The sequence below is a fragment of the Myotis nattereri genome (genome assembly GCF_964212035.1).
Source record: "Myotis nattereri genome assembly, chromosome: 7".
Classification (NCBI taxonomy): Eukaryota; Metazoa; Chordata; class Mammalia; order Chiroptera; family Vespertilionidae; genus Myotis; species Myotis nattereri.
Window position 1 is genome coordinate 50818926 of NC_138082.1, and position 144179 is coordinate 50963104.

General features: G+C 37.0%; 1 protein-coding gene across 1 annotated transcript; it reads right to left on the reverse strand.

Moving 5' to 3' along the window:
* Positions 1–8203: 8203 nt before the first annotated feature.
* Positions 8204–103436, reverse strand: SCN2A (sodium voltage-gated channel alpha subunit 2). Its single transcript, XM_081096283.1, has 27 exons — positions 103302–103436; positions 101374–101688; positions 99621–99739; positions 90003–90092; positions 89126–89254; positions 88654–88745; positions 87314–87586; positions 84998–85061; positions 83448–83589; positions 83099–83305; positions 81477–81764; positions 78348–78695; positions 73916–74048; positions 69436–69674; positions 58528–58701; positions 57010–57366; positions 54189–54668; positions 43569–43689; positions 38010–38164; positions 36025–36198; positions 30559–30681; positions 27827–28108; positions 26402–26455; positions 23098–23239; positions 22641–22738; positions 18749–19019; positions 8204–11623 (listed from the first exon to the last, which is right to left on the reverse strand). Exons 2-27 carry the CDS (start codon positions 101638–101640, stop codon positions 10422–10424), a joined length of 6024 nt encoding a protein of 2007 aa, XP_080952409.1. The 5' UTR covers positions 101641–101688; positions 103302–103436; the 3' UTR covers positions 8204–10421.
* Between the last annotated feature and the right edge of the window lie 40743 nt (positions 103437–144179).

Here is a 144179-nt window from a genome sequence, read left to right on the forward strand (position 1 = left end):
TGCCAATTACCATGTTTCTCTTTTATTAAATAGGATATGGTACTAATCACAATGCTTTGGATCAGATTTACTTTGGGGACTATGTTTTCCTGGGCTAATTTTTCTCTGTTATAATGGGTTTTGTTATATACAGTACAAGGTGGACATTCTCTTTGTAAGAAGAGTAACTCATTGAATGGTTTTGGAGCTGAAAAGAAATATTCCACCTATGTGGAATCATGATACTTCCTGAGTTATTGTGTTAAAACCCCTGGCCACAGAAACTCAGGGAGATTATGGTCTAGTTATTTTATTCCTGATATAACTTCAACAAATGTTGCTTTATCAATTAATAAATGATAATTTATTTCACAAATCAGAGAAAGAATGTAAGACATGAGCTGAGTTAGACAACCAAATTTTGCTGTCCTCACAAAAATACGACTATATACTTTCAAGACCCACTCAATTATTCACAGTAATAATAACAAAATTATTTGAAACATTATATTAATATAAATACTTGGATACTTTGCTGATTCAGGTTTATGAGAGTCTTTGAAATGCTTTCCATGAACCTTTTCTTTAGTTTCATAATTTATTCATATTGGTTTAATTTTTAAGCTGTGAGGTCTTTGCTCATGAAAAGAAATCTTTTCTTAATATGGATACTTCAACACAAGCTTTTTTCTTGAAGAGCACTGTCACATGTAAAACATTGCTTTTCCAGGAATGTCTCCAAAATGTACATTTGCTTCTTTTTAAAAAATTTAAAGTAGATGCAAAATAAGCAAAAAATGTATTTGCAAGGCTAACTCTCCTCCTTATTCTGTAAAAAAAAATAAATAAATAAAATGAATAAATACTAGTCACCTTTCTTAATGGAAGCAGCGTCCCCTAGTGGGTAGGTTTGTAATAATGTTAACATTTTTTTCACATACATTTTTATTAAAGTGAAATTCACATAATATAACAATTTTAAAGTGTACAGTTCAGTGGTATTTAGCTTACTCACAATGTTGCACAACCACAAGCTGTCTCCCTAGTTTCAAAAATTTTTAATCACCCTACAAAAACACCCATAACCAGAGACTAATCACTCCCTATTCTGTCTACCTCAATTCCCTGGTAATCTCTAATTTGCTTTCTGTCCCTATGAATTTACTTATTCTAGATATATCACATGCAAGGAATCACAAAAAGATGTGAATTTTGTATCTGGCTTCTTTCATTTAACAAAATATTTTTATGACAATTTAAATTATAATATGTACCAGTACTTCATTTTTATTTTTGAATAATATTTCATTGTATGTACAGGGGCGGGCAAAAGTAGCTTACAGTTGTTTCTATTGGAAAAGACATACAGGTTATGATAATTACAATTGCTTTATTAACTCAACAGAATGTCACAATGCAACTGTGAACCTACTTTTCCTGACCCCCGTATACATCACAATTTGCTTATTCATACAATGTTAGATATTTGGGTTGTTGCCCCACTTTTGCTCTCATGAGTAATCCTGTTGTAAACATTCATGTACAAGCTTCTGGTAATGTACGTTTTCCTTTCTCATGGGTAAATACCTAGCAGGGAAATTGCTGGGTCATATGGTAATTCTGTGTCTAACATTTTGAGGAACCACCAAAAAAAAAAAGACCAACCAGTACACATTAGAATATGATTTTCAAAGATATTGGCATGTTTTGCAAGAGAATGCTTGTTAATGTGGGAGAAAATGGCATTGGATATAAACCTATTCTTATTTCCTTTTAATAATGTCAATTCATCATAGGAAGTCTTTCTATACTAAGCATTGGGTGATGCTCCCTCTTATCCCATAAAGAGTATCTCTAATAATATACCCTAAGATTTATCAATTAAAGATGTGTATGATGCATTTATGTATATCAAGATGTTCGAGTTGTCCCCTATTGCATGCATTTTAACTTCTAAGGAACTTCCTCTCCTTTTCTTGAATCTTATCATGAAGAACATGAGGCTTTTGTTTGAAAAAACAAAAATTTAGCTAACGGTCACATAAATAATGGGGAAAAAAACATTAATCACATTCAAATTTGATATTTATAACTCCCTTAGTAATGCTGAGATTTTGCATAGTGAGACTCACAGTTCAAAGAATTGAACCAAGTGCACCGGTATTATGTAAGGGACATTCTTGCTCACAGGAAAGAGAAAACATTGCCTGTTGCTGGCCAGTGGAATGAAGGAAGGGAGAAATGAAGAGAAAAAAGGTTAGATATGGGTAGTATGATTCTTCCTTCCACCTCATAGTGGAAACTAATATTGGGAGGGGTGGTGCTGGACCACACCCATTCAAATATAGATTTAAGCAACTCCCGAGGAGAAGGCACATTCTGCATTTTTTGAGACATAGTCCAAGAAAGTTTCAACATGGTTAGAAATGCCCACCACACTTGGAAAAACCCTGCAGCAATGTAGTGCTGTCATATAGGTATGGGAAGAATGTGAGAGAGTGGCTACCATGTTATAAGGTCTGCTTCTCACATGTAAGAGAATCCAGAATTTCTTTGGACTTCCAGCATGGGAGGGATAGAAAGCAGAGTATGAAAGTCCCCAAAACACAGTGGATCAGAGACTTCTGAAGGTAATTGGAATAGAGAGAAGTGGGAATTTAAATGGAGAGAATGCAGAGTCCCTGTTCATGGAAATTCACCTGTGACCAGCAAGTAAATGTTGCCAGGTAGAGATCATGTGTCTCTCTAAGCCAAATTCTCATTTGATCCTACTGTTTGGCTTCTTATAGCTTTTCTCATTAATTAATGAGTTATGTGAAATCTTTGACATGTATTTATTTTTTATGCATATGAGAGTCATGATTTTAGGTGGTTTTGTGGAAATTATAATTTTATGGAAGACAATGAAGTCATCCTCAAAATACTAAGATAGAAAAAAATACTACTTTAGAATTCTTTATCTAGTGAAAATATTCTTTAAAACAAAGTGAAAGAGAGACACTTTTGAGAAAACTTAAACTTGAGCGACTCAGTAAGAGCAGATACACTGTAAAGAAAATACTAAAGGGAGGTTTTCCCAGGCAGAAGGAAAGCAGGTAGGTAGATTTATAAACAGGTAAAAAAAATTAGGAAGAAATCAAAAGCATAAATATTTTTGCAAGTGTGAGTGTTGACTGTAATAATGTCTTCCAGAGTTTAAAATATTTATTAAATGAAAATATATGACAATAATAGCACAAAGGATGAGAGGGGAGAAATAAAAGTATTCTCATGTCCTAGCAATCTATAACAACTGGTAAAAGTACTAATTTATTTTAGAATTTAATAAGTCACAAAAGCATGGGGCAATTGCTGGGGCAACTACAAACTGTACAGTAACAAAATGTATAAAATGGGACAATACAAATAATGAATACAAAGAAGTTATAAATTTAAATCCATATGTTGTATGTATGTGATTGTCAGACAGAGATGGTCAGATTGTATACAAAACAAAACTCATTTATATTCATTATTGAATATGATGTTAAAAGTAAAACAATAAAAAAGATATACCATATAACACTAAGCAAAAGCCATTGTAGATATAATATCAGACAAAGTGAACTTCAGGCAGTTGTTGCTAGAAATTGAGGCAATTTCATAATGATAAAAGGAATAACCTATGAAAATGTAGCAATTTTAAATTTAGGCAGCTAATATCCATCAAATAACCAAATAAAATAAAAACATATATAACAAAGGTTAACAGGAATAAAAGGAGAAATAAATTCTAATCATAATGAGTGCTTTATACACATCTTTCCAGGTAATTGACAGAAAACAATCAGACAAAATAATTCAGTAGAGGTGTATTTTGAATGACATAATTAATAAACTTGACCTATTAAATAAAACCTTGCATCTAACCACTGAATAATGTACTTTATTTTCAACTACACATAACAATTATATTATGTTCAACAAATGCTGAGCTAAGAAGTTCACCCAAAACGAATGAAAAGCATGTAGAGTACATTATCTTAATGAAAGGAAGTTCAATTAGAAATAAAAACAAATATATCTTTAATCCTTCAGTATTTGGAAATTTAGCAGTGGTCTTATTAATTTCTCATAAGATAAAAAGAAGTCAGAATGGAAATTAGAATATATTTTAATTGAATGGTAACAAAATTTAAAGAAGTTTGTGGATGATATCAAAGCCATTTTTAGAGAGAAATTTATAGCCTAAGTACATTTACTTAAAAAAAAGCTAAAAATCAATTTTAATAATTTAGAAAATAATTTTAAATTAAAACCAAAGAAATAGGAAGAAGAACATGATAATTATAAAGGAAAGAAAAGAAATATTAAAGGACATATGAAGAAATGATTTTTTAAAAAGCCAAAAGTTTTTTTTTGAAAGATTGAATAAGTAAAAAAAGAAGTCACAAAATATGAATAACATGAATAAAAAAGAGGCCATTACTACAGATCCTATAGAGTTTTAAAATATAATATTAAGTTATAGACAACTTTATGTTAATAAACATTAAATTTTATTGGAAATGGGTAAATTTCTAAAAAAGTTGTGTTAGAAACTGAAACAAGAAGAAACAGCAAATCTGTACTGTCCTTTATTTATTAAAAAAAATTAAAACATAATTAAAAACTTGTAGCTAAAAAGTAACTCAGCCCCAGAAGTCTTCACTAATTAATTATCCAAATAATTAAGGAAAGTTAACAAAAATCTTAATCTCCACCAGAGAGCAAAAAAAGAGAAAACCATCCTAACTTGTTTTAAGAGGTTAGCATAATCTTATGATCAAATTCTAACAAGCACATTAAAATAAAGAAAATTTACAAGCCAAATTCTTTCATGAACATACATTTAAAAATAGAAAGCAAAATATTAAAAAACAAAATGCTGTAAAAAAAAAAGCACTTAATAACCCTGTATCTGTTAAAGAAATTAGTATCTTTAATTAAAAACTTTTGACCTAGGAAGACTCGAGTATCAGATGGATTTACTAGTGAAGTCTATCAATATATATGGGTTAAATAAACCCACTCTCACAAAAGTTCTTTTCAGAATGAATATTTCTTAACTTGTTTCATAAGGACAGACTATCCTGATAACAAAGCCTGATGAATTACCCAGAAAGAGCACCAAAAATAAAAGAAGAAATATTGAGGGAACACTATGTTAACGTATATGATTGTCTAACCACTAAGCTGTACACCTGAAACCAATACAAAATAAAATTGAAAGATAAAAAATAAGGGAGTGACTTTAAGATAACAAGGAAGAAAATTTAGAAATTTCAATATGTAATCCTCAGGAATTCAAGATAGAGAGAATAAAATATAGGAGGAGAAAGTATTATAATGCTAAAAGCTGAAAATTTCCCTCAAATTTTATCAAAGATATTAATAAATATATGAATCTTTAAATTACATTGGCATGAATTTTGATTAATAAAAGCAATTTCATGGCTTGGCTAAAAAATTGAAAAACACCAAAATACTCTAAACTAATCTATTAAAAATATGGCTGAAATAAAGGTGGTGCTACTCACAGACCTTGCTAATAGAATTCCTCATATATTTTAAGGAAATAGAACACAAAAATAATGAAGTGGGCAGAAGAAGCAAGTTTGTGGAAACAAATTCATTCATGTGTGAAGAAGTCTAAATAAGTACTGTTATACAAATTCATAATCATAATACTGTTCAATTTGTTGACTGTCAGATAAGGTAGAATTAAAATAGTGGACCAAAAATAACCTAAGAGTTGGGCAATGGTATGTAATTTGTTTTAGAAACTTCATTGTTGCAGGTCAGGTTATTGATTATATTTCACTAATTAAGTATGCATGTTAAAATTTAAGGGGAATCACTTGCAGAGAGAGAGAAGCAGAACAAAAGGAAGGAAAGAAGGAAAAAGGGAAAACAGTGGGCATCTTTCCAACCAGTAGAGATGGGGTAAAGAAAATAAAGAAAAAATTAATGCAAAAGAGGACAAGAAGGAAGGAACCAAGAAAAGAAAAACTTGGGGTGGGGGGCAGCATGAAATAACGTGATAAAAATAAGATAAAATATATCTATATATAAAATAAATGTGAGTAGATTAAGATAGGCTATTAACAGAAAATGTCAGATTGGATTTTTTAATTGAGGTGTATCTTTTTTAAAAAACAATATACCAAAAGGTAAGAACACAGACATCTTTAAAAATAGTTGGGAAATGAGATCTCTGTAAACTATTAGCCAAAAAAAGGGCAATGCAGCCTATTACTTTCAGATTAAATAGGGACAGATGTATTGATTTTACTGCTTATTCTATTGCTCAAGAACAATTAATCGCTGCTCATTGCCAACAGAATAAATTCCAGACTCTTCAGCATAACCTTCAAGGTTCTTCACCTCTGGCTATACAATCTTCCTTTGGACAGTTAAGTCCATCTTTGATCTCTCAGCTGTTTTCAAAATCTGATTATGTAGTAGACACTCAAATATTATTTAGTTCAGATTAAAGAAAGACAAAAACACTACCCATGCAATCATTGTAACATTTACTTTAATAACATCCTCTTACCTTTTACATAGATATTTTTTTTCTTTAAAAAGAATTGGAGGAGAAACATGTTTTATTGTCTATTTAATATATTGACAACTGAACACAATTTTTTCCCTCTTACCTCTTTCTATCCCTTTCCCCTATAGTTTCTGTAGATATTAACAGTAAAAGATATTTTTTCCCCAGAGGATCATTTGTAAACCATTCCCTCACATTTATTATACTATCCTACCTTCCTCTCCTTTTCCCTATTTTTCTTCCCTCTTCCTTCTCTCCATTTCACCCCCCTATTTTTTTACTCCTTTTTTTTTCTTTGTAAATTATTCTGTATTATACAGAAAACAAGTGAGATGGGAGGTGTTCAAGAATGGAGAATTTGAGAATGGGAATGTTTCCTGTTTAAATTCATGAGTTGATAATGACAAAGTGAATGTTTATTTTATGGTGGCGAGTGTAAGCTGCCTCCCATTAGCCCAGATTAATGGTTCTTACACAAGGCACATAGGATTCACCTGGGTGGGGGAGGGGTATTTCATGAATCCATACTGTTTCCAAAACCAGCTCCATATTCACCTCATGCAGTATGTATGAGGGGTGGTTACAGTGCCATTATGTGTGTGAGTATGTATGTGTAATTCGTAAAGCTCTGTACACTATTCTTGTGGAATCCTTTTCCCACCAACTTCTTTCCTAGAAGAGAACCCCCAATATAAATGTATCAATGTCACACTACAAGACAAACACCCCCAAAGCCATTAATATTGGTAACCTCATTTGTACATGATGAGTAATATGAGTTATAACCTCTAAAGGAAACAGGTGCATTTTCTGTAGAATATATTTTCCTACTGGGCAAGGATACCATAAATCATTGACTCTCATTCCTTCATCTGAATCAGCACCAATAGGAGCCTTAAAAAAATTAGGTGCTTAAGTCTGATCTCCAGAAATACGAGTTCAGGTGGTCTGGTCTTGGTTCATGCACTGGCATTTTTAAAAAGTGCCTTGGGTAATTATAATATGCAATCTGACCTGAGAAGCATTTCATAAACTGCTCATAATTAAATGTGAAAACCAAAGCTATGTCATTTTGTTTGCGTTTTATGAAGTCTTCAGATCTAAGCTCACTTTGAATTTTTGGCAATTTAATTGTAGAAATAAGTAGCTACTATATGGACTTTTATAATGACAGTAGATAATTAAGGGTTAAGTGCACAAGCTCAGATTGTGATAAATAAGAAATTTGGTAAACAGAAAAGAAACAAGATATCCTGAGTGAAAAATACTGAGAGCCCGAGGAGGAGATGGAAAGTAGATCAAGGATACATAGGGAAGAAACTAAAATGAAAAGGAGAAAAATAAAACAAAATAGTAGGTAGAGGGAAGGAGAAAGGATGCACAACTTAAAATGTTAGTCAATTTTTATTAATTTTTATAACTTTCCACTAACCAATACCATATCTAGGCTTTTGGCCTATATTTAAACTAGATATCCAGTACACTCTTCTTAATTAATTTCCATTCCATGAAAAAAAAATTAAAGATGAATTATTATATTTCATGTGTATTCTTTACATTAATTTTTTCTGATTGATCATTTTTACATGATAGAAATTTACCTTTTAATGTCATTTCAAAGATAGAAACAAAGACAGAACAATTAAATACAAAAACAAAAGCAAAACCTTTATTCTTTTGGCTTGATTGTAATGTGGTTTACCGTTCTTTATGGTAATAGCATTTTCCTGCATGCATTTCACCAACACACTACAAGTCAATAGCTTTAGTATAAAGAATCTACATTTAATGTTGCTTGTGAAAGAAACACAAAATGTTTTGCTATAACCGGTAATATAATTTCACTATCTGATTCTGCGGGGGGGGGGGGGGGGGGAGGGGGGGGAAGCTTGGATCTCATACCATACCTGATACAGTTATAACGCCATGTGGGTTAATGAGAATAAGATCTACCTGTATAAACACACACTGGAAAAGACTGATGATTTACTCAATATAAAGACTCTGTGGAGACATCTGATCAAGCAATGCCAAGCAGAACAACTGATCTTTCCTTAATTAAGCCTTTTGATGGTAAGGCATTACTTTGAAAGCAAATAAACGTTGGACTTAGTTTGATATTTTTCTCACATTGAATTGTGTGCAAAGTTTACAGTTCTAATAAAAAAGCAGAAATCTACACTGCATCTTAGTCTTTGTTACTTATTTTGAGAAGTGCCTTAATTTAAAAGTGCTAGGAACAGAAACTAACAGTAGTGACTGTGACATCAACCTGAAGATACTCTTAATTTCGCGTTTTATGTACAAAAGGCTGAAAACAAAATAAAATGAACTTTTTACAGTATTTATATTTTCTTAGAAAACTCTAACCATATATTTTCAACAGATTTAAGCGGCTTGCAACATGTTTGCACAGTTGGGCTTTTTAACCATAGAGTGTTCAATGGAGATTGGAAGAATAAAAAGCAAGAAGCTCTTCTTTGCTGCTGCCTATTGCTTCATGACATGAAGAATGAGGTCTTGGTAGAACAACTGGTTTCACTTTACCACTGGCTTATGGCTTCCCATGTTAGACTTCTGAACAGTGGAAGGAGTACGGAACAGCAGCATAGGCGAGATAAACATGCGGCAGTGACAGCTTCAAACTATAATGGAACCAATTACATCATATTACCTGCTGAAAGCTGGCAAACTATACTTACTGTGGTACATATTTGATGCAATAAATACTGTGCTTAAGTCATCATTTTTGTTTGCTCAAACATGCACCACTGGGTAAAATTACTATTTACAAAGCAGACTTTTATTTTTTTTTAAATTGACATATACACTGTCAACCTTACCAAGAGCAGAAAATGGCTAAACAATACTGCAGGAAAAAGCAGAATCAACTTTATAAAGTGGTGGTGGGGATGCTTTTTGGTCAGTTCAGGTTCTTATAAAGGACTTGATAGAATAGTTTTATTTTATGCCAAAGGGCACTTATCAAAAATGTTATAGTCATGCTGCCGGGATTCTGAATGACTATGTAATGGTGTGTGTATATACATCTATATGTATATACATGCACATATACATATATACATATATACATGTACATATAATGAATTATGTAAAAATAAAACAGTTCTTTAATGCTTGTGAATTCTATGGAACATTTACAGGCACATTAAAATTTTTCTGGATGAGACACCTTAAAAACATGAATAGCTATTTAAGCACCTCAAAAATCTAAAAACATCCTGAAACAAGAAGTAAACTCCTTCCTTTTGTGATGTGATTTTTTTCATGTGTGAATGAGAAGTGCAGCATGCCTTCATTTAAAATATATCATTATACAGTAGAGAAATGTAAAGATTCCCTACCTTTAATCCCTCTCCCCAAACATAAACCCTTTTACAAAAATAGTCACATATAATAGTAAACAACCTGTGAATTAAAACAAAAGAAAAAGCAATAAGTTCACAGCGTACATTTTGTAGAAATATGGCAGGTGCGGCAGTTAAACATAAACAGTGGTGACCATTACTGTTATCAAGTGTCACGTGTTGAATTTACATAAAAATTTAACCTCCCTCCCCCCTTTAAATTGGTTCCTATAGTCTGAGTAGCCATTACATCTCTGCTCTTCAGCAGTGTCAGCTGGTTGTGAAAACAGAAACCTCCTGTCAATGCTGATTTTCTGGTTTGTTGAGTCCCAGTTGGCTGACCAGAGGTCCCTGTCTTGTTAGAGGCACTGACCCTAAGTATACATTTGTAAAAACAGTCAGTTTGGCATAGACCTCCTGTGGGAGTCTTGTTGACACTAATACATCACCATCACAGGCTGTAAACAATTGATCACAAAAGAAATATTGTTTCTTTTTTACTTTTTACTTTCCCTGATATCTTTCCCTTTGTCTTCCTTTTCTGATTTGTCTTTTTCAAATTTTTCCTTTTCCGGTTTGGTCACACTATCATAGGAAGGTGGAGACGTGGTAGAAGGTGTCACATCGGTTTTCTCTGGAGTTGAATTCTCATTTAGTTTATCAATAAGGATATCTTCTTTGATATCTTCTTTGATAGGTGTTCCGTGACCTTCTTTGTCTTTCTTATATATAGCGGAAACCTTTTTAACTTTTTGCCTCAAGAGGTAGCATCTATAAGCCCTCTGGATAATGGTAGCAGACACCTCCTCTTGTTTGCGTTTCAAAGTGGTGGTGATGGGTTCATAGGAGACTTTGGATGGGTTCGATGCCATGAATCGCTCTTCCATCTGTACTCGAAGGGCATCCATCTCTCCACTCTCACCCAAAACACGCTTTGTAAAGGCAAATAAAATGTCGAGGCAGTGGATCCGGTCCCCACTGACCATGGGCAGGTCCATGGCAATGAGTTGAACTTTGTTTGGTTTGGCTACCAGAAGAGGAGGATCCAGGGCAGCTGCAAAATCTGAGAGCTTGGAGAACTCTATAAACTGGGTAGCATCGGGGTCAAACTTCTCCCAAACCTCGTAGAACATCTCAAAGTCATCCTCACTCAGGGGCTCTGCACTTTCTTCAGTAGCAACACTGAAGTTCTCCAGGATGACAGCGATGTACATGTTCACCACAACCAGAAAGGATATGATGATGTAACTGACGAAAAAGAAAATCCCCACAGATGGGTTCCCACAGTCTCCCTTAACTGAGCTTCCAGGGTGATCTTTTTCAGGGTCACAGTCTGGGGGTCCACTATTAAGAATAGGTGCTAGCAGCCCGTCCCAGCCAGCAGAGGTGGTAATCTGGAACAGGCAGATCATGCTGTTGCCAAAGGTTTCAAAGTTGAACATGTCATCAATTCCAACTTCCCTCTTGACATAGGCAAAGTTGGACATGCCAAAGATGGCGTAGATGAACATGACCAGGAAGAGCAGGAGGCCGATGTTAAACAACGCAGGGAGGGACATCATCAGAGCAAAGAGCAGCGTGCGGATCCCTTTCGCCCCTTTGATCAGACGTAGGATTCGTCCAATCCTGGCAAGACGGATCACTCGGAACAGGGTAGGGGACACAAAATATTTTTCTATCAGCTCAGCCAGAAACATACCTGTGGAAAACCAAGAGACAACAACAAATATAGGGTTATATTTAACAGCAGCAAATAAAAGTTTACATTGCTAAGATAAACATTAACTAGTTTTATAAAATGTGAACATGAGAATTAGGTATATATTAGTATTAACACACACATATATACACAAACAATCTGTAATATTTGTTCGGCAAAATAAAACTGGTATGTTTGGTGTTACAACATGAACACCTTTCTACTAACTGAAGGTATTAATAGCCATTTTTCCTAGTTTAAGAAAACCTTCTATCAAAAGAAATACCCAACCACTGAAGGTCTAAATATGCCACAAAGTGTAGGGCAGCCAAGCATAGAAATGGATTTATATTTCTAAAATACTAGTTCTAGTATTTGCATAAGAAATAATGGACAAAGCATGTGATTTGGATCAGGAATATGAGAGTCCTTACTCTTTTGAGATGGCTGTGATCCATTTTATTTGGAAGGTGTACAGGGGAGAATCCCAGCTTTGGAGACAGGCATGCTTGGGACTGAATCCTGGCCCTCAATTTTATGTATTACTAAATGGTTATAATCCCTCATTTTGTTGTTTTGTTGTTGTTGTTGTCGTCATTAAACTTAAAATTTATGGATCTTCTTTTTGTGCTTGGCACAGTGCTAAGTGTATGTACTTATATACTCTCATTTAATCTTCACAACAACATTCACAGAAATATTTCTTAGAAAATGAGGGATTTGGGAGGTGAAGTAACCTGCCACTGGTCACAGAGCTGCTAAGTAGTAGAAACAGGGTGGCCCCAGGCCAGGTCTGAATGACCCCTGAGTCTTATCCTTTAATCATTATATTTCTACCACATAGCTCTTTTGTGAGGAGTAAATGAAATGGGACATTTTTTCAAAGTTCTATTTTATCAGAGAAAGTGTATAAATAGTGTAATGCTATTTTTCACTCTATGTGTATGTTCATATTCCTCCAATAGGCAGAATCTTGTCTTAAATCTTTTGTTTTTACTTCTAACATCTCATTTAATGTCACATACATAAATTATTAATATGTATTGAAGATAATGAATCTGTTTTGAATTTTTGAACAAATGTCTACTTCTGAAGAATACTACAAACCACAGAAAACTATCTAAACTCAAAGATAAGAAGCTTATATGCATCTATATATATGTGTGTGTGTGTATGTATGTATATATATGTACACATGTATATAAACACACATGTGTACTATTCCAATTATCAAGGATATCTTATTTATGGACTACTTCCAGCGGTTTATATGTGTATGCATATATGAATTGTTAATTAAAAGTCATACTTGTCTATATAACAGCAGTATGACTATCTAAAATAAGACAAGATGATATGTGAAAGCAGAAAAATAGAGACAAGATGATATGTGAAAGCAGAAAAATAGAAATTCTGTTTTTACACATTATTTTTTAAAAATACATTTTATTGATTTTTTACAGAGAGGAAGGGAGAGGGATAGAGACTTAGAAACATCCATAAGAGAGAAACATCGATCAGCTGCCTCCTGCACACCCCCTACTGGGGATGTGCCCGCAACCAAGTTACATGCCCTTGACTGGAATCGAACCTGGGTCTCTTCAGTCCACAGGCCGACGCTCTAGCAACTGAGCCAAACTGGTCAGGGCTTTACACATTATTTTATATACAGCGTACAATTAGAGAAATCATAAGCTGTTATATTTTTATTTGAGATTTCTGAATGAATGAGAAAAATTCATAAAAAAAACACTTTCAAAGTTGTATTTTTATTAAATTTATTGAGGTGACATTGGTCAACATGATCATATAGGTTTCAGGTATGGATTTCTCTGTTACAAGATCTGTATATTGCAGTGTGTATCCACCCCTCAAAGTCAAATATTCTCCTGTCACCATATATTAGGATCCCTTTCTGCCCCCACCCTCTTCCCTCTGGCAACCACCGAACTGCTATTTGTGTTCATGAGTTTGTTTTATATCCCACATATGAGTGAAATCATATAATTTTTAGCTTTTTCTGACTGACTTATTTCACTTAGCATAATGTTCTCAAGGTCTATCCATGTTGTTGCAAATGGCAGTATTTCATCCTTTCTTATGGCTAAGTAGTATTCCACTGTGTATATGTTCCACATCTTCTTTATCTAGTCCTCTGTTGCGGGATACTGGTTGTTTCCATGTCTTGGCCACGTGAGTAATGCTGCAATGAACATAGGGGTGTATATATCTTTGTGAATACATGATTTCAAGTTTTTTGGGTAATACCCAGGGGAGGGATTGCTGGGTCATCTGGTAGCTCTATTCTTAATTTTTTGAGGAATACTCAGACTGCTTTCCATAGTGGTTGTACCAGCCTACATTCCCACCAGCAGTGAATGAGTTCTGAATGTTTTTTTTTTTCAGAACCTCTCCAACTCTTGTTATTGCTTGTCTTATTGAGAATAGCCACTCTAACAGGTGTGAGGTGGTATCTCATTGTAGTTTTGATTTGAATCCCCCTGATTGCTAGTGAGGTTGAACATCTTTTCATGTATCTATTGGCCGTGCATATGTCTTTTTGGGAGAAGTGCACTATCAAGTCTGCTGCCCATTTTTTGATTGGGTTGTTTGTTTGGTGTTGAGTTTTATGAATTCTTTATATATCTTGGAAATTAAACCTTTGTTGGAGCTACTATTTGCAAATATCATCTCCCATCTCGTTGGCTGTCTCTTTGTTGTTGTTGTTTTTTTGTCAGTTTTTTTGCTATGAAGAAGCTTTTTAGTTTGATATAGTTCCATTTACTTATTTTTGCCTTTACTTCCCTTACCTTTGGGGTCAAGTTCATAAAATGTTCTCTACGACCAATTTCCATAAGTTTGGTACCTATATTTTCCTCTTATTGAATGTAACTTATTTTGGGGGGGTCTTACATTTAGGTCTTCGATCCATTTTGCATTGATTTTTCTACATGGGGATAAACTGTAATCCAGTTTCATTCATTTGCATGTGGCTTTCCAGCTTTCTACCACCATTTGTTGAAGAAACTATCTTCACTCCAGTGTGTGTTTCTGGCTCCTTTATTGAAAATTAACTGTCCATATACATGGTTCTATAGCTTGGCTCTCTATTATGTTCCATTGATATGTGTGTCTGTTTTTCTGTCAACACCAGGCTGTTTTGATTATTGTAGCTCTGTAGTATAATGTAAAATCAAGTACATGATACTTCCAGCTTTGTTCTTTTTTCTCTGGATTGCTTTGGCTATTGAGGTTCTTTTGTGGTTCCATACAAATTTGATGATTTCTCCTATTTCTTTAAAAAATTACATTGGGATTTTGATGGGAATTGCATTAAATATGTATATTGCTTTGGGTAATATGTTAATTTTCACTATGTTGAGTCTTCCAATCCATGAACAAGGGATATTTTCCATTTTGCTGTGTCTTTTTCAATCTATTTAATAATACTTTGTAATTTTCAGTATATAGGTCTTTCACATTCTTTTTAAGTTTATTCCCAGGTATTTTATTCTTTGGTTGCAATTACAAAAGGAATTTCTTTTTTCATTTATTTTTCTGAGGCTTTGTTAGTACACAGGAAGGCAATGGATTTTTGCACATTGATTTTGTATTCTGGAACTTGACTATATCTGTTCATTGTTTCTAACAGTTTATTTTTATAAATTTAATTGAAACCACACACAAACATCCCTAAGCCAGGACACATAGCTTAAATAAAGAGGAAACAGAGGAAAGAAGTATGAAATACCACCAAACAAAAACAACGGAAAGAAACATAAGGGAAAAGAAACAATGGAGACATAGAGCTACCAGAAAACAAACGATAAATGACTATAGGAAATCCTCATACATCAATAATTACCCTTAATGTAAACGGTCTGAATTCACTAGTAAAGAGGCACAGCATAGCAGAGTGGATAAAAACAAAAACAAAAACAACCCCAACCATATGTGGTCTACAAGGGACACATCTAAGCTGCAAAGACAAAGGTAGATTCAAAGTAAAAGGGTGGAAAATGATTCTTCAAGCAAATAGCATCCACAGAAAAGCAGGTAAACCCATGCTTATACCTGACAAAATAGATTTAAAAGTAACAAAGATAACAAGAGACAAAGATATACATTTTATAATGATAAAGGGGACACTACATCAAGAAAACATAACACTTCTTAATATATATATACTAGAGGCCCGGTGCAAAAAATTTGTGCACTCTGGGGGAAGGGGGGTCTCTCAGTCTGGCCTGTGCCCTCTCGCAGTCTGGGACCCCTCAGGGGATGACCACCTGCTGGCTTAGGCCCGCTCCCCGGGGGATTGGGCCTAAGATGGCAATCAGACATCCCTCTGGCAGCCCGGCAGCCCTCGGGGGATGTCCACTTGCCAGCAGGGAGCAGGCCTAAACTGCAGCCGGACATCCTTAAGCACTGCTGAGGAGGCAGGAGAGGCTCCCATCACCACCGCTGTACTGGCAGCCATCAGCCTGGCTTGTGGCTGAGCAGAGCTTCCCCTGTGACAGCGCCCTGACCACCAGAAGGCAGCTCCTGCATTGAGAGTCTACCCCCTGGTGGTCAGTGTGTGTCATAGTGACCAGTCATTCCCAGTCATTCTGCTGTTAGGGTCAGTTTGCATATTACCCTTTTACTATATAGGATAGAGGCCTGGTGCACTGGTGGGGGCTGGCTGGTTTGCCCTGAAGGGTGTCCCGGACCAGGGTGGGGGTCCCGCTTGGGTGTCTGGCCAGCCTGGATGAGGGGATGATGGCTGTTTGCAGCTGTTCACACTCCCTTCAGGGTGGGGGTTGCCACTGGGGTGCCTGGCCAGTCTGGGTGAGGGGCTGAGGGCCGTTTTCAGGCTGGCGGGTGACTGAAGCTCCAAACCTCTCCTTTTTTTCTTTTTCTTTTTTCTATTCTGGGATTTATTTACCTTCTATGGCTGTCACTGGAACTGAGAGCTGGCTCCAGCTCTGAGGTCCAGCTCCAGCTTGAGGCCTTGGCTGCTGAAAGCAGGTATCTGGGTTTGTTTGGCTTCTATAATTGAAACACTGTTGCAGCTCCAGCTCTGAGATCCCAGGCTGGCTGAAAGCAGGTTTCTGGGGTTTGTTTAGGTTCTATAATTGCAACATTGTTTCTTAGAGTTCAGCTCAGAGGCCAGCAGCAGTAGGCGGGAAACCTTGTCTTCCTCCATCACTGGAGCAAGCAAGCCTCCTGTTCTCTTCAGCTGCCTGGCTGCCGGCCGCCATCTTGGTTGGCAGTTAATTTGCATATCACCCTGATTAGCCAATGGGAAGCATGTCGGAGGTATGGTTAATTACCATGTTTGTCTATTATTAGATAGGATATATGCACCCAACCAGGGAGTACCGAAATATATAATGAAACTACTCACAGAACTAAAGGGAGAAACAGATCAACACACAATCAGAGTTGGGGACCTTACTACTCCATTAACAGCTCTAGACAGATCAACCAAATAGAAAATCAATAAACATCAGAACATCAGATTATACATTCTTCAGTGCACATGGAACATTCTCAAGGATAGACCATATTTTGAGTCACAAAACTAGCATCAACAAATTCAAGAATATCAAATTATACCAAGCATATTCTCAGACCACAATGACTTGGAATTAGAAATCAACTGCAAAAAAGGAAGTAAAGAAGTCCACAAATATGTGGAGATTAAAGAACATACTACTAAAAAAATGACTGGGTCCAAGAGGAAATAAAAGATGAGATGAAAAGATAGATAGAGATAAATGAGAATGACAATACAACATATCAAAATGTCTGGGATGCAGAGAAAGCAGTAATAAGAGGGAAGTTGATATCATTACAGGCCTATCTCAAGAAACAAGAGAAATCCCAAGTAAACAACTAACATCATATCTTAAAGAATTAGAAACAAACAAACAAACCCAAAATCAGAAGAAAGGAAATAATAAAAATTAGAGCAGCATTGAATGAAATAGAGAACAAAAAGACTATATAAAAAATGAATAGCCCTTTCTGGTTTGGCTCAGTGAATAGTGCGTTGGCCTGTGGACTGAAGGGTCCCGTGTTCAATTCTGGTCAATGGCTTATACTTGGTTGCATGTGGGAGGCAACCAGTTGACGTGTCTCTCTCACATTGGTGTTTCTGTCTCTTCCTCTTTCTTCCACTCTCTCTAAAAATCAATGGAAAAAATATACACTGGTGAGGATTTAAAAAAAAATTAATAAAACAGAGCTGGTTCTTTAAAAAGATTAAGAAAATTGAGAAACCCCTGTCTAGACTCACTAAGGAAAAAAGGGAAAAGACCCATATAAACAAAATCAGAAATGAGAGAAGCCACCACAACATCACAGATATACAAAGAATCATACTAGAATACAATGAAAGACTACATGCCACCAAAATCAATAATCTAGAAGAAATGGAGAAGTTACTAGAAATATGTAACTTTCCTAGACGAAATAATGAAGACTACGAAAATCTAAATAGACTAATCAGCAGTGAGGAAATTGAAACAACCAACAAAAACCTCCCAAAAAATAAAAGTCCAGGATGAGATTGCTTCACCAGTGAATTCTATCAAAAGTTCAAAGAAGATTTAAAACCTATTCTTCTCAAACTCTTCCAAAAAATAGAAGAGCCAATATTTCCTAACATATTTTAGGAGGCCAATAAACCTTGATACCAAAACCTGGTAAAGATAACACAAAAAAAGAAAAATACAGACCAATATCTCTGATGAAAACAGATGCAAAAATACTTAAAAAAATTAGCAAATCAAATACTATAGTACATCAAAAAAATAATACATCACAATCAAGTGGGATTCATTCCAGGGGCACAAGGATGGTTCAACAGACGCAAATCAACCAATGTAATATACCACATTAACAACAACAACAACAACAAAGGATAGAAGTCATATGATCTTATCAATAGACACAGAAAAAGCATTTGGTAAGAGATAACATCATTTATGATTAAAACACTCAATAAAATAGGAGAAGACAGAAAGTGTCCCAACATAATAAAGGCCATATATGATAATCCTTCAGCAAATATCAAAGTTTTAGAACACACCTTTTCACTGCTACCTTTCTTGATTGAGTAAAAGTACCTCTTCTTACCTACAATGGATAGAATGACCACCACAAAATCAAAAATATTCCATCCAATGGTGAAATAGTAATAACGAAGAGAGATTAGTTTCAGCACACATTCTCCAGTGAACAGGACGATGAACACCAGATTAATCCAGTACAGAATGTTGGTCATTTCTTGACTCTGGTCATCGGTTTCCACCATCATGGTGACCATGTTCAGGCAGATGAGGATCATGATGCTGATATCAAAGACTTGTTTGGTGACAAAATCAAAGACCATTCCTTGGAATTTGTTCTGGAACAAAGAATATGTAAAAGTTCATTTAGGAACTGGGGGGAAAATCAAGTTTAACTTATTTGATTTTAACACAGCAATATGAAAATGCAGCTTTTTATAAAAAACACACCATGTTTGTTTTATATTAGGAAGAATTTGATATGTAAGATGTTAAAATAAGAAAAACTGGGTGAAGATTTTATGAGGTAACGCTTCTGTAATAAAATTCTCTTTAAAAATTATAGTTCACAATTCAGATATTCCACTTTTGCCCAATTTAGTTTGGGCCTTATTTCCAAGCACTTATGGGCCTTATGTCTTGTTTATGAAATTAGGGCCTCATCTTGTAAACCAATTCTGCAAATTGGACCATGTTTTGTTCTTTTTTGCCTGTATCTGATTTTTGTCTGTATCAAGCACTCTAAGGCATTGGCCATGACAAAATTCTGCTAAGCTGTCTTCTACCTTCTCAGTGATTGGTGTTCTGCTACCTATACTAGTACACTTCATAGTTTCCTGGTTCGATACATTCACAGGTCTGGATTCTCTCTACTGGTGTTCTGACCTCACCACGTGGTTGTTACATTTTATGCTTTTCTCTGAATACATATCTGGTCTGCTGGATTGGATTTAATAAATGCATCGAATTCCTGTTCTAAGGTCTTCCTTCTTCTTGGTTGCTGCAGTTTCACTTCCCAGGTCTGGTTATGTTCCCTCTATTTCTACCTTCCTGATATTTTCTATCACTGTACTGTCATATCATGTTGTCTTGTTTATCTGTCTCCTCTATCTAAAATGACTTCTCTGGTGAATTCTAACTCAGTTTTACGTTTTAAGCACTCTGCTCTCAGAAAACTTTGTGCTCACATTTGTCATAATATTGATGACATTATATTGTCAATGATTTGCTCTTAGTTAACTTAAATTTTCTCTTCCACTTGTTTAGAGCCTCTGGCAGGACAGAATTGTGTCATTTTTCTCTCAGATACAGCACCTGGAGTTGTAGTGGTTTCAGATGTGCTTAAAAGCAGAAATTTGGTCTTTATTTTCATATTATTATGATCAATAAAAAGCATCTTAAGAGGCCTTCCCCATATAGTTTCCTAATGGGTCACCTCTATGTAAAACTTCAATCCTCAGTCACTGATTGATGTCTCCAATTTAAATTCCAGGGTGTAGAATATGCTGGCGGAAGGTGTCCTAGTATAACCCTGAGGGCCTTGTTCACCAGAGATTTATGTTCTATCACTTCATCTTATTCTTAGCCCTTGATAACAATAAAACATCCTTTGTTCCTCAGTTGCTCCCAGGATAGTTCTCGCTTTCTCAGAAATTTCCCTGCTCTCTGCACTCCAGCCCCACTGGCCTTCCTACTGCAGGGCCTTCACACATGCGTTCTCCTTTTCCTGGAGGACTTTTCTTTTTCCACTTTGCTGATTGATACCTTCTCATTTTTCTTCAATCCTCAACTCATGCATCACTTCAGTGAAGCTTTCCCTAACTTTCCTATTAATGAGCTCCCTCCCCCTTATCAGCTCTCACAACCAAGCGGCGTATGTATTCTTTCTTGGATATTTCTATTAGTGTGACTTTTTGCTTACAACTTGCTGCACTAAATAGACTCTGTGTTGTTCAATACTAAATTTCAAATGCTTGAGATAGCATATTCTTTTTTTATAAAATATTTTAACTTGATTTTTAGAGAGAGAGTAAGGAAGAGGGAAAGAGAGATAAACACTGATGTGAGAGCGAAGCCCCTTACCAGGGGTTCAGCCACAACCTGGGCATGTGCCCTGACTGGAAATTGAACTGGCATCCATTCAGTGCACAGGACAATGCTCAACTAACTGAGCCACACTGGCCAGGGCACACAGTACATTCTTAATGAATGACTGAATAAGATGGATTATACTACATCATTTCCTAATTTGCCAAATTGTCACCAGTATTATTATAGCTAAATGCCCTGATTTTTTCCCATGTATCCCTACACCCATCCATGTAAATCTATGTCATTTGATGTAATTAAACAGCCTCTCTTTTTTTTTTTTTGAAATTTTCTCCATCATACCTTTCTCTATATACTGCCTGACTAATCAGTCTCTTCCTTCTTTGATTTACCTCTTCCTCTAATAGGGAAGTGCCCAAGGCTTCATGCTCAGCATTTTTCTTTTTTTGTCTATTCTAATTATCTTTCAAAAATGAATGTATGCTTCAGAGCGTAACTAAATTCTGTCTGGCAAGTCTAGAATCCTTACCTCAGTCTGACATCCCATAGGAACTACATCTGTATTGCCAAATGCACTTATAATATATTTCCTTTCATTGGTTATTGGAACCAATCTTTCACAAAACATCAACTGTTCTAAGTTTTTCATTGTCTACATATCTTCCTTCTTTTCCTAGACTTTATAGCTGCCCCATCCCATTGAGTTTTCTTATTAGCTCATATATCTCTCATGTTTCAGTCCTGTTTGGCATGGCCCCATATTATAGACTCATCTGTTATTTTGTCTCTAACATCTTCTTAGACCAATCTCTAAAATCTTCTCTTTTTTTCACACTAGCATGCTGTTCTTTTAACTATATTGCATTTGTATAGCTTAATTAAGATCAATTTCTTCAGACTGATAATGGTTACCTTCATTCATTTAGCCCAGAAAACCCTGTACTTACTTACTACCCACTAAATCAAATGTCACTATTATCAATGGAAATGTTTATTTTCATGGCTTGGACTATACATTTTCTCATACAGGGAATGTACTCTGCTTTTCTTCCCATCCATTCAAACTGTATTATTTCTCAAAAACTAGCCTCAAACTGTACATTCCTTATGTTTTATTCGATAACACTATCTATTTTTTCTGATTTTTTTGTCAACTTACAAACTGAACACGGGCATAGCTAGTTTTATATTGTCATTAGTTGATTCGTAGAATATGGATTCCTGGAGAACACTGAATTGCCTTGCACTATGTATGCCTTGGGGGAGGAGTTCTGAAAAAATTTGGGCACTTTCCTGACAACAATTTCCAACAACAAACAGAACCAGCAGCAAATGGCAAATATATAATTGGAATAGCTACAACTGGTCATAAAAAGAATCATGTTATCTGATTTAGGGGCAAGATGCTTGGAGAAAATATGAAGTTAAAAAACAACCACACTGTTACTTGTTTCATTAATGATTTCATCCAGTCTATAGAGTTGGATAGAAAATGGGGCATATCTGAGATTACCAATTATCCCAATCTGCTCCAGTCTACAGAGTTGGATAGAAAATGGGGCATAGCTGAGATTACCAATTATCCCAATCTGCTCCCCAATCTGCTTTATACACACTGAGCATATACAATATTTCAATATGGATATATTTTCCTCTAACATTATTAGAAGCTCCTCAATGATATAACTGACATTTTTATTTATATATATTTTACATGCCTGTATATAAAATATATTTATACATATTGCATATGTAAAATACATGCACTTAGGCTATTTGGTCTAGCTAGTCACATTGCTAAGGTAAAACGTTTTTTTGAAAATTAAAAAAAAATACTAGTATCTAACAATTTGAACTGTGAAAGTGAGAGATAACATAGCTTTTACTGATGATGAAAGTGTTATTCTTACAGCAGGTCGAGGTATGGGTTTTTGTGGTTTCTTTGAACCCAGTTTTTTCATTGCATTATAGTATTTCTTCTGTTCTTCTGTCATAAAAATGTCTTGACCTCCAAAGTAAAGAAATGAAAACAAAACTTGTTTAAAATCATGTTCTTTGCTAGCTATATAATCCACCTTAGTAGCTGTGTGAAAATTGGCTCCACGTTCTATGCTAATGTTTGTTCATTAATCTCTATTTATAAGGATGCATATAGTCAATATATAAGTTATGCCATATTGGTCAGTCAGATTTCTATACTGGAGATACAATACATGTTTTATAAACCATCTTATAGTTAAATAAGTCTCTCAAAATAGTTTATGGATTTTACATTTTTTCTTTTTTGTGGCTGCATTTTGGAGCCAAAAGGAAATAATATGACATGTTCAGTTCACATTTTAGAGCAAAGATAAAGTTTTAGTATACTTATCTTCTTTTTCTGTTGGTTGAAGTTATCTATGATGACACCAATAAAAAGATTCAGAGTAAAGAATGAACCAAAAATAATAAAGATGACAAAATAAAGATACATGTACAGATTGTCTTCATACTTTGGTTGTAATTCTACCTACAAAATATAAAGAATGACAAGTATTAGACCTAATATTTGTTTCATAAAAAGAATATCATGTGAATTTTCAATTCTCAAAACATGCCTCAATAATTGGGAATAAAATTAATTTCACCTAATAACTACTTAGATTATGAATGTATTTTATAAGCAAATACCCCAATAGCGCATGCAAAGTGAGGATTTCCTCCTCCAAAAGAAGAGATGTTATGTTAAAACCTTTAAAATTTACTCTGACTCAGTTTCTTCATCTGTAAAATGGAAATAATAAAGCCTAAACCTCATATGGTAGTTGGAAGATTAAATATAGTAGTAATATATGAAGAGTACTTAAAACAGTGCTTGGTGAATCTATAATAATAAAAGAGTAATATGCTAATTAGACTAGATGTCTTCTGGACGTCATTCCAGATGTCCTTCCTGATAAAGCCGGGGCCAGAGGGAAGCCAGCCCAGGTCCCGGGTGCCAGAGGGAAGCCAGTGCTGGCAGTTGGGTGAAGGAAGGCCTACTCTTGCATAAATTTTCATGCATCGGGCCTCCAGTAGTAATATAATAGCTGAAAATAAAGGTTTGATTTCTATTACACATTTCTTATGATATGTACGTGCGGATATAGGTATATCAGAAGGGTCTCATTCTGAATATGAGTCTATTGATTCATCTTATTAAGTAGGCCTTTGGCACAGATTCTACATGATGAATTCTCTTGTCCAGCACACTTTCGATTGAAAAAAGGTGTGATAGTTGGTTTGTGCTTTTGGCTGTAATCTATAGTTCAGGTCTCACAGAATATTGTTCTAAGTTAACCAGTCACAGGAGATAATGGATGCAGGTAATCACCTAACGTGTCATAAAATCACTCTAGAGGGTAATGGCCAACATTATTTTTTTCCCCTAATGAAAGAGAATAAAGAAATATAATAAATATTATAAAAACACATATATTTTGATAATACTTTTATTTCTTTTGTGTGAGTTAGTAGAAAGTAATATAAAATGGCATTTTAAAATGTTTTTCATCCTATATAATAAAAGGCTAATATGCAAATCAACCAAACGGTGGAATGATCGGTCACTATGATGCCCACTGACCACCAGGGGGCAGACACTCAATGCAGGAGCTGCCCTCTGATGGTCAGTGCACTCCCACAGGGGAAGCGCTGCTCAGTCAGAAGCTGGACTCACAGCTGGCGAGGGCTCCTAGACTGGGAGAGGGTGCAGGCCAGGCTGAGGGACCTTCCCCTCATCCCCACAGTGCACGAATTTCATGCACCGGGCCTCTAGTTATATAATAAATACATAAGCGTACATAGCATATAAGTATAAGATGTAATAATTGGTTATAAAGCGAATTTTACAACTCAGGACATTGTCAGGACCTCAGAAACCCTTGGCCTATCCTTCCCAAACATAAATTCGACCATTTCTGCTAGAGGTAATCATTATCTTGACTTCTATGGTAATTATTTTCTTGCTTTTTCTTTAGAGTTAACACCTAAGAACCTATTCATGAACAATAAGATTAATTTTGTCTACATTTTGTATGGCAGACACATTTGTTATAGCTCTGTTATATTTTGCAGATTCATCCACATTGTTGGGCATATTGTATTCATATATAATTTTTATCACCAAATAATACTCAATTATTTGTCCATTTCTACTACTTTTGAGTTGTTTACAGTTTTTGGTAATGCAAAAAAAGTTATGTTTATTCTTGTACACAGATCTCCTATGTATGTACACTAGTTTCTGTAAGATATAGCTAAAAATGGAATTGCAGGTTTAAAGAAATTCTTAACTTTATTCAATAATGTGATGATTCCTAAGGTTTTAAAGGAATATTTATCTTCTTTTTCCCCCAATTAGCAAAGTGTAAGAGTTATTATTGCTGTTTAGCCTTGGCAGCACTTAGTACTATCAAACTTTTTAATATGCCAGTCAGGTAGGTGTGCAGGTGCTATCTCATTTTGGATTAAATTTACATTTCTTTGTGGATTAATGAGAGTAAGAGCGAGCAACTTTTCATATTTTTAAGGGGCAATTAGATTCCATCTTTTGTAAAGTGCTTGAATGTCAAGGAGTTATGTAGCAGACAATGTATGCTAAATGATTAAGATAGAAACTGAAAGTAAGTTGCATGTCACGTAGGTTATTGATAAAAAAGACAGAGAGAACTTTAAATGAAGTAATCAAATAAGTTGAAAACTACTGTAGAAAGCAGTTATAAGCCCATTGTGGTCAAAAGTTCAAAAATATGTTCTACTACTTAGTGTGTTAATCCTCTTTGCTTCCATGATAAAATAGAGTTGAATGTCAAACTACATGATAACGTTATTATTTAGGATTAAATGATAAAATGTCAGAAAGTCCTTGGCATAGCACTTACAGAGGTACAATGCAGGGATTTTAGCTCTTGTGCTCTCTTTATTAGTAAGGTGGAATAAATAAATAAATAAATACACACTCCAAAAAGAAACAAACAAAAAACCCCTCAGGAATTCTTTTGAGTTAAACCTGGTGGCTGGTGCTAGGTAAATAACATTTTAAGCTTAATTATCATGTTCTGGTGACATACCAGAGATCAGTCTTTTTTATTTTAATGTGATTTCCTCCCTCACTGTTAATGAAATCAACAAATAAATGAAATTAATGGAAATTGTACAAAAAATTTCAAAAGTGTTGAAGTGTATAAGGTGAATTGTGAATGCCCTGCTCTTCTACCACAAATATCTCACTTCCCAGGGAGGAGTACTATTAAGTTTTTTGTTTGTTTTGTAATGTTTGTTTTTTCCCACCATTAACCAGATCCCTATATTACAAGAAAGATAAAGCTGAAGGAAGCCTAGATAGATGAAGAAAGTGCCCATGAGGGCTCCTAATACACAAATGAGCATAACTATCAGAGCCAAAACTAAAATGTCTCATCTCAAATTCAGTCAACAAATTTTTAAGGGCCAGGTGTCATGCTAGACACTAGAAAATATGTTAAAAGATTTGCAGTGAGAAAAAATATCAGGTGAATATTTTATCTTTGTAAAATAGATGTGTTCTATAAATTGATCCACAGTTTATTTTATTGACAATATCACTAAAATACAACACTGTGAAAATACTCGCTGGATCAAATTAAGCAATTTTCCCTCTAAGAAGACTTACATTTCGTGAATCAACAGCTGCATACATGATATCCATCCATCCCTTAAATGTGGCCTGTAAAAAAATCACATCATTTAATTTTTCCCCCCAAATTATAATTTTATAAAAGAAATTACATATCAGATTGATTGACCAAGATTAATTTAAACCAGGTATATATAATAATTTGGAATTAATATCTAAACTCTTAGGGCAAAGTTTTATAATATATGCTTTGGAAATACTTCCACTTTAATATTCTTCTATTATATCTATATCTATATCTATATCTATATCTATATCTATATCTACATCTACATCTACATCTATATCTATATCTATATCTATATCTATATCTATATCTTTAACATCTTTAATTAAATTCTGATAGATTATAACAACATGCTATTATAAAAGCAATTATTAACAACTTTTGTATCTGTTGTGCCTAACATGAAATTTGATTAAATAATTTCATGTATGTAGTACTAGCATCAAACAAGTTGAAAAGGATGGTGCATTGTTTGATCTTAATGCTTTTTTCCCTATGTTTTCTGTTCTAAAAGGTATTATCAATAATATGAATCATGATGGTTTGTTTCTGAAAATCTCCTCCATACTGTTGAATATACTATTTTGAGGCACTATTCTATAAGGAGTTTCTTGATCTGAAACAAACATTATATGCAATTGCAATTTAGTCTTTTAAGTATTTGTTTTTGTGTGTGGACACAGTAATCCTGAAAACAAGTCTTGTACATTTTTTCAGTTCCTTAGTGTCACAGGCTTTTCCCTCTAATGTTCATACAGTGTTGGGAATTGTGTGGGTGGGTCATCTCATGGAGCATGCGGACATAACTTAGAGTGGTCATTTGAGAAGTTGCACTAATTGTTATGAATTGATATGAATTGTTATGAATTGATAGTGACATAATAGACTTGATAGGAAGGTTTTCATTTGCAAGAGTAATTCTCCTAGCTGAAAGTGTTCAAGCAGCAGGCAGGAACATGCAAATGAGGGAGCAAGTCTGTATGAAGGATGTAAAGGTGGGGAGTTTTGGTTAGGGTGGGGTGAAGCGTGGGTGGGCGAGGACTTTTATCTATATTCTCAGGTACCTGAGAAAGAGCACAGAAATCTACCACTCCAACCCCACTCAGGGGCCTGTGCCTCTACTTTCTTAGAGTAGGATGGGGAAAACAATGGGAACCCACAAAGAAATCTCAGTAACAAAGAACTGTTACTGGGGTCTAATGCATAGCCTGGGAGATGATAAACTTTGCAGAGCTGTCCACTTTCAACATAGTGAAGATAGATAGTTCAGTAATTTGCAGTATTTTTTCAGGTCTATACAGATGGACCTGGCGAAGTATGTATTTATGAATACAGAAAAAAAATTACATTCACTTGAATAATACATCACAGAGAGTAATAAAATGGTTACTTACGACTTGAAGCAGAGAAAGATATCCAAGTCCTACATTATCAAAGTTTACTTTCACATTTTTCCACCGAGCAGTTTGATTGCTCTCTATGAGGGCTTTACATTCGCTGTAGTTGTTGACCACACTTACATCAAAGATTTCTCCAGTGGTGTAGTTAATACAGTGATAAAACTTGCCAGCAAAGAGATTCACTCCCATGATACTGAATATTAGCCAAAAGATCAGACAAACCAGAAGCACATTCATTATGGATGGAATGGCTCCTAAAAGAGCATTGACAACAACCTGACATGAGAAGAAAAAATAGGTGAAAAGTCAACAACAAATATTTACTTATGGTTAACTATTTTTAAACACTATAAAAAGAACAACAATCAAATGAGAGAAAATATATATGTTCTTAAAGTTACAGATTAGGTAGAATCTAGTCTCTAGTGGCTGCAACTAAAATGCTTAATTATAATTCAGAATAGTATAAAATATATTTTATGTTGTAGATTGTTTTGTCAAGTGGTAAGGCAATATTCATATCAAATTGTCACCCAAGGATGGGACTAATCACAAATGCAAAAAATAATTAAGAATACAAATAATGACATGACTACAGAAGTGATGTAATCATGTGACTGTCACAATTTTTAAAAATCATGACAACCATAGCATTTACTATCCAAAATCTGAAAGTAAAAGAGAACACTTGAGGGTCAGTTTTCAGGGTGAAAGGGAATACTAATGATAACTATTCTGAGAAAGGAAGTGTAAGGCAGGACTGTCCCAAGCAATGTAGCAGTAGTATAGGGTCACTCTACATAGGAAAACTGGAGCAAAGAGAGCGAAGCATGGAGATTGAACATGTGAGGAGGAGAAAGAGTTTGGAAGTCAGGAGATCTGTATTCTAGTTTGTATCACAAATTATCTATGCACCTTTGAACAAGTTATGTAACTTTTCTGGCCCTAGGGATCCTCCTTTGTGGAATCCCTTTCAAAAAGAAATGAAAGCAAGTTTTAAAGACCTTATTAAAGTGTGAAGTTACTACCAGAATTTCAACTCTCATAATTCCGAGGTACTTTGTCTTGACACTTATTTATTTATTTTTTTATTTCAGAGAGGAAAGGAGAGGGAGAGATAGAAACATCAATGACAGAGAATCATTGATCAGCTGCCTCCTGCAAGAACCCCCACTAGGGATGGAGCCCACAACCTGGGCATGTGCCCTGACCAGGAACTGAAGCGTGACCTCCTGGTTCATAGGTCAACACTCAACCACTCAACCACACTGGCTGGGCGACAATTAATTTTTAAGCTCACCATAGAAAATGCTCTACTATGCAAATGTGAGAAGAGATTGATTAATACAATTATATATTTTTTAAAAAGCTGGGTAGCAAAAAACAACACATGCGTTTTCCAATACAGTTAAATCTATGGAAGTATTAAGGATTTAGGTGCATACATCCACAAATTTGATTTAAAAAATTGGAAAATTGCCGAAACCGGTTTGGCTCAGTGGATAGAGCGTCGGCCTGCAGACTGAAAGGTCCCAGGTTCGATTCCGGTCAAGGGCATGTACCTGGGTTGCGGGCATATCCCCAGTAGGAGATGTGCTGGAGGCAGCTGATCGATGTTTCTCTCTCATCGAGATGTTTCTAACTCTCTCTCTCTCTCCCTTCCTCTCTGTAAAAAATCAATAAAATATATTTTTAAAAAAATTGGAAAATTATTCTAGTACTGAAAGTTTGATTGCATTTTTACAAGAAAAACCACTACTGTAAAAACAGCAATTTTGCCCGGCCAGTGTGGCTCAGTGGTTGAGCATTGACATATGAACCAGGAGGTTATGGCTTGATTCCTGGTCAGGGCACTTGCCTGGATTGTGGGCTCAATCCCCAGAAGGGGACATGCAGGAGGCAGCCGATCAATGATTTGCTCTCATCATTGATGTTTCTATCTCTCTCTCCCTCTTTTTCCCTCTCTGAAATCAATACAAATATATTTTTTAAAACCCACAGCAATTTAAATTGGTAAAGTGAAAAGAATTTAGAAGCTAATAATTAGTTTCCATGCAATTGTATGTGCACAAACACACAGACACACATAGCTATCCTTACCATCCAATGTTGTGTCTGAAATATTCATAGAAAGTCCCAATAATTTTCAAATATCACAAAAAAACATCATTTTTTAAAACTTTCTTTTTAAATAACTAAACCACTATGACACAGCATCATTTCCTCAGTGCTGACGGTATGTGGTCTCAGGTTTCGTGCCGCAGGGATGACAAATGATAAGCACAAATTCCTTCCTGTTCTTTGTACCACCTTTCTAAATGAGTGTTAGATTTCCACCGTTGACCTACTTTTCAGCCATCTCAGCCTGTGTTTCAAATCTAAGAGGCCAGATCTGGATTTTGAAAGGCTCGTGATTTGTTTAAATTACAGTGAGTGGGATTTCCTGCACATTTATAAATGGAATAAACACCATTTATCTTGACTCACATCAGAAGCTTCCACAACACGATAGAGATTTCCCACAGAGTAAAAAATCTAGTAAGGAACAAGCACTTAGGCATTATATTCTGTGAGTGTCCCCAGCAGTGACAAATATTATTGATTGACCGGTTAGGTCAGTATGAATGCAGAAGACACACATTTCCATGGATGTGTCATTTCTAAGGTACAAAATGTCTGTCTGTTCTTGCTTACAATTTCAACAAATTCTAAGCATTTGGTCTTACCCTCATTCCTTCAAAGCGGGATAAGGCTCTCAGTGGCCTCAGAGCTCTTAGTGTCCTGAGGGACTTGATGGCACCAAGCTCTGAGTAACCCAAGGCGTTTGCAGTCAAGCTCACCAAGGAGACCTATACAGAAAAAGCAACACAGTTTTCTTATTTACAGACAAAAATGCTTACACAGATCAACCATGCTCTATGCAATAAACAAGTAGCTAGTTCTCAAACTTTACCGAGTATGAAAATCACCTGGAGGGCTTGTTGGAAAGGAAAGATCCTGGCATAGCCTGATTCAATAGGTTTGGGGTGGGGACTGATAATTTGCGTTTCCTAACATTTCCAGATGAATCTAATGATAGGAGTTGGTGACGCACACTTTTAGAACCACTATCATACACTTATGGAAAAGAAGAAACTATGCAGATTCTCTTCCCAAGAATCTTGACACGAACATTTTTGTAAATTAAGGGCAAAGCAAGAAAAATAATGGCACAGATATGCAATCTCTGTAGCTGTAACACTTTCTCATTTTTCATGCTATTTAGCAGACCTGAGAGGAAAATTAAAACTTGGTACAAGTACACAGGTAACTGCAAAACACTGGTGAGTCTGAACATAAACACATTCAGAAAGATCTTGGCCTCTACATAGTGGCTTTGTCTTTATGTAAATTTTAGTGTGAGGGTGTAAAGGCATTAATTAGCTCAAATTTATAATAATAAAACCATAATATGCTAATTAGACCAGACAGCCGAATGACCTTCCAGACATCCTTCTGGACAACCTTCTGGACGAAGTCTGGGCTGCGAAGGTTGAGACAAGCCACCAACTGCGAGGGCCGAGCCCCTTGCGTGTATTTCCTGCATTGGGCCTCTAGTTAATTTATAAAAGCTGAGGTTTTAGTATAAGTAATTAGAAATTGCCAAAACAATGTTTTCTTTAATCATGTGTACAAATGACTAATGTAGTTGGTATAGTTTTAAAGTCTCAGCTGACAAAAAAGGAAAGGACTGTCACAGGTGACAGAAATATCTGACTTCCTTAGCAAATACACAGGAAACTCATTAAAATTACATAAGCTAAGAAAAAAATATTCTCCTAAAGTGCACCTGAATTTCAAAAGCAAATAAATAAAAATAGATGTATAGTATAGTTTTAAGACTACGGAATTAATAGATATTTGAAAAATATATTTTTTTAAGAAAAATAAGTGAACCAAAACATTTTTATAATAAAATGACATTCAAACTTATTTTGCACATGTAATCTAAAATAGCAAAACTTCTAAATTTGTAATAAAATTGAGCTATAAAATATTATTTAAGTGTGCTATATATTTTTTTTTTTCATAATCTAAACTTCTAGGCTTCGTTAGTCTTCTCCTCACAGATATTTTAAACATAAAGTTCCTAATTGTCTTTGGGCCTCTAAATAATCCCCATTTTATTGTATCCATCATTTATACCTCCACCAAATTTCTCTCCCTCAAAGAGTGAGCCTTCCTTGTCACTTTCCATAGACAATCTTCAATGGCATCTTCTTTACTGAATCATAGGTCTAAATCTCTTTGGATGGCATCTCAGGTTCTCCAAACTCTTCTCCAACTTACCGTTCCGATCTTATTATCCATTTGCAGGATGCTTTCCCTCGCTCTGTGGCACTGTGCTTAACCTCCAGTGCTGCTTGTTTCTTGAACAGGCCCTGTGGGCAGGCATCAGTGTCCGAGCATCTTGGTGCCCCTCCCCTCATCTGTACCTGCTGACATTCTCCTCCCTTAAACTCTAGCTCACACTGCACTGCCCTCAAGACTTTCCACCTCCCTCAGTGAAGTGAATGGACTAATACACATGTCATCTTCTAGTTCAGTGGTTCTCAACCTTCCTAATGCCGCGACCCTTTAATACAGTTCCTCATGTGGTGGTGACCTCCAACCATAAAATTATTTTTGTTGCTACTTCATAACTGCAATTTTGCTACTGTTATGAATCGTAATGTAAATACCTGATATGCAGGATGTATTTTCATTGTTACAAATTGAACATAATTAAAGCATAGTGATTAATCGCAAAAACAATATGTAATTATATATGTGCTTTCTGATGGTCTTAAGCGACCCCTGTGAAAGGGTCGTTTAACCCCCCAAAGGGGGTTGAGAACCGCTGTTCTAGTTGAATACCTATCTGTCCTCACAAGACAACTATCAGTTCCCCAAAGCCTGGAAAAATGACATTCACATTAGTTTCTTCAATAACAAAATAGATGCACAATATATATCGATATAAAGCTAAGTATTGTTTAGTTTAATATTCTCAAACTAGTTTTTTTGTGTTTTTTTTTAATCCAAGAAGGTAAATATCAGGATATGTTAGGTAATATGAACACCAGCTACAGGACAACTAGATTTCTCTTACAGATTCCTTTAAATTCAGGTAATATTGCCTTAATGCCTTTATTATTAAACTAGAGGCCCGGGGGCTGCAAACTCTCACAATCCGGGACCTTTCGGGGGATGTCCAACTGCCAGTTTAGGCCCAATCTTCTTACGGATCAGGCCTAAAATGGCAGCCGGACATCCTTCTTGCAATCTGGGACCGCTAGCTCCTAACCACTTGCCTGCCTGCCTGATTGCCCCTAACCACTCGCCTGCCTGCCTGATCACCCCTAACTATTCTGCCTGCCTGCATGATTGCCCCTATCTGCTCCCCTGCCTGCCTGATCACCTCTAACCAATTGCCTGCCTGCCTGCCTACCTGATCACCCCTAATCACTCACCTGCCTGCCTGCCTAATCGCCCCTAACTGCTCGATGGGGGGCGAGGGGGGTGGGCAGCCAAGGTGAGGGGCCGTGGTCATTCTGGTCTCTAGTCATTCTGGTCATTTCGCTGTTCCAGTCTCTGGGCTTTTATTATATAGGATAGTGTGTTAAATATAGGATGTTTTATTATACATTTATCAAGTATCTTAACCATGTAAAGAAAATAAGAAGAAAAAGTATCATCTATAAACTCATTATACAAATAAAAGAATGGTATAATTTTGGTATGTTTTTCCATTTTTTATAATGTCTAAACATATGGATTTAAATTATTATTTATTGTCGTTTTATTGCCAGAAAATGTTTGATATGATTTTGTATGTAATTTTATATATTTAATAGATTTGCTTCAGGAAGATTAGGAAAAAAATAACAAATATATTTTTCTTTGCTAAATGCAAAAATCGCTCTTTGTCTCTTACATAATTTTTTCTTGTGTTCAGTGATTAGAAAGGTCATAGTGGATTAAAAATTGATATTTTTTTACCTGAAACTGCAAAAAATAATTTTCTTCAAGAAAGTGTCTATTTTTTTTCTTTTGCTAGCATGATATTTAAATTTTATATATCAAAATATGTCTTTAATTGTCAAGAAATTATTAAAAATCAATATATTATCTTTACAATGCATTATTAAACACATTGTGATTTCCTGAAAATTCAGTTTTCTTCCTCTATGTTGATGGTGATCATCAATCTGTTCCCTTCCCCACATTCTTACTCTCTGTACTCACCAGCTCCCCTAGACTTTTTTACTTTTTTTATAATCCTTTATTGTTGAAAGTATTACATATGTCCCCTTTTCTCCCCATTGATGCCCTCCAGCCCCCTGCCCTCCACCCCAGGCCTTCAGCACCCTATTGTCTGTGTCCATGGGCCATGCATATATGCATACAAGGTCTTTGATTGATTACCTCCCAGCCATCCACCCTCCCCTGCCTTCCCTCTGAGATTCTGCACTCTGTTCTATGCTTCCATGTCTCTGGATCCACATCAGCTTATTTTGTTACTTAGATTCTACATATGAGTGCAATCACGTGATACTTGTCTTTTACTGACTGACTTATTTCACTTAGCATGATACTCTCCAGGTCCCTCCACGAGGTCTCAAAGGGTAAGAGAAACTTCTTTTTTACTGCTGCATAGTATTCCATTGTACAAATGTATCACAGCTTTTTTATCCACTCCTCTGCTGATGGACACTTGGGCTGTTTACAGATCTTAGCTACTGTAAATTGTGCTGCTATGAACATATCCCCTAGACTTGTCTAGACAAAAAGCCTTTAAATTCTTTTCTCTTGATTCTGAATAAATTAATAATTTGAAAGGCATTTAAGAAGTAAATCTCCAAAATGAAATATACATAATTTAAAACTTTTTTATTCAGTATGACCTCATATTTGTGAATAAAAGATGAGATGTTCCTCAAACTTCTCACTCAGAAATCAGGAGTAACCTCATGTTAATGTTTTAATGCCTCTTATACTCTGGTTCTCCGCCTTTATTTTCAACACCAATACAGTTTAATAAACTTTTAAATAATTAGTTGATAGCCAATCTGTTTCAACCATCATATGAATCAAGAAGTGTCTCTTGCTATTTGGACTTTCACATTTCTTTGTAATTAGTAATCCATCTGTGGGCCAAGCATTTCTCAACAGTCTCTGGTGATAACAAAGATGCTAATGTCAAAGATGTGAACAATTTAAATATAGTTATTGTATTAAATGTGAGAGTGAAAAAAGCAAAACTACCTTAACATATTATTTGCATAGCTTGGAATGTTAAATATTAATTTGAAGCTAAATCAATAATGATAATAACACAGCATTTGACTGCTGTTTCACCTATGAAAGTATATGTATTTAAATTGGCCAAATAAAAAAAGGTTTGGGGACTTTGTATCATTGGCAAAATAGAAATCACCATTTATATTTGCACCCATGCAGACAGTATTGATGGAGTGCCTACTATATATATGCTAAGCATCATTGCGAGGACTAATAAGTATCACAAACATGTCAAACTCGCAGCCCACAGGCCGCATGTGCGGCCCAGCCAATATAACGGTATGTAAGAAATGTTATAATAAAAATTCGTAACTTAATTTTTACAATATCCTGTTGTACATAATTATTAATAATGAACTACAATGTTCGCTAATGACTGATTACTATAATCGTGTTGCACTCATTTCCCTTACGCACCTTATGCGTAGGCGCACCATTTCTCCCCACTAATACTAGCAGCAAATATTTTAGCAGCCGATTGCCGCATCATTAGTCTTGGCCTGACTTGTTTGGTGTGTGCAACAGGAAATATTTTACTTTCGGAGAACAAGAAAAATAGGTTTAGTTGCTTTCCGCTTATTAATTTGTGCAGTTATTTAGTGTCTGGTAAGTTAATGTTCAAGAAAAAATATTAATTTTTATTAAAATGTTCTATTATTTTATGTTAACTATTACTCATTTATTTCAGCCCTTTGTATTCAGCATGTCTCTACTGAAATAAACCTACATTTCTATGAAATTTGAAGCTTTTTCTTTTTACAGTCCACATAAACTTAAACCTTGTTTATCTGGCTCATGTTAGCCTTTGAGTTTGACATCCTTGATGTATCATCACATGCCAATGGAATGAAACAGTGGAGAATACTCACATCCACAATCAAAAAATCTAGCCAGCACCAGGCATTGGTAAAATACATTTGAAAACCATATGCAACCCACTTGAGAAGCATTTCCAGGATGAATATGTAAGTGAAAACTTTGTCAGCATATTCTAATATGGTCTTAATTGTTTTTCGCTGCTCAATATATATATCTTCAAAGGCCTGTAAGGAAAAAAATGCAATTAAATTTCATTGTACTGTCGCTAATTGATAGCTTATTAGAAAATACATGCTGCAAACCTCTTCTCAGGTGCCCGCACTGGAAGCCTTCCTGTGTTCATAGCTGCATTTTGCCTTATAGTTATCTATATGCAAATGGCTGCTGCCTCGGCATTTCAGTCAACCAATAAATTCAAATAATTTTAAAGTTTTAGTATCAGTACCTTAAAAAAAGTTAAAATTTTTTACTGCCAGCTGCTTATCTCTACAGCAGAAAGTCACTGCAAGTAGACCCACTTCCTTTAGTGCAGTCCCTGGGATGTACCCCCTCACTAATGCAAATGTAAAGCAATGAGCCCCGTTAGCCTGGGGAAGGACACTGGACTATAGCCTCTCTCTCTCTCTCTCTCTCTCTCTCTCTCTCTCTCTCTCTCTCTCTCACACACACACACACACACACACACACACACACACACACACACTTTCTAGAAGCTCCCTAAGCCATCATTTTGCAGAATTCCTCAGAAAGGGTTGGGGACTCATTTACAGGAGTCTCTGGGACATCTGAATGAAAAAAGTAATTGTCTAACTCAGTGCCCTTACATGCAGTGGTTCCCAAACTTCCTAATGCCTCGACCCTTTAATAGAGTTCCTCATGTTGTGGTGACCCCCAATTTCATTGTTACAAATTGAACATAATTAAAGCACAGTGATTAATCACAAAAACAATATGTAATAATATATGTGTTTTCCGACGGTCTTAGGCGATCCCTGTGAAAGGGTTGTTTGACCCCCAAAGGGGCCGCGACCCACAGGTTGAGAGCCGCTGCCTTACAGGAAAGGCTAGGAGGGTAACCTGGTGGTCTGGATGAATGATAAAGAAAAAACTTCTTTTTTGAAGAAAAAGGGAATCTGAGGTGTGAGCTTAGCACCAGGCCCTAAAAGCTTTCAGCTCAATTTACAGCTGAAGGTGGAAGCTGCTTCGAAGCCAGCCTGCTGATGTACTTCCGTGAGCTTTGACTGGATGTACTTGAGAACCAAGAGCTACTACAACAAGGACACTAGTCACTAATGAGATTCAGGGTTGTCTTTCCACTTGGCATTAAAACACAGGGCTCAGCCGCTTTGTTCTGAGTACACGGCAGGATGCAGGATTGTCAATTACATCGGGGTGGGCTTAGAGGCCTCCAGAAACAATGCCATATCCTTATATTGAAATCAATTCACCCAACACTACTGACTAACTGAAAAAATAGTACAGATGCAACCACGTTTGTATCACCAAATAGGAAAACTGGTCACACTTTTTATTGTGTTAATCAATATTCTGACCAAATTGATCATTCCATTGAGTGAAATCAGACATGAAATAAGTTTGTAATGCTTTCACTTTGCTACTAGTCAGTAATTATGTCAGTGTACTATTTACCATTCACTATGGTTGGCACTAGTGAATCAGCACGAACAAGGCAGGTGAGTTCCCTGCAGCAATGGAGTTATGTTACATAGTTTGATATTTAGCGATAATCCCATATCATACCTGCATAGTTATTCTTAGTAAGAACTGTCTCTTTTGAGTGAAAGTAAAAAAGATCCTTTTTTAGATATTACAAAAACCATAGTGTTTTCTGTTTGATTCATCCTGAGGCCTACTTCAGAACAATAAATTTATTGAGCCTATTTATTGAGCCTCTCACAACTATGCTAAAAATATCACACGATGTCTCTCATCCTCACCAACAAGTTATTGTAAAAACATGAAATAGGAGGTGCATCGAGAGGAAAGGTAAAGGAGCAGATCATATGTCACTTACCAGTGCCCCGCTGCTGAGCAGAATCATGAAGACAATGAAGGTTTCGAACCAGTTATGCTCCACTATTTTATAGCAAGTTTTTCTCAAGTTCCACCAGAGTTTTCCTTTGCCTTCTTCTATGCTAATCTGGCAACACTTAAACTTCCGTACACAGTCTAAAATATGTCAAAGTAAAGGAAGAAAAAGAAAATACTCTTTGATTGTGAACACTTGTGTTAGTGGGATATTCATCTATATTATTATCTGACAACTGGTAAATGACTTCATTTTTTAAGATGGCTTCCACTTATAGAAATAGAAATCATCTATAATGTTTTCAATTACTCATTCCACACATTTTTTTTATGTTTATGGGACTATTAAATTGGATTATATTGCATTAGAAAGACAGAAAAACAGAGAGAAAATTAAAATAACCAGAAGTTGATAATTTCATTCATATGTGGATATTTGTATATTTGAATTCTAATTGTTTCACTTAATGGTATAATATAAACATTTCCTTTTAAAAATGTATGTTTTTATTGCTTTTAGAGAGAGAGGAAGAGAGAAAGAGAGGATGAGGGAGAGAGAGAGAGAGAGAGAGAGAGAGAGAGAGAGAGAGAGAGAGAGAGAGAAGGATATAAACATTGACTGAAAGAGAAACATTGATCAGTTGCCTCTTGCACATACCCTAACTGGAGATCGAACCTGCAATCTGGGCATGTGCCCTGATGGCGAATCAAACCAGCAACCCCCAGGTGCATGGGACCATGCCCAACTAACCGAGCCACACTGGCCAGGGCCAATATTTCCTTTTTAATTACAAGTAAATAGAATATGAAAGCTTTCACAATACCTCTAAATAAGATTACCAGACTTAACAAGAATTAATATAGTTATTCCACTATTATTGAATATTTATGTAGCTTTAATTCTGGCTATTATTAGCAACAATGTAATAAACACCTTTGTGTAATGTGTGGACTACTAGATCAAAGGCTTGTCAACAAATATTTATTGAATATCTCTTGTATTCAAGGACTTGTATTGAACAAATTATAATACTAGAATGTTTAAGACATAGCCTTGCTCTAAAAACAATCTGCATTTGAAGCAGGAGAGATTCTATAATTACAAAAAGCAATAATTATCACAAAATAAATAAGGTATTGTGAGAATTTGTGGGCAGAGATTAATTTCTGATATTGAGCTTTATGGATGTAACGGATTTGAGATGAGATTTTAAAAGATGTGTAAGAATCAGTTCTAGTACCTGGAGCTGTAAGGAATGCAGAAACAATAATACAAGTAGAACTTGGTGAGATAAATGCCTGGAAGCTGTATGACAGACAGGATTAGGAATCAAGACTAGAAAAGACACCGAGAGCTAATCTGAAAAGAGGACCTGAATGAGGAAATTTACATTTGATCTGCTGTCTCAGGGGGAAACATTGAAGGGTGTTTTGTTTTTTTTGTAAGTTATGAAAATTTACCTGATAAGAACACTGAGTTAGAATTATGTATGCCTATTTTGAAAACTGGACAGAAGAAAGAAGATGGGAAAGGAATTCAGAGTCTATGAGACACAATCAACTGAACGTTAAAGAAAATGAAAGGAGGGGTAATGGTGGTGACAGTGGTAGGATACTGCTAAGTTGATAGGACCTGGCAGCACACGGACTACGGTGTCACTGGTGTGTGGGAGCCAGAGGAGCCAGGAGTTAGGGTGTTAACCACGATAGAGGATTCTTGGAGCATAGTATTTTACTGGGTAGATATTTCTCAAATGCTACTTTATAATGTAAGCAGCCAGATCATCTCCTTTGTTTCATGAAAATTTAATGAAGTGCTATTAAATATTATTAGTTTCTCATTAAGAAATACAGGGCATATTTGTTGTTTTTTGAGGGCAAGCTCCTTTTGATATTTCTATTTCCCAAAGGACTAAGGAGAATTACATGCCCTAATATATTCATTGCAATTTATTAAATGAAACTGTAATTTCCCCCCCTAATGAGGATATGAGATGAAAAGACACTGTTTAACCAAAAAGAAAGATCAGGTTAGTAGGAATAATAAATGACAAAATATTGAGACACTGGTTTACCTCTAAGATAGAAGAAAGGAAGGGGTACAAAAAAGGCCTAATCTGTATCTGTTTTATTCTTAAATAAAAACTGAAGCAAATATAACAAATATATTCAAATTGTCAAAGTTGGTCAGTATCTATGAATTATTCATTATTATTGTCTATAATGCTATGCTGGTAATATTTCATTCTTAAAATTGTTTAACTTTATAAAAAAAACAATGTTGATAGCATCATATTTATTATTATGCATACTAAAGGCTCAGTACAGGAATTCGTGCATGGGTGGGGTCTGGCTGCCCTGCCCCAATGAGGGTCCATAGGGCTGAGCCAGAAGGGAGGAGCCGCAGCGGTTGGCCAGCTGGCCCCACCCCTGATCTGGGTGGTGGGGCCGATTGGGGGCTGGGCCAGCCGGAGGGGGCCTGATAAGGGCCCAGAGCAGGCTGTTTGGCTGCCACAATGCACATCATAGACACTGGTTGTTCCGGTCATTCTGGTTGTTCCGCCGTTCTGGTTGCTGGGCTTTTATATATATAGACTAGGGGCCCGGTGCATGAAATTCGTGCACTGGGTGTGTGTGGGGGGAGAGTGTCCCTCAGCCCAGCCTGCCCCCTCTCACATACAGGGAGCCCTCAGGCGTTGACCCCCATCACCCTCCGATCGCCTGATCGGCCCCTTGCCCAGGCCTGACGCCTCCGCCAGAGGTGTCAGGCTTGGACAGGGGACCCCCATCTCCCCCTGATCACTGGCTCTGGCCCCCGCCCAGGCCTGAGGCCTCTGGCCCAGTAATCATGCCTGGGCAGGGGACTCCCATCTCCCTCTGATCGCTTGCTCCACCCCCCCCCCCCCACGCCCAAGCCTGACGCCTCTGACCCAGGCTTCAGGCCTGGGCAAGGGGACCATCATATCCCCCCAATCCCTGGCTCCGCCCCCCACCCAGGCCTGATGCCTCAGCCAGAGGAGTTGACCCTCATCACCAATCACCGGATCGGCCCCTTGACCAGGCCTGAGGCCTCTGGCAGAGGTGTCAGGCCTGGGTAGGGGACCCCCAGCTCCCCGCGGTTGCAGGCTCCGCCCCTGCCCAGGCCTAACGCCTCTGGCCTAGGCGTCCGGCCAGGGCAGCGGGGACCTGCAGTGGCAGCGGGGGGCGCCGCGATTGTGGGCTTCGCTTTGGGCCCAGGCAAGGGACCCCTAGCTCCTGGGACTGCCAGCTTCGACCGTGCCCAGCTCCCATCGCTGGCTCCACCCCTACTTCCTGCTATCACTGGCCAGGGCGGCAAAGGCGCCTGATTCTCCGATCATGGCCCCAGGGCCGCCTTTGCCCTGCCCCCCAGCTCTTAGCTCCCCCCTGGGTTTCAGATCACTGTCAGTGGCAGGGGGCTTCTTCCTGCTTTCCCTTTCGTCTCCCTGCATTGTGCCTACATATGCAAATTAGCCGCCATCTTGTTGGCAGTTAACTGCCAATCTTAGTTGGCAGTTAATTTGCATATAGCCCTGATTAGCCAATGAAAAAGGTATCGCCGTACGCCAATTACCATTTTTCTCTTTTATTAGTGTAGATATCCTAAAATAAGCTAATTGTCTGGGAAAGAGTAATAACTAATGCCACACAAATAATTTTTGTGAGATACCACTTGAATGTTTTGCGAAGTCATAATTCTTTTTTGTTGTTGTTAATCTTCATCTGAGAATATTTTTTTCCATTAATTTTTAGAGAGAGTGGAAGGGAGAGAGGGGAGGAGGAAGACAGAGAGACAGAGAGAGAAACATGGATGTGAGAGAGACACATTGATGGTTGCTTTCCTGCACATGTGCTGACCAGGCCGGAATCAAACCTGCAACCCATATACATGCCCGGGACTGGGAATCAAACTCGAGACCCTTTGGTGCGTGGGTTGATGCTCTAACCACTTAGAACACTGGTCAAGGCTCATAAATTTTTTTTATAATCAAGTAATTATACTGAAATGTATGCAGATTTTTTGAAGGAAATAAGAAAAAAGTAGCGTCCATCATAACTTATGCTGAACAAACAGCTTTTGCTCTAAAGTTATTTAAAACTTGAAATGAATATTTAAATATTTATTTTCACCAATGCATTTAAGTCCAAAATCAATAAGTATATGCAACATAATCTTCTATAAAAACCTAGAAAGAATCTGTTGACATCAATTGTGATTTCTAACATCTGTATAGTTGCATTTTTAAAAACAGCTTAAAGTTTAAATTAAAACAGTTTTAATGTCCTTAATATAAACATATATTGCCCAAATGAAACTTTTTTAGATTTAGTTGCAATAAACTAGCAATAATTTGAAGCAGTCACTATTATATAAAAAAAAAAAAAAAAAAAACCTTTTATTTCAGCAATTACTGTATGGTATTGAATTTGGGATTAAGACATAGTATGAATTATTAAATAGCTGTTAATTAAGAAGTGAGTGAAAATGAAGTGAGTCCCAGGGTTTTAGAGAAGCGTTTCTCTGTCTGTAATAGTGGCTTACATAAGAAATGAAAAGAATTTTGTGTCCTGTGGTATGGCACTAATTTTGTGTACCGTTTGGCATCATTAGTAGTACATTCTCACACTGAATCTGGATTGGCCAGGACGGGAGTACACCGGACACGAGTGGAAGCTTGACCGTAGTATCCAGGCTTCCTCTCTTGCCCCTTTGCCTCCAGGATTAGAACAACCTCAGGCCAGGGTGTGGAGGATGAGATAGCCAAGCGGAGCTGAGTCACTTTAATTGTCTCATCCAAGACCTCAGACTTGTGAGAAAGCCCAAGCAAGGCCAGCAAAACTAGCTAGCCGGCAATGGAATTGTGGGCAAAAATATGCTTGTTGTTATATGCTAAGAAATTTTGGGTGGTTTGATACACAGTATTATTGTTCAAGAGATAATTGATCCATAGCTCAAATGGCATACTTTTAGCTTTCTGCAGAAAATCCTCTTCAGATTACTCCAATGGCATGGTGCCCCATACAATATAGTATGTATTAACTCATAGTTTATTTTAGCATTTAATTATCTCTTATAATCCAGAGCTCATAAAAATGTTTAACCTTAACAGACACAGGTAATCCTACAGGGACAATATAAAATGTACTCTCATCAGTTAGCACCCATTATGATCAGATAAAATAGTAAACCATAAACTAGTTCTTTGAGTTTCAACTTTTTTTCTCTTATTTTCTAAAGCTAAAGAGAGATAGGTGTGATTTGGCTTTCTCTTCTATTCGATAGGTCACCCAAAAACCTCAGATAGTTAGCAGCATTTCCAAGAGTTGAATAGGATCCACAAAAATAAGAATATCTGATCACATAAATTAAATCTTACCTCTTTAAAAATCATCTTTGTTTTGGTATAGAAAAAGTAAAGCAAACACATAACGGTTGTTAGATAGATGTAGATGATTTTAAAGCGGGCGGGGAATAGATGGGTGGCTAAGAGAAGTCTCCTGAACACACATGCGTTGTTCCTCTTACCTTCTGTGAAACAGGCTTCAGGTTCCAGAGATTCTTCAGGTTCCACTTCCGGTTGCTCCCCCTCAGCAGGAGCTCCTATATCAACTGTGCTGCCTTCTGATGAACTAGTTGCATTTAACTTCTGAAAATCAATTCCACAGAAAAGCTTTTAAAATGTTTTCTTTACTCTATAATATAAAAATTCAAAAGGTGTGCCCTCAAGTCTTCGGGACGCATCCCCTTGATCTGTAATTTAAGAATATCTTAAACATAATGCCAATCTGCTTTAGTAGAGGTGGGGGGTCACAAGATTAGATACAGCAATAAAGGATATTTTTTTTTCTTTAAAAATATGCTACTAACAACTTATACAATTTTTAATTAAGCCCATCATAAAGATTCTGAAATAAAATCCTGCAGAGAGCTCATGGAAGCTGCCAGAGTTGTATGGTCGTCCGAGATCTTGCTTTTGTAAATTAGTTTGCGAATAGTATAGTGTGTTTTATTCTAAAATTGTGACCCAACCAACGAAAGCTGTATAAGTGTATTTTCATGTCAAATGCAGAAAAGATTTGATCAAATGCACATAAACAGCAACAATCTAAATTTATCCACTTTTCATTGACATGAAAACATATACTATCAGTTGTTATTAAATATATTCTATAGTTTTCTAATTCCCAAAAGAGCAGCGCGTTGTTAGCTTTGTAGCAAGAGCTGACATTTTGCATTCTCTTTGGCCAATGCACGCCCGGGTTTCGTTGTGCATTTGGAAACTACTTGTCACTCTGGCACTCCTACCTGTTTTGTTCATATAAGCAGAAATAAATCTTTGGTTGTTGTTGTTTTTTTTTTCCTTTACGTTAAATCAAATACCACCAAAAGTATATATATGTACTAGAAAGAAATTGTTTTAAACCTTGAAATGCAATAAACTTTATGTAGGTCAGGTCCTTCATGGATCAGCATAAATGAAGAGACCCCAGCCTTGAACCTGATCATAAGTTACTGCAGTCATGACACAGGGCCAGGTATGAGTGCCACATGGAATCAAAGTAGTTTGGGCCAGGGCATTCTCCAACCTGTTACAATGTTATTACCATTAATGCATAACATTAGGAAACGGCTGAGCTGGTAAGAGCTACATTATAAAGGGGATGAGGTAAGCACATGATAAAATGCAGGTTAAAATATGTTGAACTATTATAAAATGGATGTAGTCAGTACTAGAAACAATCTATGCACATGTGGCCTAAGGATTCTATGAATTACCCTGGGAAAATGGTTACTTTATTTTATGGAAATAATTTTCTTTATATAAAATATTTACTTGACAAGTGGTGCTCATGAAGTAAAATATTTATAGATAATATATGAGATTGAATGCTTTGTCTGGTCCTGACCAGGGAGCTCAGTTGGTTAGAGTGTTAGCCAGATATGCCAAGGTTGCAGGTTTGATCCCCCGTCGGGGCACATAGGAGAAACAACCAATGAATGTACACATAAGTGGAACAACAAATCGATGTTGCTCTCTCTCTCTTTTTCTCAAAATCAATCAATCAATATTTTTAAAAACAGAAAATGTTGTATCTTATGTAATTTAACAATACTAATCATATAAATGTAAATATCATATATGTCTGCCTTGGAACTAATTTTTAATTTGACCAAATTAATAAAATCAAGGATTATATATTATAAGGTGTTTAAAGTTTGCTGATTCATTTTTCTACTTATCAACTATATCACAACACTAGACAGATACTCAATTATAATATTTTTGTCAATAAAATTTAAATATATTTTGTTATAAGATGAAATGTCAAAGTGAAATTTATTACAAATATTCTAAGTTTTTGGACTATTTCTAATTTCCTGTCCTCTGTCTTAGATATGTGTAGCTTTTTTTACATACATAATTGATTAAGAAATGACTTAATTACCCTCTCTTTCCAACCCATCTGATTCGCATGAAGTTGTTACCTATCAGGGATCTGAAAATACTCATCATTTGCAGGATGTTGAAATATGATATAAGTAATCAGAAAAATTAAAGCACAATCATATGTGATCTAACTACAGACAGCCCACAATTAGATTTGGATAACATCCCTCTTAGGAACAAGCATCACACTGCAAATACCGATTAGGGGAAGACCTGGGAGTGGGCCAAGTAAAAATGAGGATCCATATTCAGGGTGTGCCACACTCTCAAGCTGGCATTGGTCAATTACTGTATCAGAGCCTACATCAGGGCTGGATATGTTGAAGGTTCTCAATAAATATTGTTTTAAAATGAATGAATGAGTGGACTTCACAACATAATGAAGGTTAGCCCTTGACAATGATTGGAAAAAGTCACTAGGCAAGATATTCCAGGAAAACTTTGTTCAAAATGTTCAAAAGTTTCCAGAGGACCCTGTAATATCAATTTATCAATCCTTTCATTTAGCCCAGTGACTTAGTATTGACATAAAATTAATAGATGCTTCTAAAATATTGATTTCAGATAGAAACGAAGTGAGAGGGAGAGAAAGATCTATGTGAGAGAGAAATATTGATCAGCTGATCAGCTGCCTCCTGCCTGCTCTCTACTGGGGATTGAAACCACAATCCAGGCATGTGCCCTGACCAGGAATCAAACCAGGCAACCTTCAGGTTCATGGGACAATTCTCAACCAATTAAGCCACACAGGCCAGGGGTAGATGCTTTTTTAAAAATATATTTTTTTTATTGATTTCAGAGAGGAAGGGAGAGGGAGAGAGAGATAGAAACATCAATGATGAGAGAGAATCCTTGATTGGCCACCTCCTGCATGCCCCACACAGGGGATCAAGCCCACAAGCCAGACATGTGCCCTGACTGGGAATCAAACTGTGCCCTCCTGTTCATAGGTTGATGCTCAACAACTGAGCCATGCTAAGTGCTTTTTTATTGAAGCCAAATATGTATGTACTTAAAGGTCATGTTATTACTTTTTCAAAAGTGCACATAAAATATTTTGTATTTCTAGAAGACATATCTCGCCAGACTTAATTTTTTGAGACAAATATCATGCTTTTACCATCTCTGTAGCTCTAGTACTTATCATCAATATTGTGTTTAATAAATGTTTGTTGATTAAATGAATGACTGTTACATGGAATCTTATTCTACCACTATTTCTAACACCTCCTATCTAATACTTACTTTCATATTCAAATGCATACAAATAATATTCTGACTTAAAGTTCAGAGTAACACAAATCCTGCAAGATTCTAAACTGTGTAATGACCAACAACTCTTAGAATGAGGAGTGCTGTCTCAACACCAGGCTCCCAATTATTCATTCCTGAGATGAGTCTGCAAAGCAAACTGTAGTTTAACTCTGGAGTCAGGAAAACTGACACTGACAATGTTTTCTCTCTTTTCACTCTGTGTACAAGGATCTACAGTCCCAGCAAGTGAATGGAACCTCTTGAAGAAGAGGAACGCTCATCCTTCTCCATCTTCTCTCTGATGTGGAACAATACAGGACCTACCTCTCTCATGAATTACTTGAATAGCTTTACTTGGTTGACAAATGAAGAATCTGGGCTGCACATTCATCCTCAACATCAACCATGCCAGTGTCTATTTAGAGAAGGAAATGGAGCTTTAAATCACCTTCTCAAAAGTCATAATGAGTCAGTAGTTGGACTCTAGATCTTCTGTACCCCATTTTTCCTTAGAGAATTTCTTTGAAGATTCAGAGGTAAACCCAATGTTTATCTATTTAAAACATTTAGTAGACTTTACATGTAATCAAACATTGTAAGTTTAAAATAGTTCTCATAATATTGTCAATTATCATCTCTCATGATCATGAACGTAGTATTAGTTCAGGTTATATTTATATTTTGAAATTCTGACTTATAAAATCTTTCTAGATAACCTCAATTCAATGACTTTCTTAAATCACCTGAGATAAATATCATAATTATACAAAATATGTTGACTAAAAGTTAAAATCTGTAAGGCACCTATGAAAGCCAAATGAATCTAAGACTATAAAAATCTTCAGCTCCAGAAAAGGTCATAATTACAATCAATCCTAACTACAGTGCAACTTCACACACATCATTATATGGAACTATTAGTCCTCATACACCTAAAAAAGAATTTTCAAATAAGGACTGCTTGTCATACTTCAGTCTATGCATAGTTCACTACAAAATGCTATATGAGCAAGAGACCAAAATATTAACTGTCTAGAAATAAAACCAGTTCTATAGTTTCAAGTTCTGTACTTGACATGTTCTACTTCTCCTTGCTAAATTTAGATGGATAGGTTATCTTTTTATTGTCTGAGCTTATTTATTGGGAAACAAGTAGGCTGAATGATATTGTTAGCATAACCCTTACCTCATTAAACTTTAACAAAATACGAATCCAATGTCAGGATAGTTAAGATACCAAACAGGAATAGCAAATTTTTATTTGCTATGAATAATAGCACTGGCAATCATTTACTTTTAAATGTAAATATTAAACATTTTTAAAGTGCAAACTTCATTATAGGGCTCATATTATTTAAAACCTGGATTCTTCTAAGAGCTGGGAAATTCCAGTTTTAGGAGTTAAGCAGAGCAAAACCATATTTTGCTTAGTGATCTAATAAATAAATGTGAAGACACAAATATTCAGTTTGTATTTTTAAACATATAATTCTTTTGCTTTCTACATCATTGATAAATTATTATTAAACATCAATGTGCCAAAATAATTGTCCTTCTTTCAGAAAGTATAAGTATTTATAAAAATAATTAATCAAATAGAAAAAGAGAGAGAAAACTTCACTTCCTATTAAGATTTTCATAAGCACACATGTTTCTCGTTATGCAGCTCTTTTTTAAAAATTCAATTAGTAAACATTGTATATAATTTAGAAAAAAAGACTAGTATATTCTAATCTGAGTCAATAAAATAATATTTTTTTTAAAAAAGGATCATTCAAGTATAGATTAAATCAAGTATTCCATATCTAACTAACATTTTGGTCTTTAAGAATGGCAATCCTTTGTCCCACGTGGATCCTAGTGCTAATCTGTACTTAAAGGCAGCTCTGGGTCATTTTACATGAAAAATCTTAACACTGGAACAATGAAAGTGTTGGTCTTGCTTGCTTTGGGACAGGCTTAAGGCCAAAGTTACACTTTAGTACTACACTTTAGTCCTTGTTACCTTCTTAATAAGGGAGTTGGAAAAAAATCAAAAGTATCATTATTAATGTACTACAATATCCAGAAAATACTTTATTCTTTATAATGAATACATTACAAAATTTTCTGACCTATGAATCTCAGGATCTTAAATCTCTTTCTTCGGATGGCAAAAGGCACCTTTATGGCCTATCCTTCAGCAGAGTACCAGTGCCCCCAAAACACACATATTTACTCATTTTGTTTTACGGGCTGTTTAGAGCTTTCTTTCTCCCTTCCTCACTATCCCACTGGAAAACTTCCCTTTGAGAACTACACATTCTCCAGGATAAAATCATAGATGTATTGAACTCATCCCACCATTGCTTACCCAAACCTTCCATATACATCCCCCCTACCCCCCGCCCCGCTCCCCCTCCCCCCCGCCCCACACACACACCTCTTAAGTATTAGAATTCAGTATGTTAGACATGAGCGGCTGCTGTGAGGCCTGCCTGGGATCCTGAACTAGGGTCGGACCAACATTGCCTTCAGACTGCCACTGGCAGTTGGCAGCCAGCTGCTTCTTGGCGCAAGCTCAGAGGAAAACCGACATGACCTCAATGACAATGTGACCTTACTAAGGCCTGGAGTAATTATAATAAAAACTTGCATTTCGGTTTTCACCCCTCACCCCTATGCGTTTTTCTGTATGCATTATGGGTAAGGGCATGCCCAGAAGAAAGATAGTTTCTGGCAATCATCCCTGAATACAAATGAAAGGATTCACCCAGAAAACCTCCATTTTAAACCCAGAAATTCAAGGCCAATCTCTCTCTCTCTCTCTCTCTCTCTCTCTCTCTCTCTCTCTATCTCTCTCTCTCTCTCTCTCTCTCTCTCTCTCTCTCTCTCTCCTGGCATGTGCCTCCTTTGTAATGTATCTTCAATAAACCCCATTTTGCTTTACTTTCATTTTCGTTGACCTTAAAATCTTTTCTGTGTGGATGAAAAGAACCGAGTTCCCAGCAGGTAGCCCCAGTCGGTAACAAGTATGTACATATACTCTTTTAGAAAACTGACATGTTTCCTAAGGGAGGATCAGAGACTGATTAAAAAGGTTGGAAACTATAATGTGAGAGTTGAGAATAAATAAAGTCAATTTAAATCAGTTCATATTTGGTTTGTATTCTATACTTACTGCAGCCAAATCTGCTTTTCCCCATTTACCTCTCAACAAAGGCACACCACAGATGGGATACTCAGAGAATAAGGAAACTAACCTTGACTTTTTTCAAGAAACTGAGAAAAACAAGCCATTATCCTAAAGAGTCATGCTTTTTCTGAAGAATTATTACATAATAGGAAAAAGTATTTCTAGTCCCTAAGTATATGTGTTAAATCATGAGCAATGATACTTCTAAGGTCTCATTTTAAATATCATTCCTCCAATATATGAGGCATCACCTTTTATGGAATCTAGAGTGCCAGTGACTGAATATTTTGTTCTAAAGGATAAGAGAATGCTACAAGAAAGGCACAATCGTTTCTCCTTCCAAATAAGCAGATATGCTTGTGGTAGGGTTGTTTCATAGTTTTGATGACAGAAGGAGAGGAAACCACATCTAAGTGACAAACTAATAATCTTTAAAAAAATCGAAACAAGAGCTCACAATGATTTTTTTTTCCCTTGTATAGGAGTCTGCATGACATATTTAAATAATATTTTTCTGGAGAAAATTTCCCAGCAGGTCTGGATACAATAGAGGAGAGACAAAAACACAAAGGACTGAGGAACAATAGGATAAAGAAAGTGGATTTCAGATCTATTTTCTTTCTGAAAATACCACCTTTAAGACTGTCTTTTTTTTGTATAAAAAAATATTTCTTTTTTTTTCAGTCTTAGGAGTTTTTAGGGGTAAACAACAGAATCTCCAGGCGATCATACTCTAAATGCAAAATACTTTTGGTCAATTGCTAAATAAAGCAATGCTATTTTCTCTAAAATTAAGCAGATAAAAATTATACCCATGCTGATAGCAGCCAAAACATAAACATTCCCATTCATTTACATTATTATAACATAAAGGCATCCTTCAGGAAGTTTGCACATGTATAAAGGATTGCTTTAATTTGCACACTACCCTTCAGAAAAACTTAATATGATACTGAACAAAAATAATTACCAACCAAGCACACTCATTGAGGCTATATTAAAAAAAGGTAATTGAAAAATAAATTTAACAGAGGGGGGGATGGCAACAGAAAGCTTTTCTGTAAGTCTTTCAAAGAGCACCTACATTTCTCCTTTAGGCCCTCAGCATGTTAAAAACTCTGTAACGTTAAATGGAAATTAAATAATCCATAAAGGCATGCACTTATACTTTACACTGAGCATAATTTCCATTAAAAATCTATGTAAGGAAACTAGCAGCTAAATCATTTTTTAAAAGTTGGGGTGCCAGACTTGCCTGACCAGCATAAGAGCAAGCTGTGCATGTTTTTATTTTACTGCCAATGGATGGGCAAGGAATGTAGCTGAGTAACATGCAGGCCAGTCAAAATTCATTTAGAAACTGATTCTATTTATATATGTACAACTTGCTTGGGTAACCTGGGTAAAAGTGGTGGCACGAGCCTCTGGCTGGTTAAAAAACACCAGCGCTGCGTTCTTGATGGCTCCAGCTCGATTTTACTCCTGTGAGAGGTAAGAATGGTAAGCAGTGAAGGTCACCAGATTGCACTAGTAAATTTCACTTTGAAAAATCAAGCATGCTTTCAACATTATTAAAACTCTTGAGAAAAATCAATCATTCAAAAATCACAAAGTGTAAAAGGAATCACATTAAATATAGTAAAAGTAACATAGGAGTTAAAGCATGCATGATCATGATGAGTTTAAAATGATATGCTCTAGAGAATCTAAGGAACTATCAAAGAATCACGCAAATTTGGCAAAGACAAAATAGAAGAGTATTTAGTTCAAGCACCTAAACAGCCTCTAGCCCACTTGGTTAATCTGCCCTATAAAAAGGAAATCACGTAGGCATTCCAAAAATTAAAAAGTGCTCCATTTTTCCCTTTAATATTTTTAACCACTTAGAAAAGAATATCAATAAGCCTCAAACCATTTCTTACAACTCTACATGCAATATTGAACAGCATGATCCCATCCCACCAGCTAAGAAAAGGACAAGATAAAAATAACTTGAAGACAGAACACTAAATCAGACATTTCAGGTGGGAGTATTTGGATTGTTTCAATTCTCTTTTGTTTTCTAGTGTTAGACCTACCACATTAAATACCAAAAGATTAAAGCCTGCACATATTCCCTACCTAAACCATTACATAATCTTTTATTCATTTATGAGTTTATATTTAGGAAGTTTGAGATGAATCCATAATTGAAAAATTCTCCAAATAATGCATTTTAACACCCAGGTAATAATCTCTATGGTGGGAAGGACTCCATAGCTGAAGCAATAAAATAATTTTATTTACAATGGGAAGATCAGTTGTCTGCCTCCAATTCCAAAGTACTGAGGTCATATATATTATTTTGGAGTACTTAACTCATACAGAAAACAAATGACAAATTTAATGATAACAGGAAAAAATTGGGAAGACAGTTTGGATTTTCCTGCTATAATCCCCAGCTTACTGGATGCTCCTCTAATGTCAAACCTAATTCTTTGAGGTGAGGCACAATACATGTTCTTTTGGGGAAGGTTGAGGCTTTAAAATTTCTGAATGAAGAAGACTGGATGTCAAGTTATCTACACTTCAAAAATTACTCAAACTTAGCCAAAAGCTTAATCTGACTGAGGGCTAAAACGTTTGATTATTTATAATTCATTCGTAGTTTATCTAAGACTCTAAGCATACATAAAAATAAAAATTGACTTCCCTTTCTATAAGGGAAATATTAACTGTTAGGAATAATGTCAAAACAATAAGAGGGGAATAGATATTAAAATGTAATGACCCACTTTTATTTTCTAACCACTGACTTCAGCTTCTAATGATATAAAATACCAGAAATTAGGCCCTACCATTTCAGCATAGACCAACCAACTATGCTTATCCGAAATTTTATTAACCATATCTTAAGATATTCAATCTTAAAATAATGGTCTTATTAGGAAACATTTCACTTCAACTAACTACAGTGATTCTTTGCCCTGGGCTATAAGGTTTTAAACTATTTCCCTTGAATTTCATCACTATTCTGTGAAACTAGTAGCTATAACTTTGTTACTTATATGTAATTTTAATACCTATATTTAAAATTCCCTTGAATTTATGCTAACATCTACTTCTACCTAATTATTGCATTAGTAATACTATTTATCTTACAAACAAGAAAGAATAGAAAATGGCATATTCTTTAGTAATTTTATGGAATACATATGGGAATACTGACTGAAATATCTAAAGTTCCCTTCTTAGAAATATATTTTTGTTAATAATTTTTGTTAACTGATTCCTAATTATACTTTGTTCCACTACTTAAATTTTATACTTTAATGCTTCAAATTCCCCCAAATCATCTATCTTTCTTAGAATGAGAACAGTAAAAGAGGTCTTTATTTTCCCTGCCAATCAATTCAAGTGACAAATAAAGATAAATCTTTGGTGTTGGTTGGTATTTTTATTTATTTATGCAAGCTTTTGTTACTGGGAAAGCCATCCATATTTTTGTATAGGTAAACAAATATTGAGGATTTCAATTCTTTTTCTCTTTACCCCAACTCTGCACATATTAACCTATAAGCAAACAAAAACATACTCTGATACTCATACTTGTGGTAAACCAAAAAATACTTTAAACTACCAAGACTCTTATTGTAGTTATTAAATGCACAATTTTACATTCTATAAAATATTATGCAGGCACTGGGCTCAATAGAGTTACAAATATTTTTCAGTGTGATTCCTCCTCAATATCTTCACTTCCTTAAAAAATTATTTACTTCACAAAATATGAAAGTATATGTTAATATCAAGCCAAGATTCCAATCAGATTTTTCATGAATAAATATGCTTGTGCAAACTAAATAAAAATCACATTTTATGAAGTATTTCCTAAGAGCCAAGAATATAGCAAAATCAGAATTGGAACTTACCTTCTTGACAAGTATTTTTGATACATATAAAAAATCATTTTGGGAGAATTATAAGGAAGAAAGTGGATAATCTGAGGCATTTTTACAAATCTAAATTTATATTTCAATACTTAGAAAAATTCATATTAATCTGATTTTTAATATTATCAATAATTCAAAATAGTAAATACTTGAAAATTAGTCAGCAGATTACTTGTCTAGCTATGTTTTAATATATCATTGATTTATCACCAATTTGCCATAGAAAATGTAACAATTGATATTTCCTATTTTCTTACTGAAAGAAAACATAATTTTAAATAGTTTGATATTTTAAAGCTTAATACCAAAATATCTTCTTATTTAAAATCTCCTACCTCTTTGCTTTCCTCCATATCTGACTCGCTGCTGAATTCTTCAGTATTTAAATTTTCAAAGTCAGATTCTCCAACAGCAATTGGTACAGTCACAGTGAGGCTGGGGTTGTTTATGAATGACATGTAATCACTTTCATCCACGACATATTTTTCTACACTGCTGCCTATGCCACTGGTAGTTCCATTCCCATCTTTGAGATAATTGAGATCTTTGCCTATTTCTACGGTGGTATGGTTGGAAATACAGCTGTCTTTTTTGTTATTCAGATCTTCAAGAGGTTTAATCTCATCTAAAGCTTTCTGCTTTCTAACAATGGCTTTCTGAATAAATTCATGTACTTTTCTTTTAACATAATCAATTCCTCTCTGCATCCTTCCCACAGCAATCTGGAGATTGTTCATTTCATTATCATCATCAGTGGCAGCAAGGTTGTCAGAACTGAATGAACTCAAAAGCAAGGCCAGGAAGAGGTTCAGAACCTAAAATACAATAGGAAATTAGGTGATCAAAACATTCTGTCATTTCAATGGTTCTTGACTTTAAGTTTTCCAAAATTATTCTTAAACTTAATTTTTTCATAAACTTAATTTTTTTTCTAGCTCATAATCAACTATCCTAAGGAAAAAAAGTGAATGAAATAAATACCTGGCTAATATAAAATGATGCTATTAACATTTCCTTTTTAGTCATTACAAAATTACTGAAACCATTGTTGCATAATATATATATATATATATATATATTCACATATATATTAAGTTTCATTCAAAAAGAGAAATATTAGTTATGTAGATAATAGTACAGTGAAAAAGAAAAAAAAAGTTTTAATTGGGATGCAATTTTGCTCATGTAACCTGAATTTTTTAAGACAATAATAATTTATTATAATTTTATTTTTAAAACCAAATGTAATTCTAATATATTTAAATATGCTTTAATTTTTATGTAATTATACAAATTTTTCTGCCTAGATAACTTGCCAAATTAGGAAAAAATATATACCTTTTACTAGATAAAAAAACAGATTATTTATTTTTTGACTCAGAAAATCATGACCACTATATTTATACAATGGTTGAAAACATTACAAATGAATGCTTACTGTAAAATAATGGTGATGCTAACATTGAGTTTAAGATTGTGGAATAAAGGTATTTCCATGAATAAGATCAGTAATTAGTTTGTAAGTCTCATTTCCAACAATAGGCCTCATGGTATGAGTGTGGGAAAAGAATATTAACATATCTTGATTCATGTAAAATTTTGGGGAGCTATTATGTCTGGACAACTCAAAATAGATATGTCAACATTTCTTCCTACCAAGTTAAAACTTACACCTCAATTAAAGATATTTCAAGTCCAAATTCCTTGACAAAACCTTCCTTGTCATTTTGAGAACTTGACATATGGCACTTTGCTTTTATATCTTTGACATGTATTAGAGACTTCCTATTTTTACTTCTGTTCGAGTAAATGTATTATCACTGCGCCATATTTATTTTCCCATCATCTTTCCCATGCATCCAGGACTCAGTACAGAGGTGCTGGGCATGGTTCATTTTACAGAGACATGATAGTAAGTGATTGTTGAGTCAATGTTACTTGCTCATACTCTAGTTTTAGGCACCCAAAACTTCATGTACTCTTAATGGACTGAGAGGGTCACTTATTTTTTTTTTAACTCCAATTTGTGGAAAACTCAAATCTGAAACACTTCAAGTAATACCGTTGTTAGTATTTATAAATGAAACGAGTGGCTGTTCTTAGTAACCCTTCCATGCTTTAGCATAAGAACTGAAAAATAAAAACCAGAAATGGCCTTCTCCATGACTAATAGGAGGTTTTAGTGATGAAGAACAACTTAGACTCAAAACGTATCTTAAGAGTTAGTTATAGATCCTTTTGTAGGTCATAAACGTGATGATTGGGTGTTGATGCTCTTGTGTGAGATATGCCTCTCTGAAACCTTGTTACATCAGCACATTACCCATATGACGTGAAAAAAAATTATGTTATATATGTCAATTATACCTCAATAAGAAAAAATAATAATTAAAACACTTCTAAAAATACTTATGTGTGATCCCACTCCTAGGAATATATCCCAAGAAACTAGAAACACCAATCAGAAAGGATATATGCACCCCTATGTTCATAGAAGCACAATTTGCAATAGCTAAGATTTGGAAACAGCCTAAGTGCCCATCAGCAGATGAATGGATTAAAAAACTGTGATACATCTACATAATGGAATACTACACTGCTGTAAAAAAGGAATTTCTACCATCTGCAACAGCATGAATAGACCAAGAGAGCATTATGCCAAGCGAAATAAGTCAGTTGGAGAAAGATAAATATCACATGATCTCACTCATTTGTGTAATATAATAAACAACATAAACTGATGAACAAAAACAGATCCAGAGACAGAGAAGCATTGATCAGACCATTAAACCTCAGAGGGAAGGTAGGGGAGGGTGAGATAAGGGGGAGAGATCAACCAAAGGACCTGTATGCATGCATATAAGCCTAACCAATGGACACAGACACCAGAGGGGAGTGCATGAGTGGGGGGAGGGGGGGGGAAATGGGGGAATAAGGACACATATGCAATACCTTAATCAATAAAGAAAAAATAAAAATACAAATACGTGGATTTCAATAGTGTAAACTATACCTAGCTCCTGAAATAATGAATAATTGAGAATTGGAACTGGCCTTGATACAAAAAACAACATATAAAACATTCCTCAGTTGAAGATAGTTTTATATATGGTTACATTATATTTGACTGAAAATGAGAAAACTGTTTTTACATACCACTAGGTTTCCAATGACCATGACCATCATGAAGACAGTAAGGCACATGGTTTGGCCAGCGACCTCCATGCAGTCCCACATGGTCTCTATCCACTCTCCACACAGCACGCGGAACACAATCAGGAAGGAGTGGAAGAAGTCATGCATGTGCCAGCGTGGAAGTTCACAGTCATTGGAGATCTTGCAGACACATTCTTTGTAGCTCTTACCAAAAAGCTGCATGCCAACTACGGCAAAAATGAAGACGATGATGGCCAATACCAAGGTGAGGTTACCCAGAGCCCCCACTGAATTGCCGATGATCTTAATGAGCATGTTCAGGGTGGGCCAGGATTTTGCCAACTTGAAAACTCGGAGCTGGAAACAAAATCAAGAAAGCTGTTACTGTCCTGTCTTCTAAAGAATCTATAAATCTATTTATGTGGAAAATCTCCAATGTCTCAATTATAGGGTGATGAATTATTTGTGTGTCAAACTATTATCTAGCAAATGTTATCAGCTTATTTTTCTATCATGGGGCACTATTCATTTGGAAATAGATACACCAAATTCCCCATAATCTTACATAAGCACATGTAATACTCCTTTTGTTTTGTTTTTTTTTGTAAGGAACTGAGGTATTTAAGATTTAATGGTAATTAACTGTTTCAGAGAAGTAGAAGCTCTCAATATTTAAAAACTTGAAGTGGATATATTTTTTCAGTGTACTTAAAATATGCTAAAATGCAAAGATGCAGGTAAAATTCAAACAAATTACATAATGTACAAGAGAAAAAAACTAATTTAAAAAATATATTGCTGTGTCTTTAGCTTACTGTAATATTAAGCTGTATTTTAAAGATTTATTATATTCAAAGAAGAAATACTTTGTCTTAAGTAAAAGCTGCATTTTGTCAACCTTTATGTCTTCAGTGATTTAATTAATCAACAACTCATTAGAGTGTGTAAATGGCTCTCCACCACTGTGCCTGACTCATTGGTTGTTTTAGCTCATAGAAGCCTCTAAAATACCATTTATGGTTAAACGGCAGCAACATTTTATTTCTGATGCTCCAACAAATGTCAGGCCAGTGGTAGTGCATTATTTAATGGCATCTAAGTGACTCAAAGGATCAAATATAAATACCATAATGTTTAATTTATTCCCAGAGGATAATTAATGCAAAAATGCCTGACATTCTAAGCAAGATGCTAATGATATTTTGCTTCCCATTTCCTTAAACTGCATCACATTATCACAACGATTTGCTAAACTGGGGAAAAAGGCTGGGGAAAAAGACCACAGCTCTAAGATCTCAACTCAAATGTGAAATTTGAAAGTGGTAAGGAAAATTCTAAAGACTTCAGAACACTGTCTTGAGACTAATCGTGGCTCAGTTGATTGGAGCAATCTGGTTTGTTTTTCAAATGTATTCAAATAATATTGTGACTATGTAAAATATCATAATGGTTACTAGAAAGGGTGAAAACAAATTAAATTAATTAGAATAATATTATGGATACCCCCAATTAATTTACCAGCCGAAATGATCGAAGAACTGACAATCCTTCCACATTTGCCAAACCAAGTTCCATTAAACTAAGGCTCACGATGAAACCATCAAAAATATTCCAGCCTTCCTGAAAGTAATAATAGGGATCCATGGCAATGATCTTGAGAAACATTTCTGCGGTGAAGATCCCAGTGAAGACCTAAATGAGAAATGTTTATTACATGGGTGAGTAATCTTAAAAACATAAATAATTATTGAGTAATTTACCACTAAGAAATCATAATTCTGTATTTTAAAAATCGGTTTAAGTCCAGCAAACTATTCCCTCAAATGGATTGTATTCAAATCAATATTTGTTTACTATATTTAAGGTTTATCAAGTGATGAAGAGCACATGAGTTAAGATAATAAAGTTAACATTCTTATTTTTACATTCTTATATGAAAGGCTCAGCTCACTCATTGTGGTCAACTGCCTGACTCTGCCTTTGATCTCTCTAACCTTCCAAAAACTCGCCAAATGATTGCCTAGTAGTTGGTTTTCTCCCATGGCCCCACAGGGTTGTTAAGTGCTAAGAATGCACTTAACAACCGTATGTAATAAACATGGTCACCACTCACCCTTCAGATGGTAAAAATGCTAAAAAAAAAATTTTTAAATAAAAATTAATAATGCCCAGCCACTAGAAGCAATATTTTCCATTCTCCATTTTCTTTCTGTACAACTGTATCAATTGATATGTTGTTTCTTAGTTTTAAAAGATCCATATACATATGAAATATAAAGATAAAATGAAATGCCCTTTCTTTAAAATTAATGTTTTATCTTTTTTCTTTCTTTCATCAGGCTGCTTTCTTAGGGCCTTAATTGTTTCCAGTGAGATGTTAGTCTCTTGCGTATTACAGTTATGTACTGCTTAAGGACAAGCATGCATTCTGAGAAATGTGTCCTAAGGCAATTTTGTTGTTGTGTGAACCTCAAAAAGTGCACTTACAAAAACCTAGCGATACAGCCTACTACATACACATCCAGGCTGTATATTATAGCCTATTGCTCTGTAGGGGAGAAATACATTTTTCCTCTACCCTCTAGGTTCTTGGCTCAGACATTCCTGTAATAAAAGAAATTAACAGGATAAAAAAAAAAACAAAAACAAATGTTTAATAGCACGTATACATAGGACATCCAGGGAAACCAAAATGGCTGAAGCCACCACCTTAAATATCATCTGCAGCTAGAGACAAAAGAGGATGTTGGGGGTCAGGAGAGTCAGTTATGAAGGGTTACCAGGAAAAGCACAGTAAACAGGGATAAGGTTGTTATGCAAATTTAAGTCCTGCATCTGCATTGATAAGAATTTCTAGAGATAAGATCATCCCTTCTTCTTGGTATAGCAGGGAGGCACCCTTACAGATGGAAATTTCTTTTACAAATATAATTATCTTTTGCAAAGGGTTCTATTTCATCTATAGAGCTCCCTCTGTCTACTGCTTCTTAAAATTAACCAGTTTAAAATAAAATAATCCTTATGCAAGAGAGACATATTTCTGTGTCACAAATTCAGTTTCCCTACAGCTCTTAGGCTACAAACCTACTCAGCATATCATTATATTGAATACTGTTGGCAATTGAAACAGAGTGGTATTTGTGTAATGTAATCTAATGTGCTATGACAATACTATAACTATGACATCATCAGGTGATAGGAATAGTTCAGCTCCATTATAATCTTACTAGAGGCCCAGTGCACATTTGTGCACTCGGGGAGTCCCTCAGCCCGGCCTATGCCCTCTTGCAGTGTGGGACCCCTCGGAGGATGTCCACTCCAGTGGGGACACTCACCCCATGGGGGTTTGGCCAGCCTGGGTGAGGGGCTGATGGCTGTTTTCATGCTGGCCACACCCTCTTTAGGGTGGGGGTCCCCACTGGGGTGCCTGGCCAGTCTATGTGAGGGGCTAAGGGCCATTTTCAGGCTGGCCAAGCCCCCTGGCAATGTAAGCTCCCAGCCTCTCCTTTTTTTAATTTTTATTTTATCCTGGGATTTATTTACCTTCTATAATTGAAACTTTGTTGCCTTTAGAGGAGGCCTGTGGAAAGCTTGGCTTCCTCCATTGCCAGGGGCAACCCACCCCTGCTCGCTCCAGCTCCGTGGCCACGGCTGGCTCAAAGCAGGTATCTGGGGTTTATTTACCTTCTATACTTGAAACTTTGTTGTTTTCAGTGGAGCTCAGAGCTGGCTGCGGCAGGCAGGGAAGCTTGACTTCCTCCATCACTGGAGCAAGCAAGCCTCCTGCTTGCTCCAGCTCTGTGGCTGCCAGTTGCCAACTTGGTTGGGTTAATTTGCATGTAGTTTCTCTGATTGGCTGGTGGGTGTGGCTTAAGGGGTAGCAAAGGTATGGTCAATTTACATGTTTGTCTTTTATTAGTGTAGATGGGACTTCCATTGTGGTCTGTCTATGGCTGAAATGTGGTACATAACTGTTTAAAGTATTTGTCTTCTGGCTGTTTGAAAGTTTCTTTTCAGTAGCTTGACTGAGCTGTGTTCAATGTATTTTGCTTTATATTTATTCTTGTTGATGTTCACTGAAATTTTATAATTTGCTATTAAGATGTCTAAGTTAATATTTTTTCAATGGAAAAAAAAATTGTCCATTATTTCTTCAAATATTTGTTTTCTTCCATACTCTCTCTCTTTTCTCCTTCTGGATCTCCCTTATACAAATACTAGTGGCCAGGTGCATGAATTTGTGCACATTGAAAGGGAATTAATTAGAAGAAATATTTTAATATAGCTATTCGCCCTTTCTCTATAACGGAAGTGTCAACCACATGTGTGCGATTGGCGTCAGTGAGAGTTTCATATGTATCGTGCATGTGTGAGTCAACTTAGCCTTTTATATATGTAGAATCAGCTTGCTTAATTAGACCTGCTTTCTGATTTAGCTAATTTTTTTTCCAGTCCAGTGAAGCATTGCAACTTCTCTTTCAGGTAATTGTCAGCAACACAAACAGTGGTAAATATCAACATGAAGCAGATTATTATTGTAGATCACACAGGGAGAACAAAGGGTAAAATATTTAACTGTATTTTAAGTGTTTGATTTATATTCTGCACAGTGAGAAAACCTGAAGTCATTTTCAAGGTTCACCATTTATTAGTTCTTTTCAGTTGGGTCAAGTTTCTAAGCTTTCTAAATCTCCATTTTCCAGCTAATGAAAAGAAAATAGGATTCCACCAAGTCTCCTATCTACCTACTCCAGGACTTCTGTGAGGATCAAATAAGATGAGGCATGAGAAAATGCTTCACAGACGTTTGGTTAAAGTGTAAAGTGTTTGCACCTGGCTATAAAGCAAGTCATGTTCCTGGGTTGAAGAAACTGTAAGGAGGCTAGTCCCTAGGGAGAAGAGGCTAGGGGTTGCTAAATGATGTCATTACCCAGCACCTACAGCCACTGTTTCTGGGCGGGGCTGGGCTATGGGAGCATTTTAAACCATAGGGTCTTGGCAACATCAGCTGTGATTTGGTGGGTTGTTGCTTCAGGGTAATGGTGGAGCCTGTGTCCCACTTGTGAGAAGCCGAGTGTTGCTTGGTGGGCGCTAAGTCCATAATTTCTCTGTAAATGGCCAGTGTGTGTCACGGCAGCTCCTGCATTGAGCATCTGTCTCCTGGTGGTGTGTGTGTGTCAGAGTGACCGGTCGGATGGTCTGACACTTAGCATATTAGCCTTTTATATATATAGATTAGGCCACTCGATAGTATTCTACAGATTAGTGAGACTCAAATTTATTTTTTCTTTCATTTTTTTCTGCTGTTCAAATTAGATAATTTCTATTGATTTGCATTAAGTTTAACAAGACTTTCTTCTGACAAGCTGTGCTTCTCCTAGAAAAGTTGTAATTTCTGTCAGTTGCCCCTCAAACCTTGTACTTAATTAGCACCAGACAAAGCTGCACCAAGTACCACTTTATCAGGCAAAGGGAATTTCTCAACCTTAGTGCAGACACAGTTAAGGACCAGAATGACTGCTTGGTGACCTTACCCTCATTACAACAGTAAAACACACACCTGGGTGGATATTTAACATGCTAATGAGACAGTCCATGTAGGAAGAAGCATGTAGTTCCACTGCACAGGTGCCAAAGAGCCCCTGCCTCTAAATATTAGACTTCAGGCTCCTGCCTTTTAAAACTGTTCCCAGCTTTTGTTCTGGAAGCAGCAGCCATTTATTTCCCCATTGGACACTGTTTCCCTTGTGAGCACAATCTATTTAATAAACCTTTGCCTGAATCCTGATTCTGTGGTTACACTCTTGATTTCTATCGTGTGAGTTCCCAGGAACCCAGTGCACTGGTTAAACATCCAGTGAGTTTTTCATTTTAGAATTTGTACTTTTCAGTTCTAAAATGATTGCTTTTTATAGTTTTTATTTTTATATTTATACAAATAAAAGAGTAATATACTAATTAGACTGGAGACCTTCCGGAGATCTTCCAGACGTCATTCTGAACAAACGGCCCTCACCCAGGCCAGCGTGCCCCCCACAGGGACTCTCACCCTTATGGGGGCATGGCCAGCCTGCAAACAGCCCTCAGCCCCTTGTCCAGGCCCATCCCACCCCCAGCAGGGACCCTCACCCCAATGGGGGTGTGGCTGCCTATAAATAGCCCTCAGCCCCTTGCCCAGGCCAGCCATGCCCTCTAGCGGGGACACTCACCTTGATGGGGGCATGGCAAGCCTACAAGTGGTCATCAGCCCCTTGCCCAGGCCAGCCACACCCCCGAGCAGGGACCCCCACCCCAAAGAGTGTGTGGCCAGCCTAAAACGGCCCTCAGCCCCTTGCCCAGGCAGGCATGGCCCCCAGTGGGGACCCCTACCCCGATAGGGGCATGGCCAGCCTGCAAACCACCCCAGGCCCCTCACCCAGGCCGGCCCTGCCCCCCAAGGGAACCCCTACCCTGATCCGGGACCCCCTTCAGGGCAGACCAGCTGGCTCCCACCCATGAACCAGGCCTCTATTTATACGAATAAAAGGGTAATATACTAATTAGACCAGGAGACCTTCCATATGTCCTACCAGACAAAGCCATGGTGGTGGAGCCGAGGCAGAGGCGGTTAGGAGCGATCAGGCCAGGAGAGGAGGGCAGTTGGGTGTGGTAAGGTCGGTGGGTGGGGGGGGGGGAGTTGGGGGTGAGCAGGCTGGCAGGGGTGGCCAGTTGGGGACGAGCAGGCCAGCAGTGTGGGGCAGTTGGGGGCCAGCAGGCCAGCAGTAGGAGGCAGTTGGGGGCGATCAGTCTGGTAGGGGGGGCCAGTTTGGGGTGAGAAGGTTGGCAGGCAGAGTGGTTAGGGGCAATCAGGCAGGCAGGCAGGTGAGCAGTTAGGAGCCAGCAGTCCTGGATTGTGAAAGGGATGTCCAACTGCTGGTTTAGGCCTGAGGGGCAGTCAGACATCCCCCAAGGGATCCCAGATTGGAGAGGGTACAGGCCGGGCTGAGGGACAACCCCCCTGTACAAATTTCATGTACTAGGCCACTAGTGTTTATATAAACACTCTATCTGTTTATTCTTTGTGATTATTTTTTTCCTTTCAAATGTTTATACATATATAGCTCCTTTAAAATCTCCTTTTAATAATAGTTCCACTAAAATTCTTTTTTGTTAAGTCTATCAATTCTGTCATTTCTGGTTCTATTGAGTGTTTTTTCTCACAACTGTGAGTCATATTTACCTATTTCTTCACATAATACATAATCTTATATGTGCTATGGATGATGTGTTGTAGCAATTTTTGATTCAATTATTTTCCATTGAAGAGTATTGATATTTTTCTAGCAGGCAGTTAAATTATAGGTTGGCCACCTGAAACTTACAGTACCTTGGTTTTATATTTAATTAGGGTAGGGTTGCTTTGGTTTACTCTTTGTTCTAGTTAATAATTCTGGTTCTCTGACATAATTTTTACTCCTAAAGTGTAGTCATCTGGGATTTCAAAGTATTTATCCAATTTGTCCAATTTCTTTTCTTGGTTTGCTTCAAATTCCCAACTTTGTTGGCAAGTATTCCCTTCTAATTTTTTATTTTTTATTTTTTTGGAACACTTTGTGAAGAACCGGTATTAATTTTTTTTTTTTAATTTAGATTTTAGAGAGAGAAAGAGAAACATTGATTGGCTGCCTTCTGCACACACTCTGATGGGGATGGAACCCACAATCTGGGCATGTGCCCTGAATGGGAATCAAACCCAAGACCCTTCAGTGTATAAGACAACAGTACAACCAACTGAGCCACACTAGCCAGGGCTTCGTGCTAATTCTTAAAACATTAGGTAGAATTAACCAGTAAAACTATTTTGGCCTAGGCTTGCCTTTGTAGGAATATCATTTTTAAATTACTAATTCAATCTGTACTTGTTATAGGCTTTTGCAGATTTTCTGTTACTTCTTGGGTCAGTTTCAGTAGTTTGTTACTTTCTAGGGATTTTTCCATTTTATCAAGGTTATCTAATTTGTTGGCATACAATTGTTTGTATTATTCTTTATACTCCTTTTTATTTCTATAAGGTTTATAGTGAGATTCCCTCTTCCTTCTTCATTCCCCCTTTAATGATTTAAGTCTTTTATTTTTGTACTAGAGGCCCAGTGCATGAAATTCATGCATGGGGGGGTGTCCCTCAGCCCAGCCTGCACCCTCTCCAATCCAGGACTCCTCGGGGGATGTCCACAGGGATCGGGCCTAAACTAGCAGTCAGACATGCCTCTAGCAATCCAAAACTGCTGGCTCCTAACCATTTGCCTGCTTGCCTTCCTGATTGCCCCTAACTACCTCTGCCTCGGCCCTGCACCCGGGACCCAGGCTTCCCTCCCTCTGGCCGGCCACAGGCACCCAGGACCCAGTCCGGCTTCACCCGGGCAGGCTGCAGCCACAAGGGACCATAGGCAGGCGGCTTCACCCAGGCCAACCGCAGGTACCTAGGACCACGGGGCAAGCAGCTTTTCTCCATCTCCTGGGCTGCAGGTGTTGGTGCTTGGGACCATGGGGCAGGCTGCTTTTCTCTGTCTCCTGGGCCGTAGGTGCTGGCACCTGGGACTGTGGGCGGCGGCTTTGCCTGGGCCCGGCTTTGTCAGGAAGGACATCTGGAAGTTCGTCTGAAAGATGCCTGGTCTAATAAGCATACTACCCTTTTATTAGTATAGATGTCTAGCTAAAGACTTGTCATTTCTGTCAGTCTTTTCAAAGAATCAACTTTTGAGTTTCTTGATTTTTTCTAGTTTTCCTATTCTCTATTTCATTCATTTTCACTCTTTATTATTTCTTTTCTTCTGCTAGCATGGAGTTTAGTTTCTGCTTCCTTTTTTAGTGTCTTAAAGGGTAAGGATAGATTATGGATTGTTTCTGAATATCCACCACCACAATCCATTATCTATTCTTATCACCAACACACACACCCTTTTTTTCTTCTTTAAACCACTAGTTACTTAGGAGTATGTTTTTCAATTTCCACATATTTGTAAATTTTCCAAATTTATTTCTGTTACTGATTTCTGATTTCATTCTGTTTTTGTCAGAAAATGTACTTTATATGATTTCTATCTTTTTTAAGTTCAAAAGGTTTGTCTTATGACTTAAAATATAGCTTACCCTGGGTAATATTCCATATGATCTTGACCCGAATGTGTATCTTATCTCTCTATATTTCATTACTCCATGATTCACCTCAAATACAAATTTACCTTCTTTAACACATAAGACTAGTCCCACCTATGAATTGTCCATTTGTTACTATGTCTTTCTAGCAACTTCTTTCTCTTCTTCTGGTAATCACAGACCTACTTTTTTTTTCATAATTCATTTTATTTACTCTGTCTTCAGTGATAAAACAGGGTTATTGTTTTACCAAATAGGCATGCTAACCCTAGAATCAGAGTCACCACTGGCTTCGAAATGGTCATGTAACTCCAACCCAGCCAATGATAACCAACTCCTAGGCTTCTGTTAAAACTATTAGTTAGGAAGTACTAATAGGACCTACGTTGGTAGGATAAAGGTTGTGTAGAACATTGTCACCAATAGAATACCCAGCCATAGATGAACAAAACATACTGGGAAGAATTAGGGCAGGAAGCTGACTCCCAATAACATTGACTGAGAACTTGAATCTAGCCAGGTTAAAATATGGAGCTATGCCCAAATTGACTTTACTTACTTGAGTTAATGGATTCTCTTTATTTTTGCTTAAGCCCACTTGAGTTGTTTCTAAATACTCACCTCCACAAAGCTTTCTTTCATCTCTTGCTCATAGTTTAGAGATAATGTTGAAGAGATTCCTATGTAGATGACAATTTGCAAGAGGTAATGTTATTGTCCTTCCCTCCTCTAAAGGTCTGTGATTGTTGGCGATAGCTTACAATATTCTCTGAAATAGCTTTCACAGTCTGTGATACAGGGTTCACACCTTCCACCACTACGTCAGTTTCTCATGGGTTCAGTTTCCCAAGTGGTAAAATGCAGACAATCACAGTATCTACCTTAGGACTAAATTTGTGGGAACCGAGAGAGAAGGATTTTATGTAAACCATTTAGCATAGTGCCTAATAATACAAGTGGTCAGCATATATTAGCTTTATCATTGGATCAGTGAAGACCAGTCTGGACTATAATAAAAAACACAATGGTTACTTCAGATCCTAAAAACATTGTACACTATACTTTAGAATATATTATTTAATATCTGTATACAACCTGTTTATCTGTTCATATATCAAGTGGAAAATGCATGAGAACTTAATAAGTCTCTTATATTTTTTATATAAATTTATTCCTTTTGTTTGTCTGTAAAGACCACTTTACTTTCATTTCTATCACTCTATCACAGCCATGGGCAAACTATGGCCCGCAGGCTGGATCCGGCCCGTTTGAAAAGAATAAAACTAAAAAAAAAAAAGACCGTACCCTTTTATGTAATGATGTTTACTTTGAATTTATATTAGTTCACACAAACACTCCATCCATGCTTTTGTTCCGGCCCTCCGGTCCAGTTTAAGAACCCATTGTGGCCCTCGAGTCAAAAAGTTTGCCCACCCCTGCTCTATCATGTAGCCAGAGTAAAAATATATGCAAAAATCATCATTTATAAATTCCTAATTTTATAGAAGAAATTTAAACAGAAATAATAACCACTATATGATGTTTCCTACCACAAAGAATCCACCTTAATCTTATATAATAAAAGCCTACTATGCAAATCGATTGAAGGGCCAAATGACAGGTGGCTATGAAGTTCACTGACCACAAGGGGGAAGACACTGAATGCAGGAACTGCCCCCTGGTGGTCAGTGCACTCCCACAGGGGGAGTGCTGCTCAGCCAGAAGCCAGGCTCATGGCAGTGCTAAGGAGCAGCGAGCAGATGGGCAGTAAGCAGCGAGGTCCAGGCTGAGGGACCCTGCCCCCGCCCCCTGTGAATGAATTTCATGCACCGGGCCTCAAGTGTATTTATAAGTGATAAAATTATTTGACTTGGCATATTTTATAATTTGTTTGGCAAAGTATATATGTCCTAAAAATCTATTCTAAATACTTGGAAAAATACATCAGGATTTTTTAAAAATCATAGATCAATGTCCTCCATAATTCATAATCATCTTTCTAATGAACTAGTAGCTCAGTGCACGAAATTTGTGCATGTTAAAAGGGAATTATTTGCCCTAACCGGTTTTGCTCAGTGGATAGAGCATCGGCCTGCGGACTCAAGGGTCCCGGGTTCCATTCCAGTCAAGGGCATGTACCTTGGTTGTGGGCACATCCCCAGTGGGGAGTGTGCAGGAGGCAGCTGACCGATGTTTCTCTCTCATCAATGTTTCTAACTCTCTATCCCTCTCCCTTCCTCTCTATAAAAAATCAATAAAATATATTTTTTTAAAAAGGGAATCAATTAGCAAACTGTCCACCTGTCGATTCCGTGAGGAAAGGGGCTCCCTCCTCCCTCCTGTCAGGGTCCGAGGTACAGGAAAATGGGGTTCCTGGCTGTCAGGCCACTGACAGCAAGCTATCCAACATCGGATTCTGTGGGGAATGGGGCTCCCTCCTTTCTACTGTCAGGGTCTGGTTTGAAGGTCAGCCATGCCCCCTGTTGGGCCAGACCCAGAGTTCTACCATGCCGTGGCCTCCACCTCAGTAACCCAGGACTGACTACTGTTGGGTGCTTCTGGTGCTCTGAGGGTGGGTTCTTCCCTCAGGCCACATGGGAAACAGCTGGGGAGGGCATAGCCCTTGGCAAACGACCCAGGATTCAGTGGGTCCACACACTGAGTTTCGGGTCCTACTTCAAACCCTGCCCTCACCGGAAACAGCTCCAGGAAACAGCTCGGGGTCGGCGTAGCTGTTGCCAAGAAACCCCTGCAGGACTGACTTCCTTGCACTCGGTCGAGCTTCTGGCTTGATGTTACACCCAAACAGCTCTGGAAAACAGCTCGGGGAAGGCGCAGCCCTTGGCAAAGCGACCCAGGATTCAGTAGGTCCACACTCTGAGGGCTAGTTCCTGCCTCAAACCCTGCCCTTGCCGGAAACAGCTCTGGGAAACAGCTCGGGGGAGGGCACAGCCGTTGCCAAGACAACCCCTGCAGGACTGACTTCCTTCTGCTTGGTTGCGATTCTGATGGTCATGATGAGCAACACCCATGTTTTTTTATATAAGTAGATGAGCAACTTAAATTTAATTCTAAATCAAATTGTAGATAAAATCTTTGAATTTTTCGCACTCCTTCAGTTGGTGATATATTTTTGTTATTTATAAAGGGAAGCTAAACTTTTTCTGTCCAGGTATACTCAGCCAATAAATTCATATTTAATTTGAGAGTTGATATTCATCAAGTGTGAGAGTAAAATTCGTTATGTCAATCATTAAGTCCATTGAAAGAGGTACCCTCAGTGAGCCTTACCAGGTTGCCGACTGACAGCACACTGCTGAACTGCTCCGTCATGGGGTAGTGCTCCATGGCCATGAAGAGTGTATTTAAGACAATGCAGATGGTGATGGCCAGGTCAACAAATGGGTCCATCACGACCAGGTTGACGAGATGTTTCACTTTTAACCAGGGTTTACAGCAGTCCCAAATCAAACACAGGTTAGCAAATTTATACCAGCAGGGTGGGCATTTCTGCCTGGATTCTTCAAGTTCTGGAAGAAAAAAGTTAGACTACTCATGAAAACTGCTTACTTTCTACTAAGCAGCCTTTGGTTTAAATTGAAAGTGATATTGAAAAAAAAAACTAAAGTTATTAAATGTGTTAATCTGATGATGGAGCAGGAAAACACTTATAATGCATTAGTTGTCATAGACATGGGCACAGAAAAGCTATTAAACTTTCCAAATTCTTCTTGGCTAAGCAGAGTTTCCATGATTCTATCTGCAATAGTAAACGGTCTGATAATTATCTTCAAAGCTATGAGAAATTATTAGGTGGGACTTGTATTAATGATACTGAAAACTCATCCATGTTCCAGATAGAGCAAGTACACATATATTATCAAAGAATTACTCTCAAGAGATGTCCATAAAACCTTTATCAGTCATGCGGAATCTCAGTTTCTTGGATTACATATGTTTTGCGGGTCTTTCAAGAAAATAGTTTTTTCAGTATCACCAGTCTTAGTAAAAACATTTCTAATTAAGCTTATTAGATACAGGCTATATATTAAGCTCTACAAGATTTGTTTTCTTAATTTAATTAGAGGGTATGAAAGAAGAGGAAATATCAACTCTAAGAAACTGGATCTTCACTATATAATAAATCCATGTTTCACAAAGTGGAAAAATGTAGAATTCATAAATTTTATGATATAGTTTTTATGTTAAAATGTATAACTATTATACAAACCTATGATATAAAATTTCATGTTAAAATATGTTTATTTTTAAGTACTTTCTTTTCAAAAAGGACTTTAACTAAATAATGGGAAAAAGAGTTCAGAAATGCACAGGTCTTTAAGATGATACAATACTGAAACTTGGTAAATATTGGAAAATAATTTTAGAAAATTAGAAGTGGGAAATGATCTATTCTCTTCCTTTGGTAGGATGATCTCTTAATCAACTCTTCAGTGGAAACAGCATGCAGAACTTGTTTTCTGACAAAATCATTGTCGCATACCCTACTACCTGCTCTATTAAATGAGACCATCACTTCTTAGGAGCGAGAAAGATTCTTTTTTCATTTGTGGCATCATTGACACTGGTAAGACACTTCGGTATTACTACTGTGGCAACTGAAATATCCCTCTAAACTTGGTATAGTTTACTAGGAACTAAACTTTGTAAGGGAAGAAACAGCATATGAAATAAACAATCACAACCACAGGTGATGATTTTTGTCCTGCTGATAAACATTCACTACTAACCAATGCTATAAAGTTTACCACTTCCCTAAAATAAATTAATTTCCTGGTGTGTTTTTTTAACAGAATTCCATTAGCAGTGGATTCTTCAACTGTCTTTTTAGGTATTGAAATTCTTCCAGTGCACAGTTTGTTTATATTTCTTTTAACATGCAATTTTGTAAGCAATAAAGAATAGCTGAGTTGTAAATCAGAGGAAAAATATAAATATAATTATTATACACTATTTTGTGGCTATTTTTAAGATTCCCAAATAACCTTATGGTTATGCTGGAGATTAAAATATATTATCATTTACAGTAAATCACAAAAGAGAAACAAAGAAATCTCTTTGTGTACAGTTAGAGCAAGTCAGAGCAAATTTTTTTAAATGCTACCTGTCATTTATTAGATAAACAGAAGCAACAGTAATTGTGCAGAAAAAAAAAAAGAAATAAATCAGAGACAAGTTCAAAAGTGGAAATTCAGCCGGTATTATTCATCTCGACTCCAGGAAAAAGTGTAGCAAAGCTGTTAAGTTCTAAAGTAAAATTGTTCAATTATTCATGCCAAAAGAGGAAGAGTTTTCTATTTTGAAACAACAAAGCACTCAGGAGAGAACTACAACCATCTCTCCATTATTCCTGTGTGAGTTATGCACACTGAGAATCATCGACAGCCCAGTTGAGACTTCTGCTCAATTACTCAGGTACTCCTAACTCACCCTCCCACTATCCCTCCCTGGCTGTGATGAGGAGACATTTCTATATGGCTTGGGATTTTGAAAAAGTGGAAAGGCAATTCATTTTTGCTCATGTCCTCTAGTTTCATGAACTGATTAGCTATTCATCACCCTGGACAATGGAGACTTGGCTGTAATGCAAAAGAAGGAAAACAAAAGTTGCCAGCCCAATCAACAAGCTGCTTCGTAAAAAGGGAAAGTAAACTAAACCATAATTAGACTTAGAAGACAAGAGCACGAAATAAACAGGTTATGTCCACCTAAGAAACCTTCCCTCCGTTATTAGGAACAACAACAAAAGAGGCTATATAGAAAAGACAGCTCTGGTATACATATGCATGCTAAGGATTGCTAACAACAAGCTTGGATCAATGCCGCATTCAAGGTGTTTAGAAATCATTGAATAAAATGTAAGCTTTTTATCCTATACAGCCAACGAAAAACGAATAAAACTTAGACATTGTCTTTCACAAGAAAACACCATAAAGCCAAAAGCTCTGCAGACACTAAAACCAAACCCTCCGTGTCCTGCTTCCTCTGTTACACTTAGTTCCAGGACATCCTTCCCCCTAAGTGACCCCCTGAGACACATTCCCATGGAGGGTGACCTGGGTGCACTAATTTTGAACCCTGTATCTGAATTCGTGGACAAGTTCGGTCTTGTGGTGGGTTGATGTTTCCTAAGTAATTTCTTACGTCGGCTCAAACTTAATGCTATCGGAAGTGCAAAGTAGGACTGTCGGTTTAGACTTACCCTGTCTCCTTCTCTGCTTCTTGCTTTAGGGAGCAGACATACTGCTGACATCGGTAGCAGAACCACTGGCAGCTTCCTCTCAGTGGTTTTGCTATGGCAAGGAGCAGAAGACCAGAGAATCTTCAAAAGATTTACCTGGAGGGACAGGGAGGAGCAAGCTACTGGCAGCTGGGGGAGAAGAGGGAGTGCAAGCTAACGCAGGTGAGGTTGGGGGAGAATGGACTGAGTTTAATATTCCATGGAAATCAGTGAAAAGATTTCTGATACTGCATTAGGACATTACGAAAATTGGGTGTTGTAATGCTGACATGTCTGTGATCTAAATTGCCATCTGCACTCTGAGTTTCTTCTGGCCGTGACTTTTAGGGTTTTGGTACTGCTGTGAGTATCATGGGGTTTTTCCATTCAGACAGAAAAGTACTTATTCCAAGAGCCTATTGAATAATAAGTGAAACTATAACTAAAGATAAAGTCATGTGCACAATGTGTGCTCTTTTCCCTCCCTCTCTCATTCTTCTCTCATTCTTTATCTGTTTTTTCCTTTGACACATCTACACACACACACACACACACACACACACACACACACACATATCTGGGGAGGGTGGAAAGGGCTGGATTATAAAAGAGAAAAGGAGAAAAGGGGAAAGGAGGATAAGGGAAGAGGATAGAATATATTTTATATGAAAGTATTTTCCAAATACTTGAAGTAGATATTCCAGTTCACTTACAGTATAGAAAGGCACAAACTTGTAAATGAACAAAAACAACAAAAACAAAACAATGAATAATAATAATATTTATTGACTGACTTATACATGCCAGGTACATAGGTGCTTCATATATGATGCCCCATTTAATCCTTATAACAACCTTATGCCTAAACATCATTATCCACATTTTATTGATGAAGAAACTAAAGTTTAGAGTCATAAGCTAACACACTTAATACATGGCAGAACCAAGAACTGGTCACAGATCAAGTTGTCCCCAAAATCTTTACTTTGGCGTCATCAGAACCAGATTTCTAAACAATATGTTAACTACTCAGACATAATCTGCAGAGAAGGCTAATATAGTACTCTGGTCAGAGAGAGGCAAAAGTAGATTTATAAAAATTTGAAAACTTTGCTTTAAAGGGATTTATATCAAATCCTGATTTATAGTTTTCATTTACATTTCTGGTTAAATCAGAGGATTTTATAACCTGTTTCTCAAGCAGTTAATGCATTTAAAATGGATTAGCATCATTCTAAAAATAAGCATTTATCATTACACTCCTTTCAGTGTCATGCGCACAACACATTTCAATGATTCAGTATTTATTCTATGAAAGTAGTATTCCAAGTATACCTTGAGTTTGCAGTAGCTTCCTGGAGGCTAAATATAAAAATCTATAATAGATGGAAGAATATATGTATAGAAAAAGACATAATGATGATGTGGTATTAAGTCAGAAAGAATTTTATTGGAATTTATGGACTTATTTTTTTTTTCATCATTAACAAAGCACCACCAAGTAGTTATGCTGTAAGACCTTTGACATACCTTCCATGGTGTTGGTCAAAATACTTGCTAAACTCATTGCTCTTTGCCTTGCTGTAGGATCTTCCAAAAAATCCATGGAAACGTGATAAGAACTGGACCGTCTCTTCCTTATTTCTGTTTCAGTAGTTGTCCCCTAAAAATAAAATTTTAGGTGAAATTATTATTCTTAAGGGCAGCAAAATTAAAAGCATTCTCATCACTTTTGCTACCTAACTAACTATTCACCATGCTTTCTCAGATGTGAACAGCTCATTAAGACATTGCTGAATCACCATTCCTGGGAAGTGTTTGAAAGCCGATCAGTCTCAGTTTTAAGGAATGCCTGGGTTTGTTATCAAAATGGACATTTCTAATTCCCCCATTTTGGAGCTTTGGGCTGGAAGAACCATGCATACAATTGGATAGATACCTTTTTCGTATTTAATTCCACCTCGAACTTCAGACTGAAACATATGGTTCCTTGAATTACTCTCAGATTGAGTTATTAGATCTTTATAGACATATATTCATGTGATGTAAAAAAAGAGTTAAGTTTCCCTAATATGTATCAATAATAGTTTCCTTAAAATGTGAATTCCAGCCCTAACCGGTTTGGCTCAGTGGATAGAGCGTCGGCCTGCGGACTCAAGGGTCCCAGGTTCGATTCTGGCCAAGGGCATGTACCTTGGTTGCAGGCACATCCCCAGTGGGGAGTGTGCAGGAGGCAGCTGACCGATGTTTCTCTCTCATCAATGTTTCTAACTCTCTATCCCTCTCCCTTTCTCTCTGTGAAAAATCAATAAAATATATTTTAAAACAATGTGAATGTCACTGTAAAATGTTTATCCTATATAATAAAAGGCTAATATGCAAATCGACCGAACAGTGAAATGACCAGTCACTATGATGCACACTGACCACCAGGGGACAGATGCTCAATGCAGGAGCTGCCCCCTGATGGTCATTGTGCTCCCAACAAAGGGAATGCCGCTCAGCCACAAGCTGGGCTCATGGCTGGTGAGTGCAGCGGCAGTGGCAGGAGCCTCTCCCGCCTCCGCAGCAGCTCTAAAAATGTCCAACAGTGGGCCTAAGCCATCAGTCGGACATCCCCTGAGGGCTCCCAGACTGCAAGAGGTCACAGGCTGGGCTGAGCGACCCCCCAAGTGCATGAATTTTGTGCACTGGGCTTCTAGTGTTAATTATAAACAGACTAGAGGCCTGATGCATGAAATTCATGCAAGAGTAGGCCTTTCTTCCCCCAGCTGTTGGCACTGGCTTCCCTTGGGCACTTGGGACCCAGGCTTCCCTCACAGCCCCGGCTTCATCCAGAAGGTCATCCAGAAGGACGTCCGATCTTATTAGCATGTCACACTTTTATTATTATATATAATATTTTCCAACATCCTTAATAATAAAGCTAACTATTAGAACTAATCTATAACATTTTTACATTTACAAAAAAGACTCCATCCACAAAACGCCACATCCTTGGCATTGAAACTGTAGTTTAAGGCAGTAACACCAATTGGGGAGGGGAATGTCTTTGATTTCTAAGAATGGTATGATAATTTGGTACTTTTCTATTACAAAATAAGCTCACCAAAATTTCAACATGGGCAGAAATTTATTCCTACTTTAGAAGACCAAAAAATGAAGTTAAGTATCAAAGAAAAAAAGGTAAAACAAGCATTTTAAATGCAGGTCTGAATGCCAATAATAAATAAGAAATCACTTTTAGTTCTCTAAAAATTTCCCTTATTTCTAAAATAACAATATAAGTCATGTTCATCTACTTTGACCTTATTGGGATATGAGTAACTTATTTTTTATCAACATACACATGTCTAATACATATATATTCAAAAACAAAGTTTCTACTCAATTGATACGGTTGACATGATGGTGATAAATGTCCATGCAGGTCACCATACAATTAATTTTACAGCCAAAGGGGAGTGAAATGAATGAGAAAAGAAATAACCCCTCTCTGAAACTAAAGCTCTTTACATCAAAATGTTGCCACTCAAAATTTAAAATATTTTGCCTGGTCAGAGAAAGGCAAAATTTTTAAAGAAAAAAAAAATAGTGTTGCGTAAAGGTCATATAGTTCCTTCTACTCTAGACAGAACTATATTGTGCAATAATCCTAGATTTGTCTAATTTTTAACGATGGATTCCAACACTTCTAATGATGTTACTGAGGGAATTCTTTAAGTTAAATTGTTCATGTTGAATTTATGTATAAAGTTCAAGATATTGTGTGCTCTGGAGGGTGTCATTTGCCTGCAGCTGTTTATGTTCTATCCTCATTTCCTCTCTGCAGCCTCTCAAAGCCAAGTTCTTTGGTCTGCACCTTCAGCTTAGCCTGCACCACAGTGCCTTGCCTCTCAGACACTGACTGACTGTGGGACTGAAGAATGGACCTGAGGGAACTGGAAAAAAAGGGATCACACTAGGCTTTGTTTCAAACTGGCCGCAATTTGCCTTCAGAGATTTAGTCCATCCTTTCTGACAGGACAGGAGTTTTATGGTGCATTGCTGATAAATGCTATGTTCTGACAGACTGACACTTTCTGTGCATGTATGCAGTAAAGCTGTGCACTTGTTTTTGTTGCCTCAATTAACAAGATCAGTGATACTCATACCTTATTATGTGTAAAAACCATGTGGATGCTTTTCAAGGGAGAAGATTCCCTGACCTTGCTCTCCTCAATGTTTTGGTCTGAATAAGTCTGGATTAACTCAGGGATCTCCATTTTGTTTTTTCTTCTTTAAACCACTTTATTGAAGACCAATTGAAATGTAAAAAGCTGTATATATTGAATGTATACAACTTGATGAGTTTAGGGATAGTATACAATCTGAACTATCACCACCATCAAGGCCATAATCATTTCCATCACTTTCCAAAGTTTTCTCCCACTGTCTTCATTGTTGTTGTCTTTTTGTTTGTTTGTTTGTTTGTTTGTTTTTTGTGGTAAACACACACACACACCATTAGATCATACTTTTAGCAAAATTTCAGTGTACAATATATGCTTGTTAATTCTAGGCACCATGCTATATACTAGATGTCCAGAACTTATTTATCTTACAAAACTGAATTTCTGTACCTTTGACCATCAGACTCATAGAAGCAGAGAGGAGAATGGTGGTTGCCAGGTGTTGGGGAGGGGAAATGAAAAATCTCCATTTTTAAGAAGCATCTCAGGAATTCTGATATAAGTAGTTTGAGGGTGAAGTATACTTTGAGAGATACTGGGTTAAAATGAAACTGTTTCCTTCTCCACCTCTTCTTTTCCATTTAAGAAAGTTAAAAGTATTCAATGGGAGGCAATATTTCAATATGGATACAAAGTCCGTTCAGTAGCCAGCATAGCTGGGGTAAAATCTTAGCTCCACTGTACACAGGCCTCAATTTCATCCTCTGTAAAATGGGGATCATATTAGTAACTATATAAAGGCTTTTTGTGAGGATTAAAAGAATTAGCACATGTGAAGTGTTCCGGACAGTGTCTGGCATATAGTTAGCCATGATTATTTTTAAAGGGAAGTTTGAATTCTTCCTGGTTCCTTCAGTACAAAGTTCTACTTTTCCATGATTTGACTTGACTCCAGGATACTTGGACATTTCTCACCGAGAAAGTGGTGGAAAGAGGCCATGAGGAAAAAAGTGAAGAAGATCAATGGCTATTTCTATAATGCAAGGTGAGAAGCTCCTCTCTTAGGTGACTGAAAGCTCACTCCATAAGATCTCAAGTCTAAAGAGCTTGTCTAACTATAATAAATGGAATTGTGTAAAAATTAATAATGCGAAGATTTTAATGTAATTCAGCAAAACTATAAAATACAATCAAATGGCATTGCTAGAATATTTTTATATTGGCAAATGAAATCTTATTTAATAACAAAGTTATGTTTTACAAAGGAAATGTCAATAACATACCCCTATAAATGTCTGGTATTTAACTGAAACTCTTTTCCCTAGGCCTTTGAAATACAGACTCAGGCCTGGCTGGCGTAGCTCAGTGGTTGAGCATCAACCTATGAATCAGGAAGTCACAGTTCAATTCCTGGTCAGGGCTCAGTCCCCAGTGTGGGGCATGAAGGAGGCAGCCGATCAATGATTCTCTCTCATCATTGATGTTTCTATCGCTCTGTCCCTCTCCTTTCCTCTCTGAAATCAAATACCTATATGTATATGTATATGTATATGTATATGTATATGTATATGTATATGTATATGTATATCTATATCTATCTATATCTATATCTATATCTATATATCTATATCTTATCTATATATCTATATCTATCTATCTCTCTATATATATGTATGTATATATATATATATATATGTGTGTGTGTGTGTGTGTGTGTGTGTGTGTGTGTGTGTGTATCGAAATACTCCAGCCTACTCCCTTCCCAACAGATGCGTTTTAATGGGCCTCACCTCTGGCAGGAGTTGTCCAGCCGGAGACGTGAGAGCTGAAGGGCCGCCCACTAGAGAGACCACTCCGTTGCAATCCACTGCGCTGTGCATCTTCCCATTCATGGGCAGAATGGGGAGCGCCCTGGAGGCGCGGCTGGCCTGGCTGACGTTGCTGTGGCGCCGCTCTCCATGTCTGTGCGGCACAAACAGAGAGTCTCTTCTGCTGTCGTTGTCTTCAAACGTGCTGTGCTCGTCATCAGCAAAGTCGTTCTCGGAGCCAATATCCTTTGCTCGGCCTCTGAAGCTGAAAAGGCTTGCCCTACTGTTGCGTCTTGGAGAGAAAAGGGAGCCACGGATGCTCAGTAAAGACTATGGACAACAAGAGGGGAAACAGAAAACAGATGAACAGAAGTAAAAGCTGGCATCCTGAGCAATATGAGACTGGGTTCCTTGTTTCAGAATTGTTGACCTACATACAGATAAGTCCTTAGACAGGGGGAACCACAGGCTCCTGCCGTAATTGCTGGGGGTCTGGAACTCTCTATAAGGTTCGCCTCTTTAATTTTTCTTTCCCTTTTCTCCCTTCCTTCCTTTTTCATTTTCTGCCATTTTTTTTTTACTTTATCCATGCCTTAAGATAGTCACAAGTACCCCTCAACATTGCTGAGTACCAAAATTGGCACCCAAAAGTGAAATTTTTGCTAGACTTCTCTCTAGAACAGCGGTTCTCAACCTGTGAGGCGAGACCCCTTTGGCGGTCGAACGACCCTTTCACAAGAGTCGCCTAAGACCATCCTGCATATCAGATATTTACATTACGATTCATAACAGTAGCAACATTACAGTTATGAAGTAGCAACGAAAATAATTTTATGGTTGGGTCACAACATGAGGAACTGTATTTAAAGGGCCAGAAGGTTGAGAACCACTGCTCTAGAAGCTCATCTGATTTAATAATCCAATGGAAAGCAACTAAATACACACCTACTTTTAGATCCTTCAAAGCCAAGAATAAGGGCTCACTAGTGCCACACCCTGATGCAGCTCTTACCACAGAGGAAAATAAAATTCATGCTAGTAGGCCTGTTTAATTATAGCACAAGGAGATGCTTCTTCCCTGCTCTTTGCATATTTTATAATGTCTTCATGAATAAGATTAAACAAATCAAGCTGAAAGAACTGTATGACTCATTCCCTGATTTTTACTCTTCTTAAGAAAGCTGAAGAGCATCATATTTACAAAAACCTGGTTTTCACTAGGTATCTGGTCACGTCATTTAACAATTTTCTGAGTGCCTACATTGTCTCTGTTATTGTGCAGTTTACCTTGATTCTTTAGCTCAGCAGCATTGAGTGCAATGAATCACTTCCTGTTTATTTCTAGTGTATTTTCATAATTTCCTTGTAGTGAACATTTATTTTTGCTTGTCCAATATCTATTTCTTCTTCTTCTGTTGTCAGTATTCTGATTATCCTTGAAAATAAGCCTCAGGAAAAACCGTAACCCAGGCATAGCCAATGGGTATATTCTGTACCCCCGGACGTAGAGAATGGGTTAAAGATGGTCCATTGACAGCCACCTCTTTCTGTTATAATTGTTGGACAAGAGGTGCATTTTAAATTAGGGTTGGTAAAAATCTATAATAACAAAAGCATAATATGCTAATTAGACCAGACAGCTGAATGACCTTCCAGAACGTCCTTCCGGACAAAGCCGGGGCTGCGAGGGCCGAGCCCCTTGCACGAATTTTGTGCATCAGGCCTCTAGTATTGATTATAAGTGTAGAGCTGCAGGAAGCATCTTGCCACTATATTGGAAGAACCTGGACTGAGATATGGAGAAGACAGTACTGAAAAATGTTATATCTGTGAGCAAAATTTGCAGAAAGGAGGAAGACAAATGCCAGGTTATTTCACTGACATGTGGGATCTAAAAAACAAAATACATGAAAAAGCAGAACAAAAACAGACTCATAGGTATAGAGAACATTTTGACGGTTGCCAGAAAGGATGGGGATTGAGAGGATGGGTGGAAAAGGGCAAGGGATTAAGAGGTACAGATTGGTAATTACAGAATAGTTACGGGAATGTAAAGTTCAGAATAAAGAATATAGTCAATAATTTTACAATAAATATATATGGTGTCAGATGGGTACTAGATTTTTTTATCAGGTGACTGGTTTATAAGTTATATAAATGTCTAATCACAGGGTTGTATACCTTAAATTAATATAATATTGTATGTGAACTGTAACTGGAAAAAAAATCCACTCTTCAAATGAAGTTTGCACGTGGATGGAAACAACTGCACAGATGGTCTGAGAGAGTCCCCAATTCACCACTGGGAACCTTCCACTCAGAAAACCCACATTTCATTGAGCTCAGGCCCAGTAGCTAAGAAGAGATTGGAAAACATCTGCTGATAATTCCTCATGTGGAAAGTTGCCACAAGATGTTTGAGTCTTTAATGAAACCTCAAAACTACAAGCCTTCTCATGCCCAGTGGAATCTATGCTCTAAAAATGCTTTCCTGGGATCCAAAATTTTTGTGGAAGAAAAAGGAACTCTATGGAAAGGAATCTCACAGGATGGTCTGGTCATAAATTCCTAACAGGGCAGGTCATGGTGCGTAGTCACACCCCATGGAAATAACTGCTTTGATAAAAGGTGTGTCTTTGCCTTAAGCAAGCCCCGTGCATTGTTTCTGTGCATTTAGGTTAACACACTTTTGAAATGGCTCCCTTCAGCCCCCTCTTCCCAATAATCTGATCCCCCACCTTGCTTTCTCCCACCTTCATGTGATCTTCCTTACATTCCCTCTTTAATTCAAATGCATAAGAGAAATTGCAAAACTTATTCTCGGGAGCATGTGAGATCTTGCTTCCCCCCATGTGTCCTCAGTTTGGCTCAAATAAACTCTTATAAAAAAAATTCTCTGCTGGTTTGAACGTTTCTTATATCAACAGTTATAAAATTCACAAATTGTCTGAGGTCATAATCACAACACTTGAGGATCATGACCATTCTGAAAGCATTGTGCTATCCAAGCGGGGGAGGTGGGGGAGGCAGTTTTATCTCTGCCAAACCCTGGCATATCTTTACAAGATTGTTTGTAATGAAAATGCAGTTTATGTCCTCTAACATTTTTACCTGGTGTGGAGAAGAAAACCTCTTTTCATATGTCAGCCTGCTTCCTTCTAAGGAAAAACGGAAGCCTTTTCTTCTAATGCTGTCTTCAGATTCAGACTTGCAGACTCTGTCTTCCTTCTCTTCTTCTCCAGATTGTTCTTTCTGTTTCTTTTTCTTCCTTCTGTTTTTCAGCTCTTTTTCACTCTTGGAGCTCAACTTGGATGCTACTGAAGAACTCTCTGAGAAAACTCCTAACCCGCCTGCTCCACTGAAGTCTCTGGATTCAGCAGATGTTGCTGCAGCTGCTGCCTAGAAGGGCACAGAGTACATGTTAGTTGCACACAAACTTTGGGGAAAATCTCTCCATGTTACTGTTTAACTTACCTTTCGTATCATTCTGGTACATATTTTGGAAAATAATATATTGCCATTAAACCAATTAAAGAATTAAAATGAACAGACCCGTGGAAGATGAAACATGTGACTGATGAGAACCTCATACTATACTTTCTGATTCTCTAATAATATGAACAAGACACGTGAATGCCATAACAATATTTCCTCTGATTTAAATAGTATCTTAAGAAGCAACGATTTTAAGAATTAAAGTTTCCTGTTTTAACCTGATCCATCACACTTTCGTTTGACAACGACTTTTAATGCCAGTCTAAATCACTGAATTTAATTCAGTCAAGTATTATATTGTTTTATTTTAATGGACTCCTCCCCTCTTTGACTTAAATTAAGTATTGCACTAAGAAATGCACAACAAAAACATATTACAGATTATATACAAGGAAATCCCAGATCATGTCATCTGAATGAATTTATAAATTACAATAGCACAGTTTCTGGAAAGATACAATGTTCATTGTTGTTGCTGCTACCCCCGTATGTTTTTATTTATCTCACCTTTATTCTGTATTCAGTGTTAAAAGAGAACTATACCGAAGATCCAAGAAAAGCCAAAAATAGGCAATTAAATTAGTTTATGTCATTAAGTCAAGCAAATATAATTAGGGAAATTCTTGCCTTGTTTGGAAGCCTCATCAAGTACAAATTAAAGGATTTACGGGGAGAAGGCAGAGGATGTAGCGATTTACTATGTTCACACAGCAGTGTTTCCCTTATGCAGTCCACAAACTTGCATTTAAATACTCTTCAAATGGAAAATAAATATTAAATAGGTATCTGTCTTTCCAGACTCTAGAAAATAATCTTCCCAGTTTGACTCTGGTTTCCTGACCTTTCCCATGTTTAAGGACACGAATGAAGAAGCAGCTATAACTGAATTCCTCTTCAGAAGCTTAAGGAAAGACTTTGATTGAAGGCATGTTAGTCTAATTACTTAGTGAGTTTGAACAAATGAGAGGTCACAAGGGAGAGAAAAATGTCAATAAAGCAACTATAATTCTCCACGTTTTGATGCCATTAGTATTGACAGTAATTTTCAAAATAAAATAATAATCTTCTAATAACCAAACAGGCTTCTAGCACTTACCAAGCACACATGACATGTTTCAAATATCAATGTAACCACTGCTGATTCTGTTTCTCTTCACTTCATGCCACTTGACTTCACTGGTTGGGATAGAGAATTGAGATTAACAAACACAAAAGAGCTCAATGTTTGCTAACTATACCTGAGCTTCTTCTTGTTGTTTTCTTAGCTGTTCAAGCATCTGCTGAAATTCAGCCTCTTTCTGCTCTGCCTCTTCCATGGTGGCCTGATTCTGTTCCTCATAGGCCATGGCCACCACAGCCAGGATCAAATTTATCAGGTAGAAGGAGCCCAAGAAGATGACCAGCACAAAAAAGATCATGTATGTTTTCCCAGCAGCACGCAGTGTCTACAAAATGGAAGAGATATTTTATTAAAAATGATATGGGATGTTACGAGCTCACACTCTACGTGATAAAGTATTCTACAGCAGTTCTGATTGAGCTCAGTATTTCATGCTTCTCAGAAGAGTCGCTTTTTTCTGTCCTCACCAGTTGATAAAGGTTTTCCCAGAAGTCTTGTGTCATAAGACGAAATAAGGACAGGAAGGCCCAGCTAAAGGTGTCAAAGCTCGTGTAGCCATAGTTGGGGTTGCGACCAGCCTTCACACAGATGTATCCTTCCGGGCACTGGCTGAAATTAGGTTCAAGCGAAGAGAGGAAGTCAGTAGCCGCAAGTCTGCTGGCTGTCCTTCTAGATTGACAGATGCCAATGCCTATTTTATACAGCAGTGAGGAAAGCAGATTTCTCTCACTTTACCCAGCACTTAACTCAGCACCCTTGGACTGATTTACATAATAACAGAATCTGCTAAGTTTATTTGTGAATTCCTATGTGATTCACCATTGCCACTGTTATATTTATCACATCCCCATTTATAAAAGCAGTCATGTTATGATTAAGTCTCTGGGGACTTGTGGACATAAACAGAAAAATAAGTCTGCAGAGAAAAAATAAACACTCACTGAAAATATCTAGAGGCAGAAATGTGTGTGTGAGAAAAGAGGTGAAGGAAAGGTTGGTGGGGAGAGGTTGAAAGGAGGAAGTGGTTCTGCATAGTGAAGATGTCATATGACTCACATGACCTTGATGATGAAGCTGACCTGGGCTCTTCATTGTGCCTGATGTTTCTGGGCTACATGACCTGGGGCAGGTTTCCTAACCTGGCTCAGCTTTGGACACTTCATATGTAAGAAGGGCCTAATGACAGAACCTGCCTTACAAATGGACAGGCATTGAATAGGATATTGTATGTATAGCATTCCGTACAGTACAGACAAGGAATTAAAGGCAGTCTGTTTTACTGATCCCTGGGATCTGAAAATAAAGGCAGTGCAATCTTTATCATATGAGTCAAATGCAAAGCCTGTAACCATTGAGAATTTTGCTACAGGTGTCAGTTACTAATGTCTACAATATCACGTTCCATAGAAAGAGCAATGAAAAGTCCTTATTGAGTGCGATAGTAGCTGTACATTCACTAACCCATTTAATTCTTTACAGTCACCCTCCTATTATACCCCTTTATTACCTAAGGAAACTATAAGGCAAAGAGAAATGCCTTTATATGTTAGAGTCAGGGTTTGAATCCATGCAAACTCTCCAGTCTATGCTCTTAACCACTTTGCTAAAATAATCTGGGACATACACTCACCATGCCTCAGGTAATGACTTTATCTTCAGATATTGTACCCTTTAAGTCATGGAGACCATATTAGCATAGTAGATAAAATATCACACTTATAAAAGTACATACTTATAAATTCTATTAACGTAAGCTTCTATTAACTGCTTTTCTATTTTTCATCAAACTAATTTGGAAGATCACCTGCTATCTAGTATGGAAAAATAATTGCTGCATATGAGTGTGTGAAAGAAGTGAGAATCTACACTTATCCCAGCTATTCTGAGAGTCAGCATGAAGCTGAATTTATGGCGAGTTTTGAATGCGGAGAAAACAGGGGCAAGGTGGGCGGGGGGTGGCAGGTTATTGAGGTGGATAGAGCAGGTGGACTGAAACTCAGTATGAAATATCACTTACCCTGCGTCTGAGCTGTTGCCACAAAGCAGAGCATCATTTTGCCCTTCCAAGAAATAAAAGTGACCTATTTAAAGAGTGAGGAATAGAAAGAATCATTAAAAAGCCCTCAAAGCATTTCTGTCATTCTGCCTAGATAATAAAACTTACAATGTTTCAACTATAACAAAATAAATAAAATAATAAATATTATATGACAATGAAAATATTTTAATAATCATTGAATACTAAAATATGTCAAAATATAACATTGTAAATTAAACAAATGTTAAAAAATCTGTTTTAAAAAAATTTGCAAGGAATAATTATGCTAACATTCTCATATCAGAATTTACTCTAAATACAAACCCAAATTATTTGAGGTACTTCAAAAAGAGATGCCAAATTAAGGCTGTGTTCTTGGCAAAAAAAAAAAAAAAAAAAGAGGGGGGGGGGAGAGAGAGAGGTAAGCTTTGCTGCTTCTAAATGTTTTCATGCAAATAAAATTTTACTTTACAAATACGTTTTGCCTGGACTCCAAATAGATACAGACATTTTTCTCCCACCCATTTTAAGTTAATTTCCTTTTAAAAGTGGGCTTAGAAATTTGCTCTTTCTATGATACTGTAAATAAGTGTTTTACTTTGTATTTTGGCTTGATTACTATCTTTCAAATGACCAAAATAAACTTCTTTCTCTGGAGATATACATTTTCTAAATATATCTAGCTCTTATTCTTATGGAATACCTTACATACAACTTTAATAAATTGCAAAGATGATCTCAGAAAACATACACATACATAAACAGCAGTATCTATATATTTACATATAAACACACACATGCACACATTAAAACACACACACATACACAAATACCTAACAAAAACTTATGATTGTTTTTAGGAATACTTAGTCTGTATTCAAGAAATATCCTAATATATTATGCAGGAAAATATGGGTCACTGTTTTGCAAACAAAACAAAACAAAAAAGTCTTAATCCTTACCTCACAACATATATTAAAAATGAATTCTAGATTTCTAAAGATTAAAGATTTATAAACAAGTCCATTAATCTGATATAAAGGACATATAGAGTTTTTTAATGTAGAATATGGAGGTGGCTGCTTTACATGTAGACTACCTAAGTGAATTTTTATTATCTCTAAATCAAAATATTTTTCTAAACTAAAATATAGAAAAGGATTTAAAAATTTAATGGCACCGTTACCAAAAAAATCATAATCCCTTGGGCATCAAAAACAAGTAATAAGATGAAAAAGAAGCTGGATAATATATTTGCCAAAAATGTTAATATTCTTGATAAAGTAAGAGTTCATATGAATTTTGTAAATATACTATCACCTGATGGAATAATGGGTAAAAATATCAAAAGATAATTCACATTATATAAAATATGTGTAACTTACTAATGATACTAATAAACATATCTTTTAAATTCTACTGCATAAATAGTTAGGAACACGAAGATACACTTTTCCTTCTATCAAAAGATTTTAAATATGGTTATAACAATATTAGTGAGTGGTCTGATCTCTCTGAAGAGCAATTTGACAATGTCTCCATAACCTTAATCTGGTCGTATTCTTGAACCAAAAATATTCCATTAATGAAAATCCACCTGAAGGAAACAATTAGAGATAGAGGAAATATTTATGTGCAAAGATTATCATTGTGCTATTATTATATCAATAAATGGAAAACCTCACAAATAATAAAGTAATTTGTTTTATTTATTCATTTATCCAATGAATTTTAATCTCCCCATTATAATCTTTGTAAGAACATTAAAATATTATTAATATATTATTAATGTTAAAATATTAATATAGTGTGAGAAGGGATAACATTTCATATGGTTCTAAAAGCCATAAAGGTTTTAGAATTAGTGTGCCAGTGGAGTTTTAATAATCAAGGGATCAATGGAAATTGTTTAGCTAATTGTACATGGAGAGGATGAGACTTGAAAACCAAATGATGGAGGGGGTGGTTTCAATGGTAAGAAATTATATTTCATCATTAATTCAAACTACTCATTTATTTAAGATGATTAAAAACCCCTGATCCATGCCTACCAAATAAACACAGCTTAATGTGGTATTGCTTTCAACACTGATTTAGGAAAAGATAACACACATTCAAATGATAACTTTTACCATGTTGATTGACAGATAAGAAAAAAGATATCTAATTTCTGCCTCACACGTACCTATTGATCTGGTCATTTGGTTCACATAAAAATTGAGGTCATTTCCACTATGTGTATTTTTTAATAAATGAATGACTAAACAACTTCATGGATAAAAGAGTATAGCTTACTTTCATCCTCAATATAGTCATCCCAATTAAAGGTGCTCACTGTCCTATTGAAAGCGGTACCGTTCCCATCCAATGAATAATTAAAGAAGGAAGTGATGTTTATTTCAAAGGAAGAATTATCTGGGGGCCATTGCAAGCATTTATTCCGCAGGTTGCCCATAAACAGCTGTAGTCCTATTAGTGCAAACACGCTCAGACAGAACACAGTCAGGATCATGACGTCAGAGAGCTTCTTCACAGACTGGATCAGGGCCCCGACGATGGTCTTCAGGCCTGCAAATAAGATCAGAGGGGGAAATTTAAATGTACTATTTAACAGCTACTTGACTGACAAAAACATCAGGAGCTTGTCCTGGAAAATAAAGATGTCATGCAGAATGCCAAGAATATTACTTTAATGTTTGTGATTGAATAACATTTTCATGAAAAGCCTGCTAGCTGGTGAAAATGAATGGAAGCAGAACTTGTATGTTCATTAGAAAACTGAATGGAAATGAACCAAAGTGTATTTCCAAACACTCCTTAGAGCAGAAAAATGATTTTGCTATTCATGCTTAAACATTAACCTTGTGTAAATAGTTTGCTTTTATTTGCAGATGTCTTACTCCCTTACCTCTCAGTGATTTTTGAAAAAAAAAAATCTATATGAATAGAGTAGTAATAAACCTTTAAATGACTGAATTATGAGGTTATATTTTTGCGAATTCTATAAGCTTGAGTATGGGTTAAAAAAGGAAGACATCTGAAAACAGCCTCATGCAACACTCATGCTATCCCTTGCTCTTTCATTTGCCTGCAGGTAAGTTTTTGACCTAAGTGGTTCAATTTGCATCAGTTCGAATTTCTCATAGTTTAGCTTCTATGCGGAAAGCTTGATGCTATAGGATGCAGACCATGTAGCCTGTTACTGCAAATGCCTCATGCAAAAACTTGTTAAACTCAAAGGCTGATTTAGAACAGTTTTAAAGAAAGCAACTAGTAAAAGCAAAGAATCACGTCCATCCAAAATATGATGTGCGATTCTTGCTTTATTACAGATTGACCTGTATTTGCAATAGGTGACAAGCAATAAGGCTTATGCACAAATGCAGCTAAACTCAGCCAACGCACCAATGCAGCTAAACTCAGCCTCGGTGTTTAACCCAGCTCTCACCTGGAATGACTGAAATTGTTTTCAATGCTCGGAGAACTCTGAATGTTCTCAACGCTGAGACATTACCCAGGTCCACAAACTCTGTCACATATCTGCAGTAGGGAGTTCACACACAAACACAGTGACAAAACACAAGAAACAGTTGGAGATATAAGGGGCCTACCACCTTATACCAGTTTCTTCTTACCTGGGATTACAGAAATAGTTTTCAAAGCTCTCAACACTCTGAAAGTTCGAAGAGCTGAAACATTGCCTAGGTTTACAAATTCTGTTATATACCTGTAGAATTAAACCAGAGTTATTCAGAATTTAGGGAAATCTAAGTCTATGTTGGTCTTACATCAAGACCTTTTCAACTTCAATGAGTGTTGCCATTAGATTTCCCAATTAAGAGAAAAATGGCATTGTCATCAATCATCTCTGTTACTTGGGAAACTACTGTTTTACAGTGTTAATTGAAACCAAAACCATATAATTAAATATGATAGCCCTTAATTTCTCCAAAGTACATAATTTAATTGGAAGAAAAATATTCCAAATTCGCATGATAACTATGAAAAATGTTTGATCTGACAAGGGAAGCCGCCAAGGATAAACACAGTGTAGGCTTCCATCAATGATTTATTCTTCCAGCTTGGAAAATGTACTAAAATACTTACGCAAAAGTAATGACTGTGAAATCCAACCAATTCCATGGGTCCCGTAGAAACGTGAAATCTTCTAAACAAAAGCCCCTTGCAAGTATTTTTACAAGTGATTCAAAAGTATAAATTCCTGTAAAGGTGTACCTGAGAAAAAATAGCCAAGCCCACATTAAAGATATAGTAGGTGATTTACATGTACATATCTCAAAAGGGACTTACACGACACAAGTTAGAGGCTTCTATATGGGTCTATGTCTGTCTCCCTAAAATGTAGAGTGTAGGTAAGATTTAAGGCAGGAAAAAATATTACATTTTGAAAGACATTCTCTTTGATTATAACTAAATGAACACTGTACTTGCTACATCAATTTGAAAGCCAAATAATAAGATTCTGTATGAAGATATTATGTAATACACTGGCATTTGGTCTGATTGAAGCAATTAGGTAGTAATCCAAGAAATGAATGAAGCATTGGTGTTCAATAAAATATGCATTATTAAGATACATGTAATATATACTAATAAAACATAGAAAGGTAATAGCCATGAGAAAATGAATATACAAACTAGGTGTAATTATATAGGTATAATATTTATTATTGGATATTAGTGATCACTGATCTTCAAAAGTGTGAGACTCACAAGGAAGATAAAGGGCTACAAATATTGGCTGTCAGACCAGTTCAATAATTTGAGCTACTGAGTGAACCACCACTGCAAACTTGGTCCTAGAGGAAGTTATTGCTTGAAATGAACTTGAGTCATTGTCACTAACATGATTGGAGGAGCCAGTATGATTTGTTAAGGAAGCTAAAGTCTCAAGCTGTTCAATGCACAGTTTGAAATACAAAGGGATGAGAGTATTGAGAGAGAGATTTAATTTTCTACTTACTCCACATTCTTTGTCCAGTCTGGAGGATTACTCATTGTCATAAATACACAGTTGGTAAGAATGGTGCACATAATGAGCACATTGAATAAAGTAGAGTATCGTCAAGGAAGACAAAGTTCAATGGAAAATCTCACTTTCATGCATTGCTATGTCTTTCACTACCATGAAGTTTAGAACTTTTAAGACCTTATACTTTATTGAAGTTTGTTCTTTCTATTTCTGTCATTCAACGACCCCATAGCTAGGCCATGCCGAGCCAAGTCATTAACTATTTTGAGGCTACTTTGGTGCTTTTTAGTAATTAAAAAGATTAAATGCAAAGCAATGGGTTCATTAGCAAATAATTCAACAATTTTAACTTTTTTCAATGACAGACTCGACTCACTCAACCACTGCTGCATGATCAGCATGTATGTAAATCATGACAAAAAATTCAGAATCCAAGCAATTAATTAAATGCATTGTATCTCCATTCTAAGGGTCACTCTAGTGCAGGGGTCCTCAAACTTTTTAAACAGGGGGCCAGTTCACTGTCCCTCAGACAGTTGGAGGGCCGGACTATAGCTTAAAAAAAACTATGAACAAATTCCTATGCACACTGCACATATCTTATTTTGAAGTAAAAAAACAAAACGGGAACAAATACAATATTTGTATTTGCACATGGCCCGCGGGCCGTAGTTTGAGGACCCCTGCTCTAGTAGAATGTCTTTAATAAGATCATTTCTAAGTGGAGTATATAATACACTGTAATTGGTTATAATATTCTGAACAGTAAGAGAAAATGGATGATATTAGTTTTGGCATTTCTTCGATTTGTAACTGTGGCCAAACTACTTGTTAATTTTTCTGAGCTTTGGTTCACTTCACCATAAAAGTAAGAAAAAATAACTATTTTACAGGATTTCTGTGAAGATCTAATTATTTAAAATATGTTAAAGCTACTACACTTAATGTGTTTGTTTATAGTAAATGCTCAATAAATTGCTTTTCTAACTTCCTGAATTGTAAATAACATGACTCATAAAAAATGTCTAGTTTGTTGCACTCTACCCTTGTTTTGCTTTTATAGACAGAGTCAATGATCTTCAGTTTCCTGAAAAATAACAAAACTCATTAAGAAAATATTTGGTAATCAGATAATGAAATTACTTTCTTTTATATTTAATAAAAAGCACGAGGATTCAGTTGCAATTATGAAAACAACAACCTTTACCAATGTAAATTTAGACACAATTATAAATATGCCAGAGAATACATCGCTGCTATTCATAATCTTTCTCCCTCTTTATTTTAATTATAAATTTTCACATTATGTACTTGAACAAAATATCAACATGATTTTAATTGTGGTAAAATAGAACAGTGAGTAGCCAATATTTCACTAAATTATAAAGGAAGTTTCTTTGCATCTACAACTGGCTTTAGTCAAAGCAATGATTGATTTCTTGTTTTTATTATTAGCAATATATTATTGCACATGTTTAATTCTCAGCTTGTCCAAAGGCACCCACATGGAAACAACCATAAGTGAATGATGTGGATCCGCCACGTGAGGGCACTACAAACCAGGGAACACACAAAAACACCATTTCAAAGAAGACACATAGTTTTCCTTTATTGCTGAAAACAAACAAAAAATAAGGTAAAATTAAGGATGATTTGCTGTTAGTGTATAAAATTCTCCTTGGCAGATTGGCACCATTCTGAATACTTGGTTTCCAACCTCAAGGGTCCTCAATATAGTCCTGAATTTCTCCACTTAGCTCCATTTCTCACTCTCTGCAAAGACAATTTCAAATATTCTCTACTCTACCCTGATTTCCAACCTTCTTCTTTTTTCCCCTCCCACCTGAAGCTGATAACTTTATTTCCTACTTCACTGAGAGAAGAGATAATATCAGTCTGCCATATCTCTACTCCTACCCCCAAATGGACAAACCTTCTGTAGTGGGACCTATCATTTCTCCTTCCTGTTTCAATGGGGGAAGTTTTCAATTCCTCCATCCATACCCTGGACTCCTTCTACTTTTCCAGAATACTTCATAAATCTCTTTCTTATATTACCATCTTCCACTCTATTGGACTCTTTCTGTCATCAGAAACTTGCTTATGACTCTCCTGTCTTGGGGAGAAAGAAGTGAGAATTCTTTTCTATAACCCACAATTCTCTTTAACTACTTTTAGTCCTAACTCTTTTCTCCAATCATAGCCAAACTCCTCAAAAGAGCTGCTTATCTTTTCCTCAGTCTACTAGCTTTTCTTTCTGAAGAAAACACACTCTTCATGTTTTGTCACTAAGAATAAAAGGATAATTTTGAGTTATTTGACTTGCTCCCTCAGCAGTATTTGATAAGGATGATTCTTTCCCCTTTCATTATGCCCTTTTCCCTTTGCTTCACGAGGTCCCAATCCCCTGTGCCTCATGAGCAACAATTTCCTTGTATCTTTTTAAAGGTTGTAATTCCTTTTTGAAAAGAAGGATGCTTATAGGGCCCAGCATTATGTCTCTGTGGTTGAGCATCAACTTATGAACTGGGGGTCACGATTCAATTCCCGGTCAGGGCACATGCCCAGGTTGCAGGCCCAGTCCTCAGTAGGGGATGTACAGGAGGCAGCCAATCAATGATTCTCACTCAACATTGATCTCTCTCTCTCTCTCTCTCTCTCTCTCTCTCACTCTCTCTCTTTCTCTCTCTCTCCCCCTTCCTCTCTGAAATCAATAGAAATAGTTTTAAAAAAGAAAAGAAGGACATAGGATATCTCAGCCAGTTCCTCCTCTCCTGCTATATTCATCCTAATAGAGTTCATCAACAAACATTCAGTAATGGAAGTCTGTTATGTACCCACTGATCTTAAATATTTCTCTCCAGGTTAGAGCTCTCTTCTGAACTTCACATATCCGATTGTCCATATGGTATATGTACTCATGTATCTCATTGATACTTCAAAAACATTTAAAAGATGGCCAAGAGACATGAAAAATGCTCAAAGTTACTAATCATCTGAGATATGTAAATCAAAACGACAGTAAGGTACCACCTCACACCTGTCAGAATGGCTATCATCAACAAATCAACAAATGACAAGTGCTGGCAAGGACATGGAGAAAAAGGAACCCTCATGCACTGCTGGTATGAATGCAGACCGGCGCAGCCACTGTGGAAAACAGTATGGAGTTTCCTCAAAAACTTAACCCAGTAATCCCACTTCTAGGAATATATCCCAAGAATTCAGAAACACTAATCAGAAAGAATATATGCACTCCTATGTTCATAGCAGCACAATTTATAATAGCTAAGATTTGGAAACAGCCTAAGTGCCCATCAGCAGATGTGTGCATTAAAAAACTGTGGTACATCTACACAATAGAATACTACACTGCTGTCAAAAAGAAAGAACTCTTACCATTTGCAACAGCATGGATGGACCTGGAGAGCATTATGCCAATAAGCTAAGTGAAATAAGCCAGTCAGAAAAAGATAAGTACCACATGATCTCACTCACTTGTGGAATATAATGAACAACATAAACTGATGAATAAAAATAGATACAGAGACATAAAAGCATTGAACAGACCATCAAACCTTAGAGGGAAGGCAGGGGAGGGTGGGAGGAGAGGTAAGAGATCAACCAAAAGACTTATATGCATGTATAGAAGCATAATAGATGGACACAGACAATAGAGGGTGATGGCCAGTGCAGGGAGGTGGGAGCTAGCTGGGAGAGGTCAATGGGGGAAGAAGGAGACATATGCAATACTTCCATATATAAAAGAAATCTATTCTGCATATTGTGCCAAAATGACCTTTGTAAATTTAATTCAATATAATTTCAAGAGCTGTCCACTATTTTTAGGATCCTGATCAAATGTCTTAAATCATCTAGATTTTAGGAGGTCTTAACTCCTGTCTATTTCTCTAGTTTTGTATTATTTACTCCTCATTGCACTCTCCCTTGTCCCTTTGATTATAATTGTTTCAGATCATCTAGTAAAATATGCTCTTTCTCAAGTAAGTCTTTGCAAATGCCATCCCTTCCCCCCCTTCTTCAGTACTTGCAAACACTTTCTACTTCACTCTAGCTAACTCATACTTCTTCTTTAGTATTCAGATTAAAAGTTATTTCTAGTAGAAAGTTATTCACAATAGCACCTGACCTTTTAGATATACCAGTAATCTATTCCAGTAGCATTTTATAGTATTCCTCCAATGACTAATTTTAAGGTTGATTATTTCTACTAGAATGCATAATTAATGAGGGCAGGGACAAAGTCTGTATGGATCACCATTATATCATTGTCATTTCACACAGTATCAGTTGACTATTAAATAAAATCAATTTTATAACTCATTTATGACTAAATAAATATTTTTCCTTTTTAATGATTTAGTTATTGATATGGGGCAAAAGTGCATATGAAATTTGTCTCCACATATATTGAGCACACAAGTTTCTATACTTTTTTTTGAAAGGGAGGACATAAAAACATAAGGTGGATATTAATAGCCTCATGAAATTTATGTCATAATGGTTATGACCCTTAAAACATTTACTCTTTATAATGGTAGAATTATCTATATATATAAAAGCCTAAGCGACCATTATGACCATTATGACCAGATGACCGGATAGCTGTCCTGTAGCTATGATGTGCACTGACCACCAGGGGGCAGACACTCAACACAGAAGCTGCCCCCTGGTGGTCAGTGCACTCCCACGGCCAGCTAACCTCCTGCAGCCAGCCAACCTCCCTTGGTCCAGATCAGCCCTATCACCCGCCAGGCCAAGGGACCCCACCCATGCATGAGTTCGTGCACCACGCCTCTAGTTATAATGAAGTAATACATATGCTTCACTATTAATAAACAATAGAAAAAAATGGTTATTATCCAGTAAGTCAAAATTAATAAAGCATTATGCTCAAACACTTTTTTCCACATTGCATGACTATCATTTGAAAAATAAAAAAGACACTTAAGTTAAAGATCCTGAGAGACATTTAACAAGGAAAGCAAATAAATAATTTGCTTTTAAAACAAATTAAGCAATAACTAGAGTCAAGTTTTTATGCTTTTGATTTAATATGTATCTCTAAATAGAGAGCTTCAAAATCTGTTATCGTTGTCATGACTTTTAATACCATCCATATACTGATATCTCTCAAAGTTATATCTCCAGCCCAATCCTTTCTGGAACTCTACACTACTCCAATGAACATCTAATAGGCATCTCAAAAATAAAAAATAAAATACATAATGTTCAAATCAGAGCTCTGGATTTTACTCACCATTATTGATTCACTGGAAGTTATCCCAAGCTTAGTCAACAGAAACTACATTTTTCTTTCTTGACCAGACTAAACACTTGGACTCATCCTTAGCTCTACTCATTTCCTCATATTCTACATCCAATTGCTCAGCAAAACTTGACAGCTCTTCTGCAAAATACATCTCTCTGATAACATTTTGCCATCCTCATTGTTTCTACCATAGTCCACGCCATGATCGTCCCTTTACTTCATTATGGCAGTAGGCCCCCAATCTATCTTTTTGCTTCTACACTTTCCCCCATGCATCATATACTCTGTGAAGCAGATGGGGCAATCTTTGTAAAATGAGAGTCAGATCATGACATTCTTCTGTTGAAAACCCTTCAGTCATCTCTTCTCATATCTTAAAAGTAAACTGGTGTCCTCACCATGAACTATAGCTTCAGCCCCTGATCTCCACTCTCACTGACCTATCTCCTTCTACTCCCTGCCTTTCTGACTTCTGCAGTAACACTGGGCTCCTTGCTGATTCTTGAACACCCCAGTTTCACCTTCACCTTCATAATTTGTCCTTGTATTTGCTATTCCCCTTACATTCACATTTCTCTTAAATCCCCATGTCTCACTTCTTCACTTCCTTTGAATCTTTGTTGAAAAAGATTTGAAATGAGTGCTTCCTGACCATATCATCTCACCACTCTTCTTTTTATACTGCTTTATTTTTTAATAGCACTTATCACTAGATGATATGATTTATTTTTATTATCTTTCTCCTCTCAAATACACACATAAACATCAATGTAACTACATGAGAGCTGGACTTTGTTTTGTTCAATGTTGCATCCCAATGCCTAGAAGAACATCTGCCACATAGTAGATACTCAATAACTATTGGCAAATCAACATTTAAATGAGTAATGAATATAAAATAAAAAGTGCATATTAAGTTAAAACTGACATGAAACACATTTAAAACTCTGGCAATTTAAGGAATATGGATTATTTTTGTTTACTATCTAAAATAATGTAACCATATTTTATTTAACTACTAAAGCAAGATACCAGGCACAGCAAAAGCATTTTCAGTTTTCAAAATATACCCTGCCAAAAATACAGTAAGTATAACTTATTCTGCCAAAATCAAGAAACAGAGCCAATTTGATATTAATCTGCTTCTAATGAAGATAACAGTTCTTTATGAAGCAAGCTGGCATTTTTATTGTTAGTAGAAGTATCAGTCTAGATTTAAAATACAAATTTCTTTATTTTGAATGGTCATTTCCTGGTTTATAAATTAATGATAATGAATACACAATAATCTCTTAACCCATTGTGACTATCCTTAAGCATTTTTAACTTACAGCAAAGGGCACTGAGCCTGAAGTCAGAAAACCAAGATTTGAGCCTAGGGTTTGCATTGCGAAACATAAAAGACAAAACTATTAGGAAACACTCTTGGAAACTGTACAGAATTGTATATACTAAAGTGGACCAGGATCTCTTATCAAGTGCACCATTATCACCAAAAGACTAAAGAATTTATCTATCTTAGACTATTATCCAACTGCTTTTTCTTTTATTATATCTCTATTCCAGCATGAGGTAATTTGAAATATAATATTTTAATATAGGCAATTAGAGATTTTTAAAAATCTACATTTTCTATATGGGAAGAAAACTGTGGCTATCAGCCAATTTTTAAGCTTCTAGGAGAGTCAGCCTTTTGGCAAATCTTAATAGATCTACCTGGTAGCTTTCACATTTCAACTTGCATGACTGCAGGCCATCTAACAACTTTGCCCCTTAGGGTTTTTTTTGTTTGTTTTGTTTTGTGTTTTTTTTTGTTTTTGTTTTTTGTTTTGTTTTTTTTGAAGCAAGTGCAAACCCACAAATTCAAGCTGTACCTTGATTCCTAGAGCGCAATCACCATAAACTATGTCCTCAATGGCCTGATTCTCTGGTCAGAGGTTCTGAAACTGCCCTCCTCCTCTACCACTTGGAATTTCCCTTTCTGGAGGGTCAGAAATTAAAATTCATGGGTTCCCTAACCTTCTAGGATTTTTTTTGAGTGGAAATTATTGCTTTCATGACATTCTCAAAAATCTCCATGTAAATTTTTAAAAAACAAAAAGCTGCCTTTTTCTTTAATATTAGGCTTTTTTAATTCCATCTCATCATTCAGATTCAGAACAAAATAGATTTTCCTAACCTATTTAAACCTTCCATTTTGTTACTTTGCATCTGATTCTCTAACCTGTAATTCATTGGTTACTTATTTATTCAACACATACTCTACAGTTTCTACTCTGAATAAAGCTCTAGCGTAAATCTTCATTTTCACATAATTACATGTAGAGATAATGTTGATATCAAGGGTATAAAATTCTTTGAGAAACTAGAGGCCCAGTGCACAAAATTTGTGCACTTGGGGGGAGGGTGGAGAATCCCTCAGCCAGGCCTGCACCTTCTCACAGTCCAGTAGCCCTTGGGGGACCCTTAGTGCTGCCATGGAGGCAGGAGAAGCTCCTGTCCCTGCCGCTGTGCTCGCCAGCTGTGAGCCGGGCTTCTGGTGCACTGACCACCAGGGGGCAGCTCCTGTTGAGCGTCTGCCTCTTGGTGGTCAGGGGACGTCAAAGTGACCCGTCATTTTGCCGTTAGGTCAATTTGCATATTAGCCTTTTATTATATAGGATATAATAAATAATTTATAAAAAGTTGTATTCAGTGCACAGATTATAAATACTTGAAACATAATAATAGAGCATAATTTATAATTGAGGAGACCCAAATCTAAATCTAAACTTTATTACTCATTCCTAATGCTAAGTCAAAGACTTTTTTTTGCTCCTTGTACACCTGGGTTATCTTACTTGAAAAAAAATAAGGAAACACACTGCTTTACATAATTCCAAAGACATGATTAAATCTTAAAATATAAAAACATCAAATTAAAATATGCTGATGGCTATACAAAACTTTGAGGGAGAGAGAGGGGAATGAACTAGAGATTGAAGGAGACTGACTTCCAAAAGGCCATGCTTCTGAAGAAATCATTTACCCCAATGCTGAGCAAATCTGGGGACATGACTGACAGCCTCTCCACCAAGCACTGAAACAGATTCCCTGGTACTAAGCTTATCCCGTCTCCTGACTTCTGCACTTGATTTACTTCAAATATTATTTAGGCCTGCTAGGGGCAGCAAGCTTTTCTACTGCAAGTCTTACAGCCAGGTCCTGGGCTGGCCATGCCATGGAACCCCAGGCAAGGCTCTTCTAAAGAAGATGCAACATGAAACGTTGTCCTGGCTGAGGCTCTGCTTAAATTTCAGTTTCCCCTTCAGGAACCTTACCTCTGGCTCCTGATTCATGTCAGTCATCATCCCAATGCTTCCATGTTTTTTCTCTAACTGCCCCTGCGTGGCATTGCCCAGTCCTCCAAACCTTTGCTTCCAAGGCTGGCTGTCAGGCAGACCCCTAGCCCCTCCCTGGAATAAAGCTCATCATTCACAACTACTCTATGTGACTTCCAGGAGTAAATCAAATGACCATTTCTCACCGAAGTGTCATCATCCCATTTCTAGGAAGTAGTAGCTGCTTCAATAAGGAGAACAAAGAATAAAATGAGAATGTAAAGGGTAGACAGGCATTAATCCTTTGGAGAGAGACAGTACCTCAGGATCTGTGACTTGAATAGAACATAAGAACAAGTGACCGAAAGAAAAGAAAGAAACAAAGGAAGGAAGGAAAAAAGGAAAGGAAAATAGAAAATCACTGGGAATACTGTCGGGAATTGAATTTGAAGAAACACTGAAAGGCTAATATGTACACAGTCACAATTTTAAGCACTTACCAACCCAAAGCTTTCAAATGTTAAAACGAAAAACAGAAAATAATAAAATTTAGGCCAAAAAAAAAAAAGAAATGAAATTGTGTGACTAAGATTAGGTCTATATTTTCCAAAAGTAGAAGCAGTAAACAAAATTAGCTCATGAAGTTGACCCGTTACATAACATTGTAAAATCTGAAGAGGAAGGCATGTAATAGGAGAACTTGGCAATATGGTCAAAATTCATAAAGAATTGTCTAATGCAGCAAGCAGTTCGGGGGAGCAGAGGAGGAAAGAAGGAAGTAGTGTGTCAGGGAGAGGAGAGACACTTAGAAGATAAGAAAACTGTTTCACTTACCTATGACCCTATTTTGTAATATGCTAACTGTTAAGTAAGAGGAAAGAAAACGCATATAACATGGCCAACCAACCACATATATTTTTAAGAAAATAATATCCCAGCTCAATAATTCGGTCAAAAAGCAAAGTCACATCAAGTGACTATTTGAAAAAAGGATATGAATGTACCAAAATCTTAATAGCTAGTTTTCTAATGGGATTGAAGGGAGTTAAAATGTACAGGGCAGAGGTGGCACTGAACCGAGAGATCGCTTTCCCTTTATTCAATACTATGAACGTCTGAAAAAGAAAAAGCACAACATACAATGCAGGATTTAGAATACGCAGCCAGGACATTTGAAGAGAAAGGGGAGACCATTCTTTAGACACATAGCCTTATAATATAATGTAGCAACACACTAATTACCAACATATGACATCACGATAGATGCTTTTTTTCTGTGAGCACTGTAAATCCTCATAAATCAGTACATGACATGAAGATTTAAAGAAAATAAAAAAAAAATTGTAGTCAATGCCATAGGAAGTCTAAGCATCTTTATCAAGTTTTGATACCAGTATTTTAAACTGTAATTATAATTCATGAAACACATGAAAGGAAGCTGTGATTACTTCTTCATTAAAAAAAAATAAATTCAAAAGAACTTCAGGGTTTTCCAAGTGTATTTTTGGATAACATTCTTTTATGGGCACTTGGAAAGGGCAAAGTCTATGGCATGAAGGTGTAAACCTGCTGAAAAGCCAAGTACCTTATATAGAGCTTAATATCATAAAGAGGCATTTAGACACTACTCCTGGAAATGCAGGGTGGGGCAAAAGTAGGTTTACAGCTGTGAGTACACCAAACACAAAGTTTATTCTTGTATTATCATGTATTAATTACTAGTGGCCCGGTGCACGAAATTCGTGCACTGGGGAGGGGGTGTTCCTCAGCCCAGCCTGCACCCTCTCGAAGGAACCCCTCGAAGGATGTCCTACTGCCGGTTTACAGGGATCAGGCCTAAAACGAGAGTCAGATATCCCTCTCACAATTTGGGACTGCTGGCTCCTAACCACTCACCTGCCTGCCTGCCTGCCTGATTGCCCCTAACTGCTCTGCCTGCCAGCCTGCTCGCCCCCAACTGCCCCCCACCGCCAACCTGCTTGACCCCAAATGCCCCCTGTCAACCTGATCACCTCCAACTGCCCCCCCCTGCTGGCCTGCTTGCCCCCACCTCCCCTCCCCACTGGCCTGCTCTCCCCCAACTGCCCCCCTGCTGGCCTGCTCACTCCTAACTGCCCCCCCCGCTGTCCTGATCACCTCCAACTGACCCCCACTGATGGCCTGCTTGCCCCCCTACTTGTCCCCCTGCTTGTCTGCTTATCCCCAACGGCCCTGCCCCCTACCAGCCTGATCACCCACAGCTGCCCTCCCCTCTTGGCCTCTAACCCCCTCTACCTCAGTCCCGCCACCATGGCTTTGTCCAGAAGAACATCCAGAAGGTCTCCTGGAAGGTCTCCCAGTCTAATTAGCATATTACCCTTTTATTAGTATAGATTGTATTTTTTTTTCTATATGAGCAACCATGAACCCACTTTTGCCCCACCTGTATAAAACACGCATATGAAACAATGACTCCTTTTCACTTTCTGCTTCACCACACTGTAGGGTGACAGCCTTTGCCCTTCCTCAGTTCCCACTCTGCAGAATGCTTCTTTAGTTCTCTGCCTGCTCTGAGAATGTAGGTTCCAATGAGTGCTTCCAAGACACTTCTAGGATAATAAGGTCATTCCACGGGCAGGCCCACCCAGCATCCTACTTCTACCTGACCCAGAGAGGAAGAGACCCAGTGTTCTTTACCAGACATCCCTGGGGAGAGCCCAGACCCAATTAGGAAGTAGGGGGAGTCAAGGGCACTTGATCAAGAACTCACTTTCTTATTGATGTAGTACGGGTCCAGGTCCTCCAGGGGCTCTGACACCATCTCAGGAGGGATGTCCCCATAAATAAATGGAAGGGATTTTCCTGCTTCCAAGTCACTATTGGGCTTTGGGCCATTTTCATCATCCTCATCCTTGCGCTCTTGCTTGGGTCTCTTCGCTTTCTCTTCTGCGATGCGTTGTTCAATAGCAGCAAGGGACTCCCTGGTAAAGAAGCGGAAGCTGTCAGGTCCTGGCGGTACCAGCACTGACTGTGCCATCTTTTCATCCTGCTTCAGTCACTGTTTAGCTCCTTGCAGAAGAAAGTGCTATGGAAACAAGAGACACACACACACAGGGAGAAAGCAATAGCCATTAGGGGAAAAGGTGACTGGCAATTACATGATATTGACACGAAACATATAAACCAAGCTAGATGTAACAATATTTTACTAAGGCAGCTGTATTTGGCACCCAGGGAATGCTCTGCATGTATTCACTTGCTCGCCTGGAGATCTATCTTACATATTCAGTAGATGTCTATGAGGTAATCTTCTCTCCCTCTTCCAAAATGTTTTAAGGAGAAATATTCAATTCAGAACTCAGAAATGGAGGATACTGGTTTGTGCTTGCTGTTTCACTTGTGTGAATAATTTGGCAGCCATCTTTTAAAAAAAAATCATTTCTGAAAAAATATCAGAGATCCAAAACAAGAGATGAATCATCACCCAAAACTGTAGAACCTGGGCTGCTCCGGGGATCTTGCACGTATCTCTTTATTTTTTTTCTCTATGCTCCTTTTGGCCTACTTTTCCACCCCTAAGAGCTTATTCAAAATCCACGCACCTGGTAAAAAGCTCTGGGGATCCCAAAATGCCAGGCGGTGGGAACATAGGTGGATGCTGCTTGAAAGCAAGGGAGCAGGAAGGAGCAGGGGATGCCCAGTTGCGTTTGGAACTGCTCAGAAGCTGCACAGGAAGGGATCCAGCTCCTGCCAAACTGGGCAGGAAGTCACCCGCGTCAGAGGTCTGGAGCTAGGACCCCCGGCTTAGCAACCTGCTGTTAGCTGGTATCATTGCTTCCTAAGTGAACAAATTTGCAGTGCCTTAGAAAATACTCTGGAGAAAGCCCATTTTCTCAAATAGTGCCCATTTCATAAAAGGTACAGAGCAGCTTTGGACTTGAAAAACAACAGTAAGTTGAAGATAGTTTATCCTTTAAGCAAACTCCTATTCGGCTGGTCTTTGCAATACCATAAATGAAGTTTTACTGTATTCTAATCACATTTGGCTGGATTAACATATATAACCCAACAGAGCACACCAATCACACCGAATGTGACCTCTCAATCAGTGGCAGGAGTGTCTATGCTTTTTAAAATAATACAACCAAAATCTTGACACCGGGATGTCATCTGTATTCAATAATTTATCTATTTTCCCCTCTTTTAAAAAATGTCAATCCATTTTAACCCCACTGTACAGGAATGAGAATTGCCAGTTATTATGAAGTGCATTTTCTAAGAGTATAATTCCTTAATATCTGGGTAATTTCTGTAGCATGCGCCAGATAAAACAGGGACATTAAAAATAACATAAGCTACGGTACCGTCTCCACATTCGTTTTCGAAGTAGACTAGGTAGGACCTTTCAGCCCCCAGCCAGCAGACTGCCTTCAGTATCACGGTGCCTCCAAACAGCCCTCATCTTCCTCACCCAGCCCCAGAGACCCTTTTGCCTGGAGACAGGCATGGCAGTCCCTTCCCGGAGTGTGCAAGCAGAGAACTGCCATGCCTGGATGTTCTAATAAAAGAGACATGCTAACACATGCAGTCAGCAGGTTCAAAATGAAAGTGGTCCTCTGCTGATTCCCCCAAGGATTCTACTGTAAAGATACAGAAGCATCACAGAGAACAAGCATAATAAGAATATTAAAACATTACCCCTGCAGAATCTTTTATACTCAGATTTTGGGATTGATAAACTGGCATCAAGAAGACTGCAGATAAAATTCCATCATGCTTTTTTTCATTTTTTTTTTTTTTTAATTCTCCTTCAAAGACCACACCTAACTTCCTGTAAAAGGATTGTGGTAACTGAAGTAAGAACAGGCATTTCCTGTGCAGGGGACTACAAAATGGCATTCTTGTAACTACCACTAGAGGGCGGGGCAACTGTGGAGAGAAACTCCTCAGGGTGTACATAGACATATGTTTGAAGCAGCTCAAAGCTTTCAGTAATGGAAGTCTGATCTTCAATTATTAATTTTGTTAACTAATAATGCTTCTGTTTGTGCTTTTATTTGCCAAGCCAGAAATCATTTAATCAATACAAATAATTCAAATTAAAAGTAAAATGAAAGTAAATAACTTAGGGATAAAAATAAAAACTCATAAAACAGCAATTATATTAATGAAGGTCTGATATACAGTGCAATTTAACATTAGGCTCAGCCCCAGAGTATCTGAAATCCAATAAAATGCTTTGCTAATTCAACAAAGAGGTTGCCTTTGTGTTATACGAGTTAGCTTTCTCTAGAAATAAAATAAACCTGATGAGACACCAATTTTATTTATCTCTGATTTAAATGACTGAAACACAATCAGAAGAAAACTGAACAGCCAGTGGGATCCTAAATGCCAGTCTTTCAACTAATAACAGAGCTAAGATTTGAAGGCTTACTATGTGCCAGTCACTGACTGGGCTAAGACACCTGCATGTGCTATTTCATTTCATGCTCCCCACAACCCTGACAGATAAACACTTTCGTGTCCTTTATTTAAAAACTGAAGAAAACAAGCACACTGAGGTTAGGAAAAAGTCACCTAAGATCACACAGGCAGAATTCAAACTCAAAATCTGACACCAAAAAATCTGTGAACTTAATTCAGTCTTACAAACAAACACCTACACATGCAAAAAAGCCTAAAATAAAATAAGAATAAAAGTGACACCAATTATAATCAGAAAAAGTTATAATTATTAAATTGGTATATTTTGCCTATTTTCTAGCTTAACTATTTTCATTTAAAAATACATTTATCAGAAACAAGCAAAGAGAAGATATAGCCCTAAAGAATTTTTAGTCACTATACCAAGTCTGTTTTGGTTATAAGAGACAAAAGAATGACTCAAATTGGCTTAAGAGAAAGGGAACATGGAATAGAAAGAAGGAAGGAGAGAAGGAAGGAAGGAGAGAAGGAAGGAAGGAAGGAAGGAAGGAAGGAAGGAAGGAAGGAAGGAAGGAAGGAAAGGAGAGAAGGAGAGAGAGAGGGAAGGAGGGAGGGAAGGAGGGAGGGAGGAAGGGAGCTCATTGGTTCAAGTTTTATTGTCTACAACTATCTTTAGGCTTGGGATGATTTGGGAGCTCAACTAATGTTACCTGCACCTAGTCATGCTGTATCCTTTAGCTCTGGCTTCTATGGTGACAGCTTTTCCAGAGATTTGTTCCTTATTGTAATAAGATGCTATAGCAGCCCCAGCCTCCCAACTTCCCAGACTTAAATCCAAGAGGAACAACGACCCAGAAAAACTCATGGTGTATCTCACTGACTCCAGTTTGGTCACATGCCCATTCCCGCAGTCATCATTCCATCCAGGGCAAAGCCAAGCTTTGTGCTTTGGTGGTGGCTTTCCCTAAACCAAATGCCCTGCCCTTGGAAATAGGAGGAAACCTCACTTGAAACCTATGTACAGTCAGGTGATGATGGTATAGAAACATTTGTCAAAAGCAGAGTTGGGGTACTATAACTAGAATAAGGGGGCATTGCTGCTGATTAACAAAAACAAATGAGTGAACTCCAGTCACATATCTGTTATATTTCTAGTGCTCCAATACTTAGAGAGTAACATTATAACATCAGTATGTGTGTATATATATATATATATATATATATATATATATATATTCAAGTAAGATACAACATGAGTGTTTCTGGGTCTTTGTTCCTCTTGGATTTAAGTCTGGGAAGCTGGGAGGCTGGAGCTGCTATAGCATCTTACTTACAATAAGGAACAAATCTCTTTCTATATATATATTCTGTATATACTTTCTTTCTAGACCTACTATTTTCATTAATATTCCATGTTTAGGACTTAGACACCAGGCAAGATATTTAAGAAAATTTAAAATATTTTTATTGATTTCAGCAGGAGGAAGGGAGAGGGAACGAGAGATAGAAACATCCATAAGAGAGAGACATTGATCAGCTGTCTTCTGCATGTCCCCTCTTGAGGGTTCAAGCCGGAAACCTAGGCATGTGCCCTGACTGGGAATCAATCTGGCAGCCTCCTGTGCATGGGACGACGCTCAACCAAATAAGCCACACTGGCCAGGCCCGGTGTGGCAAGATATTTAGAAGATTCCTTCCCCAAAGGAAGCTGTCTTACTGTAATTAAATATTTCACAAATCTCTACGGTAAGCACTAGCTTCATTTATCATATAAATATGTGAATATTCCGGTGTCTCTTTTCAGACAGCTCAACAATAAGCTAACTTATACAAAATATTCTATTTCAAAAAATAAATGAAGGAGTTCAAAATTTATAGTGATTTGTCAGACATATTTTTGGGGAGGCGATTAGCCATAATAATAACGCATAGTGCTAACTTTTTTGTCTGGCACTATTTTGAGAACTATAAAATGATTTCTTTTAACAACTTGATGAATTAGATACTGTGGTCATCTTCATTTGAAACATGAGAAAACCGAGGCACCAAAAAGTTAAATAATTTACAAAAAGCATAAGGTCACAGCTGGAAGTAGTAGAGTCAGAATTAAAACCCAGGCTCTTTGGCTATAGAATCCATGTTCCTAACCACTATGCAGTGCTTCTCAAGCCTTCTTCCAAGTCATCCACTTTCAGAAACACACCAAGAGAATATCTTTGTTGTAGGATATATTATCTCTTTCTCTCCCATTGATCCTAGCCAGTTAATGTGCCTTAGGATATTTCAAAGGGTGAACTTGTTATCAAAATACACAAGACCTAAGATGAGCAACACCATCTCAAAAAGACATTGATGAAATATAGATCTGAAGTAAGAATCATAGTCTCTTGCTTCTGATTTCCCAGGATACAGTTTTCAGAAGTCACGCGTGTTCGTTTTTTCTTTCATTCGGTCTGACACCGGTAACACCATACTGGCATTTTATTATGAGAACGCTAAGTGACACATTTCCATGTTTTTTAAACTTCATTCAGTTATACCACTTTTCAGACAGAAGATTTTGTATTACAACTTTTAAGGCCAGATGCTATAATTGGAAAACCTATAAATAATGGAAACACAAACAATATTATTTTAAGTAGCCAGAAAGGAAAACATATTAAGAATTAGATTACTGCCAAAACCGGTTTGGCTCAGTGGATAGAGCGTCGGCCTGCGGACTGAATGGTCCCAGGTTCGATTCCGGTCAGGGGCATGTACCTGGGTTGCGGGCACACCCCCAGTAGGAGATGTGCAGGAGGCAGCTGATCGATGTTTCTAACTCTCTATCTCTCTCCCTTCCTCTCTGTAAAAAATCAATAAAATGTATTTAAAAAAAAAAAAGAATTAGATTACTAAATTCTGCTGACATTTCTGTTTCCCTTTCCATGCCTTCTTTCTTTTAGTTTTCTCACTTATACAAGAGGAAAATTAATTTTCTAACTTAAATTATAAAAGAAAAAATGTTATGTTAATACATATAATGACATCTATAAAAATAGTAGTTAAATTATACAAAAAATAAGGCAATACAAAGCAAAGATATGTAGTAATAAATAGAATACAATTCTTTCAACAAAGATCCACATTTATAATAATAAGTACTCTAAAATTAAATTCATACTAAGAAAATTATTGGTTCATTAGATCTCACAGATAAGGAAGTAGTTATAGTCTTATTCTATAATTAGTGACTGTGGATAAGTGCTCAAAAAACTTACAGGCTTTTGTTCCTGAGTTAGGAGAGCTGAGAAATACTAAGGAATGTCTTTTTCTGAAATTGATATTTTAATCCTATTTTACAATTGTAATCTTTAATTCTCTTCAGTACCTTAAGGAAATGCCAAAAATAAAAACTAAGAAAAGATTTGCTAAATGTTACCAGCAGGTTTATTTTCTGGGTTTTCTAGTTTCCTTAATCCATAGGTTCGAGTTTATTTTCTCATGAACTTTCTGATTTTCACTTACTTTGTTTTTCTTTTTATATCCTTCACTCTTAAACTTTGATCCAATAGCTCCTTTCTGTAACTAACAATTTCCATAAGAGGGAAAAAGTTCTGAACAACCAGACTTGGATGTTTTTCCACTCTAGATTAGGAACAGCACAAAATAGAAAAAAAAAGAAAAAAAAAGACATAGGCTCACTATGTGCTATTTAGATAAACTGTCATTTTTCTTTAAGTGTTAGCTATAGTTACAATTTAAAAACCTTACTTTAAGTATTTTACATTCATATAATATTTGTTGAGCAATATTCTTCATACAAGTATTGGTGTTTCTTTAAATTATTATGTTTTAAACACATTTTGTTTTTCTTTAATAGAAATGCACACCAATGTTATCATGCTAACCCCTGAAAAATTATTCAATGTACTGATAATCACTTTACAATCAACTTTCCTAGGAAAAAAAATTACATATAATGAAATAGACCTATATCTTTATAAAGCATTTTTATTTTATTGCAGGTAAACTAGTAACATGTTTCTACATCCTTCCTTAAACTTCAGATGCATTAAATGCATGTCAGTAGACATCCATGAACTACTTCAACCCTCCCAAAACGACTAATCAGCTGGAAAGCTGCCTTTAATCTGATATTTTATATTTTATATTTATTAGTTTGTTTTTGATGGCTAGATTATACTAGAATCCCAGAATTCCACTTTTGCATCTTAACAGTCCAGTAAGAAAGATTTTTTAAGTTGTGATTATCCCCAAGAGAAGGAGACATTCCCATTTGTTCCAAATGCCTAGATATTTCCAGTTGCTTTCTTCATTCCTCTCTTTCATTAGGACTTCTATCTACAACTTTCCCCCGTGGCCCTCACCCTCGTCTATAGGAGTTTGTTTGTTGCCAACCAACTCCTCAGTGGGGTAGCAGATCTGCATGTCTGGGAATCTTCCTCAAGAGAAAACCAGCAGAGTCGAGAGCAGAAGGGCTTTGGAATAAAAAACGATGCTCAAAAAATAGCAACATCCCAAAGTGCCCTGGGTACAAACCTGGGTACAAAGTGTGTGTGTGTGTGTGTGTGTGTGTGTGTGTCTCAGAGAGAGAGGGGGAGAGAGAGAGAGAGAGAACTAGAGATGAGAGAATGAGAACATAAGAAACCACAAATTTGTTTCTTCATGTCATGTTAACATGGCCTAAATTCTGGTCCTCTACTCGGTTCTTGATATTAGTTATCTCGTTTAATTCTTGTAACATGTTGTGGAGGAAGTCGAGTTTTCACTTTTCTAATGTGATGGTGATCCTGGTTTAATCATGACCACACAGACCCACCATTTAAACTCACATGTAGCTGATTTCAAATTCTAAATACATTTGATTATACCATTTTTTCCTTGGAGGTGAGAAATGTGCCACTGATACAGAAGTTGAAAACAGTAATGTGAAATATGTCTGATTTTTTAATTAACTGGATCCCTGGCTATACCTAAGGTATTTATAGACTACCATGGGTTTATTGCTGGTCACCTATTAATAACTTAGTTTCTCCTTATGCGCTTGCTATTGTGGGGTTAGCTTACTTCTGCTAGGATCAGTCTTCAACTCTCTGCACCTCAGTTTTGTCATCACTAGAAATGTAGGCTCATTTTGAGTTTTATGAAATACATTTATAAGAAAAAGGTAAGCACAAAAATTAAGACATAGTAATTGTTTAATAAATGTTGGTTACTTTTCATTTTTTAGAGATACCTTAGTAGTTTGTCATTTCTACCTTGTATTATTTACACGGAACCTATTTCCCCTATCATCTCATCTTGCTCATCTTTCTTTATGGCTTCCACAATATCCAGTATCTGTGGTAGTTTTAGATAATGCTTTCTTTGGGGGTTGTCACTTCGTAGGGAGCTAATTTAAAGGGGTTTTTGTTGTTGTTGGTTTGTTTTGTTTTGAGAAAGAAACATCAATCAGCTCTGCCTCCTCCTGCACATACCAACCTGGGACCGAACCCACAACCTAGGTATGTGCCCTGACTGGACTCAAACCCAACACCTTTCCGTGTATGGGACGACACTCCAACCCACTGAGCCACACCAGCTAGGGTGCAGTTTTTTGTTTGTTTTTTAACCAAGGAGTGTTGGCATTCAGTTTCTAGCTACATGTGCTTTATGCAAACATCATTCATTTTGAGGGGCTTTTATTGACTATTATTTGGTAGACACTATGCTTCTGAAGAAAAAGGCTCCAATTTTGGAGCCAGATGAAACTAGTTTGCATCCTGACCCTGCTAATTTCTAGCTGTACTTCTCTGCCAAAGGACTTGGATTATAGTAAGGATTAAAGAAGATAAATAAAATATCCAGGAACACATAGCAAATGCTACTTACCTATGCCCTTCAACTCTTCAGCACTGTACTAAGCAAAATGAATAAGACCAAATGTAAAGCCAGAAGTCTGATCTTTCAAAATTTACAATGCAATTTATCATTTAACCAAACAAATTTCAAGTGCTAAGCAATCGCCAGCAATTTTCAGATGCTTAGAATACAGTAACTAAGCAAACAGACAAAAGTTGGCAAAACTTTGCCCTCGTGAAGCTTATATTCTGTGTCCTAGTGATACAGCCTTCATCCAAGTAAGTTAAATATAGAATACAGCAGGTGCTGCTGCTATAGAAAAGGATAATGCTGGAAAACAAGGAAAAATATCAGGGGAGGAGGTTAAGGAGAGCGGCATGTTGTAAATTTATAAAGGGTGTTTAGGGAAAGGCTCGTTGAGGAAGTGGCCTGTAAGCGAAAGCCCTCGAAGGACCCACGGGAAGCCAGCCAAGTCATGAGCCTTCCTGGATGGCGGGGCTCCAGGCAGAGCAAATGCATGAAAACAGTTACAGAAAGGTACCCACATTTGGAAAGGTCTGTAGAAAGGTGAATAGCATTGACAGAATGAAAATGACCACACAAGGCAATCACATCAACAGGAAGCAGAGAGAGCAGGCAACAGGCACAGTGAGTACCACAGCAGATGCTGCTGTCCTCAGTTAGGCCCGCCATCTGGTTTCCCAGCAGCTTCTCCGGTGATACCTGTGACATAAATGCCAAGATCGGAGCCCAAGCCAGACCTGAGAAGCAACAATCGGACCAGAAATAAAGGAAAGCTCACTGCCCCTCGATGTCCTGAGCCTGCGCTCAGAAGGGGTGTGTAGAAAGCAGAATAGCAGGCCTGGATGCTCAGGAAAGTATCCACCTGGATGGCTTCCTGCAGGGGGACCCAGAACAGTCCACAGAAATGGTGAGCTCAGCAGCCAGTCTTAGCAGCTAGCAGCAGCTCTGCATCAGAGAAGCAGACAAAGCAAAATGTTGCCTCTCTAAATGCCTACAAATGTTTGTTGAAATTTTAAAAGATTAAAAAGGGGATATTTTTCTTGTTCCAGGATGCAGTCATAAAAAGACACAATAGCACCAATTATGAAACAGATATTTCTACAAAACTTTTTGTTTGTTTTCATCTGTAAAAAAAGTGTTGGTTTTCAAGTATGAAAAATGCGCTTGTCTATGTAGCATGTTGGCAGCTATTCTCACTAGCACATTTCCTTATTTTTAACCACTCCTAACACATTTTGGAGAGACCAGATTGGCCACTGTTGTTCCTCAGTTCCCCTAATCTCTTCCCCCTTCGGCTTTTCCTTTCTTTGTCTTCTTCTCCTCCACCTGCTCCTCTTCTTCCTCCTTTTCCTCTTCCTCCTCCTTGTCCTCCTCCTTCTTTTCGCCTCTCTCTTTAGGATAAAGATAATTCCTATCCTGGTCAAATCCTAAGTTTGCTGTTGAGATAAACTCATATTATTGGAAGTAAAATATTTTTGGAACTGCAATACATTGTAGGCAAATTTATTTTATTTATTTTCTTAATATTATTAAAATATCAATTTTGCCTGCAGAAATGAATGAAAAGAGGGGATTTTAAATGAAAAGAAATGATGTATATTCTAAAGTTTCCCTATATAACTCAATGTTTGTGAATTATAAAAGTATGGCTAGAGCTTTTAAGATGGTTAAATTTTGAACAGCTCTCTATCATGTACATAAATGCAAAGCCCACATATGTCAAATCCTGTGATTTTCACCCTACCATATTGTTGCACCAATTTCATATGAAAACTAAAACAGGAAAAGAGCAGGTTTGAGAATGGAGAAAGGCAAAAGGCTCAGAAAAACATACTCCCTTCCCCCCAGTGAACTGATCATGTGCTTCTACATATTCATTTCCAGGCTCATATTCGTGAATGACATTTCCCATTTATTTTCTCAGTCCCACACAAACAAAATATATTGAATCATTAAAAGCAAGGACTGATCTATAAAACAGTTTCGTCACTTGGAAATTATCAAAGGGAAAGATATGACTCACACAGCTTTTGAAAAGTTCAAATCATGATTACAAATTGCAAACATTTTTTTTTGGGGGGGGGGGGTGAGAGAGAAAGAGAGAAAATGAGAGAGAGATTGGTTTGAGTTTTATTTAAAAATATATTCTTCCAGCCCTGACCGGTTTGGCTCAGTGGATAAAGCATTAGCCTGCGGACTCAAGGGTCCCAGGTTTGATCCAGTCAAGGGCATGTACCTTGGTTGCGGGCATATCCCCAGTAGAGGGTGTGCAGGAGGCAGCTGATTGATGTTTCTCTCTCATCAATGTTTCTAACTCTCTATCCCTCTCCCTTCCTCTCTAAAAAAACAATAAAATATTTTTAAAAAAACATATTCTTCCAAATAAAAGAATTTGTAAATTGGAAGATATGAATTAGATTTAGAATTAATCCCCTACTTTTCTTTATGGCACTGAGCAAAGTTTTCCCTTATATTGGCACAACAACCAATGCTAATTAAAATAATAGGTTTCGTGTTTGAAAGAGGGGGCCTCCCAAGAGATCATTTACACAGACTACTTATATTTCTTAAGAATTGAACTAAAATCAGAGACAGATGCCTTTGTCCAGGTCTCAGAACAGAGGTTTCAGAATTTTTCCTTGGTTATCTATTCCATTCTTTAATCACCATCTCACTTATTCTTTAGTTATAACCTCTATCAGTATTAAGAGTATCCAGACTATATCCGATAGTGCTTCATTGGGTGGAATAGGAAACATAATACACACCCCTGGGGCTTATTATGGGGAAATTGTTAAAACATTTATCATTCTGTTTATTGCCATTGAAAGGATGTTTACTTATTGGTTCAACCAAGATTCATGATTTACAATTGTAGGAGAATAAAAACATTGGCTGATGGTGGGCATGATCCCTATAATTCTCAGCCTTCAGTCTGCTCTTCTGCCTATCTACTTTTCAGTTCTTCTAAAAAGAATAAAATATTAATTTGATTAAGTAGTTCCTGAGACAATATAATGGTTAAAAGGCATGAACACACAGATTGTTTTAAGATGTTGTAGTGTAATTGTCATTCCTCATAGAACACTTTTAAATATTCCTTATGACTTCTTCTTTGATCCATGGATCAATAATTTAGAAATGTGTTGCTTAATTCCCAATCCCCAAATGGGCTTTTTCTAGATAAGTTTATTGTTATTGGTTTCTAATTTCATTCCACTGAAGTCTAATACTATAAAATGAATTGAGACTTATTTATGGCGTAGCAGATAGTCTTTGGTGAATGTTCCATGCGCACTTAAAAAGAACATATAATCTGCAGTTGGTTATAATATTCTATAAATATTGATCAGGTCCTCATGTTAGATCATTGATAATATTATTCAATTTATCTATATCCTTACTAATTTTTTTCTACTTGTTCCATTGTCTATTGAGAGAAAATTGTTAAAATCTCCAACAATAATTGTGCATTTGTCTATTTTTCACTTTAGTCCTTTAAATTTTTTTCTTCTCTTTTGGAATTCAATGATTTTATCATACAAATTTAAGATTGTTATATCTTGTTACAAATTGGCTCTTTTACCGCATGAAATGATCATTGTTGTTTTTTTTTTAAAATCTGTATTAGTATTCCTTGTCTTGAAGTGTACTTTATTCACTATCAATATAACCCTACTAGTTTTCTTACAGTGTACACGCTATATCTTTTGCTATTCTTTTACTTTCAATCTTTCTGTATTATTAGACTTAAAATGTGTCTCTGGAAAAAAGTGTATCATTGGAGCTTGTTTTTTATCCAGTTGGTAACAAATGCAAAAATACTAAAAATATAAACCTACAAAAATACCTATACATGAATATTCATAGCAGCTTATCTATACACTAGAGGCCTGGTGCACAGATTCATGCACCAGTGGGGTCCCTCGGCCTGGCCTGCACCCTCTTGCAATCCAGGAACCCTTGGGGGATGTTGGATAGCTGGTTTTGTCTCGATCCCCACAGTCCCGAAAAAGACAGGAGGGAGGCTGACCCACACATGCCCTATCCAGACTGGAGGGAGCCCTATCCTGTGCGTTGAGTGTCTGTCCCCTGGTGGTCAGTGCACATCATAGCAACTGGTTGACCAGTTGTTTGGTTGTTCAGTCACTTAGGCTTGCACTGACCATCAGGGAGCAGACACTCAATGCAGGAGCTGCCCCCTGGTGGTCAGTGCGCTCCCACAATGGGAGCACCGCTCAGCTGACTGACCCGTCCCCACGGCCCACCAACCTGGCAGCAGTCACTCACCCCCTCAGTAGTCTTGCAGGTCCAATCTCTGGAGAATGGTCCAGGCACCGACAGACCAGTGCCACCAGCACAATCCCGACAGCACCACCTGCCTCCTGAAAGTCAGCTTCCGGCACTTTCCCTCCCTAGATGCTCCACTGCCGGGAGCTGGTCCATGCTTGCTGTTTCAAGGGACCTGGCATATATGGCGTGCTGTTCTTGATATGTTTGCTCACCTTCTGGGCACTGTGTGTTTTGACCAGGGTCTCTGAGAAAGGTTGTTTCCCCAGGTAGGGATTTTCCCCTGAAGTTAGGGAGGGAATTAAACCTCTTAACTAAGTGCCAGGTGGGTAATTAATCACTTTAACTACGAACAATCATGCTTAAGCTACATAATCTTTACTCCCTGGAATGGAGATAAGAAACGCCCTAACCTTTGTAATAGAGATTGATAGGATTGAATCAACTGGTATAAATACAGATGTAACAAGACAGCAAGAGAGACACAGAGAGAGACAGAAATTGGCACAGAACCTACACAGAACGTTCTCTAGAGACAGAAGAACTTCTCTGGAGAGAACATGGCAAAAGATCCTGGACAGAAACTGGCCTCAGAACCTAGAGACAGAACCTAGTGAGAGAACATGGCAAAAGATCTTGGACTGAACCTGACTACAGAAATTGGCAAGAGAACCTGACTAGAACCTGGTGACTGAACCTGGCTGGAGAACCTGGACAGAATCTGGCTGGAGAACCTAGCGAGGGAACATGGCTACAGAACCTGGCTGGAGAACCTGGAGAACCTGGCTGGAGAACCTAGCAAGACAACATGGACACAGAACCTAGCTGGAGATCCTAACCAGAACTTCACTGGAGATCCTGACCAGAACTTGGCTAGAGATCCTGGCTAGGCTGCTGATCAACTGAACACTGTCTCCGTGTCATTCCTTCTTCGCCGACTCCGTCCACACCTTTGGGGACCCCTGGACCTGCTGGGGTTGGACCCCGGCACTCCACAAGGAAGAAATGATATAAAAGTGGCTGCTGCCGGAAGCCGGTCCATCCTTACTGCTTGACACAGTCGCTACAGGGAAGAAACATCTGCACAGCATATGTTTCAAGGGACCTGGGATATATGGCATACTGTTCTTAATATGTTTGCTCCCCTTCTTAGCGCTATGTGTTTTAACCAAGGTCACCTCTCCGAGAAAGGTTGTTTCCCCAGGTGGGGATTTTTCCCTGGAGTTAGGGATTAACAGGACTAAGGAAGGGAATAAATCAGTAAAACCCCTTAACTAAATGCCTGGCGGGTAGTTAATCACTTTAACTAGGAACAATCAAGCTTAAACTACATAATCTTTACTTAGGATAATCTCCTTCAGTTACTTCCTTGTAGTTTAACAGAACAATAGAGTAGCAACCTTGGAATGGAGATAACAAACACCCTAACCTTTGGAATAGAATGGATAGGATTAAAATCAACTGATGTAACAGGAGAATAAGAACAGAACCTGGCTGGAGAACCTGGCTAGAGAACCTGGCTAGGCTGCTGATCAACTGAACGCTGTCTCTGTGTCATTTCTTCTTTGCCGACTCTGTCCACACCTTTGGGAACCCCTGGACCTGCTGGGGTTGGACCCCAACAGGCTGCCAGGTGACTCCTGACAAGTGGTGGAAACATCAGTGGGACAGATCTGGATTCAAGCCAGCAAGGTGTCCCACCACCTGCCCTGAGGGCCAGTTGTGTCCCAGCCCCCTCCCACCCCCTCTGGACGGGTGCCAAATGCAGGGCTCATGGCTGGCATGCATTGCTGCAGCAGGTGCAGTGGAGCTGGGATGAGTGGGAGAGGCAGGCAGAAGCAACAGGTGTAATTGAACTGTGAGTTTCAGCCAATCCCACAGGCCACCCCAGGGACCCCACCCATGCACGAATTCATGCATGGGGCCTCTAGTTTTTCATAGTAGCAAAGATCAAGAAACACTTCAAATGTCCATCAATAGGTAAATAAAAAATAAATTAAGTATTTTTATCCAACAGAGTATTATTCAACATGTTTGTCAAAATTCAAACTAATGCATATTTTATTTTATGCAAATTATACTTCTATTAAAGAAAATGGTATGAGCCCAAGCTCTACTGTCTTTCTTCAACATCCTGTTTTCTAATAAGTCTGTGGACTACACCAAGCCAGACTATTTAAGCTGGGACAAGTCAACGATCTTTGTTTTCTCTCTTGATGACCTTCTTTCAGTAAGAGTTTCTGTCAGATATCTTCAATTTATTATCTCCAACTGGCCAGGATAAGAATATAAGCTTCTTTCACACACTTTATTAGGAGGTATAACCCCAATTATGCCTCTAAGATAATTGGTTCTTTTTGTTCTTTGATCCTAATACCATTAATATCACTGTAATAAAGTTAAAAAAAATAATTAAAAATGTAGGGAGTCAAAATGAACACATGGAAACTGAATAACAGTAACAGCAGAAGAGAACAGGCCAACACAAGACAACTAACAATGCAGTGTTTGATTTGTGATAACACAACAAGCTTGAATAGATTTCTAAAAAGTTTTCAAATGTTTTTATATACACTATTTTACCTAAGGAGGTAGAGCAGGGAGGTGTGAATAACTTAATCTGATAGATGAACAAACTAAGTTTTTAGCCAGCCTATGTCAGTGTCCGCAGCAAATAAACAACAGATGCAAGACTGCAACTTATGCATTTCGATCCCCCCAGGTCTCCCAAAAGGATTTATTCTTTATCCCTTGCTATTCATAAAAGCTTAAAGACATTGAGGGCTGAAGTGAGGAACAAAGGATTCTTGGATGAGGTGGAACTCACACTGGGCTTTAAAGGTTTGACTGAAAGGGAAGGACATTCCACTTGGAGGGGAAATCATGAGCGAAGGCCCAGCCCCAAGCATGTCTGGCTGTGACCTACAAGAGACAACAGGTAGGTTGGAACAATAGCAAATGAAAAGACCAGTTGGACTGGAGGGAAGGTTTTGGGGTAGATCAAGTTTCAGATCTAATCAGAGAAGGATGGTAGAAGCCAGATGGAGAAGGTGTCAAATTTAATGCCAAAGGTCAGTGATTACTTAATGAAGCTTTTAAGAGAAAAAAAAAAGTAAAATAACAAAAAAAAGTGTATATTACAAAATATCTTAAATGTTATGGAACATTAATATGAAAATACTAATACATATATAAGACTATAATTTTAGTACAGTAGTGAAAGTGGATAAGCAACAAGTGGCTTAATAAATTAAGTGCACAACTGTTGTTTAAGAAATTCACTCTTGGGGGGCGGAGTGGATAAAGAACTAAAGCACACATTTTTCAATATAAGAAAGGGCCATGCTTGCTGGAAGGCGGAACAAAACCAGTTAATGAAGAATCAAAAATCAAAGCTATGGAGAGAGTACTTCCTAAGGAAATTTTTCTCTTGGAATATGAGAATACAATGGGGTCAAGAACAAGGAAGAAGTCATTAAACTTTGAAATCAAGAGGAATAATATTAAGTATGTGAAAAAGTCAGCATCGGTGGATAAAAATACAGTTAGATTAGGTTGATAACAAAGAAGATAAAATTAGCCTGGTCACCTCAGTTTTTTGAGTATATTCCTGTTCCAGATATTGCTTTAAAAAAGATAAGAGAAAACAGTTGGGATTAGAAAATTCAGGAAAAAATAATAAAGCCATTTGAATTATCACTGGTAAGAAATGGAGTTTGCTGGTTGTTTATAGAAGACAAAAGATATTTTAATAATAAAAATACAGAAATTATGGAAACTTGATTTTGATAAACATAAATTTAGGTAATAATTCTTATATATTTAGGACCTCGCACTGTTAAATTATCATTTTCCCCTCACTTGAATAAAAGAAAATATTATGTCCTCATATGAGGTCAATTTTAGCTTAAAATTAGGAAAAATTCTCTCTGAATACTCCAGATACTCCAGAAATGTAACACAATAGAACATCATAATAACCAACTTTTTAAAATTAGTCAACAAAAGCTAATATTTGTTGAAAGTTTACTAAGGGCAGGGCTGTTCTAAATGTTTTACATATCTACTGTATTATTTAATTTAATCTTCACAATAACCTGTGATGTAGGAACAATTATTAACCCTATTTTACAAAAGGAGGCCCAAGTGGTTTAATTTTTTTTTTTCAAGTGGTTTATTTCTTGCCCAAGAACAGATTAGTAAGTAGAAAAGTCAGAATTTGGACTGGGGCAACCTGATGTGTGAGTCCAAGTTCTTCACCACCATGTTGCATGTTGACTAAAATTATCTATGTAAACTGTACAATGTCAGTCACGGTCTATTTCCTGTTACTGTGTTAAGGTTTAAAGATTTTATTTTAGGTCTACTGTTACGTGGACAGCCTGTGACCACTGCCACCTCCTAGGCGTTATATCGAGCCGAACCTCATGCTCAAGTGTAAAGTCCATGGGGTGGAGTTATCTTATGTGCAATTAAATCTGGATTTTAAGGACACGGGAAATCATTGAGGAATATTATTCTGAAGAGCAACACAATCGGGTTTACTTGTTAGATATCGCTCTGATAGTACGGAAGAGGTCTAGACTGTGAATACCTTCGGGGCAGGAGATAAGATTAAGGGCTATTGTAAAAGCCCAGACAAGAGACTATGAATGTTGAAATGAGGCAGAGCAATGGGATGGAAAAGGGATGATCTGAGTATCTCTGAGGTTGCTTCAATGACATTTAAGGTTTGCCTGCACAGTGGTGGAGAAGGAGCTGCAGAAACTTAAGATGACTCCAACATTTTTGTCTGGAGGGGGAAGGGGGGACACTTGATGCACAGGAAGCAGACACTGTGTCTCTGCTTTCCCAGCCCTCACTAATCTTCATCTTCTTTAAAGTACAATTTCCTGTGAAGACGCCCCAAATATATGAAGGAAAGCAGGGCAAAAGTTGTGTTGTAAAGTTATTCTGCCCTGAGATATGGGAGCAAGAGGAAGATTAAAACAAAGGATACTAGTGAGGAATCTTTTTCAGGAGGAAACTCAAGTCAGTTGGAAGTGAAACTGCAGGGGTGAGGATTGGGGCATGATGAAGAATGAATAGCTCTGCTTATATTTCATTAAAAATTTTTGAGTGAGTGGGTCAACGTGTAGGTTAGAGTTAAGGGTACTGGCAGATGCAGGGATGCTGAACAGACTTATAGTTCCTTTTAAGTCACACTTTGACAGGCATCTCCACATAACACACCCATGTCCGCAGGCCAGACCAAAGAGCCTTCCGATGCCAAACAGAAGCCACACGTGGTTTTGAAATGCAGAAACCAAACTGAAACGCGTGGTTTTCCTCTGGACAGGATGCAAAGGTGATTTCTTTTCCCGGGTTCTTGTCCAGGTGCATTTGAAGAAGGAAGCCACGGACATAAGGTGGTAGATGGAAATGTATTGGAAAACAAGCACAGACTCCCATGTAGAGAGGGGGTCTCAAGGGTGTAAGCCCCTTCTTCCTAAGGTTTAGAAAGGCTGCAGTTCTTTGCCTTTTGATATTCCCTTCTGATTGGTCACTATAGCAGCTTCAAAGCTCAAACCCCACGTGCCCCCCCCCCCCCCCCCCGCTTTGTCTCCCTCTTCTGTGGCAGAATTCTCTATCCCCTGTGAAAATCTGTTTTCCTTTTTCTCCCTTTTGTTTCTCTACTCCCTGTGGCTTTCCCCTTCTTCTGTGAACGGGTACCTTCCTCTCCCCTTATCCTGTGGCATCTCTTTTCTCTCTCTGTGAATGTGTGCCTTTTGGTAGCTCCCATCCCTCAACTTTGCAGTCCTCTCCCCATGGACCCTCTTTATTTTTAAAACTCCCTAAACCTGCCTATTTTATCCCTAAAATATCCTTTCAGTTTTAATAATTTTAGATGATTCACCGTCTGTTCTGTTACTATAGTACTATATGAAATATTCCATTACTGCAGATATTTTGACGTCAACTTCAATGCGCTCTCTTTTTTGATTAAAGAAGGCTTCCCCTGGGTTTCTGCATAATATTAAAGCTGATCTTTGTTACCCTCTTCTAGCTCTGAGATGCTTGGGTGTTAATTGAATTAGATCTTTGGGATCTTTATCAGATTCAAACTTACACTTAATGGTTTTTAGACATTAACAAAACTGATTCTTTAAAAGAAACCCAGTTCTCCTAATTCTGCCATGCACATTGCTACCTTATAAACAGCACTTTTGTACCTATGGTAATGAAGTCAGCAGATAGGAAAGAAGTTATTCCTCCACCCTTCTAAAATTTGAAAACATGCTAATAAGGGACTGAATCTATTACTTCGAATAGGATCCCCAGCCCACCTAGCTTTTGCCATGTCTAGAGTGATAACTTTGTGTTTTATTTCACAAGAATTCTCAGGCTCTACAATGTAGGAGTGGTAGATTCATTTTACCGTTATACTTAGGAAAAGGATAGTAAAGTGTGCATAACATTGTTAATTAGATTCACTGGAGACATTTTTCAATAATAACCAGTTAAAAAAAAATAGAGACCATTCTATCTGAGAGATAACCAAAGCACTGAAAAGCCGTTTTCATTGTACAGATTATGCAATACTCAGAGAAACAGTAAACAATTACTATTTATTACAAACCAACACTTTAGAATGATTGAAAAATCACGCCTTTTCTATTTTTCAAACAATTAAAACACATTCAATATCATTACACAGTGATGCAGAGTGACTGAAATGATGGGCTGCTCAGGCAAGGTATGAGAGGAAGTGGTAGAACTACAGCAATCTTCTCTGTTAGAGATAATTTTCTGCAAAAAGGTCCATGTGGAGCATTCTCTGAATCACTCTCACTTTACCCACTGATAAGGCTAAAAGGCTAATTCCAATGTATCCCTGATGTGTTTTTTTTTGGGGGGGGGGAGGGGGGGAGCTAGCAATCTGAATTAATAAATATAATTATATTTATTATAATTATATTTATATTTATTTATATTATATTTATTATAATTATATTTATTATATTTATCACATATAATCTTGTGTGGTAAAGGCATTAGGGTTAATTTTGCTGTATATATAAGAACTCAAAGTATTTAAGATTTAAATCCTATTATAAATGCTGACAGATCTAAGAGCCAATGTGTTACAAAACCTTCTGCCACTTGAATTAATAAAACTAAAATATTAACATGGGTTTTAACAACCATTTCCTAGCATTCAAACTGTACTTTAAATACAATGATTGCAGCAAACAAGTGTTTCATTTTAATTTGGGCAAGTTTGGCTTACTCTTCATTCATGGGATTTTGTTCTTCTACAGTAATAAATAATACATAAAATTTGAAAAAAAAAAAAAAAAAAAAAAAAAAAAACTTGAGTGAAGCTTGATTGGCCAATCAACATAGCCTCTGGTAATCTTGTTAACAATAGGTAAATATTTCCACAGTTTATTTGACTGTTATGGACTTGTTTCTATAACAATAAGTACAATAATCTTTCTAGAAAGGGTGTTGATTAGATTCACTGGAGACATTTTTCAATAATAACCAGTTAAAAAAAATAGAGACCATTCTATCTGAGAGATAACCAAAGCACTGAAAAGCCGTTTTCATTGTACAGATTATGCAATACTCAGAGAAACAGTAAACAATTACTATTTATTACAAACCAACACTTTAGAATAATTGAAAGATCATCCCTTTTCTATTTTTCAAACAATTAAAACACATTCAATATCATTACACAGTGATGCAGAGTGACTGAAATGATGGGCTGCTCAGGCAAGGTATGAGGGGAAGTGGTAGAACTACAGCAATCTTCTCTGTTAGAGATAATTTTCTGCAAAAAGGTCCATGTGGAGCATTCTCTGAATCACTCTCACTTTACCCACTGATAAGGCTAAAAGGCTAATTCCAATGTATCCCTGATGTGGTTTTTTGGGGGGGGAGGGGGGGAGCTAGCAATCTGAATCTGTGCCAGTGACCTAATGTACATTCTTGATAACCTATAATTAAGTCACTGCCCCTTTCTCCCCTATCTGGTCTTGCAAGACCTGTTACCTAAATGCTCACATTTTACAGAGGCCATAGACCATGAACAATACACAACCCCCGGAGGGGTTATCAGGCCCTTAGAGATGGCCTCAAGGCCCCCATGCAAAGCCCATGAAAGGTCCAGAAGCTCCATCCATATTCGAGGGACAGAGAAACCAAAGGGGATAAAAGAAGAGCTTCCACCATGTTGGTTTGCTCAGACTTTGGAGGCAACTTTTCTGAGACCGCTGGCGTAATAAAGCTGTGTAACTCCATTTCTCTAAGCGTCGCTTGGGTTTCTTCAGTCTTCTACAACACCACCACTAAGATAGTTAGCCTATTTTATTTTCACAAATAATACAAAATTAATAACACAGAGAAAGTTCACAATGTAAACCAAAGGTTAAACTATTGGTATCTATAAGCACACTGATATCTATCTGCAGGGGTGGGCAAACCTTTTGACTCGAGGGCCACAATGGGTTCTTGAACTGGACCGGAGGGCCGGAACAAAAGCATGGATGGAGTGTTTGTGTGAACTAATATAAATTCAAAGTAAATATCATTACATAAAAGGGTACGGTCTTTTTTTCTTTTTAGTTTTATTCATTTCAAACTGGCCGGATCCGGCCCACGGCTGGAACTGTTCTATTTTACTAACAATTCAGAACTGGAGTTTTGAGCAGTCTTTTGTCTTTTAAATGAAGCAATAACCTCATCCTTTCTTGTTGATTTACTCTACAGTTTTTAAACATGGATAGCATCAACAATGATGGTATTAATGTGCACTAGAAGAAACATCGAGCTAAGACTTTAGAGAGAATCTTGTCCATTTCTTTCATTTTAATGGTGATAAAATAAAAGCTTATGGAATTTAAGAGTTGAGGTAGTTATTGTCAGATCTGGGACCAGAGCTCTGATTTTCTGACTTATTTTCACTGGTAATAATTTTTTATCTATAAAGGATAGAACAAGCTATGAGATTTTTAAAGGGAACAAAAAGTATTTGAACTGAAAGATAAAAATGAGAATTGTTTTCTATTAAGTAAATAAAAACACATATTTATTAGCGTCACCAAATACTTCTATTATATCTCTTTCTTTTATTCATGAATAATCTTAGGATGTGAAGGCATTTACTTTGGGGTAAAATAGTCCTTTGATCACAGACACTTTATCCCTCTCCTTCTAATTCACCCTCTCATGTCCCTGATGCAAGTGAAAATAACATTTGTACTCTTGAATGAGTTGAGAAGGGGAAATGCATATCATTGCTGGAAACTAGGAAGAGACAACTGCAATGCCATAAGTGTCTTTTTTAGATACAGTCCAGCAGGAGCAGATTAAAGAAAAGTCGAATTTTGCAGAATTGCAGGCTCAAGGATGATCGTTATAGTTCAGAAATAAATGCAAGATGTGCCCATCAAACATCGTAATCTCAATGGGACACCGCGGCAAGGGCTGGAGGAAGAATATGTTTGGTAGCAGTAGTAGGACACTGAAGATTTCATCAATATTTCTGAGTTGTCCACCAGATGGCAAAATCTGTGCCCAGCTTACAGCAGGTGCAGATGGCCATGCCAGACAAAGAATAGGAATACTGCTCCCCATGAAGGCAACTGAATTCAGGAAATAATTCCTCACTTCCTAGGATTCAGTCCCGGCTGCCGAACCTACATAGTCCCTGCCTTGATTAGCTTTTATTTTCTGTAGGCCACTGGACCCTAAACTTCAAAATTACTGAAACCATTGTTGCATAATATAGCTATATTAAGTTTCATCCCAAAAGAGAAATCTTAGCCCTAGTCAGTTTGGCTCAGTGGCTAGAGCGTTGGCCTGCAGACTAAAGAGTCCCAGGTTCGATTCTGGTCAAGGACATGTACTGTGGTTGCTGGCTCCTTCCTGGCCCAGGCCATGTAGGAGGCATGTAGGAGGCAACCAATTGATGTGTCTCTCTCATATCAATGTTTCTCTCTGTCTTTCCCTCTCTCTTCTGCTCTCTTTAAAAATCAATAGAAATATATCCTTGGGTGAGAATTAATAATAACAATAATAATAATAGAAAAAATGTTCTCTGTTATGAGAAATAAAAGGAAACTCCTTACATGATAAAATCTGTCCCAAATTAAATTTATGTCAGTATAGTTATATCACTATGAATACTGATATAAATATAGTTTAGTGATGAAATGTTATAAATGTTTATATCAAAAGCTAGGAAAAAGATATAAATTTTTACTATTGATTTTTTTTTTCCAGAAAAATCTGCCAATGTAACTAGGAGAAAATATTGATTAGAAGTAAGTAGAGGAAACATTGATTAAAGGTAAGTATTGTAAAAGAGTATATATGTTTACCATAATTATTTACAGACAAAATTATATACCTAGAAAAGCTGAAAGAATCAACTAAGAAGGGTAACATTAATAGATTATATCTGTAGTAAAGCTATATCTATACATTTCATTGTATGAGATCATTCATCTAGAAAGTTAAATACTTCCAAGCATATATACTTTGCAATTATACAGCAATGTGAGCATAAAGGCTAGAAGACTGCAACCCTGTTTGTAAAAGGGCCATTTAATAAGTGTTTTCAGCTTTGTGAGCCATATGGCCTTCGTTGCAATTAAGCAACTCTCTTGCAATAGCATGAAAATAGCTATAAACAGTACATGAAGAAATGGGCATGGATATTCCAATAAAACTTTACTTAATCAACACCAAACTTCAATTTTCATGTAATTTTTAAGTCATGAACTATTCTTTATTTTCCAACTATTTTAAACAAAAGAGTCGATAGAAGGCCATAGTTTGCTAACCCTTGATATAAGCTACAAGTGGTCTGTCAGTGATGTCATCACAAATCAATTGGCTAGGTATTATGCAAATCAAAGTGGCACTCTCAAAGCCCATGTCATGTCATGAAGAATTTCATGAACTTCATGGAAGAAAGAATTTTTGACTACCAGGTATTTAAATGAGACAAAAATTTTGAATATGAAGATTAGAAAGGACACAGAGAAGACACAGGGGTCCCACTAAGAAGGAATATAGACAAAACCAACTTACATCTTCTTAGAAATAGGGTGACCATATATCACAGTTTGTCAGGGACAGTCCTGTTTCATTCCTGCTGTCTACAGAAATTATTAACAAACTACACTGTGGTTTAGAACAGATCATACACTTCATAGTCACTCTGTCTACAACTAGGTTTCCCAGTCTTCTGAGACCGGGAAATAGGCAGTATAAATCTGAACACTTCTCTGGCACATCCTAACTGCCTGGCAATTTCTGGATCATGACAGTGGCTCAATCCAGGGGACACAGAAAAGGAAGAAAACATCCTAGCTGGTAATGCTGGGTTGATAAAGATACTACAATTGGTCCCTGACTGGCATGCTTCATGCCTTAGATATTTCACTTTTTACATCAATCATCTCATCACAATCTTATCATAAATTTATCATGATATTCAAACCAATCCATGATCTTTCATATGAGCCTCATCAAGATTTTGATGTTCCATTGTCATCTTCTCATACATATCACCCACACAAAATGTAGCAAGGCATAATTGCATTTTTATTTATTAATGCCATGAAGACATGCTCATGCTGAAAGTGTATTAAAATCCCAACTGATCCTAGATACTTATACAAGACTTAATCATTGTTAAGTACAACAATGAGTCAAACAATTAAAAGCTCTTTTTGAGGGTGATTGCTTCCTAAGATCATTTTTTTTTTTTTTTTTTTTAAATATATTTTATTGATTTCTTACAGAGAGGAAGGGAGAGAGATAGAGAGTTAGAAACATCGATGAGAGAGAAACATCGATCAGCTGCCTTCTGCACATCTCCTACTGGGGATATGCCCGCAACCCAGGTACATGCCCTTGACCAGAATCGAACCTGGGACCTTTCAGTCCGCAGGCCGACGCCCTATCCACTGAGCCAAACCGGTTTCGGCAAGATCATTTTATTCCAGTACAAAATTAATTTTTGGCAAGTAGAAACAAACAGTTAATTAAAATAATAATTTTCTTGCACTCAAAAATCTTTTAACACATTGTGACAAAATATACTTAAATAATCATGATTCTTAAACCATTTCTTCAAATAACAAAAGGCCTTTGTTAGAAGACTTTTTTTATTATTATTAATTCAGTTAGTAATTATATTTTCTTCCAAATGAAAATCTTGTGGCTAAAGGACAAATGGAGGCTGACACACATTTAAATAATTAAAAATTATGAACCAAGCTAACGAACTCTGAAATACTGTATGATCGACCTTCTTACTTTGACAAATTAATTTTATAAAACCCTGGAAGGCCATGTTTACATTTAGGCTTCTCGAACTAGTTGAATTCTGCACTGGAATGTGGGTGAGCTGGGAGAGCCAGCTCAGGGACCCCTCCCCCCAGCTGTTGGCCTGCCCCCTTCTCTTCCAGCCTGGCTCCACTTCTCATTGTGAGGTTGTTTTGTTTTGTTGTTTTTCTGCACACACATTTGGTACCTCAGCCCCTGTGTCCAAGATCCACTCATGCAGTTCCTTTGGCAATGTGCAAATAGAAAAAATAACGTTTAATGGAATATTACCAGGAAAAAATTATAAAGTCCACCTTCACCTCTGCTTCCACCCACCTCTGATTTCTCTAAGCCCATATGCAGTAAGGGGGAGATGACACTAATGTATAAATATTGCAGGGAGATAAACTATTAGCTTTTACTTTTGAGTTTTAATATAATTTCATTTCATGTTCCTAATGCAGGCCATCTTTTCCTACATAGAAATAATATGTCAATAGACATCAGTATTTTACCAATGATATTCATCATCATTATCAAAAAGTATATATAATTATAATGTACTTTAAAATCAATATGACACAAAATTACAATTTTGAAGATTAAAGATCTTATTTGCTTTCATAGGCATTGTGACTCTTCTTTTATGAATCCTAAAGCAAGATCTTCCACCAACATAAACAAACCACTTTTTCTCAAAAAATCTTACCGTTACTATGTTTAAACAAAATATAGATCATATTAAATTTGAATTCTAAAGATAGTAGACATGTGAAGTAGCTGTTGGAAAAATCCAAACCACAGTATTTAAAAATTTAACATGTTTATTAAAGTCTCTTACATTTTTTCCTAATTGGGTTCCCTTTGAAATAAACTTGTTTGTAACTCTCATCAATATTTAAAGCACCCTGAATAATCTGCATTAATAAGTTATAGAGCAAAAAGTGATAAAATCAGGAAAAGAAGTGGGATTTTTTTCCCATCTCCTGACAACATCTGAAAGTGGTCTGGAATTGATGTTAAAAGTATTTGTGCCCTGTTGATTGGAGCATCATCTCATACAACAAAAGGTGACAGGTTTGATTCCCAGTCAAGGCACATATTCATGTCGTGGGTTTGATCTTTGTAACGTCAATTTTTCTTTCTCTTTCCTCCTTCCTTTCTCTAAAAATTCAATAATAAAAAAATAGTATTTGTGACTTTTGTTAGCAAAATTTCCAATAGGAATTTTAGAAGTCCTTAATGTATACCCTGTAGCATGTTTACTTAGAGTAGAAATCTGAAATATATTATTCTGAGGCCTGCTTTGTGTTTTCTATGACCTATTATCTCTTATATAAAAGGCCCGTGGCTGTCATGCCATAACGCCATCATGACCAAATGAGCAGTGGCTCTCGCAGCGGACTGGGTGGGGCACGAGCTACTAGCAGGGAGAGCTACAAGCAGTGGAGGGCGGGGCCCAAGCTACAAGCAGCGATGGGTGGGGCGCCTAGCTGAGGCAAGCAAAAGCAAGCTACTCGTGCATGATTTCGTGTACACTGGGTCTCTAGTAAAATTATAAAATAAATATTTTTTTAAAATATATTTTATTGATTTTTTTACAGAGAGGAAGGGAGAGGGATAGAGAGTTAGAAACATCAATGAGAGAGAAACATCGATCAGCTGCCTCTAGCACACTCCCTACTGGGGATGTGCCCGCAACCAAGGTACATGGCCTTGACCAGAATCAAACCTGGGACCCTTGAGTCCACAGGCTGATACACTATCCACTGAGCCAAACCAGTTAGGGCTAAAATAAATATTTTTTAAAGAGAATCAACAACAAAACCAAACATAAAATTTAATCCCTTTGAAAGTGCTCTGAGCTGAGAAGTGGTGAGCCTGGTTTGTGGCATGGTGATCAGACACCTCAAAACCTCTAGTACCAACCTCTAGTGTAGTTGTGACAGCACAATAGCTGTCAATGGGATTAAACTTGAGTTAATGTTTCTGTATCAGATCATCAGCTACCTCATCAGCCTTCAAAGTAGCCACACTGATGGTCCAGAAAGGATGGAGACAAATAAACACCAAGTTCTGAAATGGATAAGGGTTCTACGGCTGGCAACCATGGCCCGAAATTTCCTAATCACAACAGAATAAAAATAAACAGAAATAAAATCTATGGCTGGGAACTGAAGCTAGATCATCTCATTTAAGGCTTAGCAGTTGAGTGAGACAGTTAAGTGAGGCAGTTGAGTGAGGCATCTAGAGAAGAGGGAAGAAGAAGACACTGACGTCTGCCTTTATAATGTGGCCCCCCGTCAGCCCTGAGGTGAGGAAAAGGGGGTACCTGTATCTTTATCTGTATCTGCACTGCCACCTCAATGCTTACTTCTGCCCTTCTTTCCTTAAACTGTCAGGCTCACCACACAGCTCAATAGAATCAGGTATAGAGACAAGGAAGTGTTATTTCTACTCAACCAATCCTGACCGGAACTGAGTCCATTTGAACTGAGAAAGCAATTACTTCACAGGCGTCCCTGTGAAGAAGGGGATTCTTCATCACGCCTGTGCCTCTTCAAGGCCTCATATTGCCATTACACGGCATGTGAGTGCAAGGGAATGCTTAGAAGTTGGCTCTCGGGAATGTGCAAGAGGATTCTGGCACCACTAAAGAAGTGAGAACTTCTGATAGGAAGCTGCATAAAGGAGTTTAGGGAAGGAAGTATGTGACATTCTATGTAATGTCCTATAGTTCCCTATTTTCTTGTATTTGCTTGTCTTACCTTGGTGCCTGAAATAAGCAACTTAAAAAAAGTTATCTCTTTTTCTTTCACTGGCAAAAGTCTTAAAACCTAAAATTACTTTTCATTTTTCTCTTTTCTTATTTAATCCTCAGTCTGAACCCCTGTTTCTATTTTTATTTGTTTATACTCAGCTCACTCTTAAAGGTCTAATTTAACTGCCATATCCTCTTAAAATGATTTTCTCTGGGCTCTGAGCTCCTCATGCACAGAAATGGTGAATGTTGGCTTATTCTGACTCTCAGGCATAACACAGTGCCTGGTACAAGACAGGTATTCACATACCTGCCCCGTTACTTTCTCATCTTCATTTTTATGTTTATAATATTTCAAACTGCAGTACTGTCTGCTCATGCACATCTCCATGCCAAACTCCATGAGGTAAAACACACGCCTCTGTGCATGTCTTAGTCGCTACAGTGGACACTTCTTGGTAGGTGTGGGGCACTCCATGTATATGGTATGTGGGAGTGCTGCATTGGAATTTATGTTCCTTCTCAAGACATTAAAGAAGTAGCCTAGGCCCAGTAAGTGAAAAAAAAAAACACATATGGAAGGACAGGGCACAAGATGATGTGGATAGACTAATGAGCATGCACATTTTGTTCTGTTAGGTAGGAGGAATAGAGTCATGAGTTAATAAGTGACCATGCGTGTCATTCATGGGCATAGCGTAGACTTGTATACCTCATCAAATGAGGAGAGGAGAATACTAAGAAACAGGGAGTCTCCATAACATTATTTTTGTTTTCTTGGATGCTTTGTCAGAGGCCTGAGAAAATTGAACACTACATAAAATATGTATTGAGTAGCATGTGCACTGAAACTCTACTTCATACAATTTACACACACACACACACACACAAACACACACCATCTATTTCATACACCTGCTATATGCCCCTTGGATTCACACCAGAGGTAAACGGAGTTACTGCTATGAAAGACACTGAAAACTGCCCACCAGTGTTCTAGTCTTGCCTCTGATTCTAATTTAATGTGTAGCTCTAGGAAATTAACTTAACCTCACAGCCACAGTTGTTATTCTTTAAATGATGACATAGATAAATGCTAGAGATCTGTGATTCTAAACATGCCCATGCATATAGAAACACATGAGACTTAAATCTCTCTATAGATCCCACATATCAAAAGAATGGATTTCTTTTTCTTGGTGGTTCAAACCATTCTATCAAATCATTCCCCATAGTTTTCACAGCCTCTGACACAGCAGAGTTACCTCTTTACAGGAAAATGCTGAGTGAGATAGAAACATCCTGATGCACCCCCACCACCTGCCACTTCCTGTACCCCCCCCCCCACACACACACACATCTCTTTCCGAGGAGAGAATGAGGATTTTAAAAACAATTTTACAAAATATTTTACAATTTCATTTAAAACTGATCTAAATGGCAATTGCAACTTTTAAATGCAGGACTCTTTTATTGATTTCTTCCTATTAATTTGATAACAATAAAAAGAGGATTTAAGGGAAGGCATGAGGAAGAAGCAGAAAAAAAGCAGGGCTGTTGCATGCAATTTCTAGCTCCTGAGTCATTCCACTCTTTAGCACAGCTAAAGTCACATGATCAAAAATAATTTAAAATGTGAACACCTTATACAATATCGACTATTTTTAATGGCCACAGTCCTATCCTCACAAAGCCACGAAGATCAGAGGAAAATCCATTTCTCAGCAATTAATTTGTTTTCAGTCTACTCCTTACATCCATACCGGAGGGAGAGGGAAGGTCTGTATTATCATTCCAAGTCTATTAAACACATTACATAAATCTTCCATTGATGTGGAAGAAAGACTTACATATTTTTTTTTCTATAAAGGAAAATAACAAACAAAAACAAATAAGCCATAGCATCATTACCGGCAGGAAATGTTCAGAAGGCCCTTAGGCTCAGGATTTTGGCATGCCTCTGAGGCTGCTATCAGAAGGCTCCGCTCCGGGCTTCAGCAAAGCCACTGCCATGTTAATCTGCTTCATTACATCTCTGCAATTTGTTCACCGCATTAAGGAGCAGTATTTCCCTATTTCAAAGTGAAGGAAGGAGGCAGACCCATCTTTCACTCTGAAAGCTTTACCTTCAAAAGGCACACACGTATGGCACAGATGGACACTAAAGGCCAGAAAACGGAAGGATCATTAAAATACAGCATGCTAGCGTTGGAGTTCATTTCAGTCTAGGAAGATTTAAAAACCCAGCACAGCTAGAATTAGAGCTTTTAAATCCTTTAGATCTGAATCTAAGTTTACAAAGCACACATCTTGCTTTCAATGTTTTCATTAACATAGATAACAATTCTTTGATAGGTCAAAGATAAAATCATCTTGGCTTACCTGAAATAAAGGTAATTGTAAATCATAGCACAGAATCCATATGTGTGTTGAAGAGTCTCTAATGCAGTTCTTCAGAATTTTGACTAAAGCAGAAAGCAAAATCTTATATGTGTTCCATCATCACTAAAAAATAAAAAACAAGAAAGGATGACCGCAGCATCCTCTCTGTTTCTGCCTTAGCGTTCCGTTCTGACACTCTCTCGATGGTATCCACTGTCTGTTAGAAAGCAGCATGCTAAATTGAAATGAATAAATATATAAATAAATATAAGGCAGCGTCTTACATGACAGCGCCATCTCCTGGCCAAAAGTGGAACCATATTCAAGATCATTTGGCAATGGCACATCTCTCAGGTTTAAGTGGTGTATAGCTCATAATTCCACTGTATTTGAGATAAACTACCTTAAAATTAATTGTAAATTAAACATTTAAGAAGCATTAGAGTGTTAATTTTTAAAATATGTAATCCTACTTTTAGGATTTTGGTTTTTTTTTTATTTAGTTAAATTTATTTACCTTATATTTAAATGGAAGCTTTTCATACATCATTAAAAACTTCATGCTTCAAATGTAGTCCTGGCTGGTGTGACTCAGTTGGTTGAGCATCACCTCACCTGGTCATATAGGAGGCAACCCATCAAAATTTCTCTCTCACATTGATGTTTCTCTCTCTCCCTTCCTTTCTCTCTAAAATCAATTACAACAAGCTTTAAAAAAAATAGCTTCATTCTTACCTTAAGACTTATTTAACTTTCTTTACAACCTGAATGAGTATCATGTAACTACTATAAAGTAATTCTGTATGTCAAATTTGTCTTTACTGGGTACCTCTTTGAGGAGAAGTTGTATAAGTTCTTGTTTCTAGAGAAATTCTGAATTATGCTGTTATTGTTTTTATTTGGGGGGATGTTGAAGGGTTAAAGTCAATACAGGACAATGAAATTTCTAAAAAAAAAAAATAATAGAAAATCTTTAATCAGTCCCAGCTTTTAATGACTTCAAAGCATACAGATATCAAATTACACCCTATGTGAAATTTGATAATTGTTGTATTATATAGCAGGTAGTTATACCCTATTGGGGGGATTAGAGAAAACTTAAGTTATAATGAGAATGCATTTGGTAAATAACGCTAGTTAACTGAGAATATATACTATGTACTCAATAATATATTTTTAAATTACTTTTTTATGGTAAATTGTGAAGCCCTGGTTCATTTTTAATTTTTGAAATAAAAAGATAGAGTCTTTCACTTTTTTTACAATACCGTTTAAATTTGGGGACAGGTATGTAACCTAAAATTCTCCCGAGTATTTTGATATTCCAAAGCCTTACAGTAACGCTGTAACTCTGTCCGTGGTTCTGAAAACCAACTCCAGTACTCAAAGAGTCTAAGTCTTAAACTGGTCTGAAATATTGTCTTGTAATTTTTATATAAATCCCATTTTAAAAGGTTTTATATCATCCAGAATAAGTGATAGTACCTAAGATACAAAAATCTAGGTACTATTTAGGCAATATTTTTTTCCACGGAATATGTAGTATACATGTTGATCAGAAGCCATAATGCTGATGAATCTATTTAGTAAAAATATGATTATCAGTCACACTTTCTTTGGATTTTTATGGAGCATTTAAATGTATCCTTTCTAAGGTATATTGTTCCAGCACTAGTGCTCTCATTGACTAGATGAGGATACCTAAGCCCACTCTTCAGGAACCGGTCCAGAGTTCATTCAGGAGAACAAACTTGGTTCTCTAAATTTTACCTTACTCCTATTTTTACTATGCCATTGAGATACATTTGTATAGTTTTTAAAATACATTATTAACATTGCACAAATAAATATAGTGACTAGCAGGTCAAACAAGTATATCATCTCCTAACTTTTCTGCAAAAACATTGGATCCTGATATAAACTCTCAGGACACATAAATTATGATAACTTTTCTCACATTTTACAGCAAAGCATTCTTAATGGCCAAGAAGGTTGAAAACAGAAAATCAGAGCCTGAGATGCCAAAACATGAAATACCACTGAAGCCTTACTTAATCATTAAAACCATGAAAATTGTATAATAATTTATGTGATATTTAAATACTTTCTTGTAATATTATTGGTCCTATTATTCTGAGAGTAAAATGTACCCTTTAGGAAGATGTGTCTAATTTATCGTGGGAATTTATGTATCTTCAAGCATGCCACCACATGCTCCTATGAACACAATCAGCCTCTTTGAAGACCGTGAGATTATGTGACATAAAATCAATTCACCTCTGCAAATAGGTAATTACCTAAAATGTTTAATATATATTCATTTCTAGCATATAACTTCAATTTTGACTAATCATAAAACAAAAAGTTCAATGTTAATAAGTGGTGTATTTTAAAAAGTTATAAAATATATTTGCATTTGGATTTTTAATATGTTCTTATCAAATTTACTGTGGTTTAATTATAAACATTGTCACAATCTTTTTCTCCTCCCTATATTCATGTATTTTGCACTGTGACTGAGGGGATGTTGAAGGGTTAAAGTCAATACAGGACAATGATGGAATACAGGACAATTAAGAGACGGAAGCTATTTTTTTTTTAATCTTTAATCTGGGCTGACCTCATGACTTACTGATAGAATTTAGTAAAAGTGCTATTATTCCAGTTTTAAGTCTAGGACTCAACATTTCTTGATGCTTTTGCTTTCACTCTTGGAACCCTCTCTGGTCACCAAATGAGAAAAGTGAATTCAAAATAAAATTTTAAAGTGGTGGAGCCTGAAAGATGCTAATAGCTTTTTTTTAAAAATATATTTTATTGATTTCTTACAGAGAGGAAGGGAGAGAGATAGAGAGTTAGAAACATCAATGAGAGAGAAACATCGATCAGCTGCCTCCTGCACACCCCCTGGGGATGTGCCCGCAACCCAGGTACATGCCCTTGACCGGAATCGAACCTGGGACCTTTTAGTCTGCAGGCCAACGCTCTATCCACTGAGCCAAACCGGTTTCGGCAGATGCTAATAGCTTTGAGGATGGAGTAGTAAGCGAAAGGTGAGGTCTGGAGATGTCTCTGAGTGTCTCCAGGTTCACCTTACAGTGAAGAATAAGTACTCTAGTTTCTGGAGATAAGAGGTGGCACTGCACATTTTTTCCCTTGATCCATGCTCATCACAATCTACGAGTTACTCAGGAGTTGATGGAAACACTTAGAAATGAAATGCCACAGAATTAACAACTTTGACATCTGGGCACCAAATAGTATTCCTCCAGCATCCAGCATCATTGGATGAGGCGTATAAACACGGTGAAGAGCCAGCTTGTTCTCCTCTTGGATTTGGCTGTGGTGGGCATCTCCTTGTTCTAAAAATCAACTGGAAATAGAGTTCTCTGGTTGGACAAACATTGTTTTAGTCATGTAGCCAGTCACCGAGATGCTCAAGTAGAGAGGAGGTTGAAATCAGAGTAATCATTTAAATGTGTTTTTTGGAGAAATGACACATCACCACCAGAATGATATTATCAGAGATAAATAACATAAGATCAGTGGTGGGGGGAGTGATATACAAGGCCCATGAGCAGGTGATGTTCTGAACAGCTGTGCATGTGTAATGTCAAAACTGTTCCTGTGATCAGCTAGGGGCACTTGGTGACTCAGGCTGAGCTCAAGATGATCCCAAAGGAAAGTGCTCTGGTTTCAGTGGCGATTTCATTGGTTAGTTGATCTTACTATTTCAGCAGGACCAGTTACCTGGAAAAACTTAAATGAGATAGAGATTTTTTTTCATGGGGGTGTAAGTATCTGGCTGGCACACATTATACTTCTAAACCAGCTTTCAGGGCATAAGCCAACAGGATCTTTGAGTGAGGAAGGCTTCCGCTCTAATAACAGATTATATGAAATTCATTGCTTTCTTGACATTAGTAATTGTAACAAAGAGTGGAGAAACCAGCAGTCACCCATCATTGGTAACTAGAAAACCTTAGAAATGACAAAATACATTGATAGAACCAGGATCTCCCAAAGTTAGCCTTGCATATCTGCTTGATATACACAAGAGGATCCCATTGGATTGACAGGGTGGCTTGAAATTCCCATTTTGATCTTTACTGTTTCACCAGTAGAAGGCCTAGAAGAAAATGTCTGCATATTTGGAGATTTTAACCCATTTCCTTCCTGGATTAAAGAGAGAATAAGGTCTAAGTAAAGAGAAAAAGTTTCATATGTGTTTATAGAACAAGAAGGGTCAAAATTGTCATAGAGAGCACAGAAAACCATTTTTATTACAGAAAATGAATTCGCATTTATCATCAACAGAGTGAATAGATGAGGGTAGTGAGTCAGAAATAAAAGATATGAATGTTGAGATACAAACTGAACCCATAGATGAGGAAGCTAAAGCTGTCAGAGGGCATAGAATATTCAGCAGTGATTTTTTATGCTCCTCAGAATTGTTAGGCAGAGTTGTTGGGTGAGTGGACCAAAAGAGGAACAAACATTTGCATATGAGAGAGCTGAATGATGATGTGTAGAGTTTGAACAATTATGAAGATAGGTGGTATGATTCGGTGTAAATATGAATGGTGCAGAGGCACTTTCAATAGTTTTACAAGTAGCTGAGGTGAAGAGGAAGGTCTCAAATATCTAAGTTCCACCTGCTTGTACCATAATGCTTCTGCTCAATATAAGAGAGAACTGAAAGATAGGTATGTGACTGTGGAAAACCCTTTGAGTTTCACCATAGTATGTACACCTGTCAAAAGTGTTGTCAAATGGATTTTTGGATGGAGGATTTTAGTACTGATATAGAAATATCTGACTCCTATGATCCACTTGGGTTCTTAAAGAACAAGATGCAGGGCAAATATCTATATACTCCCTTGTTTTATAAATCTGGAAGCTGATTTAAACCTCAGATTGATACCTCAGAAAAGGTAGATGACTTAACAAATATATTACTTCAAGAGAGAGAACTAGAAATCCTACCACCTTATCCTCTAACCAATTTTCTTTCTACTACACGAAATAGGCTCTGACAATGGAAAGGAGGTACAACTCCTGACGGGGATTATAGTAAAAGTAGCCTCATTGCTTTGTTCTGCTCTCTGTGAAGCATTCCGTGTATTTTCAAAAGACAGTGCAACAGGAAGAATTGAATTAAGAAAGTCAGTCTCTGACATTTCATTTTCTTTAACATACAGCATACAAACCATTTCATTTTCTTTAACATACAACCAGGCCACTATTGTCAGAGTCTTTGCAGTTGATAGATAGGACTATGTGACTTCTAACCAAAACTATGTAAGCAAAACTGATGTTCACCTCTTGCAGGTCCTTTAATCTTCTCACGTGACCCTTGATGCTCCCCTTTATTCCTTCTATCCTGGCCAGGTCCAGAGGACCAAGTAGAACATGCTGAAGAACCAGATGGTATCTGAGTCATCAATTAGAGAAGTTCCTACTAGGAGGTAGAGAATGGTGAGGAAAATCATGGAGCAAGACATGCCTCAAAGAACCAAGAAACCACAATTCAAGAATCCTTTGGTGGTCCAGTGCTGCCTAAAAGTGCATTTTCTAGAAGTTTTGTTTTTCAACATGTTAATAGATTTTTCCCAAAAAGAAAAAAGGGTCTTTCTGTGGTCAAAAATAGTTGAAAGAATGTTGAGTACAATAAAGCATAAACTGCAATATAACAAAGTTATACTCTAGCTCAAGCAGGACAGAAAAATTTTCTCTCTCATAAAAGTCTAAAGTATGAAGGCAGAGCATTGTCCTCATTGTTATATTTGAAGTTGGCTGAGAGGAAGTGGAGAACATGCAATTTTTGTTTAAGCAAATAGTGTAGAAGTTGTACATATATCTTCTATTATAATTCATTGGTGAGGACTCAATTGCTTTGCTATGCCTGATTTCAAGGGAAGAATCCAGGTTGAACTCTTTTACTATGGAAGAGGGTGAGAACACATTTGAGGGGACACTAGCGTCTATTACATTGGATTAAAACAATAAAACAATTATTTTTATACTCAAGGCTTTCTCAAGATATTTAAAGCACTAATGTGTATTATGATTCTTTAACAGGGGAGCTTTTTAGAAGAAGACTTTTCCATAAATATGGGACTCTAGAAACTTTTTTTCTTTGGAATATCTTCAGGGCTAGTCGTCCATAGAACATACTGTCAGAAACATTAGCCTCTCGAGCTTCTCTAGTTATAAAGCCTGGGACTCATCTACCACACTTGCCCTTGAAATCATGAAAGGATCTTTATCACCCAGCCTCACTTCTAAAGTTCTACTGGAATAAACAAATAATATGCAACCTAATATAACCGTTTCTATCCGTAGATTCCCAAACAGAAACAACACAAATCAAAATAACTCCAGAGAACTTTTTCTTGCTGCTTCCAAATCTGTGTATGTGTTTGGGAATAAGTATGAAAGGCTTTCTTCAATAGAATTCTTGAAGGAGAAAAATGCTTTACCCACACATTAAAATTTTACCCACAGACTACAGTCAGTATTTTTAACACTTGTTAGTTAGAAATCATGCAGCCTTGTAAGTTTAGAACAGAGTACCAGCACAGAAGGCTTAAAATATAAGAGTGGGAGTGTTGCTGCTGGGACAGATTTGATGGCAGTTGTGGTTACAGCAGCAAAGCTCAGGTTTTCTGCCACGTGCCAACAATTCCAGCCTCTCTCTCGGTTCTCCATCCAGTGCTCTGACTGCTCGTTGCCTTCTCCTTCTACAATCATGTCTGTCTGATGAGACAAAGTGTTTTAATTGTAAAGAGCATGCTGTTTTTTAAATAATGATAAGGGGCTAACAGTTGCAAATGATTACTTTTTAATATAATTTAAACTGTATCTGAGATTATTCATACAGTAGTGTCAATTACTACTCCCTTTCATTCAGAGAGGCTTTGTTAAGGGCAGAGAAGATTTATAGTTAGCAAGTTAATAATAACATTTCACCTTGGGCAGAGCCATGGAATTGGATCTCCAGTGTAAACAGCATATATTTTGAAGCAGAGAAAGATTTAATGCCTATGTTCCATCATGAGCAATTGTGCTTTCTGAATAATTTTCCACTTAGCGCAAACTATCATAGCTGGGGAAAGCGTTCAGTGGCTCACTGCTGTCCAGAGATGAAGTCCCACCACTTTAGGATGGCAAGCAAGAGCCTTTGTGCCGTGATTTCTGCACCCCCTTTCCACCATGTACCATATTAGCTTCTGTCTTACTGGGTATTGCCAGTCACAATATACATGTTCATGCCTCTGTTCCCTTCTTCACATTGTTATCTCCACTGAGAAGCTTCTTTCTTTTCCATCACCATCTGATAATTTACCAGTCTTTTAAATCCCAGGACCTGTGAAGACTGTGCGAACTATTTAAAGCAGATTCATCAATGCCTTCCCTCTTTTCTTGGATACAGTATTATAGTTACTTCTACCACCCCAATTCACAAGGTTGTTATAAGGATCAATGAAATAGAAAAAAATGCTTGTGAAGTTATTACTGAAACAATAAGCTGTTACAAAATTATTTTAAAGTTATCAGTAAGCAGAGCTTGATAGCAATCCCAAGAGAACCTTTGATCTTCTTTGTTTTCCTCCCTCGGCATTGATGTAAGATGCTGTCACATTGCGATACCACATTTGTTTCATTTTGTCATTGTGGTCCACCCTTCTTTGAGTCTGTCCCTGGGGATACAAAGAGCAGGCTTCTAATCAGAAGAGTCCCAGCTGGAATGAAATTGACAGTGTGGGGGCTGAGCGAAGTGTTATTAACACTGTGGGCAGAAGCAAAGGATCAGAGAAACGCTTTCTTCCTAGAAATAGCTCTTGGGCTCTCCTTCACCTTGTTTGCACCTCAAGTGTTAGTCATGCGTACTTAAGAAGATAGGACACCATGTTTCAATCCTGTCCTGTCTCTTTAAGTGAAGGCACTTCCAAATGTCTGAGAATATCCAGACCATTGTGGAAATCCTGTGCTAGGTGCGAGGGACACACAGACGAACAAGGCGAAAATCTCTGCTTCAAGTAGTTCAGTTTCTAATAGATGAGAAGGAAAATGAAACCAAGATATGCATGAGTGGGATACATATCATAATACAGGCAAGTATAGCAGATGTCAGACCTCTACTTCCAAGGTTGGAAGCAAGGAGATCCAAAGAGGTTTCTTAGGTAAAACAACGGAAGTATACATACCAGTATAATTATACAACTTCCTACCACACACCTACCTAAGTCCTCATTTAATGTTGTCCGTAGGTTCTTGGAAACTGCAACTTTAAGTGAAACAATGTATAATGGAACCAATTTTACCATTGGATAATTGATATAAACAAGAGTTAAGTTCCTGCAGCATATTTCTGGTCACAAAGATAGCATGAAGTTTCTAAATAAAGACCCTAGCCCAGCAGCATGGCTCAGTGGTTGAGCATCAACTTATGATCCAGTAGGTCACGGTTTGATGGTTTGATTCCTGGTCAAGGGCACATGCCCAGGTTGCGGGCTCAATCCCCAGTGTGGGATGTGCAGGAGGCAGCCAATCAATGATTCTCTCTCATCATTGATGTTTCTCTCTCTCTCTCCCTTCCTCTCTGAAATCAATAAAAATATTTTTAAAGACTCCAAATACTTCTAATATTAAACATTGAAATAAATGTAAGCTATACAAACATGTAAGAAAGATTAATAAAAACAAGTAAGAGAATTCTTTCCCAACTCTCTTATTCCAGTTTAGAGTTGAGAGTAGCTGTAGCCCATACCAATGGCTAAGGATGTAAGGTGGGAACTCACCCTGAACAGTACACCTTTCCATCACAAGGTGCACTCACACCTCCACTCACTCAGGCAATGTAGACATGGCAGTTAACCTCATGTGCACATCTTTGGGATGTGGGAGGAAACTGGAGTACCCAGCAGACAGGGAGAATGTGCAAACACTACACAGACAGTGGCCCTGGCTGGGAATCAACTTTTCTTTTTTCTCATCAACATTATAAGGAAACAACATTGAATGAAATGATGTTATTTGAGGACCTGCTTTTTGAGGGTTTTTGCCCTGCCGTTCAGAGTATGTGTTTTATGAATTTATCATGTGACCAAATATATTCTAAATTTGGAAAAATGTTATAACCTACATTTTTAATTATCAGTTAAAGCTTCACCTTCCCTGTCTGCGTCGCACCCAGACTAAATTTTAAATAAACTTGATGTTTATTTAAATATAACGTGATGTTATATTTAAACTACTACTATGTATATTAATTTTCTTATCAAGATTTTTTTGCAAATATTTTCAATTTTATGTCATTCAATGTCATAATCAACTATTTTTAAGTTAAATTGCATTTTAAAAATGTGTTTTTATTGATTTCAGAGAGAGGAGGGGAGAGGGAGAGAGAGGTGAAACATCAAATGATGAAAGAGAATAATCTCTCCTCCTGCATGCCACCTACTGGTGATTAAGCCTACAATGTGGGCATGTGCCCTGACGGGAATCAAATCATGACCCTCTGGTTCCTGGGTTGATGCTCAACCATTGAGACACACTGGTCGGGCGTTAAATTGCATTTTAAGTTGATTTCAGTTCATTTCCTATACCCTATTACTTCAGCTCTACATTTATGAGACTATTAACACTTTCTGGTCTTTTCGACAAATTGGTGACCCATTTATGAAAATAGAGGATCACTTAAGTCTCACTAATATATTCAAAAAGTTGTTCCATACAGACATTGAAAGGTCAAATCCAAAACTAAGCCAGCATCAGATCTTGAGCAAAAGGCTATTACATGAGCAATTTTGGCTAAATTATTAAGTTTTCTGTATAATTTAAGGAGCCCTGAAGCATCAATAAAAACATTTTTTTCACAACAAAATCCCACAGTAAATGAAGCAGATAGAAAATTGAAAATAAAACTGGTGCTTAGAAAAAATTTTAGAGGAAAGTTGATCAGATAAAACCCAAGTGGGAACTAAACCCCTAGAAAAGTCCTCAAGAAATGTATGAGTCTCATATTATAATTTCCATTTGGGTAGTTGTCTTGTGGGCATGCATATGAGCTTGTCTACTGACAAATTTCATGATTAATTTCATTATTAAAATCTGCTTTAGTTAGAGCCTGGTCAGCAGTAAAACAACCACAAACTCTTCTCTGGCTATGCATTGGCCCAACATAAACTAGTAGAAAATGTGAGAGAAAAGGCACTGCTTTTAACGAAGAAAGTAATGAGGCCGAAAGCAGGACGAGAGGCAACAATTGCAGTGTGTCTCCTTGAGCGAAGAGCTAATTTAATGCTGCTCTTTCACAACACAAGAGAAAATAGTTTTCATTCATGCTTTAATTAATCAGATTAATGTAAGCACTAGCTGGATGGAATAAATGTTTTACTTTTCCATTCTTGTGTGTTATGATTTGCTTATTGGTATCTCAGCTCCATTTCAGATAGCTTAGAGGAATATTTTTGCTTAGTCAACCATGCCAGCAGAGCTGGTTCCGACAAGAACTCCGTGCAATGCAGAGTATGGCTCAAAGGTATCTGCAGAGAAAATGGTATTTCTATTAAGTCAGGCAAGAACATTTGTCCCAAAGAGATGAATCAAAAAGCAATTTTTCATAAGATTCAGACTAAATGTTTTAAGAGACTGTTTTCTTATGTAATGCTATTGTTTATGGAAGAACACCTCCACCATCTCTCTTTCATCTTTTTATCTTATCTCCTCCATCCTACTCCTAAGGACTGGCTCGAGAGTCACCTCTTTCTTAACTTGTCCTGAATACCCTTGCCCACATTGCCTCTTTTCTCTAAACAATGCATGTTTTGGCATTGATTCTGGTACTTAACAATACAATCAGTAGATGGCAAATATCTTTATGCGTGCCTGGGCTAGAAAAGAATGCGGGCTTTGGTGCAAGACAATCCTTGGGTGAAGCCTTGGTTTAGACATTTACTTTGCCTTTCTAGTATCATGTGACACTTCTGTGATACTCATCTGTAACTATCCTGTAAGGTTGTGAGCATTTAGTAAAAAGAAAAAAGTAAAAAATTTCAGTTTAAAAAAAAGTCTAGGACAGAGTAGACATTCCATAAATGATGTGGTAGCAATACAAATAATATAAAAGATTATAAAGAAGGTTTATTCATATTAATTGTATTTTATCTAGAGAAAGAAATACATTTCTAGTATAATTGGGATACAAACTCTATTCATTCCTATGACTCTTCCAGCAGGACTATATAATAATATTTTCAAACAAGCCCTTCTGATATATTGGCAAATTAATTTACTTGTCTTTTATTTAAAAGACTATTTAATTCTTTAACCCAAACACAAAATACAGGAAAACCAAAGTTTGCCATACCCTTACTCTTCTTTGCTTCATACTATTTCATTTTCATGTCCCAGTCTCCCTCCTTTCATAGGATTGTGTTCCTCATTTCAGGTACTCAGTATTCTCCTCTTCATTTACTTGCTTCCTAAAAACAAATAAAAAAAGTGGTTTCTAGCCCAGCCAGTGTGGCTCAGTAATTGAGCATTGACCTATGAACCAGGTGGTCATGGTTTGATTTCTGGTCAGGGCACATGCCTGGGTTGTGGGCTTGATCCCCAGTGAGGGTTGTGCAGGAGACAGCCAATTATTCTCTCTCATCAGTGATGTTTCTATCTCTCCCTCTCCCTTCTTCTCTGAAATCAATTTAAAAATATATATTTTTTAAAAAGTGGTTTCTAAGAATTCGGTCATATAGTTTGTGAAGATCTAAAGGATTTTTCTTCTGATTATTTTCTATTTTAATGTTTAGATCTTTATGGAATAAAGTCTGTTTCATAACTAAGATATTTAGACACCACAAAATTATATGGATGGTATATGGATGAGATGACACCCACACATACAAATATATATAAGGAATATATATATACTCATTCCTTAATCTGAATGAGAACCAATAAGGTTCTAAGGCAGAAGCAACAGAATGAAAAAAGAATAAGAGAGAAATTAAAATTTTATATTATGCAATATTTAAAAACAAGTTAAGACAAGGATGTCAAGAAAATTCATTGGTCTCTTCAACAAAGGGCATTGAGTCTATTGACTATGCACATACAAAAGGATGAAGTTGAACCCTGATCTTAGAACATATAGAAAAATTAAGTCAAAATGGATAAAAAACGTAAGTTTAAAACTAAATAAAACTCTTAGTGATATTGTATGAAGTAAGGGGTCCTCTTCCCTACTGGGGGTGGACTTCTTGTGATATCTCAAGAAAAAAAAAAATTTCTGAGACTTGCATGGAAGATTGAGTAGGTTTTATTTGCATGGAATTAAATCCCTGTGTTTCTAAAGTCCCTTTTCCCTTAGTCCAGCCATAAAAGAAGTGTAGCTGGGGTTCCAGTAAAACCAGATGAAAAGCCAGTATCCAGAGTTTCCTTTCCATGTTCCAGGTGAGTTCAGTTCAGATTCAGGCTAGATACAGTCCATTAATCCATTGTGTGGGGGGTCTGCATGG

What these genes read in the sequence shown, in the direction of transcription:
- SCN2A (XM_081096283.1), bottom strand. Translation starts at nt 101,640, where the DNA reads ATGGCACAGTCAGTGCTGGTACCGCCAGGACCTGACAGCTTCCGCTTC. An exon ending in GGCAACAGCTCAGACGCAGG is followed by an intron (nt 83,590 to 84,997) that starts GTAAGTGATATT and finishes ACCTAATTTCAG; the next exon opens with CCAGTGCCCGGAAGGATACA. An exon ending in TGGTCATTGGAAACCTAGTG is followed by an intron (nt 54,669 to 57,009) that starts GTATGTAAAAAC and finishes ATTGTATTTTAG; the next exon opens with GTTCTGAACCTCTTCCTGGC.